The sequence below is a fragment of the Sorghum bicolor genome, chromosome 3, assembly GCF_000003195.3.
Source record: "Sorghum bicolor cultivar BTx623 chromosome 3, Sorghum_bicolor_NCBIv3, whole genome shotgun sequence".
In the NCBI taxonomy this organism is placed as follows: Eukaryota; Viridiplantae; Streptophyta; class Magnoliopsida; order Poales; family Poaceae; genus Sorghum; species Sorghum bicolor.
The window spans coordinates 15,746,124-15,860,119 of record NC_012872.2 but is presented as its reverse complement, the minus strand read 5'-3'; the positions used below and the strand labels follow the sequence as shown (position 1 = coordinate 15,860,119).

At 42.8% G+C, this 113,996-nt stretch overlaps 11 protein-coding genes, 1 long non-coding RNA gene and 1 pseudogene across 25 annotated transcripts; 6 read left to right on the top strand and 7 right to left on the bottom strand.

Moving 5' to 3' along the window:
• LOC8060364 lies at window positions 9,175-11,224 on the bottom strand. The gene has a single exon (XM_002455510.2). The coding sequence runs from the start codon at window positions 11,097-11,099 to the stop codon at window positions 9,444-9,446; it is 1,656 nt and encodes a 551-aa protein (XP_002455555.2). The 5' UTR covers window positions 11,100-11,224; the 3' UTR covers window positions 9,175-9,443.
• Window positions 24,802-26,438, bottom strand: LOC8060363 (caffeoylshikimate esterase). Its single transcript, XM_002455509.2, has one exon. The coding sequence runs from the start codon at window positions 26,010-26,012 to the stop codon at window positions 25,020-25,022; it is 993 nt and encodes a 330-aa protein (XP_002455554.1). The 5' UTR covers window positions 26,013-26,438; the 3' UTR covers window positions 24,802-25,019.
• LOC8060362 lies at window positions 33,661-40,045 on the bottom strand. The gene is made up of 6 exons (XM_002455508.2): window positions 39,610-40,045; window positions 38,796-39,241; window positions 37,171-37,481; window positions 36,992-37,051; window positions 35,400-35,911; window positions 33,661-34,721 (listed from the first exon to the last, which is right to left on the bottom strand). The coding sequence occupies exons 2-6, from the start codon at window positions 39,140-39,142 to the stop codon at window positions 33,957-33,959; spliced, it is 1,995 nt and encodes a 664-aa protein (XP_002455553.2). The 5' UTR covers window positions 39,143-39,241; window positions 39,610-40,045; the 3' UTR covers window positions 33,661-33,956.
• Window positions 46,414-48,189, bottom strand: LOC8079638 (protein DELETION OF SUV3 SUPPRESSOR 1(I)). The gene is made up of 3 exons (XM_002455506.2): window positions 47,997-48,189; window positions 47,797-47,904; window positions 46,414-46,722 (listed from the first exon to the last, which is right to left on the bottom strand). Exons 2-3 carry the CDS (start codon window positions 47,888-47,890, stop codon window positions 46,592-46,594), a joined length of 225 nt encoding a protein of 74 aa, XP_002455551.1. The 5' UTR covers window positions 47,891-47,904; window positions 47,997-48,189; the 3' UTR covers window positions 46,414-46,591.
• LOC8060360 lies at window positions 49,439-52,050 on the top strand. The gene is made up of 6 exons (XR_002451247.1): window positions 49,439-49,827; window positions 49,928-50,527; window positions 51,090-51,206; window positions 51,275-51,531; window positions 51,622-51,694; window positions 51,801-52,050. It is a non-coding gene; the product is annotated as an uncharacterized LOC8060360 (long non-coding RNA).
• LOC8079637 (serine/arginine-rich splicing factor SR30) lies at window positions 54,361-60,254 on the bottom strand. Of its 11 annotated transcripts, none has more exons than XR_002451244.1 (15): window positions 60,052-60,197; window positions 59,152-59,244; window positions 58,398-58,463; window positions 58,120-58,194; window positions 57,921-58,026; window positions 57,794-57,840; window positions 57,670-57,727; window positions 57,416-57,465; window positions 57,175-57,231; window positions 56,982-57,070; window positions 56,874-56,909; window positions 55,619-56,665; window positions 55,081-55,114; window positions 54,951-55,001; window positions 54,361-54,871 (listed from the first exon to the last, which is right to left on the bottom strand). XR_002451244.1 is itself a non-coding variant. In XM_021456712.1 (14 exons), the coding sequence occupies exons 2-14, from the start codon at window positions 59,236-59,238 to the stop codon at window positions 54,857-54,859; spliced, it is 771 nt and encodes a 256-aa protein (XP_021312387.1). In that variant the 5' UTR covers window positions 59,239-59,244; window positions 60,124-60,254; the 3' UTR covers window positions 54,361-54,856. The 11 variants fall into 11 exon arrangements, 4 of the variants coding, with proteins under 4 accessions (XP_021312387.1, XP_021312385.1, XP_021312388.1 ...); XR_002451241.1 differs by having other exon boundaries at window positions 55,619-55,796; XR_002451246.1 differs by having other exon boundaries at window positions 55,619-55,775.
• LOC110433642 lies at window positions 66,876-73,694 on the top strand (annotated as a pseudogene).
• On the top strand, window positions 76,563-78,230 carry LOC8079636 (probable sarcosine oxidase). Its single transcript, XM_002457715.2, has one exon. The coding sequence runs from the start codon at window positions 76,873-76,875 to the stop codon at window positions 78,109-78,111; it is 1,239 nt and encodes a 412-aa protein (XP_002457760.1). The 5' UTR covers window positions 76,563-76,872; the 3' UTR covers window positions 78,112-78,230.
• LOC8079635 (probable sarcosine oxidase) lies at window positions 82,364-84,081 on the top strand. The gene has a single exon (XM_002457714.2). The coding sequence runs from the start codon at window positions 82,698-82,700 to the stop codon at window positions 83,940-83,942; it is 1,245 nt and encodes a 414-aa protein (XP_002457759.1). The 5' UTR covers window positions 82,364-82,697; the 3' UTR covers window positions 83,943-84,081.
• Window positions 86,234-89,930, top strand: LOC8060358 (UDP-glucuronic acid decarboxylase 2). The gene is made up of 6 exons (XM_002457713.2): window positions 86,234-86,917; window positions 87,695-87,842; window positions 88,498-88,577; window positions 88,674-88,757; window positions 88,851-88,925; window positions 89,309-89,930. The coding sequence occupies exons 1-6, from the start codon at window positions 86,333-86,335 to the stop codon at window positions 89,624-89,626; spliced, it is 1,290 nt and encodes a 429-aa protein (XP_002457758.1). The 5' UTR covers window positions 86,234-86,332; the 3' UTR covers window positions 89,627-89,930.
• On the bottom strand, window positions 89,947-95,304 carry LOC8079634 (caffeoylshikimate esterase). Its single transcript, XM_002455503.2, has 8 exons — window positions 95,098-95,304; window positions 94,780-94,873; window positions 94,521-94,553; window positions 91,401-91,547; window positions 91,148-91,278; window positions 90,895-91,035; window positions 90,670-90,768; window positions 89,947-90,556 (listed from the first exon to the last, which is right to left on the bottom strand). Exons 1-8 carry the CDS (start codon window positions 95,116-95,118, stop codon window positions 90,176-90,178), a joined length of 1,047 nt encoding a protein of 348 aa, XP_002455548.1. The 5' UTR covers window positions 95,119-95,304; the 3' UTR covers window positions 89,947-90,175.
• Window positions 96,873-103,976, bottom strand: LOC110433897 (protein DETOXIFICATION 45, chloroplastic-like). 4 transcript variants are annotated; one of them, XR_002451321.1, is made up of 15 exons: window positions 103,664-103,974; window positions 103,076-103,430; window positions 102,795-102,913; window positions 101,967-102,110; window positions 101,723-101,844; window positions 101,378-101,513; window positions 100,086-100,182; window positions 99,880-99,980; window positions 98,824-98,987; window positions 98,578-98,649; window positions 98,366-98,482; window positions 98,199-98,294; window positions 97,999-98,120; window positions 97,252-97,416; window positions 96,873-97,118 (listed from the first exon to the last, which is right to left on the bottom strand). XR_002451321.1 is itself a non-coding variant. In XM_021456930.1 (14 exons), the coding sequence occupies exons 2-14, from the start codon at window positions 103,366-103,368 to the stop codon at window positions 97,368-97,370; spliced, it is 1,629 nt and encodes a 542-aa protein (XP_021312605.1). In that variant the 5' UTR covers window positions 103,369-103,430; window positions 103,664-103,976; the 3' UTR covers window positions 96,873-97,367. The 4 variants fall into 4 exon arrangements, 3 of the variants coding, with proteins under 3 accessions (XP_021312605.1, XP_021312606.1, XP_021312604.1); XM_021456930.1 differs by having other exon boundaries at window positions 96,873-97,416; window positions 102,795-102,910; window positions 103,664-103,976; XM_021456931.1 differs by having other exon boundaries at window positions 96,873-97,416; window positions 102,795-102,925; window positions 103,664-103,973.
• Window positions 111,770-112,930, top strand: LOC8079633 (late embryogenis abundant protein 2). The gene is made up of 2 exons (XM_002457712.2): window positions 111,770-112,081; window positions 112,196-112,930. Exons 1-2 carry the CDS (start codon window positions 112,038-112,040, stop codon window positions 112,458-112,460), a joined length of 309 nt encoding a protein of 102 aa, XP_002457757.1. The 5' UTR covers window positions 111,770-112,037; the 3' UTR covers window positions 112,461-112,930.

The following is a 113,996-nucleotide window of genomic DNA, read 5'->3' as shown; positions in this document are numbered from 1 at the left end:
TTTGCCAATTGTCATGTCCAACATGGGATCATGAATAAGCACGTCCTTCGTAGAAACGTGTTTAGGCAAAACCTAACCATCCATTTCTATGAGAATATATTATATATAAGAGAGAAAATCAAATCAAAATGTTAAATGTCATAACTAAAATTTAGGGTCTCTAGTTAAATATTGTTACTTACATTCTATGCCCCCTCATGACTTGTTTAGATGCACTCTAATCCATCAAATCCACATAGTTTGGGAGGAATTAGGGTAGAAAATTAGTTAGACTCTATTTTTAGCTTTTGGGGTTCCAAACAGAAAGTCTAAAGGGTTGTCCAAAGTTTAGCTAACCTCAAAAAAAAATAGACCGTAAAAGTGAGCTAAAATGGTATAGAGTTTTAGTTATTAACTTTAGCCAACTAAACTTTAGACCATGGGATTAAATAGACCTATTTTTCCTTCTAAACAAGGCATTGTTGTTCATCCATTTTCTAATTGATAAATTCTAAAGGGATGTGGCCCTTCATTGTAATACTAGTGTGCATGGTCGTGTTAGCAAGTGTCTAATCCAAGATCTAACTCGGTGTTAACACATGTCTCTCTATGTACCTGAATACTTCATAGCTTGAATAAGTATAGAAGAATTGACAGTTGGACACCCTGGTAACAATGCTCTTACCTACTAGTTTTCACAAGAAAGATAGTTATGATCCCAATCCTAAGACACAGAATCCCACATCTTTAGATAGCTAAAACAATATGGATCCCACATCATGCATCATAGGCCCACATCATGCATCTTAGGCCCTCCATAGTGTGTTCCCCAAGTGATGCCCAAAGAGAAGAGAGAAAAACAAAGCATCATTCAACACACTGAGACCCATGCCCGTTTCTAGTGATGCTTCAAAATCAGAGAGCTAGACAACTACATGCACCAATGCCCAAACAGTAAAAAAATTATTTTATTGCTTCTCCAGCCAAAAGAGAACTAGTAATAGATGGTTTTATTCAGAATACGGTGTCCACTATTTAAGGTGGGTCTAGTTTTTTTTGGCGCTACTCATACATTGCGGAAGGTCTTATAATGCTCCATTAGACTATCTCCAACAATGAAGACGCAAACACCACACCCATTCCATGATTTGGGTCATATATAGTTGAAAGGTCCTTATTTGGTTTTGGTAATTGAGTGACAACTTAGGTGGACTAATAGTGTTTATGTGAGATACACAGGAGATTAGTCCACAGGTGACGATGTGATGATGAAGGAGCTCATTGCATATGAGACATGACATGGAGTCATGTGACCAAGGTGGAGAAGATCAAGATGAGGCTTGGCTTGATGGACCGGTTGCAAGAGTGAAGGGCAAGTCGGAGGCTTTGAAGCGAGGGACCACGTGTGACGGTGAAGCTTGAGCAAGACTTGGCGCCGATGGACCGAGGCAACGGTGAAGAGCAAGTGAGGTCAAGATCAATGAATTAATACGGTCATGTGATGATATGAAGTGGATCATATCATTTGGTGATTGGTTGGTGCATGTGTTGCATCAACATTGGAGGAGATAGAATGGAAAGCGCAAGGCAAAGGTATAACCTAGGGCATTTCCATTTCACCGGTCATAGGTGTGTAGAGAAGTTTATGACCGGATTTAGGATAGATGGCCGTACTATCAAGAGGGGCAAACTTGTTTGCATATCGGTCATCTAGTGCCACTTGAGCGATCTAACTTTGCATACGTGTTAGGATCGAGTGGCGTGGCAAGTTGAGAGGCTAACTCCTTTGGGAAAATGTTTGTGAAAATGCTAACACACTTGCACATGGTGGTGTACACTTGGTGGTGTTGGCACATTTACAAAGGAGGTGGAGTTCCTAGGGTTGAGAGGGGTTTGGGTTCCTCTCTCCCTCCCGTCGAGCTTGCGAGGCAGGATTCGGCGCTTTTGAGAAAATTAAGTGTATATTTTCTATTGCGCCGATGGGAAATTTGAAGAAGTTGTGGGAGTATTTCTCGCTGAGAAACACTCACCGGACGCTGGTGTTGGCAGCACCTGACGCTGGTGTTGGCAGCACCGAACGCTGGTCCAGAGCGTCCGGTCTGGTGTCTGTGGCGCAGATGTGCACCGGACGCACCAGAGTGAGTCCGGTGCTCAGCGTCCGGTGTGCGGGCGGTTTGGCGACCATGAAAGGTCCTTGTTTGGTTTTGGTAATTGAATGACAACTTAGGTGGACTAATAGTATTTATGTGAGATACACAGGAGATTAGTCCACAGGTGATGATATGATGATGCAGGAGCTCATTGCATATGAGACATGACATGGAGTCATGTGACCAAGGTGGAGAAGATCAAGATGAGGCTTGGCTTGATGGACCGGTTGCAAGAGTGAAGGGCAAGTCAGAGGCTTTGAAGCGAGGAACCGCGTGTGACGGTGAAGCTTAAGCAAGACTTGGCACCGATGGACCGAGGCAACGGTAAAGAGCAAGTGAGGTCAAGATCAATGAACCAATACGATCACGTGATGATATGAAGTGGATCATATCATTTGGTGATTGGTTGGTGCATGTGTTGCATCAACATTGGAGGAGATGGAATGGAAAGCGCAAGGCAAAGGTATAACCTAGGGCATTTCCATTTCACCGGTCATAGGTGTGTAGAGAAGTTTATGACCGGATTTAGGATAGATGGCCGTACTATCAAGAGGGGCAAACTTGTTTGCATATCGGTCATCTAGTGCCACTTGAGCGATCTAACTCTACATACATGTTAGGATCGAGTGGCGTGGCAAGTTGAGAGGCTAACTCCTTTGGGAAAATATTTGTGAAAATGCTAACACACATGCACATGGTGGTGTACACTTGGTGGTGTTGGCACATTTACAAAGGAGGTGGAGTTCCTAGGGTTGAGAGGGGTGTGGGTTTTTCGGCGCTTTTGAGAAAATTAAGTGCATATTTTCTATTGAGCTGGTGGGAGTTTTGGAGAAGTTGCGGGAGTGTTTCTCGCTCACCGGACGCTGGTGTTGGCAGCTCCGGACGCTGGTCCAGAGCGTCCGGTGTGGTGTCTGTGACTCAGGTCTACAGAGCGCACCGGACACTGGCACCGGACGCTGGGCGGTTACTGTTCGAGCGTCCGGTGGTGCGTGACGTCAGTGAGTGTTTCTGACTGGAGAGCACCGGACGCTCAGGGTGCGTCTGGTGACCGTGCGACTTTGCGAATCTCTCTGCGCACGAGTCCGGTGAGCACCGGACGCGTCCGGTGTGACGCAGTAGAGCGTCCGGTGGTGTTGTGCAGGCGCGCGTGAGCAGTAGCCGTTGGCGGCAACGGTCGTTTTCAAACGGCTAGTGACACGTCGCTGACGCCTGAGCACCGGACGCTGGGGGTTGAGCGTCCAGTGGCTCCCTGTGAGCGTCCGGTGCCCACGTGTTTTGCCTAGTGAAGGGGCAACGGCTAGTTTAGCCCTTGGGGCTATAAATAGAAGTGGTGGCCGGCCTTGGCTGGTGCTGAGCACCCTTGGGACTTAGTGTCCATGCTTGGGGAGTGCTAGTAAAGCCTCTAACTCACATATTCTTGATAGTGATCATCCGATTGTGTGAGTGAGCGATTCTAGTGTGTTGCATTGAGAGATTGCATCGAGTGACACTAGGTGTTCGTGTTGCAAGCCGGTTGTGCTTGTTACTCTTGGAGGTTGCCACCTCCTAGACGGCTTGGTGGCTTGTGACTCCGTCGAAGCACGCAAGGAGATTGTGCGGTGCTCCGGAGAAGAGATTGTGAGGGGTACTGTGCTCACCCCGCGGCTATCGCGAAGAGTAACTCTAGTTGAGCGAGACGTGAAGAGCGACACGTGGTCCGACCGGGTCAAGTGCTAGAGCTTGTGGTAAGCACTCCATGTGGGAGAGTGTGACTTTCGGGTCACCACTAGCAAGAGGACCGGCGGCAACCTTGGAGCTTGTCTCAACGGGGACGTAGCTTGGTGGCAACCAAGTGAACCTCGGGAGAAAATCATCGTGTCAACATTGTTCTTCCCGTTGGTTTGCAAGTCCCTAACACAAGCTTGTTCTTACATTCATATACTTGTGCTTGTGTAGTTGCTCTTGTAATTAGTTAGCTTGTGTAGCTTGCTAGTTACCTTCTTGCTTGTGTAGCTAGAAGTAGTTCCCTTGCGTGACTAATTTGGTTTGTGTAACCTTGTTAGTCATATTGCTTAGTTTGTGTAGCTAAGTATTTTGCGCTCTCTAATTTGGCATTGGTTGCCTTGTTATTGAGCTTGCTAGTGAGCTTAGGCTTTGTGTGCTTTGCCTCACTAGTTTGTGTAGGAGCTTCCCCGCTTTGCAAAGTACTAGTTGCATAGACTTGTGTGACCTTGCTTCTAGATTTGGTTAGGTGAGCTCTTGCTAAGGTAGCACCTTGCTTGCTTGTTTAGGATCTTTTCAAGGTGCTAGAGAACTTAGATAGAGGGGTGTAGTCTTAGCTAGACCGATAGTTTTAATTCCGCATTTGTTTCGGTTAGCCGACGCGATAAGTTTTAGAAAGGACTATTCACCCTCCCTCTAGTCCGCCATCTCGACCCTTTAGACCCTCTCTGCGTTTGAGTCTGGTGAGCACCGGACACTCAGGGTGTGTCCGGTGGCTCGCGTCTGGTGGCCGTGTGAGTTTGTGGAGTTCTCTGCGCACGGGTCCGGTGTGCACCGGACGCGTCCGGCGTGACGCAGTAGAGCGTCCGGTGGTGTTGTGCAGGCGCGCGTGCGCAGTAGCCGTTGGCGGCAACGGTCGAGTTCAAACGACTAGTGACACGTGGCTGACGCCTGAGCACCGGACGCTGGGGGTTGAGCGTCCGGTGGCTCCCTGTGAGCGTCCAGTGCCCACGTGTTTTGCCCAGTGAAGGAGCAACGGCTAGTTTAGCCCTTGGGGCTATAAATAGAAGTGGTGGCCGGCCTTGGCTGGTGCTGAGCACCCTTGGGACTTAGTGTCCATGCTTGGGGAGTGCAAGTGAAGCCTCTAACTAACATATGCTTGATAGTGATCATCCGATTATGTGAGTGAGCGATTCTAGTGCGTTGCATTGAGAGTTTGCATCGAGTGGCACTAGGTGTTCGTGTTGCAAGCCGGTGGTGCTTGTTACTCTTGGAGGTTGCCACCTCCTAGACGGCTTGGTGGCTTGTGACTCCGTTGAAGCACGCAAGGAGATTGTGTGGTGCTCCGGAGAAGAGATTGTGAGGGGTACGGTGCTCACCCTGCGGGGATCGCGAAGAGCAACTCTAGTTGAGCGAGACGTGAAGAGCGACAAGTGGTCCGGCCGGGTCAAGTGCTAGAGCTTGTGGTAAGCACTCCACGTGGGAGAGTGTGACTTGCGGGTCACCACTAGCAAGAGGACCGGCGGCAACCTTGGAGCTTGTCTCAACGGGGACGTAGCTTGGTGGCAACCAAGTGAACCTCGGGAGAAAATCATCGTGTCAACTTTGTTCTTCCCGTTGGTTTGCAAGTCTCTAACACAAGCTTGTTTTTACATTCATATATTTGTGCTTGTGTAGTTGCTCTTGTAATTAGTTAGCTTGTGTAGCTTGCTAGTTACCTTCTTGCTTGTGTAGCTAGAAGTAGTTCCCTTGCGTGACTAATTTGGTTTGTGTAACCTTGTTAGTCACATTGCTTAGTTTGTGTAGCTAAGTAATTTGCGCTCTCTAATTTGGCATTAGTTGCCTTGTTATTGAGCTTGCTAGTGAGCTTAGGAGCTTTGTGCTTTTTCTTACTAGTTTGTGTAAGAGCTCCCCCGGTTTGCAAAGTACTAGTTGCATAGGTGAAAGCCCAAGTTTGGTTTTAGTAATTAATGACACCAAGTTGCTAATGCCTTTAAGTGAATTGAGTTAGGCATAGCAACACATGTGATGAAGGTACATGGTGGCATGGAAAGGTGGCCACATGATAACAAAGAGATGAAGCATGATGTGGAGATCATGATGACGGACAAGGGAGAAAGTGAACAAGGCAAAGGTATAAACATAGGGTTTCACTTTTGCCGGTCTAAGATGAGTAGAGAAGTGATTGACCGGGTTTAGGATAGATAGCCGACTATCAAGAGGGAAAATCACGGTCATCTCTCGAATCAAGTGCTACTAGGTCCATATCTTGAGCATATGCATTAGGATCTAGTAAAGTGCTAACTTAACTCCTTTGGTGAAAATGTTTGTGAAAAGCTAACACACTTGCACTTTGGTGGTGGACACTTGTTGGTGTTAGCACATTTACAAAGGAGGTGGAGTTCCTAGGGTTGAGAGGGGTGTGGATTCGGCGCTTTTGAGAAAAATAAGTGTATATTTTCTATTGCGCCGGTGGGAAATTTGGAGAAGTTGCGGGAGTGTTTTCTCAGTGAGAAACACTCACCGGACGCTGAGTGCGGAGGCACCGGACGCTGGCCTCAGAGTCCGGTGTGCTTGACCCTGCTAGGGTTGAGCACCGGACGCACTCTGAGAGCGTCCGGTGGTTAGCGTCCGGTGTGAGGGGTTTTTGCAACCCTCTCTGCGCACGAGTCCGGTGAGCACCGGACCGTCCGGTGCCTAGCGTCCGGTGAGGTCGCGAGTTTGACAAACTCTCTGCGCATGAGTCCGGTGTGTTGCAGGTAGCCGTTAGGATCTGACACGCGAGATTCAAAGAGGACACGTGGCCAACTCCAGTGCACCGGACGCAGGGAGTCGAGCGTCCGGTGCTCACTTAGTAGCGTCCGGTGCCCCCGTTTTCAGCCCAATGAAAGTGGCCAACGGCTAGTTTCTTTGAGGGGCTTATAAATAGAAGGTGGCCGACTTTGGAAGGTTCTCTCTTGCACATTTTGATTACTTGAGACATACATTGAGCTAGAGAACACTCCCTCCACTCATCTCCTTGCTTGATTGCTCATCCTAGTGAGATTGAGTGAGATTCAAGTGCATTGCTTTGAGAGTTGCATTTAGTGGCACTTGATTCTTGAGTTTGCTGCGGATTTCTTGTTACTCTTGGGTGTTTCCCGACGCCCTAGACGGCTTGGAGCAGCGGTGGTGTTGAGCTCGTGATTGGAGATTGTTTCGAGCCTCACCAAGTGATTTGTGAGGGGTTCTTGAGCCTTCCCCGCGGGAGATCGCAATTGGCTACTCTAGTTGATTGCTCGTGGCTTGGAGGATCCCCATCTTGTGAGTGGATGTGCGGCACCCGCTGAGGGTTTGGCTTTGGATTGCCAATTAGCTCGTGATCCATCAAGTGGGTCTATCGCCACAATGAGGACTAGCTTGCAAGGGAAGCAAGTGAACCTCGGTAAAAAATCTTGTGTCATCTTTTGCCAAGGATTCTCTTATAATTGTGATTGTTTGATTGGCTATATTTCTACTCAACAACGTTGGTATAACAATCACTCACCTCTCCTTTACTTATGTGCTTACCTTGCTAGTTGTGTAGCTTGTTTAGCTTAGCTTTCTTGCTAGACTTGTGTAGGTGGCTTGCATAGTTTAGTTGTGCCAGTGCTAGAATAGCTTCGCCTTTTGTTTTACTAATTAACTTGTCTAGTTGAAGTTTGTAGAACTTTTTAATAGGCTATTCACCCCCCCTCTAGCCATTTGGACCTTTCAATAGGTTTGTGTGACCTTGCTCCTAGAATTGTTTAGGTGAGCTCTTGCTAAGGTAGCACCTTGTTTGCTTGTTTAAGATCTTTTACAAGGTGCTATAGAACTTAGATAGAGGGGTGTAGTCCTGGCTAGACCGATAGTTTTAATTCCGCATTTGTTTCGGTTAGCCGACGCAATAAGTTTTAGAAAGGACTATTCACCCCCCTCTAGTCCGCCATCTCGACCCTTCAACAGTAGAAAACTCACATACCCAAATCTTAGCTTCTCCAACAGCTGAGAACCCAAAATTTCCTCCGCCGAGGAAGAAGATGGCGGGTACGGCAACTCTGACGAGGAAGAAGACGGTGTGCAGCGGGGACGACGACCCTGAAGACGGCCGCGACGGCGAGGATGGCAGCCGGACAGCAAGGATGGCCGGTGCTGGCGGTCGGACAACGAGGATGGCGGCGCGGTGGCCGGACAGCAAGCTCTGCGCGGGCACACCGCGAGCAGCACCGAGTCCGGGCAACAATGGCGCGCGGAGGTGGCCAGCAGCGGCGGTGGCGGCGCGAGCAGCCGGCCCCGGGCAGCAACGAGCACCACAGCGAGTTGCAGCGGTGAGCGCTTGCAGCAGGCAAGCAGCAGCGTCGGTGGCGCAAGCAACCAAGCCCGAGCAGTGTGTGCACACTGCAGCGGTGCAGGTAGGAGATTTGCCAGAGATTTGTCGAAGATTTACGTTCTACCTAGATTCCCTGGAGATTTGCGGCTCCCTGGCTTCTCTAATTGGAGTTGCTGGAGATTTGCATTCTCCTGTCTGCGAGACGCATATTTGCGTTTTGTGTGCGAGGGTACGCAAAATAAGTCTCCAATTTAAGTCCGGAGGATATTTTTTTGAGACTCAAAACACTGTGCATGACCTATTTTGAATATGGGTTGCATTGTTGGAGTTAGCCTACCATGATCCCAAGCGTTGGATCCTATGAGGTAAGGATCTCATAGAATCCTATTCCAAATGTAAAATCCAAAAAAAGTCAACATATAAAATTGAGTAATATCTTTGAGTAGGAGTAATTATGTTCTATCAATTTAATAATTTGATATCATTTTCTATTTGCAGTGCCATGTTAAGTAATTTAATTATGAGTATAATGTCCAAACTTTAGTTGGAGTGAGATCGGCATAATTTGTTGACTCAAGTTTACAGAAATTTAACAAATTTATCAAAAATCGGCATTATATTATAGAAGTCAACGTTTTACGAATATATTTAAAGTTGGATTTAATAAATATATCTATTTCTCAAAAATCATGATTCGAATGTCAAATACTGTCAAATAAAAAGTAATCCTATCTAAGACTCTTTTGTCTTTTCCTATCAACCTTGCAGAGCTGCTGCCATTGGAGGATGATGGTGCCTGAGCCGCTGCTGCTTCATCTCTAGAAAAAGACCGCCCATTGCTCGAGCTCATGCCCGTGAGGCCGTGAGTTTCGATGCCAAGGGTTTCGATTCGCGACGGATCGGAGTAGATTGTCAGCCTGTCGGCCTGCCCCTGTGCGTGCAGTTGACCACCATCGTCTCCACAGGGCAAATCGAGCAACGGGGAACAAACAAACAAAGAAGTACGTACACGAGTACAGCTAAACAGAAACATGCATTTGTCTGACCTGATATTACAGCCACACCGCGCACATACTATGAACATGCTACACTGAAACCCTTGAGCACTACTGTCCTTTTGTCCTAGATAGAGAACTACTGCTGCTAATGATACTACGGGAAGAACTAAAGTTTACTACTAATGATATGCTAGAACAAAAGTTTTCCTTTTTAAAAAAGAACAGCTACTGAGTACTGACTGCTACCGGTAATGGAATGGAAAGGCACGCACGACTGCACGACAGCTAGTTTGGGTGTCCGGCGGTGGACGGGCTGGGGCTGGACCCAATCGGCTGCTGCTGCTGCTGCTGCTGGTGTGCTGCGAGCGGCGACGCGCCGGCGCCAGGGTTGTGGTCGACGGAGGAAGAGTTGACCTCGGCCATGTCGAGCTCGATGTCCTTGTGGCGGAGCATGAGCAGCAGGCGCCGGCTCTCCATGCGGTGGCGGTCGTTCTGCAGGCGCGCGCGCTGCAGCTCGTGCTCCTTCTCGTCGCGGAACCGCTCCCATTTCAGCCGCTGCCCATCCAGGTAGCACGCGTGGGAGTCCAGGCGGATCTGCTGCTCCTCCACGTCCAGCGCGCGGCGACGCATCCAGGATCGGACCTGATGCGGGTCCATCGCCGCGGTCGCGGACGCGAGCTCGCTCTTCACCTGCCGCAGCATCGCCGATGGGTCGGGTGCCACCCGCGCCGCCTTCTTCCGCCGCCTCCTCCTCCTCGCGCTTCTCCCACCAGTACCACCGCCTTCCGCCTCGTCGTCGAGGTCCTCGCCACGCCCGCGCTTGCCGCCGCTGTGCTGACGATGACTGGGGCGGTTGTTGCTGGGGTACATGTGGCCGTCCTCCTCCTCCAAATCGTAGTCGTCCACGTCCTCGTCGCTGTTGTCGCTCACGGCATCGTCGTCGTCGCTGTCGTCGTCGTCGTCGTCGTCGTCGTCGTCGTCCGCGACGTCGGCGGAGGAGTCCTTCATCCCCGGCGGGGACGGGGCCGCCTGATGCTGCGCGTAGGCGTGGCGGGCGGCGGACGAGGCTGCGGCGGCCACGGGCACCGGCGCCGGGTGGTGGAGGCAGGCGGCGTCCCCGCCGCCGGCGTGCGCAGGCAGGTGCGATCCCCCGGCGGCGGCGGCGCTGTTGTGGTAGGCGCACATCTCGCGGAAGAAGAGGTGCTTGGAGCTGAGCAGCTTGCGCGCCTCGTCCTTGGCCTTGGGCGTCATGTCGTCGAGGGTGTCGAGCAGCGCGTGGTTCTCGACCACGCGGCAGGCGCGGCCGCGGCCCAGCAGGTCCACCACGCGCTTGTACCGCTTGTTGAGGTCGTTGAACTTGTCCTCGCACTGCTGCGGCGACACCACGAAGCCCTTGTCCATCATGGCGTGCGACACCGACTTCCACTTGCCCTTCTTCTGCTGCTGCGCCGCCGCCGCGTGCCCGTGCCCCGCCCTGCCCGCCCTGCCTGCCCCCGCGCCGCCAGCCGTCGCCACGCCCTCCCCATCGTCCCCGACGCTGTACACCACCCCGATGAGCAGGCGCACCATGGCGTCCGTCCACTTCATCCTCGTCCACGGGCACGCCGCCGACGCCATCTGCTGCGCCTGCTGCTGCGGCACCACCACTCCTCCCTTCCCGCCGCCACCGTTGCCCACCACGTCGTCGTCGTGCCCTGCCCCCACCGCCGCCGCGCTCACCACGACCCTGGACGACGACGTGTTGGAGTAGGGCGAGAACGACGACGGCGGCGGCGGCGCCGCCTGCTGCTGCAGCTGGAACCCACCCTGCTGGTGCTGGAACGCGGCGGCCGGGTGCATCTGCTGCGGGGCGCGGTGCATGTCCAGCCCCAGCATTGCCGCCGACCCCACCCCGCCGCCCCGCGGCGCCATCCCTCCCCCTCCCCCGTCGCCCCTCTCCATCGCCGGCAAACCGCCAATCTCTACTCCACCCGGTCTACTCTAAACCACTTGTCGCTCTCGCTCGTGCTGCCGCTGTTGTACACGATGCGCCGTGGGAAAACGGCAGCGAGGTGGGGTGCGGTTTATATGTGGGGGGGGGGGGGGGGGGGGGAGCTGGGTGGGCGATCGCCGATTCGTCGCCGCCGGTTTCGCCCGTGCGGCTGCGACCGCCTCCGGGCGCGGCAGCGGCACGGGTACCCCGGTTTTGCCCCCCCGCGCCTCACCGTTTCCAGCGGTGGGAGCCCACAGTCCCGCAAAACCGACTGGGATCCGCTGCGGGGCGGCGCTCCCCGCTTTTACGTGCGCGTGCTACTGTTTCGGGTTGGTTGGGGGGTGTCAGGTGCGCACAGGAGATCCGATACCGCCTGTGGAGGACTGGACTGGGAAAACAGCTGCCCGGGGTGGGCTGCCCCTGGTTTTGGGTTTTTTCTTTTGAGAACGCGATTACAGAAAAGACCCCCACTGTTGGATGGACATCCCTGTGCTAGTGGTCAACCTGTAAGTGACAGTCACGTTGACCTTGTCAACCGTTTGTAGTAAGGTTCTGCTACAGTTGCTTCACAAGTTGACTCGCCGTTCGCTATCAGATCTGTCACAACGTCTCTTGATACCATGATGCATACGAAATCCTCCCTCCGGATTCCTACGTTTGGGTTGACCCAAGAACTCTTGGTATAAATTTTTATTTTACTTTTGCCAAAATTTATTTTTAAGTTATGATGGTGAACTCATTGTCTTTGTACCTCTAAAATTCGTGAAACTCGCATAATGTTCACGATATAATTTCACAGGCCTGGCGGTTCACACCATAGCTAGCTACGTGAAGTTTCATAACCTTGAGGCTACGACCGATAATTGATTATTAAGAATGTATATTGTTTTCTTTGGCGAAAATGGCATGCTTATTTGACGAGAGTATACCCACCTTATAGATGTTTGGGTAATATTTGATGAAGTTATAGTAGGTGTTTTGAACCATTGTCACATTTTGCTACTATTTTGTAAGAATCAATACTGCCCTATTTGCTTGAATGACTAGGACCATTAATTTTAGCTCTAGCTCGACCGTATCGTTTAACATGGCATTCATGATGGCTACAGATAATTATGGCACGGTTCAGTTAATGCAACAAAAACATTAGACAAAAGTGTAGCATATACATGTCTACTTTCTTATTGGGGAAAACCCCGCCACCACTCGAGGCTCTCCAACTCGGCATGCTTTTTGCTATAGCCGCGTGGTAGTCCTACGCTTCTTTGTCTCATGGGTTGCATTAGTTTCTTGTTTGTATACATGGGGCAATGTACCAAATTACTACTAGCGGCCAACAAATCTAGAAATTGTTGCCTCTTGCATTTTTTAATATTTCCACACCCATGTGGCATGCTTTTCGCTCATCATGATACACTTTGCCAAGACAAAATTCTTCTAGATGCTCATAGTTAGGGCATCTAGCCATCCGCAATGGGCGATTATATATACCCTGTGAGGGTTGTCCATATTTCGAACCGGCTCTGATGAAATAAAATGCTTCTCTTCATTCTTCACCATCATCTCTCTCCCCTGTCGTTGCCACTTGCGCTTGTAGGATGAACTCCAAAGGTAGTAAACCCTACAATTGAGCTCAAGGCAAGCCTTTTGTCAGTAGTGGTTGGGGCCAAGAGGGAGAAAATGGTCGATGAAGAAGACACTCCTAACGATGAAGATGTAGCAATGGATGTTAACTAGATGATCATGGATAGAGCTAGCTGGGTTAGCAAGGCCTTGCCCCTTTGCTTGACCTAAAAAAACTGAACCCCCTTTTTATCTCATTTTAGATTAATTTGTCCATGTAAGCATATAAAATGACACATATAATGATATACTTTCATAAGAAACCTTCTATTTCTACTAGATAGGGCATAACATGCAACATCACTACATGTTTTTATGTTTCAAGAAATATACCACCCTTTCCACTTCTCACACACACACACTCTAACATTGTGTTTAGTTTTTGGCGCGTGACTTCATCCAGAATCACCTGATCTAGCATGACTTGATTACCTATAGGTTTGGATTATTCTTTGTTGGTGTCATGTCATCCACCACTACTACACTGACTTTAGGCTTTAAGAGCACTCACATGCAAAACCACAATAAGGGGGGCAGTGTTGTTCGATGGTTTTTGAGCTCAACCGTTGGTTTAATGCATCACTCATGATGGCTATGGATAATTGTACACGGTTTAGTTAATGCGACAAAAAACATGAGACAAAGCGAAGCATGTACATATCTACTTCCTTACCGTGGAAAGTACTCCAACTTGGCATGCTTTCTGTTGTAGCCGTGTGGTGATCCTTCTACGCTTCTCTGTCTCATGGTTTGCATTTTTTATGTATATATACAGGGCATTGTACCAAAGTTATTACTAGCGGCCAACGAATCTACAAATTGTCACCTCATGCATTGTTTAGTACCTTTCAGACGTTGCATGCATTTTGTTTGTGAAGATATATATATTTTACTGAGGTAACATTCTTCTAGCTACTCCAACTTTGGTCATCTAAACGTTCATAGTGGGTGATTTTATATATTGGTGGAACTTGCTCCTATACATTGTGAGGGTTGTTCCCATACCCGAAAACAAAGAACCTACTCTCGTACTTGGAATTGGCTCCCATAAAATAAATCACTTCTCTTCAATCTTCATCATCGTCCCTCTCCCCTATCATTGCCACTCGCTCTTCTAGAATGAACTCTAGATACAACAAGACTTATCAATCGAGCTCAATTGCCATCAACATCCAAAGGCAGGAGGGATGCAAAATGGTTAATTAATTAAGAATGCACTCCTAACAATGAGGATACAATGATGGATGCTGACTAGAGGATCATGGACGAAGCTAGCTAGGGACAACAAGGTCTTGCCCCTTCCTAGAGCTAAAAAATTTCAAGCCCCTTTTAATCTTATGTTAGATTAATTTGTTCATGTAAGCATATAATTAAAATGACACATACAATGATATATTTACATTAGAAACTTTCTATCTACTTCTTCTGCTCTTTTGTCATACTCTGGAAGGGTGGAATATATCAACACATTTTTTACTCCCACTGTTACCTATGTCATGTGTACTTTCAAGCTGCATAAAGGTGTGACACATGATATTGATAGGATTAGAAAGCAATGCCTTTAGAGAGGGAATTCTGAGAAAAATAAAGGTGGTAATTTGGTTGCCTGGCCTCTAGCTCAAAGACCCAAGAATAAAGGGGGGTGGGTATCAAAAACCTCCTCTTACATAATGATGCACTGCTTTTTAAACATGCTTTCAGAGAAGTTGGGTCGTTTTGGTGGAAAGATATCTTTAGGTTAAAGGATCTGTACGGTTCTATCACCACATGTTAACTTGGTAATGGCTCCTCGGTGCTCTTCTAGAAAGACTGCTGGGCTGGTGAAAGCCTTTTGGATCAGTTCCCTAACATTGGCATATGAGGATTGTGCACACTAGGCAACATTTATGTCTTCCATACTTCATTAAAATTTTTCTCATTGCAACCTGGGAATTATGGAAAGTCAGAAATAGACTTGTCTTTGATGGTGTCCATGCTACTTTTAGTAGATGGCTCAGAAATTTCAAGGATGAAGCTACCCTTCAAGCTAAATGCCTAAAAGATAATGACAAAGCTTTAGTTGTTATGTGGCTCGATGGATTGTAATCTTCTTTTCTTTTCTTTTCTTTTCTTCTATGTTTACTGCTCTCCCTCTTTTGGGCTCTACAGTTCTTTTGCTTCGTTCCTTCTCAACTCCCAGCTGTAAGTCTCCTCCTCCCTTGTATCTTTCGCCCTCTTAAAGAGAAGTTTTAATACACCGTGGGGAGCTCCCCCATGTTTTTTGCGTTCAAAAAAACAAACACATTGTAAAAGACAAAACTCATGCATAAAAAAAAGTTTAGAGAAATAGTCAAGAACTCTGACATACTTATAATGAATGGTAGACCTTATGAGTATCTAATTCATTCTGAGACGTACTGCCAAATGATTGAGTTAATATAATCATACACCAAATTATAGTTGTTTTCATGTTGTAAATGATCTGATAGAGCCTGATTGAGCATTATGTACATAGCTATCAAGTTCACAATTGCAACATTTATTTTATAAATGATTTGCAAAAAAAAAAAACGGGTGAGCACGGCTAGTAATATAAAAGCACCAAATAAAGCACGTCCTCCTTTTTAAACGCATGTTTTAGCTTTCTCGTTCAATTATTTAGGCCCTGTTTAAGTTCCTAAAAAATTTTGCAAAATTTTTCACATTCTTCGTCACATCGAATCTTTAGACGCATGTATAGAGTATTAAATATAGACGAAAATAAAAACTAATTGCACGTTTGATCGAAATTGACGAGATGAATCTTTTGAGGCTAGTTAGTCCATAATTAGACAATATTTATCAAATACAAACAAAAATGCTATAATATCGATTTCTTAAAATTTTTCGGAAGTAAACAAGACCTTAACGTAGAACAATATCGAGCTCATTGCCTCCCCCCTCTACCCCCGCCTAGGTTCGTTCGCACACGTGGTTAGTGGTTTTGCGCACGTGTTTTGCTGCAAAACCGTGGCTAGCTATCAAGAGAGGTGGGTCAACGGTATACAGGAAGAGAGAGGTGAGAGAGAGATATGGTCAATGACATGCAGATGGATACGGGCGTTGGTTATTGAATTCTGGCATCGCATGCAGACACGAGTCATCAGGCGATACCACTAGCGGTTTATCATTACTGTACTCAGGGTAATAAAGTAGTATAATAAAGTTTTCTCCTTTATTATTTTGCTTCTCCATGGACAAGTCAACTGTTGCCTTGAAATAAATTTAGCAGCCGCAGAAAGGATCCTAGACCAAATGACTTGAAGGCTAGGGATGAAAGAGAAATTTGTTATTGACAATCCTTATATTTTTGCAAAAGGATACGCTATAATTAAGTCTCTTTAGATCTACCGAAGATTATGAGGTCTTGATTTCTCTATAGTTGTAAAAAACTGGATTTTGCAATAAAACAATGAAGCCTGTTTTATAGAAATGAATTATAGGTCCAATAAGTGTTTCAGATCCAATATTTCCGATAGTAGGTTACAGGCGTACTATAATTCTCATAATTTGGTGGTCGAATTGCAAGAATCCGACTATTTGGATTCTATTATCTATAATTTCTTTTTTTTGTGAATATATCTATAATTTGTTTATTATATTATGTACAGCTAGTATGATGGCACGTGTAAACAACGTCGATAGTAGCTTTTTATTATAATATTTCGATTTTCTTACTAAACAATAATTTTAGTAAACACTACCTACGTCCCACAAAGATGTATGTTGAGAGTCAAAGATTCTTAATTCTGACTACATACATATAAAAAAGTATTATGATGCGTAATTAATTATGTGATATATTTTTATAATAAATTTAGCTAAAGATATTATGTGATATATTTTTATAATAAATTTAGCTAAAGATCTGAATATAGATAATATATTCCATAAATTTAGTCAAACTTAAGGTTGTTTTGACTTCTCATAAAATAAGATGTACATTCTTGTAGCAGGGACTGAAATTTTTAAAACTAATCAATAGACATAATTTTAGTGCCTCAAAACTAATGATTTTTTAAGTTATTGATAGGAGTCTTTTTAAAAAAATTGTCTCCACCTTGATTCAAAACAACAAAAAATGTATACTAAGGGAGTACTACACCATTTCATATATTTCAAAAAGAGAATAAATGTCGATCTAAGGGCAGACTTTATCATAGAGTCTAAAGTTATTTATTACCTCGAACAATGTTGACTTAGAGTCTAAATAAGACTTGAAGTCTTATTTTTTCTACCTCTTTCTTCAATAAATATGTTGACACATCAGCAAAATACCATAAATAATATACAATTAATTATTTTAGACTCTGTGATAGAGTCTTTCACTGTGAGTGCTATAAGTGACTATGTTTTTTTATCTTCCCTCGATTCTCCTTCAGGTTCAAATTCCACTCCTCGCTCAAAACCAATGGTTGCGAACTTGGAAACCAGTGGTGATCGGTTAGCTTAGCTTTTTGCTCCAAACCAGTAAATTAAACCACCTTTGGTTTATAGTAGTCTGCCTAGCATCCATGAATTCATATATTTGTTTAGCTTCAATCCAGCTAGATTCTAGAAGAAGCCTATGCACAGGTTTAATTAATTCACGTTTGCAAAGCAAAAGTACGTTCCGATCCGTTAATTGCAACGGGACTGAATAGTTCCCTATGAGATTGCTACGAGAGATTATATTTGTGTCCATGTTCCAAGCATGGTGTCGTCAAAATGTCTAGAGAACTTTTACGGAGTATGTGCTGACTCACCTAGGCTGACCAACCCGGAGGAAGTGATGACTCATCAGGAAGCTTTCCAGGTCATTGGCTGGTTCCTCTTGTGCTAGAAAATACGAAACAATCTTGTAAAGGGGTGTTTAGTTTTCCATAAAATACAAAATGCTAACTACTTGTTGTCAAAAAAAAAATGCTAACTACTTTGGAATCATGAAATGTGAAATGCCAAAATTTTCAGGGTTATATTTAGTTTCATCCAAAATGTATAATTTATTGCCCTCATGAGAGCCTCTTGAGGCTCTTTTAGGCTTTTTTTTTCTCTCTTTGAGGCCAAAATCCAAAATGGAGAATAATCACTTTTTTGCCAAAATTTTTATATGGTATTTAGTTCTATTATACAAAATGATGAATCAAAACCCAAAATATTTTAGAATAGAAGAGGAACTAAACACCCCTAAATCACATTCTCAATGCTTTTCTTTCTTTCTTTTGTAAAATGAGGTCATGCCCACTTGAACTCGTCCTGTTCACTTTTTCTGGTATATAATGTAGGAACCATATACTTGTGATTAAGTGTACCTTATTGTGGCGTAACCTATTCATCTAGATTTAAATTCTCAATTTGATATAAGGTGCTCACATTTTAAAATAGTTATATGATTTAATGGCGTTATGCCAGCCACAGTCGTGACCAAGCCTAGGATGAAGAAGACACACCCAAGGCCCAGCCTAGGGAACAGAGGGCCAAGAAGCCGAACCCAAAGATCTTTGGAGAGCAGTGGGCCTAAAGCTACCGCTTGCATATGTAAAAAGGGGCAGTGCCTCTGTAACGAGTATAAGGCTTAGTCGAGAAGGAAGAGGAGACACATTTTGTAATATCAGAAATCATATTAGAATTTAAGAACTCATCTTACTATCTACTATTTCTCTTCCTCCTCCGACCCTTCTTCTTCTTCTTCACTCCTCCAATCCTCTTACCCCCACTGCTAACCCTCACACATCATTTTTGCAATGGCAAGCGACGTATCCATCGATGACAAGATGCAATTTCAAGATTTATCGGTTATTCTTCCAATGATAGACATGTGTGCCCATTGACAATGAGGCAAAATTTTGAGATCTACCGCCTTAGTTTTTTAAGGTATTTACAAAGGTAAAGTTTGCGTGTGTGTGTGCATTCCCAAAGAATGAGTATATGTTTTTTTTGGCGTCTACATATATATTAAATTGTAGACTTATAGTCTGCATCGAATCGTTAGATGCATACTCAGGCAATTAGGGTGTGTCTGGTCAGGTGGTCAATCCCTAACCTAGCACCCTGAAGCCAGTTTTGATTTGTTTGATCGATTGTTTGAAAATAAGTTACAACTTGACAAGAGCTGGTCATCCGTATAAAGGAGCTGGTCATCCGTGTCCTATGCTTCCGAGGAGATTAATTCATTGAATGTCAAAATCGATCGTTTTTCTAAAACCTGGACTGAACCAACCACGTGTTCGTTCTCCTCACCTCCCGGTCGGAGGTCTCGTGCGGCGGCGGAGGTGTCATGCGGCGTGATCGACCGGCTCCTGAGCACTGCGGTTCGTCGACGCCCGCAACGTGGCCGTGGCCGAGGACGGCCTGCGACTGGGTGAGGCATGCGGGGAGCCAAAGCCGTACGTCGTGCGTCGACGAGCTCACTCGACGGAGCGCGGTCGCGTATGGGAGCCTGAGGAAGCGAGCGGACAGACGGCGACGTGCCGCTGCAGCGGGGCGACCTCCATGACCATGAGCGCTTTGTCCTGGGCGGCGTGCGTGCGTGCGCGGGATGGAAGACGAGCTAGCCTTGCAATGCTTGTGCGTGCGTGCGCTTCGTCCATTCTCGTCGTGCTAGCCCTGCTGCTTGCCTTGCTCGCCCTGCTCGTGCTGCTGCTGCTGCTGCTGCCGCCATGTACTCTCGCGGTCGATGCCTTCCGCTTGTTCAACAAAATGCATCCGATTCAAAGGCCCCCGTTTGGTTCCTGTTATTTTTGGCTAAACTATTTTAGCTTCTTTTAGTCAATGTGTTTGAAACTTTAGCTACTAAAGTGACTACAATTTAGCTAACTAAAATTTAGTAGAGGTAACCAAACAGGACCAAAGAAGAGGCGACTGCATCTAAACCAGACAAACAAATACACCTAAGGCTAACCAGACTTAGGCAGTATAAACAATCAAATCAAATGATCAGGAATTGGCTCGCTGGGAGCAATCTAAAACTGTCTAGGCCAAAATTCTAGCCAAGCTAGAAATTTTTCAAGAAACCAAACACACCCTTAGACAACTAGCCAGGACGTATTCTGGTTAGAGTTCAAACCAGCTTTTCCTTTCATTGTCTTTTAAAGGAATAAATCAATGTTTCTTGAGGAAAGTTCACAGCAGCTCAGTGAGGTTAGGTTGTTAATCAGTCATTGTGGATTTTGTTTTTTAATAAGTGGATAACGTTTTTAGATTTATATAGGAAAAGGAAAGCCAGCGAAACATAATTCCCATGACTATTGAATGATGAGCTCCCGCTTGTATATTTTGGATTAAAACATGGCGTTTTTTTTGAGAGATGATTAAAACATGGCGGTGAGCGGTTAGAAGACTGTGCTGGCGTGCTGCAAAGCCTGCAACTGCCTACAACGAGCTCGGAGAAAAGAAAATGGCTCTGGTCATGGACCATTTTTTAGCAGGGCCGAGGGTGGGCAGTCGGTGCGACGGTCGGGGGCCCACGGAGTTAAGGAGTCTATATGTATAATATATAATACTTAGTATATAGATTTGTCTAATTTTTTTGGAGGCTTATACAGACACTATAGAAATCCATCAATTAATCTAAAAATTAAATTCATTAATCAACACGTCATCCACATCCACATATTGTTGGTGTTGCTTCATATTCTCGCTTGATCGATTAGTTTAGCAGATCAATGTTCCTCTTTATCATCTTCTCGTCCTATTGCCCAATCGTCCAATGGAACGATGTGGCTCCATGACACGCTAACACCACACGTCTGAACACGATGTCACTACTAGACACTAGAGCAGGAAGAGCAAGAGCATAGCTGATCGAGACTTCACCAATTTTGTTATTAGTATTCAGTGATAGGGTTCTAAATTTCTAATTCTATTCTACTTATTTATTTGTTGTACTATAATTACCTTTTATAAACTAAAACATATGGTGTAAATTAATTTTTTTTATATATTTGACATATCAAAAAAATATTTGATGGGCCCTTACCCTTTTGCTTGCACAAGGGCCCTTAAAATTATAGAGACGGCCCTGCATTTTAGGAAGGCCGGTCAGGCGGTCACGTAGCGAAGAAAAGGAATGTTGGGCCGGATAAGAGTAAGGCCTTGTTTAGATCTAAAATTTTTTTTGGATTTTGACACTGTAGCACTTTCGTTTTTATTTGACAAACATTATTCAATCATAGAGCAACTAGGCTTAAAAGATTCGTCTCGTAATTTACATATAAACTGTACAATTAGTTATCTTTTTTATCTATATTTAATGTTCCATGTATGTGCTGCAAGATTTGATGTGATGGAGAATCTTGTAAAGTTTTAGGTTTTTGGGTGTATCTAAACAAGGCACTAAGCCCACTCCTCCCAGCTTTAGGACCGACAATCCTTTTTCTTTTTCTTTTGAACTTTGGACCGACAATCCTGAGAGGGAGCAGCGCCAGGAGTCAACCACTATCTGAGCCAACCACTACGTCCCAAACACGTTCCTTTAGAAAGTGGAACGTGTTCCACAACTTAAAGGAACGAGACGAAGCTATATACCCCCTACGTTCCATAGTTTATGAAAATGTCGTACCGCGTACCACGTTCCCGTACCACGTAGCCTATGTTCCGGGAACATGGCTCCCAGGACCCGCGACGCTGGCCGATGAAGAAGTGCTGGTGGCACGCCCCAACGCCTTTGCAATAGTAAAAACACTTTCGCCAAAGTCCGTTTGTACTCAAACTCTAAAACCCGATAAAATATTTCTATTAATTTTTAAAACGGTTCATTTTACCTCCTGTTAGAAACGATTTTGAAGACGGTTTTATCCTTTTTTCTTTTTATTTGTTTTGGGAATTTTAAAAAATCATAGTAAATTACAGAAAATTCATAAATAAATAAAAAATCTAATTTTATTAGACTCCACGTGAGTAAATCTATACATTCAACATATAATATAGTATGCTTCGATACAAAGTTTTTACTATGACTTTAGATATATATATGCTTTTTTTAATTAAATGAAATAATTTATAGTTACAGTTTCTATAGTCCAATCAGGGGCGTCCCGAAGCCCGTGCGGACTGTGCGATCGAACTGGGCCCCTAAAATTTATGGGCCTCAAAATTTATTAAATATTCTAAGTATATATAATAATTTTAAGTTTGTTTTAATTAGTAAATTAGTCACAGAGACTCAATAAACGTGGCCTGTTATTTCCTTGAGAGAAAGCACATTGAGTCCAAAATCGTGAGTTAGAAAAGTCTATAGCCGGTAATTTTTCTTCACATAAGTTTGTAACCCTTCATAAGTTTATGGCTTCGTAATCGTGAGTTAGAAAAGTCTATAGTCGGTAATTCTTCTAGTCCCTTGGACTTCTTCTTTGCCCTTGGAGTTGTTCGTCGCTCAAGAGTCGAGACCTAGTAGCAATCCTAGACGGCCGAACTCAGATTAGGACGCCAGACGGAGATCATTGCCTGATATAAATTCCATACATAATCCATATTTTTATTTAGTTAATCCTTTATACATTGCCTTTGTAATATAGTGATATTTGATATTATCTTTTTTAGATTTTGACAATAGATGCTAGGCCTCCATTTAATGTTTTGAACTGGGCCTCATATTTGGCCGGGACGCCTCTGGTCCAATTGTGATGAATTTTTTATGATGATCTAATTATAGTATATGCTTAAACAGTAGTAAAAAATGTATACTCATTGAATCATGTACAACTTGTCTCATGTACTTGCTCATTTGGCTTGGCAGCCACAAGTGCACCGATGTCGCACACAACTCAGTGCTGAGTTGGGCCTGTTTAGATTGAAGATGAAAAATTTTTGGGTGTCACATCGGATATGTCGGAGGGGGTTTTTAGAAACTAAGGCCTTGTTTAGTTCCCCAAAAATTTTGCAAAATTTTTCAGATTCCCCGTCACATCGAATCTTTAGACGTATGCATGGAGTATTAAATATAGATAAAAATAAAAACTAATTGCACAGTTTAGTCGGAATTGACGAGACGAATCTTTTGAGCCTAGTTAGTCCATGATTGAACAATATTTGTCAAATACAAACGAAATTGCTACAGTGCTCATTTTGCCAAAAATTTTGGAACTAAACAAGGCCTAATAAAAAAACAAATTACATAGCTCGTCAGGAAAGTGCAAGACAAATCTATTAAGCATAATTAATTTGTTATTAGCACATGTGGGTTACTGTAGCACTTAAGGCTAATCATGGACTAACTAGGCTTAAAAGATTCGTCTCGCGATTTTCAACCAAACTGTGTAATTAGTTTATTTTTTTATCTACATTTAATGTTTCATGCATGTGTCTAAAGATTCGATGGGATGGATGAAATTTTTTTAGGTGGGAAACTAAACAGGGCATTAAAAAAACTAGCTGGTTCCACCACAAGCAGAGGCTGGGTTCCACTAAATAAAATGCATTCAAGTGGAGCCTGTAATATATGAATTCTCCATCCAGCAAGGCGTGTACGGGAAAGATGTTTCAATATCTGCGTGCTGCCCAGCGAGGACACCATAGAGCTTTGGGCACATGTTACCCAAGTACTGGACCTTGGAACTGTCAAGGTGATAGGCCAGTCCCATGCTGTAGAAGTTGCTCAGGTACACAATCTCTTTAAACGGATGAAACCCAAGTATGGTAATGTAAAAGTTGTCTGTGATCTTAGGCTTCACCGGTGGTTCTTTGCAGTCGTCGCCGCTACCATCTTCATTGTGGTTAACACCATCTTTTTCATCCGGGAACATATGATAATAGTTAATATCCTCGAAGGACCAGGCTCCACCATCCTCTGGCTGATAAGAGTAGTCCAGACTCGCCATTGCCGTCTTAAGGTTGTTGTTTCGATGCTTTAGCTCCCATTTCATCTGACGACCAGAAGACGATTCATGGAGAATCCATACCCGAAACTGGAACTTGTGATTAAGTATCGCACAGTACACCCCTTTCTCCGATTTTCCCAGGTAGCAGCATTCACTGTATGTCCCAATTTTCACCGGCGGTTTAATGACCCGATACTCATTGGTAGCCAGCGATATTCTGCAGAAGAAGTTGTTGGAGTGCACGTAGAGTGCTCCATGCCAATAGACACTGTAACGCTTGCGATCAAGTGAGTTAGCCCGCGCCATGTCGACCATGGTTCCCGCAGGTCCCCCTTGCCGGACAAATGACCTCTCCTCCCAGCGCCCTGTCCTGGACGAGAACACCAGCGTCTCGCATGTCGACGGCGGCCATTCTGATTTCGCCATCACTGGGTCGACTCTAGGCAAAAACCAGCTGCTATGAACGAATGGCATCAAGAACACCTCGTCGTGCGGCGAGACGGCCGGGTCAAATGCCAGGTGCCAAAAGTAGGGCAGTTTCTCTGGGCATGGAGGTGGGAGCCGAGGCAAGGGTGCCCACTGTCGCGTCGCAGGGTTAACCACGCTTCTGTAGCCTAGGAGGAGGCCGTTGCAGTGGCCGACGAATATGTCTTTGGAGACCGCCGTCGGCGGCGTCGCGGCAGGAGAAGAACTCGAGCAGCCCCAGCATGCAGAAGTTGATGAATATGCCGCCCATGGAGCTAGAGCGGGAGGAGATCGGCGCGCAGCAGCCTGTGCCCGTCGATGACGCCGTGCCAGGCCTTGCAGACGCAGCGGCACACGGCCAGGCTGCGCGGGGACAGGCAGCGGAGCACGCCCGCGAGCATGTCCTCGGGCAGCGCCTGCACGTGGCTCATCTCCAGTTCTCCCTCCATCTCCGTATCGATCGACTTGTATCTGTCTGTTGGTCGATGCAGCAGAAACGTCGGATACTCGTGGTTCTCTGTTCGCTCCATGGATCAGGAGGGCGGGCTGCTTTAAATAACACAAGAACACGGCAGGACGGTATCCGAGTCAACATCTGCTCGGATCGAGTAGTGTCAATCGGAATCTGGTTTTCCATCCAAACTACTTCTGCAATGCATTTTAATTTATTACATTTAATTTTACACGCCCAACTCCCAACTGCCAACTACTTCTGCAATACTAGACCGGGTCGGTGGGGACAAGAACAAGAAGTCAAGAAGCGAACATATGTGGGGATAAGAATCAAAGCTGCAAGATTCATGTAGGCATGGCGGCATCTGAAGCGGTTGCAGATGCTAGACCGGGGTTTTCACAAGAGAAAGAGATGCATCATAACAAGTTTATTGCTGGACCCGTCCTCGATACTCCATAGAATCCGTCATGGACCAGGCGCGGTTCAAGGCCATGGGCACGCACGCACGCACGCACGCGGGAGGCGTGCCCAACCTACTGCTCACCGTGGTGCGCGCCCGCGGCTGTAGCGGTGGCGGCGCGTGCCTTGAGCCAGTCGATGATTTCGTCGAACACCTTCTCGACGTTCTCCTCGGGCTCGCCGATGATCTGGTGCCACATCTCGGGGTAGACGCGCAGCGTCTTGTCGCTGCTCCCGGCGCGCGTGTAGAGCTCCTGGACGCAGGCCGGGTCGCAGACGGTGTCCTCGGCGCCGTGCACGACGAGGAGCGGCAGCTTGACCTCCTCGAACCGCTGCTGCAGGTCGCGGCAGACGCGGAGGAGCTCGAGCGCCGTGGCGGCCCTGGGCGGCGCCGTGGTGCGGCGCGGCGACGCGAGCGCGAGCTTGCGCTTCCAGTCCACCTTGAAGGACCGCTCGGGGATGTTCCCCCTGGTGAAGGCGACGCGCCAGGTGGGGACGACCTTGGCCGCCGCGGCGAGCAGGTGCTCGAGCGGCCACGGCGGCCTGAACCTGGCGCTGATCCCGCACATGGCGCCGTTGAGGACGGCGCCGTCCCGCCACAGGTCCCTGTTCCGGAGGTGGAGCAGCAGCGCGATGGCGCCGCCGAGCGACTCCCCGTACAGGAAGCAGGGGAGCGGGGGAGGGTAGTCGGCGCGGAACGGCGCGAAGGCGGCGTCGCAGTCGTCGAGGACCGGCTCGATGTCGGGGACGTGGCACTGGAGGCCCTCGGAGAAGCCGTGGCCCTGGTGGTCGAGCGCGGCGACGGCGAAGCCCGCGGCGGCGAGGTGGACGGCCGTGAGCTGGACCATCCAGCTGGACTCGCCCGTGAAGCCGTGCACGACGGCGACGGCGCCCAGGACGCGGGCGCCGTCCCCGCGGGGCACCCAGCGCTGGGTGAAGATGCGCAGGCCCCGAGGGTTGACGAAGGAGGAGGTGGAGTGGGTCACGCCGTGCCGCGCGTAGAACTCGTCCGGCGTCAGGCGCCCGAAGGGGCTCCGCTCGTCGGCCTCCGCAATCGGGTGCACCATCTTTGCTGGTGGTTGCTGCTCAGCTGCTGGATGAAGATGGATACACTCCTATACTAGTAGGTAGAGAGAGAGAGAGAGAGAGAGAGAGAAAGAGGAGAGCCCGCCGGAGAGAGAGAGAGAGAGGAGGCGTTGGTCGGTATCGGACCGCCTGCCTGCCTCTGGTGCGGGATGGAAACAATGGACCGGTGAAGGGGGAGGGCAGGCGCCGGCGCCACTTTTATTGGACTATCCTCCTACGCAGCACGAATACTTGAGGTCAGGGTCGTATCCCAACGAACGATACGCCCCGATATGTATCGCCGGAGTATCCGATTTTTATACTTTGTGAACTGTGAACTCTAGATAGAGTATGGATTTGTTATTTGTGAATTTGGTGTATTACTGTAATATATATGCGCTACCGTATGCTGTTATGTATTGAAAATTCAATGTGTATTATTGTTTATTTATATTTAAAAGGTACTCAGACTTATCCGCGAATCTTTTTTTTTAAAAAAAAAAAGAAATTGCCGTGTCCACACATATCTATGGGCCTATTTAGTTTTCCATATGGGTATTTTTTTTTTAGATTTTGAGCATCATAATGGAACTAATATCATTTAAATTGTTTTGGCAAATTGGTTGCTAGTATTTTGTACTTTGAATTTTGGTCTTAAGAGCTCAGAAAAAACCCCCATAAAAACAGCTCCATGTATTTTGGACCCTAAAAATTTTGGTATATTGGATAAAAGTAAACATACCAATGAAAAATTTTGCATTTTATATTTTATTATTTCAAGGTACTTGATATTCTGTATTTTGTAGGGCAGGGTAGGAATTACAAATTCTTGTGCTGCGCTGCTCCAGTGCTTGCGAAGTGAAACAGCAGCGTGATAGATCCATTCGTCCTTGTTTGTGGGCACAGTGTGGGCAGGTACTGCGCCCATGTATATCGTGTTGGGTATCCGTGTGTTTTTTTCCCACCTTTTCTCTTCCTCTCACCTGGCACGGGTGGCAGCGAACAGTCACTCGGGGCGTAATTAACCCCGAATCGAACTAACCGAGACCGAGACCGAACTTTTCGGTCATAAATTCGGTCCTTGCTTCTAACTAACCGAACTTTATACGGTTAGTTCGGGTATAAATGTCGGTTAACCGAACTAACCGAAATTCTCTGTTGGGAATCCTAAACTATTTTTTTATCTTTTAAAAGACTTGATTGTGTGTTGTTTTTGTTGTGTCATTGTGAGTTTGTGACTTGTGAGTTGTGAGATGCTACTATAGTTAGTATTTGAATAAGGAGAACCAAAATATTTGTATTATTTTGTGCAAACATGCTGCTGAAATTTGATACAAATGTGCTAGTCCGGTTAGTTCGGTCGTGACCGAGACCGAACCGAACTAACCGAGACCGAAATTGCTCGGTCTTTATTTTTTCAACTAACCGACCGGTCCTTATTTTGTGATGACCGAACTTTCAAAATAACCGAGGAACCGATCGGTTCGCTTCGGTCATACCGAACGTCCAGACCTAGCGAACACTACGACGGTGAGGATTTATTGGGCTGGCACACTGTTATTTATTTTTTGTTAGCCCCAAGCTAGTACTACAGATTGAACTTGCGAAATGGAAATGGTGGTCGAAATTGCCAATAAACAAAAATGGTCACATAGTGTTATTTTAGAAAAAGAAAAGTCAAGTTATATAAATTTTGACTAAAAGTTTTATTGAAACTACATGCATCTTCAACTCACAAGGATAAATTGATATTTAAATTCTTTTGACATGGTGTCTATTTTGTAGAAATTTATAATACGATGGAAGATAAATGAATGAGCAAGATCCTACTCCTGATGACCTTTTTTTTATTATTCTATTCTAATATTGCTACACGGGTAGTAACTACTAGTATGTATTTTCGTACAATATGGTTTAATTTCCATTTTTTTTTTCAAAATTTCTCATTATATCAAATCTTTGGACATATGCATGGAGCATTAAATATAAATAAAAACTAACTTCACAGTTTACCTGTATTTGTGAGACAAATTTTTCGAAACTAATTATTCTGTAACTAGACAATAATTATTATATACAAACAAAATTGCTATAGTAGGCAAAACCAAAAAAATTAAGAAAAAAGTCTACATCACTCCCCGAACTATGGTGTGGTCTCTACTTTATCCCGAACTATGAAACAGTCTAATTTACCCCTAAACTATCCAAAGCCGTTCAAATCACCCCCTGGGTGGTTTTTATGGCGGTTTTGCTACAATAACCATGGTTTTGCTACATTAACTGTGGTTTTGACTTTTTTCCTATTTGTTTTTATATAATCTTTGAAAAATCATAGTAAATCACAGAAAAATCATAAAATAGAAAATCTAATTTTGTTGGACTCTGCATGAGTAGATCTACGCAATGAATATATAATACGGTATACTTTAATACAAATTTTTTCTATAGCTTTAAATTAGTTAGAAAAATCAGATTTTATCTGTAATTAAGTTTATTTGGGTTTATTCAGGTTTATGCTTGTTAAATATAAATAAATTTATAACTAAGTTATACAAGATCCGATGAGTATGAAAAATTAGTCCACCATAAAAAAATAGTTATATTATAGTTCAAGCATAGAATAATTAGTCCACCACAAAAATTTCACCATAATTGGACCACAAAAGCTATGAATTATTCTAATTAATTACAGATAAAATTTTGATTTTTCTAACTAATTTAAAGGTACAAAAAAAATTGTACTAAAGTATACCATATTATATATTCATTGCGTAGATCTACTCATGCGGAGTCTAACAAAATTAGGTTTTCTATTTTATGATTTTTTTGTGATTTACTATGATTTTTCAAAGATTATATAAAAACAAATAGGAAAAAGTCAAAATCGCAGTTACTCTAGTAAAATCATGGTTAATGTAGCAAAACCGCCATAAAAAACCAATGAAGGTGATTTGAACAGTTTTGGATAATTCAAAAGATAAATTATACTGGGAGGTAAAGTAGACACATCCATAGTTCATAGTTTAGGGGTGATGTAGATTTTTCAAAAATCTAACGAGCTAAGCAAAGCCTGACAAAGTACAGGTAGCAAATGGGCTTTCATTCAATGCCTGTCCGTCAGCGTTAGGCTTTTGTTTCTCCCAACCACCCGGGGGCCGGGCCTAGAAGCAGGAAGTACGGCCCATGATAGAGATGGGCAACGGAATTCATACAGGAAATAATTCTGCATTCATTTCTCAGATCCGTTTCCTGTTGGTTTCCGTCCGACTTCAATACATACAAGAACCTGAAAGTGGACCAGCGCTGTTTGGTAGAAGCGCTTCACGCACGGCTTCACACTTGCGCCTCAACGAAACTACCTAGCATGTTTGGCTGGAGTGTTTGATTATCTCTAAAGCTTACTATTACATCAAATATTTGGACAATTATTTGGAATATTAAATATAAACTAATTATGAAACTAATTGTATAGATTGAAATTAATTTATGAGATAAATCTATTAAACCTAATTAGCCAATGATTTGATAATGTGATGCTACATAAACATATGCTAAGAGCAACTCCAGCAGACCCTTACTTGAGTCCACATAGCTAAATATAGGTACTCAGGCTAAAAACAACACTCCAGCAAGACCCCTACTAGAGCCCCCAATTTGGGGTGGGCACCCAAATCTCCCCTCTAGATCCTATTCCTGTTGGCTCAACAACCCAGCCCTCATTCTGCGTGGTGTGGTCATTACCTCCCCACACCATACAGACGCAGCCTCGCCCACCTCCCTCTAGCGTGGATCTTCACTACTGCGCTCCCTCCCTCCACTCCCGACCTCCACCACTGGGTGGGTCCGCCGATGCGCAACTCCGACGTGCCCCCTTCCCCACCACGCGGGCGTTGCCCCCGATGCGCCGAGAGCTCTCATCTTCTTTGCGTTTTGACCTCTGTATGGAGGATGTGAGGAAGAAAGATTTAATATAATGACAAGTGGATCCCACATGTCATTGTCTGCTTATTTTGGATTTGGGAGCCTTCATTTGGGTGGTGTTGTTGAAGTAAAAGCAAAATTTTGAGTACCTAAAAGTAGAGGAGCACTCAAATAAAAAGTAGGACCCTGTTTTTGAGGTTATTGCTGGAGTTGCTCTAATGATATATTAATTAAGTTTAATAGATTAAAATCATGAATTAGTTACAAGTTCTGTAATTATTTTGTGCCGAACACCTGATGTGACATCACATGTGACATCTCTTAAACTTTAATCCCCTAAGCCAAACACGTCTGGCTCCAGCTCCTACTAAACCAACTGCTGTAGCAAGAAATTACTTTTTCTCTCTTCTCGTAAAATGAACTAGGAGTACGAGGAAGCCGTGTTTTCTAAGTTCTTCGGCTCTGACTCCTCCAGCACATTAGCATGGAGCCCGAGCTAGAGAGAGCCATGCCAAAGAAAGGAACTATGACGAAGGAGCCAATGGTGTTCTCATATTAGCTGAAAGTATTGTTCGCTGATTTATTTTGAAAAAAAATATTGTTGAATAAATGATGGATTAGACAAATAAGTTTAAGCGAATAGACATATCTTGTCAGACCCAACGGACAAGTAGGCCCCTAAAGTTCACAAGAATTTTACAGAATATGCTCGTTTGCATCAGGCTCATAGTGCACGGCCTGGATGAGTTGCTCCTCCCTCCATGGATGCAAGGCAGCCTAAGAGGCAAGAGCATTTGACAGAAAAATCATGGTTCTAATTTGTTATAAGAGAAAAACACTATTAAATAGTTGACAGATTTGACAGATAAGATTAAATGAACAAGTATTAAAAAGTTAAACGAACAACACATTAGATGACGAGAGAGTTCTGGAAACCAATAGATGCGATGACGCTGAAGATGGATCCATGGGCATGGCAGGCTCGGAAAAAGCCCTTAAACTTTCTTAGATTTGATCGAATTTATAAAAAATAATATAAATATTTATATTTTTGAACAAGTTTATTAATAAAATATATTATATAATTAATCTAATGATACTTACTTGACATTGTAACTATTATTACTATTTTCTTATATAAATGTAGTTAAATTCGAAATTATTTGATTTCACAGAAAAAAAGAGTTGTAATTTTTTTTTAGACTGAAGGAGTAAACAGAGCCGTTCCATTCTTTTGGTTTCAGCTGTTTTTTTTTCCTTGATGCATCATGATGATTCCAGCCAGGTATGCAGTGCGACGTGAAGGCTGTTGAACATGCTCAGAGCAGGCAGGCATGCAGGTACGCGAGCAGGTGAGCTCCAGCTTCGGCCTTGTTTAGGCCAGACCGGGGATGAAAAATTTCTAGGTGTCACATCGATATATCGGAAGGATGTCGGAAGATATTTTTAGAAACTAATAAAAAAACAAATTACATAGCTCGTCTGGAAACTCCAAGACAAATCTATTAAGTATAATTAATCTATCATTAGCACATGCGGGTTACTGTAGCACTTAAGGCTAATCATAGACTAACTAGGCTTAAAAGATTCATCTCGCGATTTTCAATCAAACTGTGTAATTAATTTATTTTTTTATCTACATTTAATGTTCCATGCATATGTCTAAAGATTCGATGGGATGGATAAAAATTTTTTAGGTGGGAAACTAAACAGGGCCTTAGTTCGCACAAAAAACCAAAAACTTTTCAAGATTTTTCGTCATATTAAATCTTACGGTATATGCATCGAGCATTAAATATAAAAAATAATTATACAATTTGTCTGTAAATTGCGAGACGAATCTTTTAAGTCTAGTTACTTTATGATTGGACAATATTTGTCAAATAAAAATGAAAGTACTACAATAACAAAATTCAAAAAATTTTGGCAACTAAACAAGGCCTTCGTCTACCTGCCCGGCCCTGGCAATCACATTGAAGCTTCAGTGCTGCAATTACTAGCAGTTTCTCTCCGTATTCACGATATTTTTCGGTCGCTATCCACTTCGTCACGCATCAACCGAGGCCAAGATTGAAAAAATTTTGAGTGTCACATCAGATGTGTTGGAAAGATATTAGAAGAGGTTTTTAGAAACTAATAAAAAAATAAATTACATAGCTTGTCTAGAAACTTCAAGACAAATCTATTAAGTATAATTAATCGATCATTAGCACTTAAGGCTAATCATGGACTAACTAGACTTAAAATATTCGTCTCACAATTTTCAACCAAACTATGTAATTAGTTTATTTTTTTATATACATTTAATGTTCTATACATATGTCCAAAGATTCGATGGAATGGATGAAAATTTTTGGATGAAAACTAGGCCCAAGCCTTTTTTCCTCATGCATCAACCACACGGAGAAATGCCATCCGTCAGGTATGCAGGATCTATAGGTGGAGACTCGGTGTCCTATTTTTCAAACTTTCATCCGATGGCCTAAGTGTTGTAAACAAAAGGATTGATACTTTTCGGTCGCTATGCAGTTCAGCCTGTAATCAGATTTACAGCGGTACAAATGTGTTGGGATGAATTGAAGTGAAATTTAACTAAATTTCATCCTAATTCACTCTAACACATGTGGATTGAGGTTGATCAAATAACTCGGCTTCAAGGCAGTGAATTTCAGATCGACGTCGTCCATTGGCCAGTGGCCATCCTCCAACAGCTACGAACTCCATCCCTGGCGAGTTCAGATCGCATCGGTTGTCTGAATCGAGAAAATTCAATTGCTTATAGTACAGATATAGTAAGTGTGATAAAGAGAACAGTTGGGTTTCCAAACATGGCCAATCAATTGGCAATCGCATCTTTACTTTGGCCCATGCACATTCCCATATAGGAGTATGTAACTGCAAGATTACAGCTTCATCCATCAGCACAGCTGGCACAGGCAGGCTTTGTTTACTTCCACCCTAAAACCCAAAATTTATTAAGATTCTCCGTCACATTAAATATATAGACGTATGCATGGAATATTAAATATAGACAAAAATAAAAACTAATTGTACAGTTTGGTTGGAATTTACGACACGAATCTTTTGAGCCTAGTTAGTCTATAGTTAGATAATAATTACCACAAACAAACGAAAGTACTACAGTGTAACGAAATTTTTCCCTTAAACAAGGCCTTGAGGGTCCTCCATCCTTTCTCGCCTGTGGTAGCAGCCTGGCTAGCACAACAGTGGTGAAGTAGCTGGATCGATTCATGGTATCCTGCAAACTGCAATTGCAGCATCACAAGAGATGGCCAATGTCTGATCAGGAGAAAAGGTGTGGGCTCAGAGTTCACATGGCCAAGGTCCAAGGACATGGTTAGGTGCATCAGAGTCCTTGTGTTCGTTAATGGAGTACCAGTTATCCAGTCACGACCTACCACTGCTTCGATCTTCCTCCTCGACACCACTGCTGCCAATCTCGCTTTCAAGATTGAAACTGCACAGGCGGTTTAGTCCCGTTTGGTTCGTCACGGTAAACTTTAACTCATGTCACATTAAATGTTTAAATATATGCATGAAATACTAAATATAAACTAGTTACGAAACTAAAAACATAGCTAAAAAATAATTTGCAAGACGAATCTTTTAAACTTAATTAGTCTATAATTAAACATTAATTATCAAATAAAACAAAAATGCTACATGTTACCAAAACTCCGTAAGTTAAAGGCACGAAGATGCGACAAGTCAAGTTGCAGTTGCATGGCATATTTTTCTCCTTTTTTTTTCTTTTCGATATAACGGTAACACAGCATGACATTGTTAATCTGGTACCCCAGAAGAGAAGGGTTAAAAACAACCAACCAACAAATCTACAATTTGGGTGAGACTTTCTTCCACCTAGGCAGAGCTGATATATGTACACTAAAGTCTAACTTGTGCGGCGATCCAGCACTTCCTATGTTGATATGGCCACCGATTTTGGTGGCGAGGCTACAAGATACATACACACCAGAGAGCCTAAGACGATTCTATCTGCTTCTTCATTCAGCAAAAACTTTGGGCTTACGGACCCTTTGGCTCCTCCTGCTATTTACAACCAGTACAGCCTTCTCAACCTGCAACTTCAGGGGGGCACTCGCGGTCTTCTCTGTGGAGGATGAGCTTTCAGTCTCCTGCTTCTTTGTTGCTGGGCCTGCATTTTTAGCCTTTGGCGCCCTTGTAGCTGCTGAGGATGGCTTCCCAGTTTTCTGCTTCTTCACTGCTGAGGATGGCTTCTCTGCATTTGCAGGTTCAATTCCAGATTTACGCTTCTTTCCACCTGGACCTGTTGCAGCAGAGGGTGTGCTTTCAGTTTTCTCCTTTGCTACATCAGAGGCCGTGCTCCTTTGGTTCTTTGCAGCTGAGGACATGCCCTCAGTTTTTTCCTTTGCATCAGGAGTTCTGGAGGCCTCTTTCCTCTGCTTCTTGGTAAAGAAAGAGACTTTCTTCTTCTGCCTTGTCTTAGGTTCCAGCTCCTGCTTGTTCCCAGGGGAGACAGGCTTCCTCGAGGGTGACTTTTCAAGGAATGACTCTTGCTCCAATGCTGGTGCAGAAGTGCTATCTACTTCAACTGGAGCATAAATGCTCTCAACTTTAACTGCAGCACTAGTGTTCTTCAGTTCCACTGGTGGAGAATTATTCTTCATTTCTGCTGCAGCAGAAATGTTCTGGTCTTTGGAAGAACTTCCAGAAGGCTGCTTTGCCTTATAAAACTGCTCACAAGCTTCATTGGCTCCTTGATTGTCTATGAGGATATCATCAGTGTTCTACAGAAAAAGAAAAGAAACAGTAGTATCAACTAAATGCTACTGCTAGTGCAAATATATCGCCCAATCAGCTAAAACGTTAGTGGTTCAACATCAGTGAAATAGTTTTAGATGCACAACTATCATTAAGCTTTCAAAATGTAGTCATGGAAACATAACATACTATATTACTAGTATTTGTGTGTTTGCAAAAACAAATTTAAAAATAACTAGCTTCATCACATTGCTCCCCTGATGGCTTCAATCTTATAACATGCAAATTTCACTAGAGATATCTTATATCTATGACTAACAAAGCAGATATAGAATTCTGTATGGATCTAATTTACAAACATCCTAATAATTTTTAAGCCCCTACCTCATATCCAAGACATAACTACAGATCCAGGTTCCTACAGAGAAACAGTAGATGTTTACATGGGTATCATGCTTTTTTTATTTAAATGTAATCAAGTAAAGCGGACATCCCTGCAATATTTTTAGAAATGCAGTGTAATTTTCTCAATATTTTCTCTAGAAATAGTAAATGGGCGAATTTATACATCCCAAGCTTAATTTGCATATAAGATGATCCAAATTCTAATCTGTAAGCAGCAATTCCAGAGTATCAACCCAACTCCAAACAAGCAATGAATTATTAAATTAGGAATAAGAATAAGCAAAGGGCCAAAGACTTACTTCTTTGTATAAATCCCCAATATCACTATTTGTTATGGAATTGCCAGTACCCAACAGTAGGTCCAAAGTGATGGCTTTGTCCCTCAAGTGATTGCACTCTCCACTTCTTTCTTCAGTACTCCTACTTGTACCTATTATATGAGCACCAGTTTCTCTGTGAAGCAAAGCAGATCCTCCTGCAAGAGCTTGTCCATCATCATCCTTCAGCAAAATGTTTAGATTCTTCTTTTTCTGTGGTTTAGTGTGTCGAGACTTTGTATAAGAGAATGAGTGCTTTTGAGTATGCTGTCTCTTCCGAGACACCCGGACATGAGTATCGCCCCCAGAAAATGCCAAATTTTCTCCTTCAGAATGAGCCTTGTTGAGACGATCTTTCAGCAATTGAACTCGAGACTGAACCCCATCAATTTCCAGGAGAATATCCTGTAAAGTACGTTGCTCGCAAATCATATCATAATCCTCGGAATCAAGCAATGTAGCAGTGTCAAGTCCACCTCTGCTACTACCATCAACTGCAATCAGAATGAACCAAATACACAGTTAGCACTTGCATGACAATTACTTAGGCAGAGAATAAAGATGAATCACAGTTTCTGCATGGCCAATTTAACTAAACCTCGAGTGGTTATGTATGTCCTTCATTGATCTATCCAAAAATGGGAAAGCTACCATAATATCAAATAAAACCATAGAGGGTCAGGAAGATGTTGGCATGTTTTATGATTTTATCATATGGCTATATAAACTAACTCTTTCAAATTATGTAAGGTATGCATGTTTCTGGAAATTCAAAGACCATATATCTGATTTAAGCTTAGTCAAATTATGTATTACTTGTGTATAAACAATACAGCTGCATAAATATTTCAAAGTGCTTTCACACTGAATTCGTGTTATAGCTGTAATGTGTAAACAGTATTGCGAGAAAAAAATGATCAAAGTCTAGTTTTCAATCCCGGTTAAAAAAAGGTCTAGTTTTGAACACTGCCAAAATAAAATACACCCTACATACTTGGATAGAGAGAATATTTGCTTGGATACTTTCCAACTTTAAAAACCAAGACCACAAAAGTACATGTAAGCATTAAGATTTGTCACATAAATGACATTAAAAAATTGCCATGTAATGTGCTTTCAAACAATTGTAGGTTTTATACTTTTATTGACATATATATTCTAATAAAGTAAAATCGAAGGTATAGTCTAAAATGAAAAGGCAAAAATGGGATGGTGTCTAGTTTCTAGTTTTGGTCAAGATCATGTTTGTTGTACAAAAAGGGCGCTTATTTTTCTTAAAATCAAAGGGTGTGTCGGTGTGCATTGTAAGGGTTCTTGCCCCTTTTTATTCTTAATACAAAGATGCGCAGGTCTCCTTTGTGTTAAAGAAAAAAACTGGGGCACCAAGGTTATATTAGATATCTTGGTTTCCTTTGATAGCGTGCATACTGCATATGGTGTAACAAAAGCAACTTTTTTCTCACAACTGAGTCAAGAGCTAATTCTGTCTAATGGTGTACCTTTGCTAGATACTATGTTTTCCATTTTAACTTCACTGAAAAGTTTGACAAGATACTGAATAGATATATTCATACCTGTGACACAATCGTCATCAACCAAGACACCATCAGTTTCAGCTCCCTTATTTTGTTTATCTGCAAAATATTGAAAGAATTATTGTCATTAAGAACGAAACCTGGTGCAAAATTAACACAAACACAGATAAATTGATGTCCTATCCCTACAAAGAAGACGACATAATTGGATGCCAGACCATGGTAGTATGACAATATCCGGTGCTTGCTGATGTACGAGGACGCATCAACATTTTCTTCATGCCTCTTCCTCTTTCTCCTCTTCATGATACTCTTTCCATGGCCTTTGTGAATCTGCATCGATTCTGACATAGTACCATTTGCTTTGCTTACTGCTTGTTTTGATTCCTTTTGTTTCTTTATTAGAGCAAGCTCCCTGTCATACTTTGATACTTGAGATGACAGTTCCCTCATTCGCAACTCTAACCAGTGGCATCTCCACTCAATTGGACGAACAGAATTGCTCCACTCAGCCATCACTTTTTTCCTTCTGAAGATTAATCACAAAAAATTTGTATAAAAATGAAGCATGTCAAAATAAAACATTACAACAAGATAAGAAATATAGCAAGTACTGTAGTTGCTTGTTCTATATTCTAGCCATACCCATAAAATGACAGGTAAGCTTACACTTTGAAGCATTCATAAGAGTAGCTCAATATCGATTTCTTTGTTCATGACTACACATTATAGTTTTTTTATTAAAGCATGAATATCAGAAATAAGCAGGCACAAATCAGAACCATACTTTTAAAGAAAGGCAATAAGCATAAAAATAACAATGTCTCCTGAAAGGCACAAAAGGAATCTATATAGGTCTACAGCAATAAAAAAAATCATCAATGTTGGCATGGTTTTGAATCCCAAGCTGGAAACTTCTTTTGCAAATTCAGACTATCATGTTTAACATATACCATTTAGTAAAACACCTAGGTGAACTTTTCCAAAAAGCTAAAGAAGAAAAAGGTAACACTGACACAAGGACTCTCTAACCAGAAGGATATTTGTGCTCTTTGTGTCAATATTTTGTGTTTTGGCCTACTACTGGATTGACAGACATATGGTCACCCATAAATCCATGCCGATTATAATCGAATTAATCTACCTGGTTGCTGAAACGAAGTCCTGGTTGAACAACCAAAACGGTAAATTCACAATGCTTTTGAATAAGCTACCATTTGCTTAATTGTGTTTCTAAATAGCTACCTGAAAAACATAAGATCATAGGGTTATCTGGTAATTTGCCTCTTCTGATTGTGATTGGCACACTTCACATAAGTGGCACGGCACTTCATAGGACAGAACACATTTTTTTTTCAGGCTGTTGCTACCTGCTTCTATTTGGCATATAAGAATTGCGCAGAAATTATACCTGTCCTAATCTAAGTGTTATTATCACCTTCTAAGTTTTTAACATTTCATATAAATGATGAACGAAATGTGGCCCAGAAAAGGAAAATTCCGATGGGAAGGTACTAATCAATAAGCATACAAGACACCGCATTACGTTACTGAATCATATCTTTCTGTTTTAGGTACAATGATGATCCTACGTTTCTTGTCGCTTCCGCAATCAGGAAGGTGCAATAATTACAACATAGTATAAGTCGAAACCCTACTACAACCTTCTGTTTTATCACCAGGAGCGCGGGAGAGAGGGAAAACCAAACAGGCAAACACTGAAACACAAAAGCACATAACAACCTAGCATAATCTTACACCTGTTCATTCTTCCATGAACCAGGAATGCACAATAATGAGATCAGTAGCATTCAGGGCAAACGAGGAAGTATGGAGGACTCACCTAGGGGGCTTTGAGGGCCCAACACCATTGTCATGAGCGGACATGCCAGAATTCACTTCTGGTTCACCATTGTCTGCCTCGCCTTCAAATCCAGAGCAGGTGTCCCCAAACGAGCTCGAGCATTCAGTGGTATCGCCTCCCTCGTATTTCACAAGCTCAGTAGCGACCACCAGAGGGCCATCATCCGTGCAGACAGCCTCGGATTTCACCACCACCATGCTGTTCTGGTTCTTGGCGCCACTGTCGCCCTCGTCCACCACCATGCCGTTCTGGTTCTTGGCGCCACCGTCGCCCTCATCCTTATTATCCATGGCTGGAGGTAGAGCTGGAACGGGAGCGGGAGCCATGGCTCGCCGCTGATGCGTCAGGCCAGGCCGTCAGGGGGCCCTACGCGCCCACACGAACCCCACCAGAATTCCGCCCCAATCTTCCTCCAGAAGAAGAACCTGCGAGCGGACAGATGACGTTCAGCAACGAAATTCGCAGGGGACGAAGAGAATCAAAGGAGCGCACGAGAATGGTCCAAGCCTCCGCAGGAAAAAGCTCAATTCTGCAACAGAAAACCCCACGGATTCGTAACAGAACCCTGTAGAACAGGAGGATTCCTACGAATGACTAAAGAAAACAAGAAAATCGTAGCGAATGATACTCGAGCAGGGCAACAAGGGAGTCCGCGGAACACCCACACGCAAGACGAATCCGCAACAAGAAAAAAAAACACACACACACACACACCGGAAAGGAACCCGCAAGAACCTGACGAGCCATGTGAACCACGCAGGACCAAACCAGTGGGGGGCGGGCGAGGGCTTACCGAGGATCGTCGGACGGAGAATCAGGCATTAGTCCGGGCGGATCGCCATGGCGGAGGAAAAAGATTGGTGGGTAATCGGGATCGGGGCACGATCGCTCGGGTCTGTGGCTCAAACGCGGAGGCGAGGGCGAGGGGAGGAAGCATCCATGAATCTGGGCCTTTTTTATCCTGATGATTGATGATGAATGAAAAACGCGGGGAGGGGGAGGGGGAGGGGGAGGGGGAGGGAGGAGGGAGAAGACGAAGGCTGGGAGCAGGGGCCTCGTGAGGAGGTGAGGGGGGGGGCAGTTTCTAGTTTCCAATTCCAATCGCGGCAGCGGGCGTCACGCTGTTGGCACCGCCCGGCGAGCTGTGTCCACCACGCCACCTCCCGTCCGTTGTCCATGGAACCCAACGGGAGAGACGAGAGGACCGACCGCTCCGACTCGCTCGCGTCTCTCTCGTCGCCTCATCGCCTTTTTGCGCTTTGGGCCTTTGGATTTGGATGCCATGCCGATGCGATCTTTGGGCTCGAATCGCCCCCAATTCCTTTCCCGGTGGAGACCGTGGTCGTGTGAACAGAGGGGTCGTGGAGATCGACGGCTCAGATTGCGCGTTGGTGGTTACAATAATATCTCCAAACTTCTTCTCATAAACTGCTACCTATACAATTTCTTCCTATTTTGTTATTATAAGAATCTTAAGAGCCAGCTCCGCTTTATTGTAGAGATGGAAATATTTAGAGATCTTATAGAGATTTTTTTTCTTCTTCATGAAAATATATTTTCCTTAATACGGAATGATATAAATAGGCTTTTAGAGTTGCTTTTAGACCATTCTCAACATAAACTAGAAAGAAGCACACACCCATAACGTATGCACACTAATGTTGTTATTCGGCAACTTTTGATTTGCATCCCTCTAATTCCTCTCTCCTTAATGGGTAGAGTCTATCACAAGGTCTTATTTTTTCGAGATCCAGTACAAACGCATATGCTTATATATACAAGCACACACGTACATACCCATATCCTATCCCCTATGAGCACCTCCGTATGCCAAACAATGCCTTGAATATCGTTCTAAGGGCACAAGCTAGCAAAGCAAGTAGTTTTGTTAGCTCAAACCAAAAGTCGTAGTCCATATAGATGACGAGTTGAGGCCAATAGTATTATAATGCACCCAAATGTAAGCTACTTTTTTGGGGCTCTACTATGCATGCATTTTCTATGGGCTTTGCAACTTCTCTTTCCTACGCTCTCGCAACCTTCTCCACAACATGAGTCCAGGTGTTGCTTCCACTTATGTAAGTGAGACCTATTTTGCTTCCTGTGAGTCATTCTAACAGCAAGACCATCATCCTTGGTGACATGGATGCTCAACGACAACGTGGAGACTAATAGGACAGTACAAAAGCTTGGTGTGTTGGACAAGCCCGAACCACTTTTCATGCTTGTTTGATATTAAATATAGATGTGGAGCCTAGAACTCCCATCTTAGAGTGTGTCATTGAGCCTAACCATAGAGTGTGTTTGGATTGCTTCCCAATCTACAAAAAAGTTCGCAATAGAGCCTCTATTTGTGTTTGCTTCCATAGTCTGCTACAAGTTTGGCCATTCAAACTTTTCTCTTTAGTTTACAATACCATTTGCAGCACTTGGCGAACAAACCATGTGTTGTGGTTTTGGGGTGCCACAACTACATAGTGGTGAGCTAGAGGAGACAAGCTAAATAAACCCTTAGACCATAGAGTAAGAAGAACATGCCTAACTAGTATAGGTTAGATCACTAGAGTTGCGTAGGTCTCGCCCCTCGTTAACCTCCAAAATTATGAGAGGTAGTAAGTTCCACTAAATTTACTAGTGTTGTGATCATCAAAATATGTACAGTTCATTGGTTTAGATGTGTGTGGTGTTAGTGTATGTGTATACTCATGCACGTGGAAGAAAAGATGGAGAAACCCTTTCCCTCTCGGCGTGTGAAATTAAATCTTAGTGACATGTCTATTAGATATCTTTTAATGAAGTGTTGTTTAATGTTGATATGATAGAAAAAAGGGAGCTAAAACAAGAAGAGTTACATCATATTTTTTGGCATGTCTAATCCTTGTACTGCATAATATGGATTTTTTACAATGATAGTTTTCTTACAGTTTGCTAAAATGCGACTACCTAGTACTAGAGCACCTCACCCAAGTGCACTAGGTGGTGACTAGTTTCCTTTATATCATGTGGCTTGGTCAATTGTGAGAAGCCAGGATGAGCAAATCTAGGTTCTAACGATACATTTCACAAGCTAGCTAGACTCATTTGAGAATGTTTATTACATTTTTGCACAAGAATTGATATCCTTCACTATCATCTAACATTATCATGGTTGCATTCTTGCCCATGGTAAAGAAAAAGTAAAGAATTCAAGAACTAACACAATGCAATCTAAATCATATAAAAAGTTTAGAAAAATAAACCCATTATGCCAATTATGATAAACTAGAATTGAAATTCTAATTTTCAAATGACAAAATGTATGAACCTCTTGCAAAACAAACAAACATAGATTTTTATGTGCGCAGAATGCATGTGCATAAATAGCCAACATGGAATTAATGCATGCATAAACTCTAGCATGAAGGATGGGAGAGGGAATGGGAATGGGAATGGGAATGGTAGTGGAAATAGGAGCTTGTGATGATCTATATTATCCATTGGATCATATGTTATGCTTGAATTTAGTTTTATCTTATGCATTTGGAGTTTTGGACCATATGACATATGTTTAAATTTTTTAAATTGTTTGATTTGGATTATGTGTAGTAGAAACATACTAATTTGAATTACTGTGATGTGAAAATGGAATTTTTTGTAGTGTTTATATGCAAGTATAGAGACAAACAGAACACAATGAATTATTGAGGAAATGCAAAAGTCATCCCATGTAAATAATATTTTGGAGATTTTTGCCCGACCACTAAAGATGTCCTCTTGGCCCCAACTTAGCAACTATACTTCAAGAATATTTGTGTGAAATAGCCTTTACATAGCTACAAACTACTTTAAAATGACAACGCAAGATAAGGTTGCTTTGATAGTCATGCATACAAAGCCAATCTTTTACTGCACATTGACTCTTTGATGTAGGGCTATGGGTTTGACCTTCAACTTGGGGTCTTTGTCCCAAGGCTTCTTTGAATTGGATTTTTTCTTTGTACCAAGACTTTGATTCAAACCTTCATCATTTTATCTTTGCCATAGTGGCTTTTATTTAACCTTTGAGTTGGGCCTTCTTCTAAATACTACAAATTTTATTCCATCCATAAATTGACTTTCCCTCCTATGCTCTAAGTTCTAGTATCGATAAGAATTTGAGTTCTTATGTTATGGTATGAATATACCATACCAATTCATTATGTAAAGATGATGGATGAGATTCCATAGATAGAGAGCCAGTTCTAATAGACTTACAGAATGTTCTCATTTGCATGCATCCAACAAGAATTGAACTCGCAAAATTATCAATTATGGTTGGGCGCTTTAACCATTCAGCCATGGATACTTAACATGGATCATCTACATAACCAATTTTCATATAGATATATCATAGAAAAATGAAATAAAAATATTTAGAGATAGCAAATATTCAAAGATGACTATAAAATATCATACAAAGGACAAGTCCTTTCCACCTATGTGACAACACAAGATTTTTTAATGACCGGTGATTGAAGGGGTGGGTTGAGGTATAATGGGTAAATCCCAACAATTTGCTTTAGTCTATCCTAAGAAAATATCCAAGAGTTTACAACAAAAAATCATTCCAATAAATTATGATTTTAGAAGCTCACAAACACCGTTTGGTATAGAAAAAATATACCATTCTACAACATCTTTATGTTTTTGTTTCCATACCTATGTGACTTCCCTAGCTTGGCCAGTGAGCGGTCAGGGATGACCAAGACTAGTTAGGCGCGACAAGGGTAGCCAATAGTGGGCGATGGAGGATCAAAGAACTGCTTAAGAGAAACAAAAAATCACATGAGAGAAACAAATGACTGCATGAGGAAACAAAAATGCAATGGTCAAGAGTGATTGGGAAGGTACAAGTTGATTGAGAGATTCAGGAATCTATAAAAGATTGGAAGTGCAGACTACAATTGTTGGAGGGTCAATTTTTTGTTTTTGGCTAAAAACGGTTTTGAGAATAGTTTAGAGGAGCTTTTGAAGATGATTTAAGCAAACTAGTTTGCCCCCTTATAGGAATCTCTATCCTCAGAATCCAAGCTAGCAATGGGTACAGTCCTTGGGAGTTTGCATCGCTTCCACACTATCACCCCTACTTTTTTCTAGTCCTCTATTTCTCGCCAAGCTTGGGTTTATCCCTCTAACTTGAAATGGCTTGTTTTTTATCAACAACTTGGTATGCATTTTTGGAACAAAAAAAACAAATGTACCGATTCATGTTAGTGTTGTAACTCATAATTGTGATGTCACTTTTGTGTTCTTGCCTTCTTCTTGCTAATATTTTTTTTGTTGGAAGATTTGTTTCATGGTTTCCTATGATCTTGCAAAAGTGTCATGTCACTGACTATATCTTATTGTAAACTAGTATTGTAGGGTTCTAACTTTTGTTAATTGTTCTCACTACATGTTTGATTCCTATTTGTTGAAATTCTTCTATGATCCTATGATCTTTTCATTTGCCTAGTGTAGGGTTTGTGTCACAAGGTATATCGTGTAACACACTAGCATTGGAGGAACCACTCCAAGGTGGTAAGAGATATAAAGCAAAGTTTTTGAAGGAATAACTTTAACATAATAGCAGATAATCCCCTAAGGGAAACCTAATTCATCAAATAGTATATCTTAAAAGAAATCAATAATAGGAACATCATCAAGTTAATATATAGCAGACTGCATGAATCCCAAAAATTAAAATATTAATTTCCTATATTTTTAGGCTCCAAAGTTGTACATGATTCATGTACAACTACATGACAACTACTAGCCAACTAGATGGCAACATAATTGACAACTAGGATTTTACTCACATAATACTCATCCAACTCAGTGACATCTAAGAGACAATTTATTGGACAAGTAGATATCTTCTAGAAATACAATAACATATGCTATGACATCATAGTTCTTGGCAAAGTAACTCTTCCTAAAGCGTGTAGTATAGTGGCAAATCTCACATTGACTCCTCATTCTTAGTAGCAAAATCGGGATTTAATTGTTGTGCTTGGTAGTTTATGATTTGGTTTTGTTATATCCCTCGTAGGATTTGCTGGCAACGATGGTGTAGTGATTCTGGAATTGATAGAGGATATAAGCATGGTCAACCAACACTATGGGTGTTGTCACAAGGAGGTTGGTTAGGTGGTACCCACCTAAGGACACCTATGTAAATCCTATTATAGTTTAAGATAAGATATGATTGCAACTACTAACTGTGGGTGTTGTCCCAAGGGGGTTCACTAGGTTGGCAAGGTTAGGGTTAGGGTTTGGGATTCAAGGTGTCACCTAAATCTGGCGGGCTTAAGGATTCATGAGAAAAGGCTGCCCAAGTGGTGATTGCAGTCGTGGCAGTGGCACTGCCAGCTGGGCAGTGAAGGAAGGCAGTTGGGCAGGACAAGGACGGGGGTGTGATGGATATATCTCGACAACCTCCACCAGATTAGCATGGAAGTAGGGAGCTCAGAGTGAAGATGAAGAAGACGGCGAGGAGACACATCCAATGGATTTTAGTACCAGATCGGGTTGTGGTGGAGGCTAGCGGATCCAACAACAAGGGAGCCGCTACAGCCAAGCGAGGAGGCAAAGGTGGCAGAGGCGAGTGGCTTGTTAGGGTCCAGTGGTGTGCGCGTGGAGGAAGAAGATGAAAGAAGATATAATGGAGAGAGATTTGATCTCAACCCTCTATTTTATATCTATAAGACTATCTCCAATAAGTGACCCATATGGGCATCCAAACCCAAAATGGGTAGCAGGAGATCTAAAATCGGCTTCTAACTAAGTACCTACGGGAGACCCTATTTTAGGTTGTTTGAGAAGCACAACCCAAATATGAATGTCTTCTCTCCTTAAAACTATTTGTAAAAATGATTCTATTTTGGGCCTTGTTATTAGAGAAGATGTTAAATGGATATTGAACTCTTTGCCTGTAGCGCTACCAAGCGTTGAATTAGTCTTGTATTATGGGTGGTGTTGTTGGAGATTGCGTTGAATTAGTCTTGTATTTTGGGTGTTGTTAGAGATGGTCTATGCGTCAAAAAGTTAACTACGGGAGACCCCATTTAGATTGTTTGAGAGGCACAACCCAAATATGAATGTCTTCTCTCCTTAAAACTATTTGTAAAAAAGATTCTATTTTGGGTCTTGTTATTACAGAAGATGTTAAATGGATATTGAACTCTTTGCCTGTAGCGCTACCAAATGTTGAATTAGTCTTGTATTTTGAGTGGTGTTGTTGGAGATTGCGTTGAATTAGTCTTGTATTTTGGGTGGTGTTGTTAAAGATGGTCTATGCGTCAAAAAGTTAACTAATGGCTGCCCTTGAATCACTCAATTGTTATCTAGACAGATCCTTCAAAAAAAAAATGTTTAGCGATAGTACTCAACGTTACTAAAGGGTTTTGCGATAGTACTCTACGTTACTGGTTTAAGCTGCTCAGAAGTAAACTGATTGACAGGTAACCATATGGAGCAACTAAAATTTCCCTTCAAGACAAGTATCAAACCGCAACATTGCAGACAGCTTGGATGGCAAAGATAGATGATATGCAAACAACAAAGATAGATGATATGCAAACAACAGCGCCTTGCAGACTTCTGAATAGACCGATCAGATTTGGATTATTATTAGATGATGATGAAAGCAGGTTAATATAACTCGGAAAATAGATCTTTCAGTAATCAAGGTATTAACAACAGCAAATGCAGCGACTACATCAAAGTAGCCATGCCAAGGTCCAGAACAAATAACAGTTGCAAAATGCAAATGCTAGCTAGTTCTTGGGCGCATTGCTCTCCAGCTCCTTCCTCAGCTGCAGCGAGAAGTCATCATTGACATCGTCATCATCCCAGTCATCCTCCCATTGCTGAAGTGCTTCATTGCCTTCTTCCTTGTCATCCCACTCTGTAATTCAGAAGTTAGTATCAGACTGGTATTTAGGTAATGCCAGCATTGTTTTTGTCTGTAACAGTTTCATAAACAAGTTTGATATCTTGTCGAATTGAACAGGTCATTACACTACACAACCAAAAGAAACAACGGACAAAGAGGAAACTAAAAAAACAAGATAATCCAAATGGGTCATGGTGAACAGATTAACTAGGAAACAACACCAGAACACTCAAATGCAACATCAATCTTGTGATGTCTTCTAAGTTTCTAATAATGCAAAGCAAGCATAAATGCATCTGGGATTTGATCTTTCAACTTGATCTAGCATATAGGCATGTACAGATTGTCTAAAGAAATTAAGAGATTTTTAAGCACAAAAAATAGGCTGAATGCACTCATGGCAGTAACGTGCCATGCATGTAGTAACCAATCCCTCTATAACATTTATGAACTGCACACACGAAACACGATTCAAATCAATCTAGAAAAACACTCTCTCGATATAATAACTGTTAGTTTGCGTTGATGTTGCCACAGAAACTCACTATTGGAGTTTTTCCTGAAGGTTGCATTATTATTGTTCTATAAGTGGCACTTTGCTTGTCTCTGGGGTGAGCAATTAATAAATGAATCTAGTAATTCATACAGATAAATAAACCACAATTCAAGTTCGAACCGACTCAACATATTAGCCCAAATGTCATCTATCTATAGCGAAATATCTCAGGTTGTGGATAGAATTTCATAATATGGAACAGCAGACAAATGTTTTCAGCGCAGAAAGAGCAAACCCATCTGAAATCATCAATTTTGGAGCAGCCGGTTAGCCACAAATTTTAGCTACTTTACAGAAAGATAAGACTCCGGTCCACTAGATAAACAAGATCAGAATGTCCAGCGCGTCTACTAACGGACAATAGTTTGGGCACAGCCCTACATCGCACAAGTGACAGCAACAGATATTTCACACCCCCTATGTGACACAAAAACAAAAACACCTGAGCTAACGAACCCTAACCAGATCTTGACAACGGAGCCACCTAGCAGATGACCAGGAAGAACCGGGGATTCGACGAGGAAGCATACCTTGATCGATCTCAAACTCCTCGAACTCGTCGTCGTCCTCGAGCAGGTCCATCTTAGCTTCCTCCGTCACCTCGGGCTTCGCTGGTTCCGCCATCGGGACTCGCAACACTAATTGGATCAGATCAGATACGGTTACCAATAGTTAGGGTTTGGGTGCTCGGTTCCGCACAGCAGGAACGGAAGAGATGGGGTGGGCGTACCTGGTGGCTGCTCGTCGCCGGTGAAGGGCTCCAACCCGAAGATAGAGATCCGGAAACCTGGCGAACGGCGGCGCTGGCGCTGGCGCTGGCGCCGGCGGTCGCGTAGTCGTCGCAGAACTCACGCGAAGGACACGGGGAGAACCGCGATGCGTGGGAGACTGGGCCTGGGGAACGGGAGAACAAAAGGCGCGGGGGCCGCAAGATAAAGGGGCCGGGCCGGACCGGTACTTAGTAGGATTCGTAATTCAAACGTACTACCAGCATGTGCACGTTTGATTTATTTTGAAAAAAAAAATCACTCTAGATCCCTCAATTTTCATAAAAATCTGATTTACATCCTTGAACTTTAAAAAGTGTGCATATTATCTAGTTTTGAAAGTGGTTTTATCTTTTTCTTTTTATTTATTTCGGCTAATTTTTTTTTGAAAATCACCGTAAATCACATAAAAATCATAAAACATAAAACTTAATTTTTTTGGACTTCAGATGAGTAGATCTACACATTGAATATATAGTATAGTACTCCCTACATCCCAAATTGTAAGTCATTCCAAGAATCTTGGAGAGTCAAACTTTTCTAAGTTTGACCAAATTTATATGATAAAATAATTATTGTTATGATACCAACTAAGTATCATCAGATTCTTCCTTAATTATATTTTCATAATATACTCACTTTACGTTACAAATCTTACTATTTTTCTCTATAAATTTGGTCAAATATGAAAATATTTTGACTCTCCAAGATTCTTGGAATGACTTATAATTTGGGATGGAGGGAGTATATTTTAGTACAAATTGTTTGATACAACTTTAGATATATACTTTTCTGTAATTAATTAGACTAATTATAGCTACAGTTTCTATAATCCAATTGTGATGAAATTTATATGGTAGGCTAATTATTATATGCTTGAGTTGTAATAAAAATTTCATAATCATTGGATCATGTATTACTTAGTTATAGATTTATTTAGGTTTACGCTTATTAAATATTAATAAATTTATAACTAAGTTATACATGATCTAATAAGTATGAAATTTTTATCACAGTTTAAACATATAATAATTAACCCAACATAAAAAATTCATCACAATTGGACCATACAACTCTAGCTATAAATTATTCTAATTAATTATAAAAAAAACATAGATATAAAACTACAACAAATACTTTGTACTAAAACATACCATATTATATGTTCACTGTGTAGATCTACTTATCTGGAATCCAACAAAATCAGATGTACTATTTTATGAATTTTATGTTATTTACTATAATTTTACAAATATTTAGCCAAAATAAATCTCCTACAACTAAAAAAAACTAAAACAAGGACATTTTTTTTTGTGCGGTTTTGGTTTCGTCCGTCTCCCATTCGCGTCGTGCGTCCACGTCGCCAGCTAAACTTGGAAACCTCCATCCCTCCGTGATACCCTCCCCTTTCCGTCAGCAGACCCGCGATCCCCTTCCCCTTTCCACCGTGAGCACAAACCGAAGACCCCTGATCCCCTTCGCTCTGATCCCCTTCTCCTGGTTCCGTGATCCGCACCGCCTCGCCTGCCGCCGTGATCCGCATCGGCACCACCTCGCCTGGCTCCGTCATCCGCATCGGCACCGCCTCGCCTGTCCCCGTCCACCCGCGTCGGCGAGGCCGAGCACGAGCAGCCGGACGCCCTCGCCCACATCCTCCGCACCGAGGCCGCCGTCTCGGGCGTCTCCCGCAAGGCCGCGGCCGCGCGGCAGCAGTCCACAAACCTCTGGCCCCGCGTCGTCCTCGAGGCCCTCGACTCCACCGTCGCCGCATGCCGCTGGGAGTCCGCCCTGGAGGTCCCCTCCTTCCCAACGCTTTTCCCCCCTCCTTCCCCGCGGAGGATCTTCTGCTCTCCTCAACGATGCTTACCGTGTCTCTTGCTTTGCTTGCCGCTAGATCTTCGAGCTGCTGCGGAAGCAGCACTGGTACGAGCCGAGGTCGCAGACCTACGCGCGGCTGCTGATGATGCTCGGCAAGTGCCGGCAGCCCGGTCCCGCCGCCGCCCTCTTCAAGGCGATGCTCTCGGAGCGGCTCCGGCCGACGGCGGACGTGTACACGGCGCTCGTCGGCGCGTACGGCTATAGCGGCTTTCTGGACGAGGCGCTGGCTGCCGTCGAGCAGATGAAAGGCGCCGCCGACTGCAAGCCGGACGGGTACACCTTCTCCGTCCTCATCAATTCTGCGCCAAGTCGCGCCGCTTCGATCTGATCCCTGCTGTTCTCGACGAGATGTCATACCTGGGGATCGAGTGCAATTCGGTTATCCACAACGCGATAATTGATGGGTACGGCAAGGCTGCCATGTTTGAGGAGATGGAGGGTGCGCTCTCTGCCATGCTTGAGAGTGGGAGCAATGTGCCAGACATTTACACGATGAACTCTGTCATCGGGGCATATGGCAACCATGGAAGAACAGATGAAATGGAGAAGAGTTACAGTGAGTTTCAGCTGATGGGTGTTGAGCCAGATACCAAGACGTTCAACATCAAGTCCTACGGTAAGGCTGGCATGTATGACAAGATGATGTCGATATTCAGCCTTGTTTAGTTCCGAAAAAATTTGAGATTTCGACACCGTAGCATTTTCGTTTTTATTTGACAAATATTATTCAATCATAGACTAACTAGGGTCAAAAGATTCATCTCGTGATTTACAGATAAACTGTAAAATTAGTTTTTATTTTCGTCTATATCTAATGCTTCATGTATGTGCTCTAATATTTGATGTGACGGGGAATCTTGAAAAGTTTTTGGTTTTCGGGGTGAAGCCTGATACATGAAGAAACGGTTCTTCTCACCGACTGAGTAAGGATTGTTAATGAACAATCGAGACATCCCTGAGAACTGTTTCGAAATAGGAGTTCGTTTTCAGGCGGCTCGAAAGTATAATATAATGAAAAATTATAATAATATTACGAAGCATCACATGGACTTAAAATTTTGTGTAAGTATATTTTTGCATGGAGTCTAACTTCAATAGGATAAATTAGGTGATATATTATATTGTCTTATTTTTTTCAAGTCATACTAATACTGACTCTCGTTATCCTTTGCTTTCAGAGAATGTGTGCTTTAACAAAGATGCCAGAATATCGTAAAAAATACAAAACAACAGAAATGGCTGCTGCGATTGGTATATGTGAGGATATGAAGTACAGCTTAGCACAATGCAGATACGTAAGTCTTTTGCTCAATATTTTATTGATTGTTCCCTATAAACTATTCTAATGGTACCGTGTTTGCAGTTTCTTTTACCGTGGCTATCCTTTCGAAAATATATGCTTTATGTTTTCGACATGCGGGAAAAAATGCTCATCATGATTAACCCTAGACCTCTTGAAGAGTGGTGTAAAGACACACCAGCGCTTATGTATGCCAAATACACTCTTGGACTTAGCTACAACTACATGGCCGCATTTAATAAACATATTCCTGGATGAGATGAGGATGTTTTCAAATGGAAATTTAAACGGACAGAAAACATTGCAGATGATATAGATAGGTAACTAACTTAAAATCATCGTCATTTGCAATAACAAATACCTATGATTTAACTATTTCTATATATTGCTGATCATGAATCTTGCTACAGGTACTTAAGTAGATTTCTCATCCTACAATATATGTCTACATGGAATAGACCAAAAGCCACGCATATTTATACAGTGAGTATAACACTTTGACTAAGTTTTTGTAAAAGTTTTTTTAACAAAATGTAGTATTACCCATGTAACACACTAATTTTTACATATATACTTGAATGTGTGATAGGATGGTACGGAGATGCGGCGAAATTTATTTGTGGATTTACTGGCACACGAAAGAAATAGATATCGGACATATCTTCTTGTCGATATAAACATTATCTTTGTCGTATCACGGAAAGATCTATAAAGTAGAGTTTGTAAGCCTATAACGTCGTGCTCTTCATAACTATGTTTGATTTCACGAACTTTGTTTCTTTAAGTCAAATGTAACTTTATAGTTGGTATTTAAGTTTTATTATAATATTGTTATCTTATTGTGCGATCCGTGAATTTTAAATAAAAATGTTAGTTATCCCGTAGCAACGCACGGGCACGCTACCTAGTAAAAATTAAAAAGACAAAACTACCTTTAAAATTACTCATAACCATATCAACGACGTAATATGCATAGTTTTAAAATTTGAGGGATATATTTTACCTGATTTTAAAGTTCAGGATGAAAAACGAATTTTTACGAAAGTTGAGGGACCTAAAGTGGACTTCTTCCATTTCTTCTTCCATTTCTTTTTAGGAAAAAGTCTACATCACCCCCTGAACTATAGAGTGGTGTTTACTTTACCTCCAAACTATAAAACGGTCTAATTTTACCTCCTGAACTATCCAAAACCGTTCAAATCACCCCTGAGCGGTTTTTGACGGTGGTTTTGCTATAGTAACTGCGGTTTTGACTTTTTCTTTTTTCCTATTTGTTTTCATATATTCTTTTAAAAAATATAGTAAATCATAGAAAAATCATAAAATAGAAAATCTAATTTTTTTGGACTCCACATGAGTAGATCTATGCAATGAATATATAATATGGTATATTTAATACAAAATTTTTCTGTAGCTTTAAATTAGTTAGAAAAAAAATCAAATTTTATCTGTAATTAATTGGAATAATTCATAGCTGCAACTTCTATGGTCCAACTGTGTGAAATTTTTATGGTCGACTAATTAGGCCTTGTTTAGTTTCAAAAATTTTTGGAACCTTGTTTAGTTCCAAAAAATTTTGTAAAATAGGAATAGTACCACTTTCGTTTGTATTTGACAAATATTGTTCAATCATGGACTAACTAGACTCAAAAGATTCGTCTCGTCAATTCCGACCAAACTGTGCAATTAGTTTTTATTTTCGTCTATATTTAATACTTCATGCATGCGTCTAAAGATTTGATGTGACGGGGAATCTGAAAAATTTTGCAAAATTTTTTGGGAACTAAACAAGGCCTAATAGTTCCAAAATATTTTGGACCAAATAAAATTTTTTTTGCTATTTTGCATTTTGGAAGTAAACATGGCCAAAATATTTTGGCCCTAAACTTTTTGCAAAATAAAATAGGGACATTGGTCTTGTTTAGTTCCAAAATTTTTTGCAAAATAGATACCGTAGCAATTTCGTTTGTATTTGACAAATATTGTCCAATAATATAATAATTAGGCTCAAAATATTCGTCTCGCAAATTATATATAAACTGTACAATTAGTTATTTTTTATCTATATTTAATGTTTTATACATGTGCCACAAGATTTGATGTGACAGGAAATCTGAAAAATTTTGTAAAATATTTTAGGAAGTAAACACCAAAACCAAAAATTTTTGGTGTTAGAATTTTGGTGGACTGCTTAAGGTTTGGGGGTTTTTGGATTTTTTACAAAATACTTGAGGAACTAAACAAGGCCTATTCTATGCTTGAAATATAGTAAATATTTCATACTCATCGGATCATGTATAACTTAGTTATAGATTTATTTATATTTAACAAGCATAAACCTGAATAAATCTATAACTAAGTTATATATGATCAAATGAGTACGAAATTTATACTAAAGTATATCATATTATATATTCATTGCGTAGATCTACTCATGCCGAGTCCAACAAAATTAGATTTTCTATTTTATGATTTTTCTGTAATTTACTATTTTTTTTCAAAGATTATATATGAAAACAAATATGAAAAAATAAAAAAAATAAAAACAGCAGTTACTGTATCAAAACTGCCGTCAAAAACTGCCTGAGGGGTGATTTGAACAGTTTTGGATAGTTCAGAGGGTAAATTAGACCATTTCATAGTTCGGGGATAAAGTAGACACCACCCATAGTTCAGGGAGTGATGTAGACTTTTTTCTTTCTTTTTATCAAAAAAGTTAGGTTACACTTGTACTCCCTCCATTCTAAATTATAAATTATTCTAAAAATCTCTTATATGATAAGATCCTAAATTATAAATTATTCTAAGAATCTCTTATATGATAAGATAATAAGAATTTATAGTACCAACTGAGTATCAATAGATTGTTCATTAATTATATTTTCAATGCCTATTTGATGTAATAAATCTTTATATTTATTTCTATAATTTTAATCAAACTTAAAATGCTTCTGACTCCAAAAATTCTTATAATTTGAAATGGAGTATTAGCTAGATTTTGTTTATTTTCCAACCCACAAATATATTTGTAGTCTTACTTGAAACCCAACCAACTCCAAATTAAAAAAGGATACGGAGTCAGCGCTGTGTCGGCAAACTCGTTGCACACGCACTTCGGCTCAATAGGGCAAGGAACAAAACTACCAGAATTCAGCCAAATCTGATCGAAGTTGCACAACGATGCTACATTGTTCCAGAGAATCTCAAATTTTGGAACATTGTAACAACACACCATGGAACCAAACAACTGTGCGTATCCAGGTTTACATGCGACCAATTGAACATAGACGCATACAGCATACTCCTACTACACCTATAGGTTTTGCTATATGGGTACAATGATAAAACAAGTCTCTTGTAAACAAATGATAAAACCGAGTTCCAGGAGCCAAGAAAAACCGAGGACAAACAAGTTCAGTCTACACCGGTATGCTACGCATAATAAGTATCTCTTTAGCAATATAATGTAATATAATAATTATTAAATGCTCCGTCTAAATAGAAGAGACCTCCCAAATGTGGGGGAGCAGCGGCAACAACATAATCACTTGGACCATTGGTGTTCTCAAGTATCTTTTGGCACGGCATGTTCTCAAGTTCCTTTCTTCTCCCTGGAGCTGCTCACTGCTTCAAGGGCTCCCAAGTTCAATCGGATCTCACCTGCCAGCAACAACATACTAAATAAGCATGAAAGTTCCTAGCAACATAATAAGTGATTGTTTTGGAAGCTTGCAATTACAGGAGACCGAGAACGGGATGTGCTTCTGCTCGCAGATCTGGCATGAGAAGGCTGCAAAAGAGTTAAAAATCAATTGCATTGAACAAGACAATTATGACAAGCTTGGTTATAATGAGCTTGGGATACTTACAGAAGAAACTGGGGATCGAGATCTTGATAGCGATCTGCAAAAGGTACCAGAAACAAATTCCATTACTTAATGATGCATTAGTAGCACTCTAATCTGCGATACAAAATTGCAATTAAAGCTAAACTGGCAACTTGAGATGTGCATAAAGAGGCAACGTTCCACAGCAGATGAATGAATGAACTGAAACAGGAGGGAAGCTGCAACATTCTGGTGTTTATGCTTAATACTCCGAGAATAATATAGTTTTTAAGCCTATAAGGTAATTAGGTCATAACTGGAATGCAAATAAGCAAACAAAGCAAGGTGTATATTGAATTTTGTTGTTAATGTCAACTTCTTTGGCTAGTGTGAACCTTGACAAGAAAATGGCTACAAAGAGCCATATGCAGAAGGCACCATAGGAATTTTTACTAAGATGGCAGCATTGTTAGACAAAAACACAAACTTATAAATTAAGGTTCATTTATACGGAGTCATTGAACTTAATAGTAGACATTTGTTTTAATAACACCACAAGATTCACTTCACATTTTCTTACTGTCAGTCCTATCTTGCTCCTAGGACTGGTCGTGGCCCACTTGTCATACATGCATCACAATCCAGCTCTACTATCCAAAGTCCCAAACCATCCACTCCAATTCTCAAAACATCCAATATTATATCAATGCAGTCCCCAGATCGCCGCATGGCCAAATCTAGGAAAAACAAAAGCAAACCTTGAACAGTGGAGGTTAGCCAGCAAGCTCTGTATGTTTAATCATTGAACTACAGAGCAAATTCAAGTCACACTTATTTAAAGAGAGATTAGTACATCACAAAAGTTATGCTAACTTAAAGAGAAATCGGTACACAGAAAAACATATCACAGGTGATTTCAGGAGGCGTTCCAAAGTATATCAAGTTAAATTTCTGGCACCAACAGGTTACGACCTGTTCGCGAAAAAAAAATTCTGGCACCAAACTTTGTTTCTTCTTATTGCTTTAACAAAAAGCAGAAAAAATATTTTATTTTGAAATATTGTTTATTAAAATCTGAGGCAAATATATGTGAGTTTTATCTGTAGAGTCCTTTTTCTACTTTAAAATATAAAGCAGGAAAAGTTTGTTGTTAAACTCAGAAAAAAGGAGCTCTAGGTTAAAGATGTATGAAGTTGATAATTAAGGAGAGGACTGAAGCTTTTCCATGAGGAAAAAGAAACGAAGAGGTTCTGCCATGCTATGGAGATGACTGGTACGGCAGGAAAAGGTGACAAGACTATTGTTTTGAAAGAATGTAAAATTCTGGTAATACATCTTTCTATACCCTCTCAATTTGGCATGCTTCTGAAGGATCCAATACTCCCTGCTAGGCTGCTACAACATTGAAAGATTTATCTAGAAGTTTGTGATAGAGCCAAACCTTCAACATGTTCTATAAGGATAGGTAGAGCACATGCTCAAAAATTCAGGTCTGCATTTGCAGAAGTATGTACAAGGCAGTCTCTCAGCTCGGGCATTTGGTTTGTTTGACAAGAGTATATCAGATAGTAGGAAATAATTAAGTTAATGTGGCACTCTCCTATCAGTTGTGACATCCTCCCTGGCCCTGCGTTAAGTTAGTCCACAAAATGATGACATGCAAGTCAGGTTTCAATATTTTTTAGCACCATAGGTGTACTGCAGAATACGTTAAAGATGATTCAGGACAAGATCTGATTGGTTTCACCATTTATTTGTCAATCCGTTTTCTTTAAACAATATTAGCACTTTCAGTTTCACAAATGTACATTTCTTATTGACATAGATTCACATACCTTTCATCCACAGGTGAGGGTGACCGAGAAAGAGATCTAAGTAACAACAAATAATAGTTAGTGCTGCCATAAGACATGGATAACAAATTTGTCAGCATGTATACATACTTTGGACTCCTGCTCCTGCTGTAACTGGGGCTTCTAGAGTACGACCGGCTACGGCTTCTGCTTCGTGATCTGGCATCATACTCCCTCACCTACAATAGAACAAGAATCAACATAACTCGTAATCAAATAGACATGATCTGAGGCATTGTAACAATTTCCAAAACTAAACTAGGGCAAACATAAGAATACATACCCTGATATACGCCCTTGAAAATGCATTCCTGAACTGTGAGTCATCAAGCTTCCTAATCTACACGATGGCAAGAGGAAAATGCATGAGTACAATCATGAGTTCATGACACATGAAACAGGAAAGAACAGAATTTACTTAGAGCACTCCCTTCAACAGTAAAACAGACCCACAGTAATAGATGAGAGAAAATGGTTTTAAGTTCACATTAAAAGAAAATGAGTAAACGACATGCTAAACCCACCGCGTATTTCATATCGTCATAATTTGTATAGTCCACAATTCCAATAGTTTCTGCAGCACAAGAAAGAAGAAGGAGCAGATATCATCAATATGTAGAAATTCAGGATAAAGCCTGAATATTTCATACTTCAAAGGGGCAGTGAAGCAATAAGTTAGGAAACATGATTACAAAATTAGGGATTACGTTTACAACCATATGCTGCAATGAAATAGCAGAAAATGTGTTCAGGAGTGTTCAAAGTTCAAACAACTAACCTCCAGCCTCACGGTATACATCAGAGAAACAGACATCGCCGGCGCGCCGCATGTGGTCCTGAAATGTAGTAAATGAGTTCTTTCCAGCAAAAGTCCTGGAATAAATGAATTATAAAGAAATTACCTTCAGATCTTGCCACGATGCAGATGAAGGTAAACCAGTGACCATAACTGCATGATTTAGGAGATGAAACTTGAGAGTCTGTGTAAGGAGCTATAAGGAAACGTTCTCATATGACAAAAGTACCAACCACGGAAATCAGAGCGCCTAGAAACACCTCCACGGCGTGCACTGCTATAGCTGCTTGAACGATCATAAGAATAAGACTGACCTCTACCACCATGAGCTAATTCAACCTGAGTAGAAAATGCATTTTCAGCAAATGCAAGAAAACCCAAACCAGTCCTCTCTTCTGGGAGAATCATTAAATAAAAGTTTGTTATACATACGCGCAACCTGTAGCCATCAAAGTTATACCCATCACGGCCATAAATTGCATCATCAGCATCACGTGGATCCTCAAACTAAAAAAGCATCATTTTTTGTTAGGGTGACATCAAAACAAATTATCAGTCAGTTTGATTTGTTTGATTTGAATGATTAAAGCATGATATAAAATAGGTTTTAAAACTGAACAGAGTAATAGAGAAGTTATGCATATTTAAAAGCAGGCCCCCATAAAAGAATACTATTCTTACAGAATCAGACCACAGAAAAATATCCTCACCTCAACGAAAGCGTATCCAGGAGGTCTTGGAGGTATTTTCAAGTCGATATCCAAGATACGACCATACTGCACAATCATACATTGAAGGGGAAAAAGTCAAGGCATTGTCATAATTCAATAAAAGCATAGGTGATGCAGAGACAAAATAAAAGGTATCGGGTGTCATTGCAAAACAGATATTATTGTTTACTTCAGACAAAGAGAACAACATATATGACGTTTCTTTAGTTGACATAACTCAATAAAAAACATGTATTGATCTCAAACAAAATTCTTGTGCAACCCCTCAAACAAATTTCAGATAATATTCTACTCCCTCTGATAGTCCATTTGGACTTTGGCACATATTAAGGTAAGGAGTACAATGACCCTGTTGCCACCAATTGTTACTACAGTTAAGGTAGATAACAAGTGTACTGCATTGATTAGGCGCCTTTAAGCAGGTGTAGACATGGAAGAATGAGAGTAATAGATGTCACGAAGTTGTGATGGACTTATATTTGGTGATCTAAGAGAATACTAGATGGACTTATATTTTGGAATCGGATGAATTAATTAATGTAGTACATAAAAAATGTAAACATTCAGCTCCATACTACATTCTCACATTAATAGGATACTGAAGTTGCTGTCTTGCTGAGACAGAAAATTTTATTGACTGAGCAGGAATTAGCATACGCCCTGACCAATCTGACACTTGCTTTCGAAATGAAAAGTCAGACAAAGGTATACATGTAAAACAATTGCAACCCACCTTGTAGAAGAGATCCTCAACCTCCCTCTCACGGATGTCCCCAGGGAGATTGCCTACATAGATGGTACGGCTGTTGCGTCGGCTCATTGTTTTCTGCAGTCCAACACGGGTAAGTACATCATTGTCTCATAAATGGGAAAAATGTTGGGGCAAAGCACGACACAATTGTAGCATGCAAAAGATAGTATGGCCCCCAAAGAATATAGTTCTCCAAGAATGTGTCATTTACCAAAAACCCTACACCAATTTTCTAAGGAGAAAGTCATACCATGGTAATAGTAAGAGCCAGAATTTTATTTAAAGTTAAAATATCCTAGTCGAAAGTCGAAGCAACAGGAAGAACATGGTGGACCATAACTATATGCTGAGCATTATTTTTAAAAAATTGAAGTAGCAGCATCCTTGAGACCTCGACCAAGAAAGAAATGATGCAGACTTGCAGAGAACACTATGAGTCTATAACATATTCGTCTTCCTTTCAAAAAGCACTGTACTACTGATATGCAGTTAATCGAACTACACGGGAATTTCAAACCTAACAACTTGCACCGTGCTCAATCATGCATCAAGGCTTCTAGTTTATATAAGTATCATTGCAGTGCAGCTCCAACCTTACAACACACTGACATGGGGCACCGTGACGAAATTAAACAAAGAGAGCCACAGAGGAGGTTCGGTTAAACAATTTATGCAGAATGGCAGCTGGAAAAGATGAACAAAAACCTAATCGAACCATGCAAGGGTGGATTGCCAGGGGTCTACTCAACCACTCGTCAAACAAAAACCGCAACGAACTGAACGGCTACATAAAGAGAGATTTTGACTAGAGATCCCTCTCGCAAATCAAAGGAAAGGTGCGGACGACCGGACGAGACGACGAGAGGAACGGGCGGCGATTACCATCGAAACGAAATCGGAGCAAGCAGGGAAGAAAACGCCAGTGGGGCGTGAGGGGATTAGAGTCGTGCGCACCTCCTGGAGCAGGGGGAGAGGGGCCTCGACCTCGAGAAGGTTCGGGATTCGGGAGGCGACGCCGCGTAACCTGCGACAGGAACAGGAGCCCGTGGTGATACTAGCTGGCGAATGTGGCTGCGCGGCGCTTCGAGATTCGTGCGGTGGACCGCGACGTTGCCGGCGTGTTGTGGCCTTAGCAGCCATGTTCCGGAACATAGGGTACGTGGTACGGGAACGTGGTACGCGGTACGACATTTTCATAAACTATGGAACGTAGGGGTATATAGTTTCGTCTCGTTCCTTTAAGTTGTGGAACGCGTTCCACTTTCTAAAGGAACGTGTTTGGGACGTAGTGGTTGGCTCAGATAGTTTTACGTGTTGTTTTGAATCAAATGAGTTCGATTCCTAGCGTGATATAGTTTACTATTGTATTTTTGTTTCATTTAGGGCTGTCCAACTCCAACCTTAAGGCTCATTGCAGGTCTAGGCCAATGAGTCAATCACCATCTAGATTTTTCGCCGACCGCTCACGGACGGGCACGGCGCAGTATGCAGACACACCACGAAGTTCCATAGTCGCTTGGGACTGATGTTTCTATGATTGCTCCTATATATGATTCGTGTTCCACCGCATTTGGGAACGATGTTCCATGATGTTCCCGTTCCACGTTTCGGGACGAAGTTCCCGGAACGGGGAACGTGCCCATGTTCCCGTACCCCGGCTGCTAAGGTTGTGGCCTCAGTGGGCCGCCGTGGGTTTCCGCGATGCTGGTCTGATGGGCCGTTTTCGTTTAGGCCTTGTTAGTTGTGAAATTTTTTTAGATTTCGCTATTGTAGTACTTTTGTTTTATTTGACAAATATTTTTCAATCATAGAGTAACTAGTTTTAAAAGATTCGTCTCGCGATTTATAGACAGACTGTATAATTAGTTTTTGTTTTCATCTATATTTAATGCTCCATGCATGTGTCGTAAGATTCGATGTGACGGGAAATCTTGAAAAGTTTTTTGTTTTTGTTGGGTTCTGAAATTCTTTTGTTTTGAATATTGTAGCACCTTCGTTTTTTTAATTATTGTTCAGTCATAGACTAATTAAGCTTAAATAATTCATCTCATGATTTACAGACAAACTGTGTAACTAATTTTTGTTTTCATCTATATTTAATGCTTGTATCCTAAGATTCGATGTGACGAGAAATCTTGAAAAAAAAATTATTTTTGGTTGAACTAAACAAGGCCTTAACCTTTGCAATAACAAAAAGGAAAAAGTCCACTTTAGGTCCTCAACTTTCACGAAAATCTGATTTTTATCCCTAAACTCTAGAACCGGACAAAATACATCATCAATTTTAAAAACCGTGCACATTAGATCCCTCACCTGGTTTTGAAAATGGTTTTATCTTTATCTTTTTATTTATTTCAGCTTTTTTTTGAAACATCATAATAAATCACATAAAAATCATAAAATAGAAAACCAATTTTGTTGGACTTTAGATGAGTAGATCTACATATTGAATATATAATATAGTATGTTTTAGTATAAATTTTTTGATGCGGCTTTAGATCTATGCTTTCTATAATTAATTAGACTAATTATAGCTACAATTTCTATGGTCCAATTGTAACAAAATTTATATGGTGGGTTAATTATTCTACGCTTAGGTTGTAGTAAAACTTTCATCATGTATTACTTAGTTATTATAGATTTATTTAGATTTATGCTTGTTAAATCTTAATAAATCTATAACTAAGTTATACATGATCTAATGAGTATTAAATTTTTATCACAGTTTAAACATATAATAAATAATCCAATATAAAAAATTCACTACAATTGGACCATACAAACTATAGCTATGAATTATTCTAATTAATTATAAAAAACACAGATCTAAAGTTACAACAAAAACTTTATACTAAAGCATAACATATTATATGTTCATTGTATATATCTACTTATCTAGAGTACAAAAAAATAGATTTACTATTTTATCAATTTTATTTGATTTACTATAATTTTATAAATATTCATCCAAAAAAAATAAAAATAAAAAAGACAAATTGCCTTCAAAACCGCCCATAACCATATTAGGGACGTAATATGCACGGTTTCAAAAGTTAAGGGATGTATTTCACCCTCCATCCTAAATTATAAGATATTCTAAAAATCTTGGAGAGTTAAAGTATCTCAAATTTCACCAATTTTTTATAACAAGATAATAACTATTATGATACCTACTAAGTATCATTAGATTTTTCTTTAATTATATTTTTATAGTATATTGATTTTATGTTACAAATTTTAGTATTTTCTTTTATAATTTTGGTCAAACTTGAAAATGTTTTAACTCTTCAATATTATCGAAATAATTTATAATTTGGAATGAAGGCCCTTTGGTAATTGGTAGGGACTTTTGGACGGTTTATGAAACTGTTTTCTAGCTTCACCATAGAAGCTCCTGAAATCATATTTTCATATGAAATGTATGCATAGAAAACTTGAGAATAGTGGCTTCTCCCTATCCACTGCCGCTTTGGTGGGTTCTAGCACCGTCTGAGGCGGATTTGTCCCCTAGGTCAGCAAGAGGAGAACGGGGCGGGTCGATGTTGAGCAACTGCCACATTGGGCACACGCCCCCACTCGCGTGGGGCGCCGGTGGCAGATGAGGTGAGGGGCGATGTGGTGTGGAGCTCAGGCAGGGCCACACATATGACATTCGGGGGGATGTGGTGCTTCCGCGCAAGGACCAAGTACTCTCTACAAGCTGATTTTTCGACACTCCATCGTGGTGAATCTCCCACAACCACTCACAAGCTTCACACGAGCCACCCACAAAAGAACTCTGGGCGGTCTTTGTGCCTCCAATCACCACCAAACCGTCTAGGTAATGGTGATCACCAAGAGTAACAAGAAAAGAACTCTCATTGACCCAAACAAGACTCTAGAGAGTGGTGGATGCACACTTGAACTCTAGGAACTCACTAGAGAAGGATTCACTCAAAAAATCACTCAATTCTCAAACCTCTCTAGGTTCTTGCTTCTCTTTGCACCACAAGGTGTTTCTCAGCTGATCAAATGGGCAAGAGAACTCTCATAGATAAGATGGGGGAGTATAAATACTTCCCATCAAATCCAAGGGCCGACCACTCGAATTCCACAAAAAAACAAGTGCACCGGACACGCTTGATATTGCACCAGACGCACTCCGCAGAGTGTCCGGTGCAACCCCAACGACTAGTTGTACTTGGTCGAACTGCTCACACCGGATGCTCAGCGATCGTCCGGTGACCTCAAGCGTGACTCGTCCGGTGAGAAACCAAGAAAACAACTTCTCTGGTAAGGAACCGGACGCACCCCGTAGGGTCCGGTGCGTGCGTCTGGTGCCTAACCCTGTTGACATTTACTATCATCATCACTAAAAATAGAGATAAACCCTACTCCTAGTAACAACACTAGAAATACATGGTATTTAATTAATTTGTCAAATAGCAACTAACCACTCAAACATTCCTAAGCATAAAGTAGGTTGTCATCCCTAATTATATTGCTAGGAATTTAATTTAGATTCACATGTTCTACTGTAAAGACAGAGAATAACAATTATGAATATAATTATAAACTAAATGGGTTCTACAAGCGGACAAATAATTATACCGTTGTAGCATTTTACCTAGAGAAGTATCCAGGTTTTCAATTTATATTTATACCACTGGGAAGGCTAAGAGTTAAACTACATCTATTATAGGATGAATAATATTACCCAAGTCCTATAATATCTACTCATAACAGGCAGAGGTCACAAGATAAATATAGATAAATAATAGTAATAGCATAATCATCAAGTATCATAAATAAGGATAATCATCAGAGCATCTACTAGTCATAATAATAGTTAGCCAATGGATAAACTAGGGAGTTGAATCTAAGTATAACTACGCCAATGAATAACTCTAATTAGTGCAATTACATCCAGAAATCATCATTAAGTAAACCCTATATCATAATTACATGTAAAGAGACATCAACTAATGAGGGTTTTAAGACGCAACCGTCACCTCTTTCGCGGCCGCGCTCATGCTAGCCCTACGTACGGAGGGTGGACTACAGAGGAACCAACGCAGCTGTCACCTACGTAGACTACCACACGACCCGACATGTCATGGGGCACTCGCAGACAAATAAGGTATCTAGACACCACGTCTATATATTGTCTATCATCTACCCAACGATCGATTAGGTAAACGCTATACGAGCAATTACATGAATTCAATAAGATCAAACCAACTATCCTAGACATATAATCAAAGTAGACAATGACTAATGTAATTAAGAACATATGAATCTATTAAAAATAAAGTCTCCCTAATATACAATTGAATACTATAAAGTAAGAACTAGATCTATTACCGAACTCTTGCGCTCCAGACCAATGCTAGAGGCTCTAGATCCCGATGAAGAACTAGATCTCCTCTACTTATAATCTAACTAACTAGAACTATGAACTAGAAGGCTCTTGATGAACTTAAAAGCGCTTGATGCTTGATGGCTTCAGGCCTTGATGAATAATGAAGTGGCTCTCTTCAGGGGGTCTACGCACGTATTTATAGTCCGGTGGGATTCACGTGCGCCGTAGGATCAAACCGACTTAACCAAGGGCCGAGATGACTCATCAAAGGCGGTGGAGGAAGCTTCTAGAAGAGGGGGGCGAAACCCTAAAGGGGGGCACCGGCCGGCGCTAAGGTGGGGCCGGCCGGCCCCAACTGGCAGCCGCCAGGCCCCCCGTTGCTCTGGGTGACTTCTCGATCCTTCCTGAGTCTTCTCACGACGTTTCCCGTGGCGGATACATTTCCGTGTTTGTTTTGCACTAGAGTCCCTCTTTTTTAGCTTTCCTGAAATTCACCTTAGAAAATACAAAATATAGAAAACTTGTGAAATTGTTAGTTTAAACCATATACTAGTGTGTATTTATGTTCTCCTTCAGGTTTAAAGTTATACTAGAAGTTTACGTTATCGACCGTCAACAAACCCTAGGCACTCGGCGCACTGGCTCAACTCCAGCATACACCGGAAGTGCCAATAGTAACACTATGGTGTCTGGTGCCAGCGTGTGGTGCTCCAAAACAACCTAAACTTCGTTGAATCATGAACTTTCCAAAACAAAGTTTAATTCTCTCGATCTAAGGACTTCATCTAAGCTGCCTAGTGCTAGATTTATCAAGTGTGCACTACACCTAAACCTAAAGCCTTGTCTAGGTCAAGCTAACCGTTCAATGCCCCCTTAATAGTACGTTAAAGGAAAAAAGTCCTAAACTACTCTAAGTGCTCTTCAACTCCAAATGGCACTTAGACCTAGTCTAGTCTTGACGATGTCCAACAATCCTTTGAAAACCGAAACGATTTCCACCATTAAGTCGGTATGAATGTCCTAGTCCATTGATCACCATTACCATGACTGTTGATATTTGGTAACGCAATCAGAAAATGATCCGCGAGCGCATGGATATCGGTGAGCATTTCACCCGGGAGGTTATCTAGAGTATCGTATTTATATTTTTACCACTGGGAGAAAGGGTGCATCTGACTAACCAAATCTATTGCTACTACCCCTTTAGGCTACAAAGAATGTTTCTCGATGTGAGTGATGTATAGAGAAGACTGCAACCGTAGTCTTGTTCTAACCTTGGTAAGGATGATCTACTGTTCTATTGGGGAAGCTTACGAAATCTAGACACCACAAAGGATGTTCGACCCGCACCTATAAACCTACCCGTCCTGCTAACAAGATGTGGGCTGCAAAAGTAACTCGAAAATGTCACGTTCCTCGCTACTACCACGGTCCAGGTTGTCAGGGGATATCTATGAGTACCCTAGCCTAAACACCACGTTTACACTAGCAATGAATACTCTAATACTCAACCGGAAGAGATTAAAGTAAACTCATAAACCAAAGAACAATAAAACAAGAACTTACTAGAATTAGAAGTAGAATTACTAAAGAATCCTAGGAGCAAGCCTTGGGTTAGAAGACTTGATCCTGCAGGTACAACCTCGGACCGACAGGTCGGGCTTCCTCCAATCTACACCTCCACTCTATATCTCTCAATCTAGTAGAAACTAGAAGATCTATTTCTACTCACATTGGATGCTAAGCCTAAAATAAATATTTATTTAGAGGAGAGGTATTCCTTCGAGGGCTCCTCTCAACTCTATGATGAACTTGTCTCCTCCAGGGGTCAGGGGGTCTGGTTTTATAGTCCCCTCAAGTGAACGTGGGCCGTTGGATCAAACCGACATTGATTGGACGGTTATCCTTGATCCTTTAGGTCGGTGGAGCTTGGTCCCGAAAGAGAGTCCTGATCCAACTCTGCAGGGGGGCGGGCCCCCAGGTCAACTGGGCGGGCGCCTAGTGCCTGGCTCCGTTCGGCCTCCGCTTTCTTCCCGTGGCTTCTGGAGTCTTCTAGATGTAAGATAATTGCGCGGTATGTCGATATCTCTATGTAAACCCGACGTGTGGGCCTTTCCTCCATATTTCCTGATAACTCCTTGCAGAAAATAGACAAACACCAAAACTTGTGGAATTCTGTCAGATAAAACCCTAAGTCTGGGTGTTAGTTGCATTTGGATCCTTTTCTTTATTTATTTGATGCTTATATTTGGTACTTAAGGACCGTCAATAATGACCTAACTCAAATGATTTTTCCTCTGCAAAACACATGTTAGTCATAGTAATCAACATTGTCATTAATCACCAAAACCCATTAGAGGCCTAGATGCTTTCAACCCTACAGCTGTGGCACCACCCACCGCACCTCCCCCTCATCGAGGCCATCACCTCCTAGCATCCCTTCCACAAGAAGCCCTGTCTCTCGGACCGCTCCCCCCTCCTCGGCGCACCTCCCTAATGTGGAGACTCCGACGCATGCCCCCTCGGGGCGGTAAAGACAGATCCTTCTAGTGGCTCGGGCTCCGCAAGTGCCACTATCGTGGTACGTGATCGCGATCAGTGTCCAGCCACAACAGCGACCGTCGGAGATCCGACACGTGTTCCAATTTCCCTTTCATGTGTGGCGCTAGTGGCAGCGGCACCAGTGACTCTAGCGAGATGTGGGCGTCCAATGTCAGGGAGGTGCGGATGAGGGACGTGCCGATTGCGACATAGCTCGGCCCGGCTCCTGTTGGTGGGATTGGTGCCGCGAGCGGTGGGGTAGGCATGGCATGGAGGCGACAGTTGTCAAGTCTAGGTAAGGGAGTGAACTTGGGTACCGTGGCGACGTGGAGCTGGGATACGGGGATGAGATTGACGAAGAGGAAGAGGAGGATGAGAGGCAGCAGTTGTTGTGGGGTAGGGTTATTGGAGGTGATGAGCGTCCTTGAATTCAATTCTTTGGATAGTCACTAGTTTTAGCTTTTAGTATTTGTAGTATTGCTGTGTGCATTTCTTTGATTTAGTATATTTGGTTGAAACAAGTTAGTTTGTTAACTTTGTATATTGATATTCTGGTGTTGATGGATATTTCTTATTTAGAATCAAATGACTATAGGTCATCAAGCTCCTCTGTTGGTGGTTCTCGTAATGTTTCGTAAATCTTGTTCGTTGTTGTTGATGTTTGACCATTAATATTTGTAGTGAATTAGTTGGTCAAAACAATTTTTAGGGGAAATGCATTTATTTATCCATACAATATGCTTCTAGTGGTATGGCTAACAAAATGACTCTGCCAATTAGTATTTGTTACTCATGAAATTGATGTGGCCTACAAGATGGAACTTTGACTATAAGTCTATAAGTATCTATAAAAATGTTGTTTCAAATATAAAGAGTTACTACCTCTATCCCAGAATGATAAGCGTATTTTGATAAGGCAAATGTCATACAAAATAGATGTTGACCCTTAATTTCTCTTACACTATGTTGTCATTTGCTAAAGAATCAATATCATCTTAGTGGCACTTTTTGAAATATATTAATGCAAATTTATGTCCTAAACTTGTATATAACGCGACCAATTGTTGATCAAAGTTTGTAAAATTTTGTTTCTTCGCTGTACAAAATATGCCTATCATTCTAGGACATAGTGAGTACATATCATGTGAACTAGGGGCTCATGTTGGGTTTCAACTCTAGCCTACCCCAACTTGCTTGGGACTAAAAGGCTTTGTTGTTTTTGTTGTTAGCTATGGATGGTCAAAGCTAAAAAGTTTGACTTGGGACAAACTTACAAATGACTTATAGTTACAATGGAGGAAGTATAATGTTACTTGTGATGATTTGGTCTGTTGTGGGACATGGTTTCTATATGCCTGCACGTGAGTACATGTGTAGTATTGCTAGACTTCTTTTATATTCTAGCTATTTCAATTTTTAGATGAGATCTATGAGCTTCAGATAGTACTTATGTAAACAAATCACAATGAATGTCCAAACATGATTTCTTGTTTAGTCTAGATTGTACATTTTATGTCCTTAACATGCTCATTTTTTCCCATTTTCGTCAAAATACTTGAGATTAATCCTGTTGTACTGCAATTGTAATTAGGTCAAAGATGACCCTGTTTCGAACTAGTAGCACGAATTCCTTATGACCAAATATTTTGTTTTGCAATATGTTTAATTTTAATACGGCTTTCTTATCTTTGGTGTCTTTTTGTTGATACCTTTTTATAATGTTTCCATTTATTTCAAGATTTAGCTTTGGTATACATGGAATCTCATTTACATTTTAAAGTTCAACATATCATCTACTATTTTTTTGCATTTAACATTTAGCGAATGGGCTTAGGGTAAGTATTGTTCATGGTAGATTCATCTGAAAGAATAGTATGTCATAAAGTCTGGTTTCATGTTTCAGTTTGAATCCTCATGGATCCATTTGTTTTATTTGTCCACTTATTTAGTTTTGGAAACACAACCTTTGCTGAGACTGCTAAACCATGAAACTTTCAAAAGAAATGGACCTAGTTATTGCACACGCCAAAGATCTGATAGGTTAATTGTCTAAAATTTTGTGGTTTGAAGTCTAGACCACCGGCTCGGGTGGTGCTATGGTGGTAGCACAGCAAAGTCCAAGCACATGGCTGAGGAAGGGAGGCAGCTTCAGGGGTGACTATAGGTCCTGGGTTGGGGATGGTTCTGTGTGTGTGGTGGGGGTGGCTGTAGCTCGGGTCGAGTCAAAGCAGAACTTAATATACCTATGTAGTGTTAGGCCATCGAAGGAGGCCCAGCCCTAGCTTAGTTTGTCGAGATAAAGGCTTATGTCAACTCTTGGTGCTTTGATTTGTCTTGACCATTGTAGGCGCTTCTTTTTTCGTGTTGTGGCCAGTAGTGCCCTTGCTCATAGATCCCACCCAGTGAGATACCGCTAGGTGAGGCACCATATCGCCCTACAGATAGAACCACAATGATAAGGCCCCAATGAGGCCTCTGGCTTTCAGCTACAGCTAGTGGCAGAGGCAGGAATACTTTTAGGTGTGGCGGGATTTATAAGAACCAAATATAACTTGTATAACATATTGACATATGTATTTCATGTATATTTACTAGTATATAATACATATATTTTGTATTTTGTACAAACTGTAGGTATTGCAGCTACCAAAGCTTTCTAAATACCTGCCTTTGCCCATGGCTACAGCCTTCAAGTCACATGCACTGGCTTTGACATGTTGTCATAGGACAAGGGCTTAGGGCTCCAGCATATCCTTTTATTATCTGCGGCGAGGTTCTGCTACTCACTTCCAAGTTATTCTGTTGTTTCATTCTAGGAATTAGGAGCTCTAGAATTTTTGGCTTGGGAGCTGCAACTTCTCTCCCTTGTGCGGTGTTAGGGGTTTGGGAATGTTCCTCGAGTCTTCAATTTTCTTAGCAAGATTTGTTCAAATATGTTCTAGAATGGAATAAATTCTGGGAAGTCGATAAGAGAGCAATTTCATGCATCGAGTAACTGAGGTTGCATTAAATCGTTTTGGTATTTTCCTACCCACAAAGGTGTTCTAATAAATGTTGCTTGATCATTTTAGATTAATATTGGTTTTGTTCCTTGTTACATCTATTATACTATTTGGTTTAATGCTACTAAGATTGTTGGCCTTTCATTATTTAGCCTCCCCTTTACTATGTTTCTGATCCATTGTTCGCTAGCTTAGCTAGTTCTTGATTGCCAAGTGAACGATAATGCCACATCTTGTTTACATTTGGAAGCCATAACAATCAAATTTGACCTCCCTTTCAGGTAACATATTTAATTTTCCATGTGTTCCTAGTTTATTTTGAGGAAACAAGTAAGGAGCAACTCTTCCACAACTGTGCATAGGCCAGGTCCTCATATATGTGATTTTGATATGATATTGTGCAGCCCAACGTTATGAGGTAGCATTACCCATGAGTGTACTGGCTATTGCTATACAACTGTAGTACCTCCAGACTTGGAAGGGTAGCTGTAACACCTTTTTTTTACAATGTCAAATATTGGTGTTCCATGCATGTCTAATATCTTATTGCATATAGCTTTGTAACTCAATGTGCTTGTACAATAGAGTAGGAATTAAAAAATAAAAATAGGTACATTATGTTAGGCATGATAGCATGGAATCATAAATTCGGAATAGGGAAAGAATAGTAGGAAGAGGCTATGTAAGACGAGGTCTGCTATTAGAGTTCAAAGATAGTTTGTTACAAGATTTCATATCCTATCTTATATATATATATATATATATATATATATATATATATATATATATGGAAAAGGCTAAGCTATTCGATGATGGCTCCTTAAGGGTTCTTCCAGTCCGGCCCATAGACTCACGGGTTCCTTATAGTGGCCTGCTGCAGCCTCTTGGTCTGTAGCCCACGCGAAGAGAGTTCTATAGTCTGTCCGGCAACGACTCTTTGTCTGATGGGTGTTGTCTACACCTAGCAAAACAGCAATGCTGACACATTAGTTCTTGATTTAGGATTTAAGGGGTGTCTTTTTTACCATATTTTCAGAATTAGAAATATTGTCCTTTTGCAAAGATTAACTTGTCATACGTTAACTTCATTACCATCAAGTGGTTCTATTCTGTGTGAACTTGATGGATGGGCAGTCTTTATGTTTGCTGCACTCAATTTATTGAAGATAGTTTTTATTACTAAAACTGGTGGTTGTTTGGTGAACTGTGATTATTCCATCATGAACTCGTGGCCCTAGTATTGATTTCCTGCAGCTACCACTTCCGGAAACTGTTCTTGGATGGTATTCTTATGTTGCAATGTATGCTCTTTATCTGTGTGCTCCTAGCTTTGCTGATGGTTCTTTTCCCGTCCTTTGCAGATATGAACAAAATGAGAATCGTTGGTGACAGTAACTTTGGGGAGCAAAAGAGCCATCACCGTTGTAAGTGGTGAAGTGTGTATGTTGTAGTGTTCCTTCACTACCAGCAACAGTTAACGGATAGCCTGTCTTTGTTGTTCGCTAATAGAGCAGGCAACTGGTTACCGGTGATTTTTTGTTTTAGTGGGCACACAGATGTTTTCTGGTTGTAATTCTCTAGTTTCTGGGCGAGAATTTTCTATGAATTTATCAATGAAAAAGAGTAACGAATATGGCAATGTGCTAAGAACATATGTGTCTTCTTGTTTGTTGGTACATTTGTTAACATGCAGTTAGTGCTAGTCTATCGTTCTTCATTTTGAGTTGTCTGTGATCTTTACTAGGCATCAGTCAGGTACTCTCGTTGTTTCAAATTGTAAGTTGTTCTAGCTTTTCTAGATACATATATGTATCTAATGCATAGCAGCACTTAGACGCAGCTGTTAATGCTGGAATTGATTACAGGTGTTCTTTGTGTTTTCCTACAAGGAACGTTCAACATGTTGCACGCCCACTTGTATGCCATACAGTTTAGAAATTTATTCAGTGATTATGTCATGCATTTTAATTTGTCTCTAGAGATTTATCAATGGTTATGTCATGCTTTGCAATTGGTTATGGAGCTAGATTCCTCGTCATGGGTAAACCTTGTACACGCACATTATTGAGTGGCAGACCATGAAAATGTTATATTTCAATTTGTTTTGGGATTAGACTCTAATACCATGCTTAGACATGATACTCTAACTTATACGGACATGAGAGAGATTAGGTCTGTCGGATCCCTATTGAAGGATTATAAGTTATGAAGGACGAAGAAACTCTCTGCTCAAAAAATTGTTCTAGACTTTGAGAAAAACATTATAGCTTAACAAGAAAAATGTTGTGAGTTTATACTAAAAATTACCAACATAACAAAAGAAATGGAGAGAATTAGGTGTATGACCTTGGAAAAATTTTGTCTTAGGTATATGACTCTCTTTTTTTTGAATTTGGCTCTATGGCCTCAAAACAAAATTTATTCGGCTTTAGCTTTTTGTCTGTTTTTTCTAGGGCCATACACCTAATCCTCCCAAAGAAATGTCCAAGTAAAATTTGAAATAGAAGTTATAAAGAGACAGAGGGACATAAAATGGTAACTGAATATACGTGGGTAGATTTCTCTGTCACCCGGCTCATTCATGTGGATGTGGGCCACAACACAATATTAGGGCACTCTTAATACAGAAACCATCGTAGTTTCTATCTCTACTATAATGGACCAATCAAAATTATACTAGGTTCACCAAAGAAAGTGTCCCCAGTGAGAACATTTAATCTTTGTGTACCCAAAAAAATGCACATAACAAATTGTTTTTATTAAAATCAAAGGCTACAAATCATCCATGAGAGGCTTCAACCCAATCCTATGGCCACAGTTGTTTGTATCAAATCCCAGGCTTCAACGCACTGCATCCCCAGGCTTCAACGTGCAGCCTCTGCGGCCTCCGAAAATGCCCAAATCCACCTGCCAATGCTCAGGTTCGAACCCTGCTACCTCCAAAAAATAAAACAAAAAAAAACTAGACATATGATCGTGCACAAACCTACGCCGACGCCGCCAACGAGCGGGACGCAGTGAAGTCCGCGTCGGACGCCAAAGATCCTACCGACTGGCTGAGAACCGTGACTGGTCGGCCAAAGCTGGGGTCTAAAGTTGAAAACGGACGTGAGAAATCCCGTTCCGTCCGCTTCCGTATACCGTATTTTTCCGTTCGTTTTCGTTTTTTACGGGATAAACGGAAACGGGACCGAAAACGGGATGGAGTGAAACGGGAGCGGGATCGAAAACGGTAACGCATTTTTCCGTCCGTATTTACGGAATACCGTATTTAACCGGGATATCCCGTTTTTATCCCGTTTGTAATAAAACCGGAAAACTAGCCCAGCATAGCCCATGAGCCCAATACAGCCCAAAATACCAAACCCTATCTGTTCAATCCTCCTGAGTCCTGAGCAGTGAGCACCCCAGTCGACTCCCCTGGCCGCCGCTCGCCCGCTCCGCTCCCTTCTCGCAGGTCGCAGCAGTCGGCCGCCGCCCGCCGCACCTGCACCACCAGGCGTCCCGCGTCCAGGCCTCCCTCCCGTTCCCTTGCCGCGCGCCTGCTGCTCGCCTGCACCGGTGACCAGTCCTCCTCCCATCCCCTGGCCGCGGCGTTGCATCGAGGGAGGCACAGCACAGGCACACGCGCCCACGCGTAGACGCGCAGAGCACCGCGAGCTTGGTCGTTCGCGAGCTGCAGAGCACCGCAGAGCACGACCGCGAGCTGCTGGCTGATGTCGCGGGCTGGAGGAGAAGACCGTGGTTGCTCCAAGCCACCTGAAAAGCACCTGGGCCTGTCGAGCTATCTTCGCCTTGAATGAAGACCGTGGTTGCTCCAGTTCCGGTTGCAATGAATGAAGATGGTGTGCTGTGAAAAACTGATGTGTCGTAGTGTTGTGTGTGCTTTCCGCTGTTGGTGAACCATTAAATAAACATGTTGTATGAGCACTGGTGGACTACTTCAATCTCTATTTGTGAACACTTGTTGTATTTTGTTATAAACTTGTGACTTATGAGCATGTGATGTATGGATAATTCATATTTGAGCTCTCATATGCGGCTTACATGTTCCGGCTTAATTTTCGTTTACCGCTCGTTTCCGTTTATTTTTCGATCGTATTTACCCGTTTTCGTATTACCGTTTATCCCGCTACCGTTTTCGCTCCCGGCTATCCGGCTTCCGCTCCCGTTTTCGTCTAAAAATATAAAAATGAAAACAGTAGAGCGATTTTCCGTTCGTTTCCGTCCGTTTTCAACTATACTGGGGTCGATGAGGATGGGCACGCGGGCCCCGCCATGGTCATGGGCTGCATCGGCGCTTGTGCCGGCGGAGATGAAGTGGATACAGCATGAGCCTGTACCGGTTGCGGACCTACGGGCTGTATTTTTTGAAAGAAAGTTGCGGGCTCAATTGGCGCCGGTGCTTGCGGAGAGGGTCTGGAGCATGAGGGTTCACAGTGACAGCTTCGATCCTCTTCCCATCTGGCATGAACCAGAACCATGCCCATGCATGGGCGCCAACGATTCAAATCTGTGTCTCATCTGCTCTAGAGTTGTTGCCTTGTTGGTAATTGCGTTCCCGGTTCAATGCAAATTGTAATCGACTCATTTGCAGAGATGCAGAAGATGGAAGAGGATTTCTGGGCAGAGTTTGAGTTGTACGCTGCTCACCTTCTGGTCAGGGTAGCTGTTGACATTGCACTAGTGGGGCTATAGCTCCGTGTATGAGATTTGGGAAGCATGTCTTCTTCAACGGGCCTCTTCGGGAGATTCAATAGGATGCCTTATCTTCGCTTAGCAGGAGAATTTAGTCCAGTTATTTTCTATGGATATGGTAGCACTCTCTAAGAATGGATGGAACTTGAAAGTCTATTTAATACGGTAAATCTGTATGTAGTCTGGGTAATTTTTTCTTTTTTGTCACCTGGATTTGTGGCCATCGGATCCATCTCTCATTTGATCTGGTCCTTTCCTTTCTTCTTTGCTTCTATGTTAGAAATCCGCTTTGTTCATTGTCTAGATTTCAAGTAAAATGCAGATAAATGTCCACGCTTGGTGTTTAGAGAATTATCCAGTCAGCATGTTTTTCTTGTTCATGTGTTATTTTAAGTCATGTCTTTCTCTTAGAGTCTCATATTGTAATTAATTTTTACATTGATTATGTCAGCATAAATTTCTTTTGTTATTGGTGTAAACATGATTTTTTATCTGCTCTCTGAATTTTGTTTTGCACAGTTTTGTTTTGCATGTTCATTATGAATAAAGTGTATAGGCCATCTCGATAATATGGTAGTAGAATCTAAAAAAATACACAAACTATAACTGATAAATAAAATATAATAAGTTTTTAAAGGAGTACAATGAACATATCTTACATTGCAGCAATCTTTAATTTTGTACTCCATATCAGGCCAACACTCAAGTACTTTTGCGAGTGTTTTTGTTGTCTAGCTTGTCACAACATCGCGGATCTCGTCCAAAGTGAGTCATGGACTTTCCAGTTTGCAAAATTTATAATTTTTTGATTAATTATACAATTGTATATATTAGAGTAGAGATTGATGAATTATACAATTATAAGACTTAGATGAACAACGGTTCAAGATATCTCACATAGATAAGGAAATGCATAAGCTATAGATATTCTCACCTGCTGTGCTAATATTTTGCATACTAACCTTCTTCCGTGCTCGGTACTGACGTTGGTACTCTCGTTGACTCCTTTTATTCGCTTCCCTTTGTTCATCGGTCAACTTAGCTCTTTGTTTCCGTTGTTGTGCACTCCTTTCATCCCTCTTCATATTAGCAATGTCTGTATGCTAGACATATATATATATATATTAGTAGAGAATATTGAAATTAAGGTATGTTTTACAATATAATAACAAAATGTTTACCGTTGGGCACAGATAATGCACCGCCTGTTGTGGTCGCGGTGCCAGTTCCAACATGGTTTGATCTCCATGTGCATCTGATGGGATATTTTCTTAACGTTGCACTTTATTTCTTTCCCAATATTTTCCTTTATATTAGTTTGCTCTTTGTATTCTCAAATTTTTTTATTGTATATTGTATTCTGTTTGTTTTAAAAAATATGTGATTATCAATGTTTCTATTGGAGATTTATTAATGTTATAAGATCTTTACATCTTATATGGATCAATTGGTGCTGAAACTTTATGGTTTTACTAGAAGATTATGACAATGAGGGCTTTAGTAGTTAGTTTTGAAGTCCAAAGGGTACATATGTTTTACCGCTCGTCGAAACCAGAAGAGCATGAAGAGACTATTTATTTTAGTTTAAAGATTTTTTCTAGATCTAACCGTGGTATTAGCACGGGCAATATACTAGTAGACATTAATTGTAGTGTCACCTAAGCATATTGCTGATGTGGTATTGTAGTTATTGAAGAGAGAGAGTAAAAATCATAAAAACTGGGTCTAAGTTAGAAACTATGTCTACACAAAATCGAAGACATGAAGTGATATGATTGGTTAAGAATAGAAAGAGAATGAATATGATTAGATAAAAAGATATTCTATAGAAACTGTCCATTGGAACTATAGTTTCTATATATATTATCTATAAAAATTAATAGGTCTATGTAGTTTCTAGGTTGGGAGCGTCGTTAGAAGCTGCGTTTCCAGCCTCCACGCTGTTGGGCCAACTTGTGCTGCTCGAAGGCCCGCAAAGGCGCAATCGTTGGATATACGCCGAAGGGTGGATGCTACAGTGGCAGAGCGACTGCACGCACGCCGACGCCCCCAAGTCAGAGCCGTCGCCGCCGCCGCCGCCGCCGCCTCCGGCCTTCTCTTCCTGGCCAAAATCTGAGAATCATGGACAATCCCACACCTCCCGTGGCCGCCGCCGCTGCCCGCTGTTTCGACTTCGACTTGATAGTCCTGGGCGCCGGCATCATGGGTAGCTGCACGGCACACGCGGCGGCGTCCCGAGGCGCGCGCGTCTTGCTCCTGGAGCGCTTCGACCTGCTGCACGGCCTGGGCTCCTCGCACGGCGAGTCGCGCACCTTCCGCGACGCCTACCCGGACGCGTGGTACCCGCCGATGGTGCGCCTCCCCGGCCGCCTCTGGGCGGACGCTGAGGCCGAGTCCGGCCACCGCGTACTCACCGCGATTCCGCTGCTCTTGATGGGCCCGCGCAGCAACGCCTCGGTCCTCGCCGCCGCCAGAAACGCCGGTGCGGAGGAGGTGGACGATGTGTCCGCGAGGTGGGGAGGCGCGTTCCGGCTCCCTGATGGGTGGGTTGCCGCGGTGAGCGACCACGGCTCCGGCGTGCTGCACACGACCGAGGCTGTCAAAATGTTCCAGGATCTCGCCGTCCACAAGGGTGCTATGGTGAGGGACAACGCGGAGGTCGTCGAGATCCTGAAGAGACCGGAGGGAGGCATCGCGGTGAGGACGAGCACCGGCGAGGAGTTCCACAGCGCGAAGTGCGTCGTCACGGTGGGCGCGTGGACCAGCAGGCTCATCAAGTCCGCCGCCGGTGTGGAGCTCCCGCTCCCCATCCAGCCGCTGCACACGCTGGTCCTGTACTGGCGCATCGAGCCCGGCCGAGAGGGAGAGCTGACGGCGGAGTCCGGCTTCCCCACGTTCTCGAGCTACTGCGACCCGCTGTACGTGTACAGTATGCCGTCGCTGGAGCGCCCGGGCATGATCAAGATCAACTATCACGGCGGACCACCGTGCGACCCGGACCTGGTCTCTGGCGGCGGCGACGTCGTGGAGCGGGTGGCCCGCTGGATTGACGAGTTCATGCCTGGACACGTGGAGACCGCGGGCGGGCCGGTCGACCGGCTGGCGTGCATGTACTCCATGACGCCAGACGAGGACTTCGTGATCGACTTCCTCGGCGGGGAGTTCGGGCAGGACGTGGTGGTCGGGGCTGGGTTTTCCGGGCATGGCTTCAAGATGGGTCCGGCGGTAGGGATGATCCTGGCAGAGATGGCTTTGGACGGCGAGACGAGGACTGCGGCGGAGGCCGGCGTGGAGCTCGGTCACTTCAGGATCAACCGGTTCGAGAGTAACCCCTTGGGGAATGCCTCCAAGGAGGATTAGTAAGGTCGTTCATGGATATGGTATGTGTTGTGTAAGCGTCGATTTTGCAATATCACGGGACTTCAATGCTGGAATCTCTAAGTACTCAACCATGAGTGCCAGTACTTTCCTCAAGATCTTTTCAGGTCTTGTTTAGTTCACCTCGAAATCCAAAAACTTTTCAAGATTTCCTGTCACATCGAATCTTTGGGCACATACATGACGCATTAGATATAGATGAAAATAAAAACTAATTACACAATTTGTCTGTAAATCGCGAGATGAATCTTTTGAGCCTAGTTAGTCTATGATTAGATAATATTTACCACAAACAAACGAAAGTGCTACAGTACCGAAATCCGAAATCTTTTCGGAACTAAACAAGGCCTCAGTGAAAAATTGTGGTGGAGAGAAATAATGCAAGTTGGCAGAAAAGCCGTGGCAAACAGAAAATATTGTTTGCTGATTTATTGTAAGAGAAAAATATTGTTGAATAGCGGACAAATTTGGCAGATAAGCTTAAATGAACGGAACCAAACTATTTTTTTTTTGAAACATTGAAGTTAGAACCAATCACCAATGCTATTGGCAACATCATGCAGGATTCGCCTCTGAACGGATCTACCATATATCCATGTTCCATGGTACCAATTTATGGGGATGTAAATTATTTTTATATTTCAGACAACCAGGCCAATTCAAGCTCATAGCAAAGTGCATACAGTATCCAACGAACTGTAACGAGTGTGGCAGGAAGCTGGAAAAAAAAAATCAATTCATAGAAACATATGAATTGCGCTTGAAAAGCCAGGTGCAGCGGTAGAGAGGCTGTGAAGACCATGCAACCACTATTGTAGTTTTTGTACTGTATACACCGTTGCAATACAATGGATCTCTCTAGAGTAGACAATGGTGCAACACAATTGCGCAGTTGTGGTGTAGTGGTGCACTCTCCATTGCGCGACAACTGGCCAAGATGAGATACGTTGTTTGCTCCCTCTTTTTCTAATACTGCTAATTTGGACAGGTAATAGCATTTTTATCTGCAGCTTTTTCCCAATTTAAAGGCTTGGAATGATGAAGAATCCTATACGTAGCCTCAATGCTTATGCTTTTTCTTCTATAATCAGAATATGAAGGATTCAACAAATGAGGAGAGAGAGAGAGAGAGAGAGAGAGAGAGAGAGAGAGAGAGGGAACCTATAAAATTATTTGCTCTAATGCACTTATTTTCGTTAAATTCACACAAGCCAACACATGGCTCGTGTGATTAGGCCTATTTCAAAACAACACAGAAGCAAACTTTTGGCAACCTTAAAATAGCGCGAGAAAACTCTCTGAACACTTGTGGTCTAAGTGTGAGCTATGGCCAATTGTCTGCAAGCTACAGATAGAAACCCCAGCCAATTTTAACAGAGCTTCTAACACAAGCTTCAAAACTGTCAAGACCTGAGCACACATCTGTGTACACATGATCAAGCAAAAAAATAATAAATTAATGTTCAAATAAATGCCTATCCATTGCTTTAGTAGTGAACCATTTGCATCTGAAAGTGATGATGCACAAGATGAAAAACAAGACAAGCTGTTGTACTGAAACTATCTGAACATAGACTGAACTTTTAGGCTACTACAGATCACTGGACAAGAAAACAATTAACTAAATAACTATAGACTTCCCAAACACGGTTACAAATTTGCAATGCTAAAGAAAGGGACATTGCTTAAGAGGGCTGTGACTGTGACCGACTGACCGGTAGGCCGTAGGTGGCATTACGGGAGGGACGGATTTCAGTGGTGGCGCGGTCAGCTGCCTTGAAATCGGCGGCTCCAAGGATGGAGACGAGGTGGCCATGTAATTTTCCGATGGGCTGGCGGTGCCGCTTGCTTGGACGACACATGACAGTCATTGCCGTTTTTTTTAAAAAAAAAGAAATAAATAAAAAATCATATATAACCAATAATAATGCAGCAAAACAATCTAGGAAGAGTCCGGAAAGTCTAGAGGAAATCGATAGTAGCCAGATCAAGGGCTTGTTTGTATCCCCTACTCTAAAACTTTAGAGGACTTTAGGCCTTGTTTAGTTCACTCTAAAAACCAAAATCTTTTCAAGATTTCCCGTCACATCGAATCTTACGCCATATGTATGGAGTATTAAATATAGACGAAAATAAAAACTAATTACACAGTTTATCTGTAAATCACGAGATGAATCTTTTAAGCCTAGTTACTCCATGATTGGATAATGTTTGTCAAATAAAAACGAAAGTGCTACAGTTCCGAAAATTTTTCAGTTTTCGGAACTAAACAAGGCCTTAGTTCAGTTTTGGGCTCTAAAGAGTTGGTGGACAAGAGTACGGTAAAAAAAGTACTAGTGATGAACAACTGTTTCTCACAGTCAGTCCAGTCGTGTTCTCAAATCTCAATCAACTAGCTGTAATGACTGAGGAGTGAGGAGTGAGGCTCAATGTGATTCGCACACGATCTGTGGCATCGTTCACAATTCAGGCAAGAAAGATTGACAGACACGACACAGCTTATCGAGAACATGAATGAACATCGCTAATTCACAATCGTCAAGACGTCAACAACTACTCTAGATGATGCATGTACATCACTTTCGGTTCCAGAGATCCGATATTTGTAGTGCTGCGATGGTTGCCACTCGCCCACTCGGCACGGCGGCACGGCCCAAACGAGAGCAGGTTGCTGTGTGGCGATTCATCTGACGGAACTTTCCAAACAGCCAGCCTTGTTTTCATCGCGTCTGTATGCAAGCTGAGAAATAAAGGACTTAGGATCAGTACTGTAGCAATCAATCTCTTTCGCGCTCAAGAAAAAGGGAATATGGTCATCGATCATCCTTCCTTTTGCCCGGAACGGTAACGCTTATCAGCAAAAGCATTCCCTAATGGGCAATTTCTTTATAAATCCAACTTTGCTATCTATACAACCCATATATACATTCTTATCTGATAAATAATGCCGTCGTCGAGTCAATCTCAAATGCAAAATAGTCATATAGAACAGCGAGTGGCATTGGCTGATCTGCAACGTCTCTCTAGCCGCACGCACAAGTTGGTGGGCCAATTCGCCATCCAATCCAATACAATACATGATGCCTCGCCTCGCCTGCCTCGTCAGTAAAAAGAATTCCGACTCTCATGGTCGTCATTGGTTGGTTGCTCGTGCGCTTGTCTTCTCGGATGCCATATTAACAATTGTCTTGTTGTGCTGCATCTGCACCTGCATCCATCGAATAGGAGAAAATTATGCCATGTAATTGCAACTTGGCTCCGTCTGCATCTCTAAGCCTTCACCGCATAACTTGTCAGGCTGAACTTGCTAACGTTCTGTAACGATTGCTGGGGAGTACTTCACACTTACGAGATCGAGTAGCCTCAGTACCTGTGTTCCTTTATGGTTTTCGCCCGTCTTATTGTCGCCGGAGCTGCGCCGTCGTGGTAATAAAATAAATTCCTCTCTAGCAGATCTCCACTCCATCCCCGCCACAACTTCAACATCATCACGCCGCCGTTGAGATCTACTCCACCCAGCCCTACTTTTATCGCCACCGCCCGCTTCCTTCTCCAAATAGCAGCCTCTGGTCCTTAGGCTTTCTTCAGGTAGGCAACTCCTCCTCTGGTGTTGGTTCGCCTGCGTCGCCACCATCTGGGATCCTGGTTCGAGCTTCATCTTCAACCTCCGATGACGGGCCCATTTTCATTCTTCGGTCGCTAGTGTATGTCAACTCTGCTGGCTCAACCATGCCAACTACAACTGACGCTTTGTGTAGTCCGTCCACCTGGGTGTATGTGTCTCGATGCCCCTACGACCCTCCGCCGGTGTCCATGTCCTCTCTGTCGGTGACAATGCTGTCTCTCGGTCCAAATGAAGATGGAGGATTTTGTTGTAATCAGGTCTTCTTTTGAGGACCTTTTATGTAATTTGATTGTTGTTTTAATATAATATAAATGTTCTTGTTAAAAAAAGGACACTCTAATCTGATGCTCCTTTTACGGTTTTGCCATGCTTTGTTGTTGGCCATGTGGATTCTGACTTCTGAGCGGCTCACCATTGCCCCGGGCCACACACAGGTTGGCTAGCTCTAGTTCGTTGTTCCTGCTGCTCTGTAATTGCATTTTGATTTCTGAAGACGCCATGGATCCACGCATCTGCACCTTACTGGCGAACCGACAAATGGGGGGCCAGGGATTCTTTTTTTGAATGAATATAATTCTAGTAAACAGCTCCAAATTTGCCCTGATATTCGCTATATAAGTAATCCACTACACCAGATTTATCCTCTAGTACACTGGTCGATCAGACAATCGAAGACTCTATATTTTTCATAGTGCAAATATGAGAATCGTCTATGCTCATGCCATTTGTGCATGTTTATCCAAAAATTCGATTTCTAACCATTTAGATCGTTTTGCATCCATAATTATGAGCATAACAAACTTCGGCCTCTGCAAAGAATCTGTTTTCACACTGCCTTCGACCCGTAATACTACTCTCTCTGTATAAAATCATCCGCATAAGGACACGGAAACCCAGTGGCCAGTGTCGACTGTCGAGTGTCATCCGCCGCCGCCTCGTGGTCATGGCTGCCCCCGCCGAAGCTCATGCTCATGACGCCGCCGCAGCCGCTGCCGCGGGCCTCCGCCTGGACTACGATGTCATCGTGGTGGGCGCGGGCATCATGGGAAGCTGCGCGGCGCACGCGGCGGCGTCCCGCGGGGCGCGCACCCTGCTCCTGGAGCGCTTCGACCTGCTCCACCAGCTCGGCTCCTCGCACGGCGACTCCCGCATCATCCGCGACGCCTACGTGAAGGCGCAGTACCCACCCATGGTGCGCCTCGCCCGCCGCCTGTGGGCGGACGCCGAGGCGGAGTCCGGGTACCGCGTGCTCACCCCTGCCCCGCACCTCTCCATGGGCCCGCGCGGCAACGCCGCGCTCCTCGCCGCCGTCAAGAGCGCCGGCGCGGAGGAGGTGGACACAAGCCAGTTGTGGGGAGGCGCGTTCCAGGCACCGGCGGAAGGGTGGGTGACCGCGGTGAGCGAGCGCGGCGGCGGCGTGCTGAACGCGACCAAGGCCGTGGCCATGTTCCAGGCGCTCGCCGTCAAGATGGGCGCCGTGGTCAGGGACAACGCCGAGGTCGTGGACATCGGCAAGGCGCCGGGCTCGCAGGGAGGCGTCGTGGTGACGACGAGCGCCGGCGAGGAGTTCCGCGGCGCCAAGTGCGTCGTGACGGTGGGCGCCTGGACGACCAAGCTTCTCAGGTCCGTCGCCGGCGTGGAGATCCCCATCCAGCCGCTGCACACGTTGACCCTCTACTGGCGCATCAAGCCCGGCCGCGAGCGCGGCCTGAATGCCAAGGCTGGCTTCCCGACCTTCTCCAGCTACGGCGACACGCCCGTCTACGGCACGCCGTCGCTTGAGCTCCCGGGCCTCATCAAGATCAGCTGCGACGGCGGGCCGCCGTGCGACCCGGACAACCGCGACTGGGCCTCCGGCGACAGGGAGATCACCGACCGCGTGGCTAGGTGGATCGCGGAGTTCATGCCGGGCCACGTGGACTCCGCCGGCGGGCCGGTCGTCCGGCAGTCGTGCATATGCTCCATGACGCCAGACAAGGACTTCGTCATCGACTGGCTGGGTGGGGCGTTCGGGGAGGACGTGGTGGTCGGGGCCGGCTTCTCTGGCCACGGCTTCAAGATGGGGCCGGCGGTGGGGAGGATCCTGGCTGAGATGGCCATCGACGGCGAGGCGAAGACGGCAGCGGAGGCCGGCGTGGAACTCGGCCACTTCAAGATCAACAGATTCAACGGTAGTAAGGACAATTAGTTTATACTATATAAAATAAATAATAGTGACCTCGGATCTTGTGTGCTCGACGCATTGAAATAAACTTGAACTGATTGGGTGAACAAGTTGCTTGTGAACTTGTATTGTTCTCCGAAAATTCAGAAAGTTGATTAGATTCGCTCCTTGGCTGTTCCTCTCCATTGTGCATGAGCATGTCAAGTCAGTGCAATCAAGTACACCTGTGTGAAACAAAAAACAAAGATCACGGTGATGACACGGTCCTGCTCTGTTCGCTGGCAGATTGAGCAGATAAACGCAAGGAACCAGCATTTCATTTCAACCGAAGAGAGCAAAAGCTATCAAGCTTTTTGCACGATAAAAGCGTCCGAGAGTTCAAAATCGGATTCAGAAATTAACTAGAGAACACATTATTGTATCTTCTGCAGGGTGTTTGGTACGGGCCTGTAGTATTTTTGTAACTATAACAATTGGTGTTCAATCGTGAACTAATTAGGCTTTAAAAAATCATCTCGCAAATTATTCTTTAGTTGTGTTTTAGTTTCATAAATAATCTATATTTAATATTTTATGCATGTGTCCAAACATCCGATGTGATAGAGCTAAAGTTTAATGACGTGAGAAGGCAGAGGGGTTGTCTCCTAATGAAACACTGAAACGTTTTGCAACGTGCATTTGACATCAGATTCAAATCACAATTAATGTCTTCATATGTAAGAGCATCTCCATCAGATCTCATATATTGTATCTTCTATAAGTTGGGTGCAGGGCAGATGGTTGTCTCCTTTACTTAGGAGAGAGAAGGTTTTTTTTAGGAGATTTCGTCGAGATTATAGGTATATTTAGAAGATGAGATACGAAATCTGTTGCAACACTTCCATCTTCTAAAATACTTCTTTTTGTATATAAGAAATTGGATAGGATATACGGTGGAGATGCTCTAAGAATGAACCTAGAAATCAAATCCCTAAAATTGTAACTACAAGACCTTTTTTATTTATGAATTTTTTAATACTCAATAGTTATAGTATATGTTATACAAATCCTAGGACTTCAGCTTAAACTTCAAAGAAATTCTAAGTATATAGGATAGTCAACTAATGTTATCTTCAACATGTGATTTGAGATGGTGCTTGAATTAAGCTTCCTCTATGTTAGTTTTTTCTAGAATGGTTGAGATTTGAGATAAGTTCAAAAATTCAGAGGGTTCTCATTCGTTAATTGGAACCATATCATTATAACTTTTGCAAACTACCATCACTATTTGTCATATTGGAACAGTGCCATTACTATTCGTAGTTCATTTGAGATATGCCATTTTATAGACTCTGAACACCACTAGGTCCATGTGTAGGCGTCTTTATTTTGTATATTATACAGAATTTTGAGCACTTGATTTATCCGAACTTACCAATAGTGTTCCTCTTTTATAATATGACTTGTCCTAAATTTAATTCGAAAAGATAAAATGAACTTAAACTCGTTCTTTGGGCTTCCAAGCCATCTCTTTTGAATTTGGGGAGGGAGGGGGGGGGTTCTCTTTTCACATCTTACAAAAGCCACTAGTCCTTTAGTTATAGACCATCAATCCATCATCACCAAAACTCACTTATACGTTGATTGCACTTACATGTTCTACAACGTGGCTGCCGGTGTGGAGATTCCATATTATGTGGGATGGAAAAAGGATATGGTTGCTCTTTTTTCCAGTGATTGGTGCACGATTTTTCTTAATTGAGAATGAAATTGAACAAATCAGTATCTAGAGTTTGTTTGGATGAGTTAGTGCTAGTTATTAGTGGGATTAAAAATTAGTCCAAATCAGGAGATTGGCTAACAACTAGTTGAAGGTTTGAGCAACAAATTAACTCATCTATTAGCTCCATGTTTAAATAGGTTAGAGCTAATTCTAACAAATTGTTAGCTGACTAACAATTACTTCATAACCTTTAGTGGAGTTGAGTCCTCTCGATATAGTGGAGCTACTCTAACCTAATATTAATGTACGGGTGCTTAATTCTCATTCTCACACAAATAATGTGAAAAACCTCCGTGATTCTCGCACAACATGTTTGGACGTTTTGGTTAGTTGAAATCCAACTTCAGTTTCTTTGGCAACTCTGTTTCGTTGCAGGTGAGGTCGTGACTCGTGAAGGTGAAGCGGAAAGCCGGTGGACGTTGACGACTCACGAGGTGGCTTGCGGCACCGGCAAACCCACCGGGTGTACCGTCCATCACCGATCCGACGTCTCATATCATTTTCAACGAACAGGTCGTTCGCCTCTCGCATCGCACACGATATAAGCCATTTTTCTTCACTGCTGATGCCGAGTGCCGACTCCTCCATACTACTACTTCACGATCTGGTCCAAAGCCCCAACTGAAATTTACATCCAGGCCCTTCGCCGGAGATGGCGTCGGAGCTGACGTACCGTGGCGGCAGCGCGGCGCCAGGCTCCGCCTCCAACGGCGGAGAGTACTCCCCGAAGCCCTCCAAGCCGCTCTCCTGGCTCTCCCGCGCCGCGCGCTACGCCGCCGCCGAGCACCGCCCGGTCTTCGCCCTCGCCGGCATGCTCTTCGCTGCCGCCCTCTTCACTTTCTCCTCCCCCTCCACCTCGTCGCCGTCCGAGCCCGCCGCGTCGGTCGGATTCAACCACCTTGCCGTCACCGGGCACCCGTCCTTCCGCGAGTCCGTCGGCGGCAAGGTGCCCCTGGGGCTGCGTCGGCGGGCGCTGCGGGTGCTCGTGACGGGCGGCGCTGGGTTCGTGGGGAGCCACCTGGTGGACCGGCTGGTGGAGCGCGGCGACAGCGTGATCGTGGTGGACAACTTCTTCACGGGGCGCAAGGGCAACGTGGCGCACCATCTCCAGAACCCCAGGTTCGAGGTGATCCGCCACGACGTCGTCGAGCCCATACTGCTCGAGGTCGACCAGATCTACCACCTTGCCTGCCCAGCCAGCCCCGTGCACTACAAGTACAACCCCATCAAGACCATCATATCCTCACTCAGTTGCTTCATCTGAATCTGAATGCTAATCCAAATTTACTTTCGTTTTATTGTTATTATTTTAATGATGATTGATGGTTGTGACTCAATTCTTGCTAAGTTGTTTTGTTGTACCCTTTGTTTATGGTTTAATTTTGTTTGTTCCTGATGTTATATGGGTTTGATTATTTTTTGAAGGTAAAGATACATTTTAGAATGAGGGTTGGTCAAAGTAGACTATTTGAACGAATTTCATATGTTGTTTCGTAGGAAATGTGTGGTTCGTAGTTTTTTTATATGGTTTTCATACTTGAAGTCAGTCTCTCCTTCCTGCATACAAAATTATATGGTTGGATTGCTCTGAAGAAAGGTTCTTGGATCTGGTGATCTTGGATTGGGTTGCCTGCTAATTCTAGTTTTAATGAACATGATTGCTTCATGTTTTCCTAACTTGTAATAGGAGTAAAGGTCAAAGATGCAAGCAGACTTCGGACTAGTTGAGCTGTTGAAAAGTTTGGATTGTAGCTGCAAAAATTATAGGTCCAGGCCACGGCCTTTCTTCATAATAAATGTTGTGTATCTATCACTTCACTGTCATATGTCTTTCTTTTTTCCAACTACTAGTGCTAGTGTGCTTGGCAGCTTGGGGGAGGTGAAGCCTAAGTGCCTAGCTACCAAACTAGATCCTCAGATAGTCAGAACGTCCAATAAGAAAGCTGTTTGACTTGTTAGTGCTTGCTCTGTCTTTTTGAAATGTTATTGTGAACTTTAACTTTTGAGATGGCACAAGACGAATGTTGTTGGGACACTGAACATGCTTGGGTTGGCCAAGAGGATTGGGGCAAGGTTCCTACTTACAAGCACCAGTGAAGTCTATGGTGATCCCCTCCAGCACCCTCAGGTGGAAACTTATTGGGGCAATGTCAACCCTATAGGTACTCCTCTTCATGATATTATTTTTTTTGCAAATTCTGTATTGCAACAGTTCCATCAAACAAATCGATTGAGTCGATCATAGGAGATTAGTGGAAAGTACAGGGATATCCTCATTGCTGGCTTTAATTCTGGTCACCCGATTATCAACACAGTATTTGTGTTTCTTTTCTTTGGAACACGATATTTAAACGTGCCATTATTAGATGGCACTATTATTTGCTCATTGGTTGTGATGCTACTGCTCCTATGAACTGTTGGGCAAAGAGATGTTTGGCTGGAATTAGAAATGCTGGGAATTGTTGATTGTGGATTTGTAATTTGGTTGACGTACATGCTTTGGATCTTTCCTGGACACTTTTGGTTGGTAGAATTAGTTCCAAGCAGGACAGCCACTATGTGGATCCCTCCCTAATAAAGGAAGAATAGGATAAAACCACACTAGGTCCGCTTAGTTTAACCAAACTAGTGCAACCAATGAGCATGAGAGAGGAATCAAGAAGCTGATAAGAACCAAGAAAATAGTTGATCTTGACAGGAACATATGATCATATCATATCCTAATGGGAGCCTTTTTCGTATTTTGTAACATACTGTTTTATTTCATGTACTCAAAGCATTTTTGTATTAATGAAAATACTTCTGTTATAATGATAGGTGTCAGGAGCTGCTATGATGAGGGCAAGCGTACAGCTGAAACATTAACCATGGACTACCATCGTGGTGCCAACCTTGAGGTTTTTGTGCCATCCAAATGTCTGATATCAATAGCATTCAGATTAACTTTTGTGGCTGTAGTACAATTATGTTAGATTGTTTCCTTTTTTACTTAGGTAAGGATTGCCCGGATCTTCAACACATATGGTCCTCGCATGTGCATTGATGACGGTCGTGTTGTCAGTAATTTTGTTGCTCAGGTAGCCACCAGTTGACAGCCTCCTCTTTGAACACTTTAATGCATATGCACTTATTTTGGTAATAAGATGCTCATTATGAATTATATTTTTCAGGCGCTGAGGAAGGAGCCTTTGACAGTTTATGGCGATGGCAAACAGACTAGGAGCTTTCAATACGTATCAGATTTGGTGGGTTCCTCAATCACTCTTAAAGGGGCATTTGAACAAACCTGCCAATACCAAATGCCCTGACATATCAATTTGCATCATATGAGTGCTTAATCCTATTTGCATAGTATCTTAGGCATATCTACACACTTGACATCTCAAACATGTTGATAAATACCAGCATCCTTGAAAACATCCATATGCTACATATATCCCATGCTTTATTGCTCATCAGAGATCGGAGTGCATATTTATAATCTACCAAAGATCCTTTTGTCAGTCATTTCTTGCTAAGACATCCGGTTATTCAGAAATCATGCTTGGTGATGAGTATCAGTCATTTGTTCTACTATCCAATTTTGTTGATTCTATAGGTATCTAAACTGGCGTCACATTTTCCGCAGGTGGAAGGGCTGATGAAGCTCATGGAAGGGGATCACATTGGACCATTCAACCTCGGTAATCCTGGAGAATTCACCATGCTGGAGCTGGCTAAGGTGGTTCAGGACACCATCGACCCAGAGGCGCGCATCGAGTTCCGTCCAAACACTGCAGACGATCCACACAAGCGCAAGCCTGACATCAGCCGCGCAAAAGAGCTCCTTGGCTGGGAGCCCAAGGTTCCCCTTCGTGAGGGTCTTCCTCGCATGGTCACTGACTTCCGCAAACGTATCTTCGGGGACCAAGGAGAATCCACTGAGGCAGCTGGTGGCCTTTCTTAGTCCTCAACTTGTTGGAAGTGACACGTTTGTTCAGTTTGTATGATCACTTGATACAAAAGCGGGCGGGAGCATAAGATCTGGACAGTTTTGGTGGTATGCTCTTTGGTTGCTCTATACGACACGGACAAAAAGGTCATGGTTGCATACGTAGTTCTTATAATAGGAATATATAAATGTTTGTTACCAAGTACGAAAATATCTTGCACTGCTGTACTGCTGTTCTTTCCTAATTTGGATGTAATGCTATAGTATGTAACAACGTACTTTTTCTAATGTATTGTTAACAGATTGTCTGGAAAGCTAATGACATCTCAAGGTCATAGCGCTATAAGCTTACATATATTTGAACATGAGTTTCCATCTGCGAACGGAACAAAAGATTGAGCAAATGTTCACCACAATGGAGGGAAGGGAATGATTGGTCATACATAACTTTGTCGAGCATAAGACCAAGTATATCACAAATTTGCACATCATCACTTCCTTATTTGCCATTGTTGAAGCAGGCGCCCATCTGATCCTGGGTCCATTACAGTAATTCTTCTGTATTCACATTTCTGCATGGTGATGCGTCCGGCCGGCAAGCCCGCAGAGGAGGCCCGGACGCCGCCGCCGAGGACGCCCTTGTGTCTGCGCTTTGCCGTCGACGGCGTCGTCACCATGGATGAACTTGGCCGGCGCTGGCACCAGCTTCCTGAAGCGGTCCTCCATGGTCCAGCTCCGGCAGCGCTGGTTGAGCCAGGAGACGATGTCGGAGAAGACGGCCTCCACGTTCTCGTCGGTCTCCCCAGCGGTGAGGCCGTGCCACATCCCCGGGTAGAGCTTGATGGTCTTGTCGGCGCTCGCCGCGCGCTCGTACAGGGCGCGGCTCACCTCCGGGTCCGTCACCGTGTCGGCCTCGCCGTGCAGGACGAAGAACGGCAGCTTCACCTGTTCAAAAACATTCAGAAAAAAGTTCAGAACCAGAGTTGAGCTGCTGACTGTGACTGACAGACAGGTTTTACCGTCGAATGCAACATTGAGACTGGTAAGCCTGGTGGTACCTGTGACAAGCTGTCTTCTATGTACATGCTGGTCCTGAGCATCTCTAGCGCAGTCTTGAGCCGCGGTTTGTCCTGGTAAATCAGCTTATTTCTCCTGATCTGCTTGGCATGGCAGGAGCATCATAAGAGCGTTTCTTTCAGTCAGACAATACCATTTTTTTTGTTTTTGTTTTTGTAAAAAAAAGAAGCAAGGCAGTCCCCGCATGCAGTCGTCGATGGACTGACCTTTTCACGCTTGACGGGGTCCTTGAAGGCGGCGTCGATGACGTCCTGCTTGGTGGGCACGATCTTCCACTTTGGGATCACGTCCTCCACCTGCGTCAGGAGCGTGATCACCACAGGGTGTGGCTTCACCTTCTCTGATATCTGAAAAACAAGAGTTTTTCAGTTCAGGCGGCAAAGCACAAGCATGCAAACTCATCATGCAGTGCAGACGAACCAGAAGAGATTGAGACGAGGATCTGACTGACTGACCGACCTTGCACATCGGCGCGACGAGCACGGCGCCGTCCCAGAAGGCGGGGTCCTTCCTGTGCAGCAGCAGCGCCACCGCGCCGCCCATGGACTCGCCGTACAGGAACCGGCTCTTGCCCCGGTACTCCTCAAGCTCTGAACGCACCAACAGGTTCAGGGATTTCAGAAAGTGAATCTGATGCAGGAAACACAGGAATGGCAGATGCAGCTTCGCAGGGCCTAGCTCTAGCTCTAGCTCACGGCTGATGATCACCCACCGCAGATGGACTTGAAGAAATGGCTGCAGTCGTCGACGAGGCGGCGGAAGCTGCGGATGTAGCAGCGGGCGCCCATGGACTTGCCGTGGCCCTCGTAGTCCATCCCGAACACGCCGTACCCGGCCGCCGCCAGCCGCATGCCGCATTCTGCAATCAACGACGACGGATTCGTATTATTATTATTGAGAAAGAGTAAGATCGGTGGATACACTTTATTACGCAGGGTAATTTGTATAAACTATATCTATAATGATATAAACCGTTTAGTTCGCATAGACATTTTTTTCAGGTTAATTTGTACAGAACATTTCGAATCATCCCAGAAAATTGCAATGCCAAGGGGAGTTCTAAGCCTCGAAAACAAACATCCAAAAAATATAGCAACAATAGGGAAGAAGGCGGAGGCGGCCTAATTCTTGACAACGCCTTCAATTCCACTATAAATGAGGCCTGTGCACCCTATACGAGTACTCCACATGTGTTGTTGTGCATCCATCATCACTGCAACTGCAATGCAACCTCCACGAAGTTAAGGCTGGATCGGTGCCATCAAGCCGACCTTACCTGCTGCACGAAGCCTTGGGGCCGGTGGTGCTGGCCACCGCTCTGTACTCTTTTTTTTTTAGCAACACCGCTCTGATGAGGCCGTCATCGATCATGATGAGCTTCTAGAAGTTCTCGTTCTTCATCAAAAGTCTAAATGCCTAACCTTGGCTATATATATGTATACGATTATTAAAGACTTGTTTAGATCCGAAAAGTTTTTAGATTTTGACACTATAACATTTTTGTTTTTATTTGACAAACATTGTCCAATCATAGAGTAACTAGGCTTAAATGATTCGTCTCGCGATTTACAGGTAAACTGTACAATTAGTTTTTGTTTTCATCTATATTTAATGCTCCATGTGCCACAAAATTCGATGTGATGAGAAATCTTGAAAATTTTTTGGTTTTGATGTGAACTAAACAAGGCCTAAAACGAGAAGAACTTCGATATTACCAGGTATATGCTCGTTCTACTGAGTTCCATGTATAAGGGCACTCACAATGCAAGACTCTATCATAGAGTCCAAGACAATTAATTACACATTATTTATGGTATTTTGCTGATGTGGCAGCATATTTATTGAAGATTCGTCTCGTCAATTCCGACCAAACTGTGCAATTAGTTTTTATTTTTATCTATATTTAATATTTCATGCATGCGTCTAAAGATTTGATGTGACGGGGAATCTAAAAAAGTTTGCAAAATTTTTTGAGAACTAAACAAGGCCTAAACAAAGCCCAAGTACTGATGAGTGGTGACTAGTGAGTAGCGAGCACTGACCACCATCCACCAGTCCACGCCATACCACGGCTACTATCATAATGAAATGATCTGACTCCATCTAGCCCTCATAGCGCCTGCACAATCTGCGAACGAAGGTGATGGCAACCCGGCCGGCCCGGGCTGTGGTGGTTGGTCGGGGGCAGCTCACCCGTCCAAAGCGCCCCCTCGCTCTCGCCGGCGACGGCGGCGGCCAGATCGATCGGTGGTCGTGTTCCAACCACGGGGATCGATCAGCGAGAAAAGGAAATGGTGTTGGTTTGGTGGCTCATCAACAACAGCGTCTACTGTCGTACTAGCTAGATGGAGCTCCGGCGAGAAGCAAAGCATCGTCAGATAGATCAGTATTCAGGACGTGATATATGTATGCCAAACGAACAAGTGAGCAGCATGTTAATTACTACTTGCAGTCAGTTAATTTGCAATCCGATCGAGGTTTTTTGCGAGCCAACTGTGGATTCATTAATTAAGGAGCTTGACAAGACGAACAGCTAGGCCCGTTTTAACCTGAGAACCTACCGGAACACGATCGAGCACGTGCAACGCATTGTCTAAACATCTGTCACCCGTCTCACTGTGGATGAGAACGAATGCATGAATGGAATTATGGAAAACCTCAGAACGAAGAAGCAACAGTGGAGAGATTGCTGTGTACTTGTTTGGTTAGGCTTATTTGCCAGCTATTTAGCAGTGTTTTTCTCTCGCAGTAAATCAGCCAACGGTATTTTCTACCATGGTTTATCAGCCAAACGACGCTGATCAGCTGAGGTCTCGCAGTAAATCAGCTAACAGTATTTTTTTACCATGGCTTATCAGCCAAACGACGCTGGTCAGGCTGAGGATCGGATGAGCGGTGCAGGCAGGTGCTTTGAATGGAGACGACCTACCCGGGACGGCGTTTGAATGCGGAGGGAGATGAGGCACTAGCGAGTAGTAACTGCTCATGTCTTCCCTTTCAGGTAGCAGGGGTACTTGCACGATGTATACTCCTCGCCGTGCAGCAGGTGCAGCTCTCCGGCCAGCTTGTGGTTATCAACAGCCGTGCAGAGGCACAAGCAGCTTAACTACGCTGCTGCTTAATTTAATTTTGAGCTACGTAATTAACTAGTGCGCGCTCGCGGCGACACACGTACAGTCTGAAACTAACTAACAGAAGAGCGGCTGCTGCTTCTGTCGTCAGGTCAACTGTTGAAACCTGGCGACGACTAAGGAACACTACTACCCAACATAGCGGCAGCAAGATATGGTTTGCTAATCAAAACATGTTTAATTATATAGTAGAATTTTTGTTTACTCTGAATGCCGGGCAGCAACCAGAGGCCAAGATATATTTACCAAGGACGTTAATTACGGCTTTCATCAAAAGACAAAACAATTAGCAAGGTCGTGTTACTGCATGCACGAGCCAATGTAGTACCCACACATCTACTCATACATATATATCTACGCTCATCAATTGCCCGCAAAGGCAGAGAATTGAACAAAAGGCGAGGCATGTACGATTACTTTTATGAGAATAATACTAGCTCTAGCAGGATATGGGGATTTCTATTTCATCAATGAGGGTGGAACCGTGGGAATAAAAAAAACGGCAATATAATGCAAAGTAAGAAAAGTAACATGAACCTTTCAGAGGAAAAAACATATACTGATCTTTCTGTCAATATTTTTTCCCCAAAAAAAATTGTGAAAAGGAAACCGACACAAAGAAAGGAAGCAAAGAAAAACATATGCAACTAGCAAGCAAACGTAGATGAAGCGATGGAGTAGTGAGATGTTACGTTACGTACCTCTCATGAAGCCACTGCACTCCATGCCGTAGCCTGTGAGAGGCGATAAAAAAACACCAAACACAATGAGAATGAGCTAAGTAGTAACTGAAAGGAGCTGTATTATAGCTAGCTAGCTAGTGACGACGTACGGTTTTATCTGTATCTGTATTTTAGTGCAGAGCTAACGTAGAGGTAAACTGATGATGATGAAACGAGAAGAAAACAGCTAAGCTGATTAACGCGTGATGACGACGTAATTAATTAATTAATTAATTACCGTGGCAGAGGAAGACGAGCGCCTTGGGCGATGTGGCGACGGGCAGCCAGCCGCAGGTGAAGAGCTGCACTCCTCTCGAGTTCCGCACGTACTCCTGCTCGTCCGTCCCGTCCCATCCCATCCCATCCATGGCGTTCCGGCCGCCGCCACCAAGAACGACGACGACGAAGAAGACGAAGCGCACCAAACGGAGGGAGATCAGCAAGCAAGGCCCGGCGAAAAAAGGAGAAGAAAAGTAGTAAAAGGAAAACCAAATCAGCCAAGAACAACCAGTCGCCCGCGCCCACGGCAATGCGCGGAGCAGGCGAGTCCTCTCACCTCGTGGTATTCGACCTCCATGTCTGCTCGCTGTCTGTCGCCGTGCAGGTGCTGGTGGATGGTGGTGTGCGAGCCAACAAGAAGAACCGAGGCTCGCGTGGTGGGAGGCCAAGTCTCAGGCGCGAGACCGCGAGAGGCCTCTGATTTATTTTGTGTAATAATATATAAAAGTTGGGGGGGAGCACACAACACAGCACAGGCACGGCACGGCAAGGGCACTGCATTTTAACGGGCGCAGGACCGAGCCCCGCCCCCGGCCCCTTGTGGATTCCGACTTTTTTTTTTTTTGTTTGTTTTTGAAACTTTGTGGATTCGGACTTGGGACGCGACGCGACGCGGCTACAGCTCCGCCTCCGTCCGTCCCTGCTCCTGGGGTGGGAGACGGGGACGAGTTGGGTAGCGGACGGACCGATGGACCCTGGGCTGTTTCGATGTGCTGTCTGCTGTGTGCAAGTCATCAATTCCGACCCCAGGGCCGGCAGCCCTACCGAACCGCGGCCATTGGACATACTACATGATACACGCATCAGCACCACGTCTGCACGCCCCAAGTGTGAGGCCTTGTTTACTTCGCTCCCAAAAAAAACTAAAAAACTTTTTTGAAGATTTCCCGTTACATCGAATCTTGTGGCACATGCATGGAGCATTAAATATAGATAAAAACAAAAAACTAACTGCACAATTTGTCTGTAAATCGCGAGACGAATCTTTTAACCCTAATTACTTTATAATTGGACAATGTTTGTCAAATAAAAACAAAAGTACTACAGTGTCAAAATCCAAAAAAATTTTGGATCTAAACAAGGTCTAAGTAATTAAGGCCTTGTTGTTTAGTTCGCGAAGGAAAAAATTTCGCGACACTGTAGCACTTTTGCTTGTTTGTGGTAATTATTGTCTAACCATAGTTAATTAGGCGCAAAAGATTCGTCTCGTCAATTCCGACCAAACTGTGCAATTAGTTTTTATTTTTATCTATATTTAATATTCCATGCATGCGTCTATTGATTCGATGTGACAGAGAATCTTGAAAATTTTAGGTTTTTGGGTGGAAGTAAGGCCTTGTTTAGGCCTTATTTAGTTGGCATTTTTTTAATTTTGGGTCCTGTAGTATTTTTATTTATATTTAACAATTATTATCTAATCATGGATTAATTAGGCTTAAAAAATTCATCTTGCAAATTACAGAAAAATTACGTAATTAGTAATTTTTTTTATCTATATTTAATGCTGCCACAAAATTAGATGTGACGGAAAATTTTAAAAAATTTTTAGAACTAAACAAGACCTAAGGCCGTGTTTGAATCCCTATAGATATTAGATAATAGCTATCGGCTAATAATTATCTCTTATGTATCCAAACATACGCAACTAATAAAATAACTAATTCTTATCTGGACCTCTTAGTAGCATTTTTCGGTAGGTGTGCATCCAAACACCCTGCAGCTAATAGTTAGCTAGCTAAGAGCAAGTATTATAATACAGCCAGCTGCTGGCTGTAAGATTTCTTTACAGCCTTCTTGTAGCTCACTCATATAATGGTTAGCTCATCACTATTAATACATGGCCCACTTGTCTGTCTCACAGAATTTCTTGGTTTTTGTGCCCGAGCCGGCTGTAAGCTTACAGTCCGCTTTTACTCTCTCTCCTCTTCTCTCTCCTCCACCTCAGCATTTAGCTAGCTTACAGCCTACTATAATACTTACTCTAATATTAGTTATGAGCTATTAGCCAGCTAACTGTTAGCAAATACTAATGAATCCAAACATGGACCAGAGTATGGAACATGCATGTACCTTATCAACAAAAAAAGGTTCTAAAATAATTTTACACTGAGTACCATTCAGAGGCACCTCAATCACTGTATCTGATCAGAGTGTCCAAACTGTCCATCGTTCGTCCATCCGGGCAACAAAATCAAGAATTATGGAACGGCGCAAACACGTCAGTATCAAACACCTTGAGTTACATGCGTCAACGCTATACACGACCCTTTTATCTTTTCATCTAGAGAAGCTACACAGCTGCTAGCAGAAAAAAAGAGTTAGCAAAAGGTCGTGCCAATGGTTCACTAAGCCATGCCATCTAGCAGACTGATTTTATTCTCTCGACAAGAATTGCAATCAAGTCAGATTTTCTTCTGAGCCAGAGGAGTACCGAGGTAACAGCTTCACTGAGTCCATGACACTTGGATAATATTTGCAGTGATGTAAATCCCCAGCAATAAGTTAACAACTCCAAACTGCACAGGCTGATAATTGATAAACCTCAGCTTATGGCTCCTCATGCAAAAATGACCAAGGCCCAGATTTCCATAGCAACCTGAGGTTTTTTTTTCCCAGTGAGTTCACTAATTAATATCAGAGCATGCATTGCATCAACTAAAAAAGCATAGATGTCAGGGTGTTTATTTAGCAAGCAACTCCAAAAATGCGCCTTTTTACCAGCCAAGGCGTCATGCTCATGAAATGAAGATATGCTGCCAGGTGCCAGTTGATACACAGCACATGGCATAAATTTCACCTATCTAGCTGAAGCTAAGAAAAGTGTCACAAACAGTGAGGATCTCTGAAAGATCACAGATGTAATCTGTTCCTGATGATCATTAAACATGTTGCACAAATGAAGTCATGATGACAAGTGGACAATCTAACCAGGATGAGCAACAGTAATAGTCTTCAACATCTATTATTGTCAATTTTACTGCTAAGCCACATCAACCTTATGAAATTCGTTAAACCCAGCACACATGCAAAAAAGGAGAGATTGTTAACATGCCTATGATTACAGAACATCATAATATGATTTTTTATTATAAAATATATTAATAGAATAGAAAAAAGTAAATTGCAGGATCATAAATGCATTGTGCGAGGCACAAGGTAGAATAATAAACATAATAACCTCAGAATGCCTGCAGCCATACGCAACCCCATGAGTGTAGTCAAACCAGCCCAAACTCCAGCCAGGCCAAATATAGACGGAGCCCATAACAGGACGAGTGAAGATGTAACACCAACCGCAATCTATAGAAAGGAAACTCAAGGAAAGAATAAACAATTGAAAAACAAAGGATACAAAAAAGCTGGAACTAGTTAACATACAGTAGCTTGAGCAACATAGTCAAAATCTGATACACCATAAAGTAGACCGTCAAAGATGAAGGCCAGTGCATTAATTGGTTGACTGGCACAGACAAACTGAAACGAAATTTAACATTAGAAAAAGACATAAATGACACAGAAATTAACAGTAATGTTGGAGGATTTACCAATGCACAAGATTTGACAACCATTAGGACCTCTGGGTCACTGGTAAATAGTCTAGCTATATTGCCAAATGAGGCATACAATCCAATGGCCAAAGCTAATCCACTAAATACTCCTATCTGGAAGAGAGAGAAACATACAAAAAAAATAGTGAAAACGTGCATCCATATGCATAAATTAAACTTTAAATAAAAAGATGTGAAATACATTTCACCTGCAACGCAAACATTGTTATCTTTTGAACCCTTTTGTAGTCCAATATTGCATAAGAGCTTGCTATCAGCGCCTAAAAGAGGAAGGAAAGTTAGTTGGACTATAACAACTGATAGATCATGATCAGATCATCGAGATAGATCAATCTCAATTCTAGAAGTTTGCAGGCTCTGTATATAGTATAGTTGACCGGCAGAGTTTAGGGGAACCAATTTTAACGGTGACTTCTAGAACCGAACATACATACCTGGGCAGACACAGCTAAAGAATCTGCAAGCAAAGATACCGCAAGCCATACTTGCAAACAAATCTGATGAGCGGCCATTGCTGTTGGGCCTTGCCGAGCAGCCATTGATGTACCAATGGTCATAGTTAACAGAATTGAAAGAGTTCTTCCCAACAGCATGCCACCTACAAATCAAAGGATACATAGATGATGAAAGTAAAGATGCTAAAACAATGAGGAGAACAGGAATAAAATAGGAAAACAGAGCATGAGTGTATTAGTGACCAGAAGGTTAACATGAGATCTCAAAGGGCTGTATGCTGTAGGCATGGATTTTAACAACTTACTTTTTTTCCCTCTAAAACGCGCAAGAGAGCTGTGCATCATTATATTAAGAAGAAAAGAGGAGCTAAGGAGACTCATACAAGCCCATTAGGGCAAGGTCCAAAAAATAAGAGAAAAACTGCCAGAAACAAAAAAACCTCGACCAGCGACCTAACAACAAAATCATGATCAAATGCTTCTAAGGCCTTTTGCACCCCCATACACAATAGATTAGCCTCATGATTTTCACCACTTACGGCAAACTTTATGGTGTTTGCAAATACTGGTTCTCTTTTTCCTAATTGCATTAATCAGATCCAAACATATTCCTCCTAAAAACAGATAGCTAATTTAAAATGACACAATGCCCATATGTTAGCTAATTGATTCACTGATGGTGAAGATATACAAGTAGCTAGAGCATGAGGACTTATAAAGGACAATGTGGTCTTTAGCTAGAACCCTAGAATATAATAAACATTCAGTGCCCTTTCTCTGCTTTTCAGAGTTGAGTTGGACCAAATTAAATGCATCATACTGACAGAAATGGAATTATCAATGGGTCAAACTTCTAAATGAACCAAAATAGCTCAAAGCTCCAAGCAAAACAACTCTGACAAACCAGACAATAAGTATATGAAAGATGCTACGAAAGCCGGTAAAGACGCATTAGGAAGAAGTTTCATATAGAATGCACCACAAATCCACAACTGAATAAAATTAACTAGTGGACTGGCTGCATCAGACATTCACCAGATTTTAGATATCCACCAAACTCTAACTGATCTATTCCCGGAGGAAGCAAAACAGCTTTTTTACTTAGAGACCGAAGAAGAAGAACTGTAATAATGTACCTGCATCATGAATGGAAACGTTGTTAGACAAACTCGAATTATAACTAGCAAAAGTTCTCAGTGATCCAAATTTATGACTGCATAGTACCACTGATAGGAACTTACTGGGACACAACTGTAGAAATTGCAGCACCAGTTATGCCAAGCTGAAAGCCATATATAAGTAGAGGAAGAAGGGCTACAGCGGAAAGATTGCCCAAACCTATAGGGTATGAAAACGATACACGAATCATGAAGTGGAAGAATACAAGGATTTGGCACCAGACAATATGGAAGAATAAAGTTCAAATAAATCTTTGCAAATAAACAGCATCCTCATTTAAATCATAAAAAGAATAACATGATTTAGTATTTACAATACTGAGAATGGAACATTATAAGAAATTCTTTATTTTTTCCGAACAACGCAAGATATCTGCATGACATTCCATTATAAGGGAAAAAAGGTACAAACTATATGCAGAAATGGGAGAGGCTAAAGGAAGCCCCTCCCAACTCACTGACACACAGGATGACAGGAGACTACAGAAAGATGTCCCAAGCTAAGGGACACAAACACGACCACAACCAGCCCACCTGCAACCACCCTAAAGGGTCAGGGGCAGGGCCTAGTGACCTAAAGAAGAGCTCATGGAAGGCCGAGGCACCAGCCAATCCACAGGCTGCTTTCATTAGCCACTGTGAGAAGGAGAGTCTGAATGTTTGGTCCAGCACCTTCAAAGACAATGGCATTCCTATGTTTCCATATCTCCCAGACAACAAGAATGATTAGAGAGTTAAGGGCCTGCGCATCTCCTTAGGGAGACCTCTAATAGCACTGCCCCACCACTGGGAGAATCATAAGATATTCCAGAGCACAATAGACAGAACTACTCAGAATATCAGGTAAGATGGTAAAACAAAAAGTCAACCAAAACCAGTAACTTGGCTACATGTCAACATGCTGTTACTTGCATCAAAGCGTACTTCGCAGTGCTCGTGTAGTCATGTGCCAAAATGCCAATATAAAAATGCGAAAATTGCAAAAGCCACTCCACAGCAATTTGGTTTTGAGAAGAACCCCCCACCCCCCACAGGCATTTTGTTGCGAAGGCCCACCACCCTTACCCGGATCCAATGTAATGCAAAAAACCACCCCACCACACATGTGTTGAGCTGATTCCGCCTGTTTTTGTCAACATGGAGCCAGCACAGGTCAAGGTAGCTGAGTCAACCATGAGTGGAATATTGGGGTGGTTTTTGCAATGGGGCCAAGTGCAGGGGTGAACTTTCGCAACAACACCTTTTGGGGAGATCTCAAAATCAGAGTGACATATGAGGTAGCTTTTAGCAATTTTCCCATAGAAAAAAGGGAAAAGGTGATGCAATTGCAATATATAGTATTTCTTGGTAGTTACCTATATAAAACACCGGAGTCTTTGTATCCTTGAATCCCCGAAAGATACCTTGGACTGCCAACATAAGCACATTTGCAGGTGCTCCGAGAGCTCTCAATGAAAGAAAAAGTTTTGCAGGTCTATGCATTGGAGAGACCTGTATAAATACTAATATGAGATATCTAGCTATGCAAGTCTGCAACACGTGCAAAATTACTTATTTTTGTATTCAGTTAAAGGGTCGTTGCCAATAATGTAGTAGAAATTACTTTTAAAAAAAATAATGTAGTAGAAAAAGCAATATAAAATGTTATTCCCTATAACACAAAGTGAAAACATGAAAATAAGATCATAATTTAAACATACAGGTGACACGCCCATTAGTTTAAGAAATAATCCTGATCCTAGGAACAATGCTAATGCTTCCATTATACCAATTCCAGCAGCTAAGATCAGGGCAGATGATACAGATGTCAGCTCCAATTTGCCTGCAATGATATCGGAAATTCGGAAGTCAGATACAAACCCTGAATTATAAAGCAAGCACATAACAGATACATAACTATATGTGAGGTAAAAGAACATGGCATTAATCTAACAATTCAGCTACCTGAACTAGGATGCTTAGTAGCACTCCTAGAAATATCCTCTGCCACAAATGAGGTTGCAATGCTCAACAGTGGAATGTTGAAGATCTTTGACACAATATTAAAAATTGATATACCAATACCAGCCGATGCCAATTCCAATGCACCTTTCAGAAAATATGAAAAAGGTGAGAAAGAAAAGAGGTAACTGATGCTTTCATGCAGTAAGTAAAGAGTACAAAACATTTTTCCAGTAGGACAGGCAAGTGGGTATTCCTTAACATGCCTAGGTTCTGCATGCCAGTTTATAGAATGCACGATCTTCTAGAGAATAAGGACAGGCTCCTGTGCATTTCCACATGATAATGTGATGTGCATCTGTAACTGCCACACTAGGGCCAGAAATCTGTTGTTACAAGTGAGCAGTTATCATGCAGGAGATCTATAGCAGCATTCTAGTGATGAGTTCATGCATTAATATGCCCACTCCATAAAAAATAAAATACATAGTAAGAGGCATTAAATGGATTAATATACAGCACAATTGTGACATTCCAGTAGTCTTCTTGATAAAGAAGGAAACAGCAATGTTCTTTGAGTTAAGTCATGCTGTAGTGTAGCTAATGTTGCAGTCACAGTAAGTTTCTACCAGATTTTTTTTTAGAAATAATGCCACTGAGTTGGGTGTCACTAACAAATTATCTTACATAAGGTATAAAATCTATTTCCAATGAAACAAAAGTACTGAGAATCAAGTAAATTGGATGGCTTATGGCAATAAACTTAAGCAATGAACTTACAATCTGGCAGACTTTGAAAAGAAGCAAGATATAGCAGTAAAAAGGTGATACCTAATCTACCAATGTATGCAGTCTCCATAAGTTGCGCCATTGGATCAATAGCTTGACCCAAAACTGCTGGTAGAGCTAGAAGAATTAGCTCACTTCTGACACCCACAGAATTCAGGCTGCTGTTTATTCATCTGAGCGTTAGAAAAGGCACACTATATCATTCGAAATGTAAGACACTGAGATACAGAGCAACAAAGCTGTAGCCTACCAGTCTAAAGAACAAGGTACATGTTGAAACCAAAGCGACTATTATAGAGTTATAGTGGAATATACAGTCTTACATGACAGCGTCCTTTACAGTCGTAAAAGAGATCTTGTTGCCTGTTTCAAGGCATTGATCGCCATCATCAGGTGTGTATCCTGGTACTGACTGGCCACTGGCAACAGTGGTGATTCGCCGCCTTGTAGAAGACCACCCCCGCAGAAGGAGCAAGTTTGCATTGTTGTTTGTTGATTGCGCGGCGGTGATTCTGCTGTTGGCCTTGTTACATATGCAAGAACAAGCAAGCCTAGTGGGTGGACAAACCGCACCATGCCGAGAGACAAGTGGACTGTGGTGGTGCAGGTGCAGCATTGTTTTTGCCTTAGATGTCTGGACTGGACGAGGCGCTTAGACAATGTTGCTCAATCTTGTATCTGCAATGTGGAGGAGAGAGCACAGCCGAGTGAATGAATCAATAAATAAACTGCTGGCATAGCTGATTGAATTTTCAGAAATTTTGTGGCAAAAAACGAAGTTTTTAGTTGGCATAGTAGCTATAGTTGGCACAGACCTGCAGCTGGGTCAGATCCGAATACAAATAGCTTGCATTAGGGTATGGAGTGCACGTTTTCGCGCAGCTGGAAGGGAAGGGGAGGGAGGAGCGGACCTGGTGGATGCTCGTCACCGTCGAAGGGGCCAACGAAGCCCTGGCGGCGCCGCTCGCCCAATCGTCGCTTGGTCTCTTCTCTTCCACCCTCTCTGCTGCTTCCTGATCACGCTCAAGCCCTAGGTACTTGAATCCATTTATCCCATCCCATTTGATTTGATGCTTCGTTTCAGAGGACGGGGGAGAGTAAGCAGAGAGAGAGAGACAGCGAACGGGGGAATCAGAAAAGTTAGTGGATAAGGTCAGGGCAACAATGGGGGAAGTTTGGAGCCCTTGCCATTGCCAGCCGCTCGCCTCGCCTCGCCTCACCAGGCAAAGCCAGCCATTTGGTAGTCGCTCGCCTCGCCCGTTTGCCCAGTCGAGCCAAATCGGCTCTCCTGCGTGGGCAAAGGTTCGGTCGCCCACTCACGCGCTTGCGTCGTCAGCCGAGCCGTCGCCGAATCGGTGCCAGTACTTGCTCCGTTGCTCGTGCCAGCCGCCGTTTCGCCTAGTGCCACCTATTTTTCATTCAGTTTTCTGATTTTTTTTTCAGATCAAAAGTATGCTTCATAGGGCTAGAGCGAGCTACGATGTACTTTCACAACTTTAACTAAGTTCATAAAAAATACGTGCAACATTTATATCTTTATCTAAATGAATTTATTATAAAAATATATTCAACTATCTATCTAATGATACTAGTTATGTATTATAAATATTAATATTTTTATATATAATTAGTCAAAGTAAAAAAAAATGTCTTCTCATAACACGAAAATAATTTCTATTCTGGGACACTTTTTCAATAGTATTTTTTTTAAAAAAAAGAATATCTTGTAGTAAGGAAGTTGGGATTTTATTTAAATACTCCTCCATTTATTATTTTTACATGGTATATTAGCTTTGTTTTAAACTAAACATTATTATCTCTAACCATTTGTTCAAAAAAATCCTTGTAGTTTCATAATAGATAAATCATATACTACGAAAGATTTTTCATGGTGAATCTAAAAAGATAAATCTTAAGTCATGAACCTATGTAAAGTTTTTGAAATCAATGTTCAAAGACACGTGTTTGAATTAGGACAAAGTTGATACAATAGGTAAAAAAAACAAAGGGAGTACTTCCTTCATTCTAAGTTATGGATTTATAAATCAGTTTGTTTCCTTCTAAATACATAGTTTTTATTATACATCTAGAAATAATATATGTCTAAAAAATAAAAAGAACTTATAATTTAAAACAGAGTGAGTGCCTCTTTTACAATTCAAGTTTTTTGATATAAAGTTTCTGAGCTATTCGGGGTTGAGGGAACAGTAAACTTGTAATTTTTTCCAAACAAAAAGGAGGAGGCGGAGGCACCATGCATCATATGCAGGCTTTTTTTCTCATTTCCTAATGCAATTTTTAAGAGTTTTAATTTTATTAAATAACACGTCACATAAGCTAAATAGATAACATTATAAAAGATTTATATAAAAAAATAAGTTCATCTAAATAAAAGCCTACTATGCTGCTTGCCTATATATTGACATAATAGTTTCATCTTGATTTGGAAACAAAATTTAACTGCATTGTGGCCGGTTTGTTCCACAACATTGTAGGAGGGATCAGGGTGCCTCGATTTGTGTGATGGATGAAGAGTGGAGAGTTAAATTGCATCATCGAAAACAAATTATGGGCTCTACTTATTTTCGTAAGGTTAACCTAAACGTGCTAGAAATAAGTGTAGCTAGGAATAATCTGGTGCTCTGCTTACCCCAAAAAAGAGTTGTACACCCTATAACTATGTTGGAGAATAGAGTTGATGACATTCCTCGGGTTTCTGAACTAGAGAATAATATCCTTATTGCTGAGTTTTTCAAAACATAGGTAAATGAGGTTATTTTCAGCATGGAACACAATAAGGCTCCAAGCCTAGATGGTTTTCGTGCTAAATTTTTTAAGTTTTGTGGCAAGTCATAAAAGCTAATTTGATGGCTATGTTTTATGACTTTCACAAAGGTGATCTCTCTCTCTCTCTTTTCTTTTAATTTGGAATTATAACATTGTTACCAAAATGTCAAGAGGCAATCAAGATTCAGCAATTTAGACCAATTTGCTTACTAAATGTGAGCTTCAAAAGTAGCAACAAATAGAGTAAATAGGTTGTTTCATAAGGTAATACAACCATCCTAGACAACTTTTCTTCCAGGGTGCTACATTTTAGAAGGTGTGACCATATTACACAAAACATTCATGAACTGCATAGAAAGAGACTTAATGGCGTAATTTTTAAAGTGGACTGTGAGAAGGCATATGATAAAGTCAAATGGTCATTCCTTCAACAAACACTAATAAGATTGAAAGGATTCTCACTTTTGTGGTGTCAATGGGTCCAACAATTTGTTTTGGGGGCAATGTTTGCAGTGAAAGTGAACAATGAAATGGGACATTACTTCCAGACCAAAAAAGGTCTTTGTCAGGGGGACCCCCTTTCACCTATTGTTTTTAATCTAGTTGTTGATATGTTTGCTATATTCATAACTAGAGCAAAAGAGGATGGTCAAATTCAAGGCTTGATCCCACATTTGCTAGATGGAGGCCTCTCGATTTGCAATATGTTGATGACACTTTACTATTCATGGAGCGTGACTTGGAGCAAGCAAAGAATATGAAAATCATTTTATGCGCTTTTGAGCAACTATTAGGTTTAAAAATAACTTTCACAAGAGTGAATTATTTTGCTATGGGGAGGCAAAAGGATCATAAACAATATTCACAAATCTTTGGGGTGTGAAATTGGTATCTTCCCTTATTGATACTTGGGCATTCCAATGAATCACAAAAAACTCAATTATAAAGATTGGAAGGTAGTTGAAGACCGTTTCTAGAAAAAATTGAGTAGCTAGAAAGGAAAGCTTTTGTCCTATGGTAGATGACTAGTCTTAATAATTAGCTCAGTTCTAAGTAGCCTTGCTATGTTTATGATGTCTTTCTTTGAAGTACCAAAAGGCATTCTTAAGAAACTACACTTCTATAGATCTTCCTTCTTTTGGCAAGGCGATTGCTATAAGAAAAAAAATATAGGTTGACAAAATGGGAAATTCATTGTTTGCCAGAGGATCAAGGTGGCCTAGGAATCTTAAATCTTGAAACCCATAATGTTTGCTTACTTAGTATGGCTATGTAAGTTAACTAATGAAGATGGGGTTTGGCAAGAGCTTATTAGGAAGAAGTACCTGAAAAATAAAACCATTAGTGAAGTTAAGTGGAAACCAGGAGATTTCTATTTTTTTGTTAAGTCTTATGAAGGTCAAAGATTGCTTCCTCAAATCTATCTACGTTTAAACTTCATACACTACTACTACACAAATGATTTTGCAAGACGGTGCCCAAACATTAACTGAGGTGGTCACAAAATCCAACCACCTTCAAAAATATCGGACGATTGACGGAGGCGATCATTTTAATTTACGGAGGCAGTCACAATTGCCTCCCTTTTAAAATTGATTTATGGAGGCGGTCAAAAAAATAACCGCCTTCAAAAATCAATTTATAGAGGCGGTCGCCTTAAGACAACCGCCTCCATAAATTGTCTATTTTTGGAGGCGGTCGTCTTCAGACAAACGCCTCCATAAATTGATTTCTGGAGGTGGGCAGATATAAAGCCCGCCCCTATTAATATAGTCGAGGCCCAGTGCGCAGCCCATTTCCTCTCTATCTGGCCTATATATATATATACATAGTCGTTCTCTGCCAAGTCTAGACTCACTCAACCGCCTCTCCTCACCTCCCACTCCTCCTAGCGAACGACTCCATCTTCTCCCTCTTCCAGGTTACTCCCTGCATGAGGGAAAGGACTACGGCTCCCACCAACTCCTCTCTCTCTAGGCGTCGGCTCCGTCTCCTCCCTCTCCATATCCTCCAGGCGCCGACTCTATCTCTCTCTTTGCCTCTCTGTCTCCTCTCTCTCTCCTCTGTTCGCAGGAGGGGATTCGCATCGGGGCGCCACACGGTGGCGGGCCGCGCACCCCTAGCCAGCGGCGCCGTGTATGGTGGGGGAGCAGAGGGATGGAGGCAGAGGAGGCCCAGCGGTGGCGGCGAGGAGGCTAGGAGGCTGAGCTCGACCAGATCTAGGCGAGGGTTGGTCGAATCCATGTCGAGGTCGGACTACTACACCTCCCTCTGTACCATGGCAGCACAAGGAGGAGGTATGCCCTTCTTTCTCTCCTCGTCACAGATCTATAACGGCCCGCCTCCACGAGGCTGGGCCCACTTACATCTGGCAACTTTTCTAGGATATAGTCAGTCTCCACAAACCAACACTAGTCTTTTCTGCACAATTTGTCCTCACTCGTGCGCATCTGGGAAGTAATTCCCGGTCGGTCACCCATCTCTAAAATTCTCCAGGCCAAGCACGTTTAACTTTAGAGTTCTTTAGAGATGGGCTTCCGGAAAAGAAGTTTCAACTTGTTGGTATGAGTCTCCTATTAATCCTATTAAGCCCTGGACCGGGTGTTACATCCTCACCCCCTTAAGAGATCGACGTCCTCATCGATCAACCCCAAGCCAGGAACGTCCCCTCTTGGCCACGTTCGTGCATCCAGTGCCAGCGCATGTGCCATGTTGTGTGATCACTCTGGGTCCACACCAGCCATGCACACCATGTCTGCGTAACTGCGACACACGCGTTCGTGAAACCGCGAGAGTCGAATCTGATACCATTCTGTAACGTCCCGCCTCCATGAGGCCGGGCCCCCTTACATCTGGCAGCTTTTCTAGGATATAGTCGGTCTCCACAACTTTAGAGTTCTTTAGAGATGGGCTTCTGAAAAAGAAGTTGCAACTTGTTGGTATAAGTCTCCTATTAATCCTATTAAGTCCTGGGCTGGGTGTTACAAGATCCATCCCTCACCCTCCCTCTCTCACACATTTAGTGGAGGGCGTGGCATGGCGTCGATGGATCCAGCGAGCAGGAGCCTCTAGCGATGGATCTAGCAGCATTGCATCGATGGGGCTTCAATCTGTGGTTGCTGGCGGTGGATCCGACAACGCAACGGCTTGGTGTAGATCGACAGCACGGTGGCGTGCTGCGGCTAGAAGCGGCCCAGATCTAGGCCTAGACCCGGTTTCTAGCCGGGTCTGGGCTTTTATTTGTTTTTCTATTTTCATTAATAGAGGCAGACAGCTTAACCTGCTCGCCTTTGTTAATCGTTTTACCGAGGCGGGCAGGACAACCGCCTCCATTAAGTCAACCGTGACCTATGGTTGGAAGCGGTTGCAATGTCCGCCTCCATTAAGCCAAATGCCTGTCTCCAATAAGTTTTGTGTACTAGTGATAATGGTACACAGATGAGGTTCTGGGAGGATAGATGGTTTAGAAACTCCACTCTCAAAGAACATACCCATCTCTATACAACATATGTAGAAAGAAACACATTTTAGTAGCTAGTGTTTTTTCAGTTCTACACCCCTTAATATCCCTTTTAGAAGAGCATTAGTTAGAGAAAATCGACTTATGAGGATTGCATTCGTGCAATTAGATGACCAATGAGATTTCACTAAGTGGAGCCTTTCAAAACTAGGATCTTTCAATGTATAGTCAATGTATAAGCATCTTGTGAACCAACTCTCCTTGCCTCTAAACAAATCAATATGGAAGTTGAAAATACCCTTTAAAATCAAGGAGTACATGATATACTAGCTTAAATTTTGAGTTACAGCGTGGTACAGTATTCTAAGTTCTAGCAGTGCTATATGAGTCTGTTTGGTTCTCTGCATAACTTCCTAGCCAGACTTTTATAATACAGGTTGGTCCTGTTTGGTTGCCTGGTCGGCCTCTTAGCTAGGCTTGCATAAGCCCAACTTGTACAGATTTCCTGGCTTGCTGGGAACGCCCGATTTGGCCGTCCCCGTGGAGCCAGGCTTGGCCCAGCCTCCCGCGCCCCTCTCGTTGGTCCGCTCACCTCGCCCGCACCAGTTCGTCTTCTATGAGCTCCCACTGGCCGACACCGACGAGCCTGCTCGTCCTCTCCAACCTACCGCCAGCGAGCCCTGCTCCTCCTCCTCCTCCTCCGCCCCACCGGCCCGCTCACCTTCCCTTCCATCTCTCTCTACCCGAACACCATCGGTGAGCTCCTCTCTTTCACCGCTGACCGCCATGAGCATGCCTCCCTCCACGTGACCTCCATAGGCCCCAAGCGAGCTCCACCGCAGCTACAGGGTGGCCTGCCTAGGCATCGGCAGGATGCCAGTGCCCGAATGGTGCTCCACCGCCGTCAAATCGTGCCTCTCCACCTCCAAATCGATCTTTCGTGCCTCCTTCACGCCGGCGGATGGATGCCAGAAGTCGCCCGTTCGACTGAGCTCCGTCCCTGGCCCTGATCCGCCCCCTCGTGCTGCAGCTGTCAACGCCGGGGACTTCTGGGATGCCGAGGACGTCGTGCTTCTGAGGACGCCATGGGACGCCGAGGACGCCGCCACCGGTTCTGGACCAGTTCGTCGTCGTCGACCCTGATGACCTGCGCGGGAAGACGCTCGCCAGGATGGGGCGCTTCGCCCCTCCCGGCCTCGACACCTTCGCAGGGATGACACGCCTCGGCCAGCTCACAGCGGCGTGGTGGCCCGTTGCCATGGTTGCTGAGGTGCTCGTCCACCATGGCCACATGTTCGACTAAAGTTCCAAAAGGGGGTAAAATTACCAGGTGAAGGAAGAGGTGAGTCTATTCAAACTAAACCAGACAACTAAACATACCAGATTCTTAGCCAAACTTAGCTAGTACAGGCAACCAAACATGTGCTACTTGCATTAGTTAAAGCAGCCAGAGCTAGTCTATCTTAGTTTGGCTAGCCAGACTTGTCTAAGAAACAAACCAAACACACCCTATATATATATATATATATATATATATATATATATATATATATATATATATATATATGTAGAGTTCTGTTTGGTATCGCACATGAATACATGATACATATGACGGGGCGAAGATAAAAGGAAACGTAACTCTTTATTATATTTATTATTTATATTATAAAACATCTTTCGTATAGTACTGTCTTAAATCAAGATGCTCCTGCATTAACGAAAGGCTATATCTAGTTTTGCAATTTATAGTCCTTTACCGAACAGAATGCTAATTTGGTGCCGCCGAGTGGACCTGCATGATGCATGCTAGCTCCGCTGGCGTTTGGCACGCCCTTTCACGGTTTCACCGCTTCATTCATTCATGCATGCATGCATGCGATCCGTGTTGGCGTTTGGCGCGTAGAACCTTTTGGACGTTAGCCACAACGACATTACACAACGACATCACGGTTTCACCGCTTCATTCATTCATGCATGCATGCTTTCGTCTATATTTAATGCTTCATGCACGTATCATAAGATTCGATGTGACGGAGAATCTTGAAAACTTTTTGCTTTTTGGGTGAAGTAAACAAGGCCCAAAGCAAACTTGGGATCGGGGTTTGAGAGATCCAAGCAAGCGCCTGACCCGTGGTAGCTTCCGCTTTTGATAATATACAAGTCAACGGATGCATGCATGGCCATTTGTGGCCAAGGTGGCTCCTCACGGAATCCAGCCCTGCCAAATAAACACAACTTGCCCGCCACGGATACGTACAGTCTCGGCTTTATTGTACTACGTACTGAGCATATAGTATCTTTTTGTGGCAGCTTTGCGACAATACGTACGCCATCGTATAATTCACGCACACGAAGCATATATCTTATCTCTCCATTCCACTTACCCTCAGCCCACCCGAACCGAACAAGCTAGCATCACAATCGCGCACAAATATTCACTTCTCTTTTCAGCCGTATTTTTTCTATCAGTTTTTCTCAAACACTAAATTAGGCAAAAGTAATTTTAGCTATGAATTTTCAGAACAACAAACAGACTCTAACTCAAGACACGTCCAGAATTCCAGATCCCAGCCGAGACGAGACGAGACGACCTAACAAACCGCGGCCGGCAATAAGGTCCTGCTGGCTTGCCATCGACAGGCACACAATGAAGTGGAAGCGTGTGCGGCACGGGCTCTCTCGGATGCTGGAGCTACTACACCTGGCATCAGGGCAAGCCAGCCTTTGAGACTAGCTTGTATGGCCATCTGGCATATATTGCCCGCCCGGCGCCCCCTTGGACATGTTCCTTCCAAGAGCCTTCGCGTTAATCCCGCGGCCATCATCTTGATTTGGTCCCTTGCTTCCGTCTCCTCTCTAGCTAGCTTGCTCTATATAACAAGAGCCACCCTGCACCATCTCTCTTCTCACATCTGAATAAACAGAAGCAGCTGTCAGGAAGACATATTTTCAACAGATTCAGAGAAAGAGCTAGCATATAGAGAGGTAAAGAGCGAGAGAGCTACGGAGAGGATTATCAACCTACAGCTAGAGCTTCCATGGAGAGAGTTGCATCAAGCTGTGTCAGCCTCCTAGCACAAAGGTCAGTTAGCTCTGCCATGAAGCTATAGCTTCATTAGTTTGGCCTTGTTTTCTGCCATGTTCCTTTTAGTCTGTAATTAATTCTGGTGGTGGTGCGGTGCACTGGGGTATGCAGGAGGGCCTACTCTGTGGCCGCGGCCATGGCGAAGGGAGTCGCACGGAGGGGCGCCGACGAGAAGAAGGCGGCGGCGGCGGCGGTGACCAAGCGCGTGATGGGCAAGAAGGAAGTGAACACCGCAGCCGCTGCTGCGGCGGAGGAGAAGAAGGCGTGGGTGCCGGACCCTGTGACCGGCTACTATCGCCCAGCAGGTAGCGCTGCCAAGGAGGTGGACGCCGCGGAGCTGCGCGCCAAGCTGCTCACGGAGGCTGCGGCCAACTGATTAATCACACGGTTACCTTGTCGAGCTCGAGCATGCATGAGTTGGCTGTCCACCACTCCACCTAGCTTCTCTTGCTTTAAGATCCGCGCTCGTTGATCGCGGGGCTCCTTGGCCTAGAGCATGAGGGTGCTCTATACCTGTTCTCTGCAGCATCTATTAGTATAGTATCGTCAGGAAGTGCTCCGCCCCGTGTCTTCTTTTTAAGAAAGAAGAAGAAGAAGGAGAAGAAGGAAAAAGTTCCCGGCTTCTACTACAGCCATACACGTCCAAACCTTACTATATGTATTTTATGCTCAATCGCTGATTATCTGCACATCATCATCATATCATATATCTGAATGATACATATATAATAAGCATTTCCTTCTTGTCTAGCCACCACCTTCTTGGCTATATAGTCCAGAAGGACAGAACAAAACATTGCAAGGTTCATGATGGTTAATTTCAGTTTTGGTTTTTGTTTCATAGCCCATGGTTAATTATATATATTTCAGTTTGATCCGTGCAGTTAACTTCAGCAGCTGAACGCATGCCTGATTTTTTTAAATCCATCCTGTACGGTACTGATGTTTATCTCTTCTGTACGAAACTATAAATAGCTTTAGGTTGACCTGGACGAAGAGTCTACAACTAGTTAAGTACTAGCACACGACAGAGATATGAGAGACGTACCGTATTATCAAAGGGTCGCGCTGAGTGCAGTGGTTGACATACATCGGCTGCTGATATATGCACACCTAGGCAAGTCTCGCATGATCTGAGAATAGGTTCAGGAAAATGGGGCGAGGTAGATAATGGGTGTTTCGGGTGTTAAAGTTTAACACTGTAACTCTTTCGTTTTATTTGACAATTAATGTCTAATCATAGACTAATTTGACTCAAAAGATTCGTCTTGCAAATTACTCTATAGCTGTGTTTTTAATTTTATATAAAATCTATATTTAATATTTCATACATGTGTTCAAACATTCAATGTGATGAGAGTTAAACTTTATCGTCCATGGAAAGCAAATAGAGCCTAAGCTGGCAAACTACGACAAAGCCAACGTTCGTTGGCTTCCACGCGAGCTCGCGCCTTCTCCCCCTCTTTGCGCTCTCTTCTCTTTGTCTTCCCTCAGGTCACAAGTCGCAACTAAACTTTGGTTGCAAACCACTGCCGCTTTCTCCAAGACTTGCGCGTAGGTACGTCACGCCGACATGCAGCACTAAACGCCGCTGCAGCGCACTCGCGTCAGGTGGCGCCCAGGTGTCGTGTTAGGTCGGCTGCATCGGGAGCGTAGGCGGCAAATGACTGTACTTACGTCGGCGAGTTGAGAAAAAGTGGACCGTGTGTCACTTGTGTGTGTCGTAAGAGTTAAATGGCCACTTGTAAGAGCAATTGCAGCGTATATATTTTCTAGATATTGCTAAGCAAGACACGTTAGTTGATAGTACTGTTATGGATAAATTTGCTCCAACTTATGGACTTATAATCTAAACTAAATAGAGCCAACCATTGTGGTCCACCCCGCCTGCTTGTCTGCTGAGCCTGACTCG

Bases quoted from the DNA above. Each gene is read 5' to 3' on its own strand.
- LOC8060364 (XM_002455510.2), bottom strand. From the start codon at position 11,099: ATGGAGAGGGGCGACGGGGGAGGGGGAGGGATGGCGCCGCGGGGCGGC.
- LOC8060363 (XM_002455509.2), bottom strand. From the start codon at position 26,012: ATGGTGCACCCGATTGCGGAGGCCGACGAGCGGAGCCCCTTCGGGCGC.
- LOC8060362 (XM_002455508.2), bottom strand. From the start codon at position 39,142: ATGGCTCCCGCTCCCGTTCCAGCTCTACCTCCAGCCATGGATAATAAG. The intron at 37,052-37,170 runs GTCTGGCATCCA...AATATTTTGCAG, and splicing joins GATATTGTCATACTACCATG to ATAAACAAAATAAGGGAGCT. The intron at 34,722-35,399 runs GTAAGTCTTTGG...CTTTTTCTGTAG, and splicing joins TTGGGGATTTATACAAAGAA to AACACTGATGATATCCTCAT.
- LOC8079638 (XM_002455506.2), bottom strand. From the start codon at position 47,890: ATGGCGGAACCAGCGAAGCCCGAGGTGACGGAGGAAGCTAAGATGGAC. The intron at 46,723-47,796 runs GTATGCTTCCTC...TCTGAATTACAG, and splicing joins GGAGTTTGAGATCGATCAAG to AGTGGGATGACAAGGAAGAA.
- LOC8079637 (XM_021456710.1), bottom strand. The intron at 58,464-59,151 runs GTGGGTTGCAAT...ATGATTGTGCAG, and splicing joins TTGAGGATCTCTTCTACAAG to TATGGTCGTATCTTGGATAT. The intron at 56,910-56,981 runs GTATGTATACAT...GTTGTTACTTAG, and splicing joins AGCAGGAGCAGGAGTCCAAA to ATCTCTTTCTCGGTCACCCT.
- LOC8079636 (XM_002457715.2), top strand. From the start codon at position 76,873: ATGGACAATCCCACACCTCCCGTGGCCGCCGCCGCTGCCCGCTGTTTC.
- LOC8079635 (XM_002457714.2), top strand. From the start codon at position 82,698: ATGGCTGCCCCCGCCGAAGCTCATGCTCATGACGCCGCCGCAGCCGCT.
- LOC8060358 (XM_002457713.2), top strand. From the start codon at position 86,333: ATGGCGTCGGAGCTGACGTACCGTGGCGGCAGCGCGGCGCCAGGCTCC. The intron at 87,843-88,497 runs GTACTCCTCTTC...TTATAATGATAG, and splicing joins GGGCAATGTCAACCCTATAG to GTGTCAGGAGCTGCTATGAT. The intron at 88,758-88,850 runs GTAGCCACCAGT...TATATTTTTCAG, and splicing joins TCAGTAATTTTGTTGCTCAG to GCGCTGAGGAAGGAGCCTTT.
- LOC8079634 (XM_002455503.2), bottom strand. From the start codon at position 95,118: ATGGAGGTCGAATACCACGAG. The intron at 94,554-94,779 runs GTAATTAATTAA...CGCCTCTCACAG, and splicing joins GCTCGTCTTCCTCTGCCACG to GCTACGGCATGGAGTGCAGT. The intron at 91,036-91,147 runs GTCGGTCAGTCA...CTTGTTTTTCAG, and splicing joins TCGTCGCGCCGATGTGCAAG to ATATCAGAGAAGGTGAAGCC.
- LOC110433897 (XM_021456929.1), bottom strand. From the start codon at position 103,368: ATGCTGCACCTGCACCACCACAGTCCACTTGTCTCTCGGCATGGTGCG. The intron at 102,111-102,794 runs GTATCACCTTTT...ATTTTCTGAAAG, and splicing joins TGCATACATTGGTAGATTAG to GTGCATTGGAATTGGCATCG. The intron at 98,988-99,879 runs GTGAATGTCTGA...TTTGATTTGTAG, and splicing joins TGGTGGATATCTAAAATCTG to GTGGCATGCTGTTGGGAAGA.
- LOC8079633 (XM_002457712.2), top strand. From the start codon at position 112,038: ATGGAGAGAGTTGCATCAAGCTGTGTCAGCCTCCTAGCACAAAG. The intron at 112,082-112,195 runs GTCAGTTAGCTC...TGGGGTATGCAG, and splicing joins GTCAGCCTCCTAGCACAAAG to GAGGGCCTACTCTGTGGCCG.